Source organism: Tamandua tetradactyla, chromosome 7 (genome assembly GCF_023851605.1).
Source record: "Tamandua tetradactyla isolate mTamTet1 chromosome 7, mTamTet1.pri, whole genome shotgun sequence".
Lineage (NCBI taxonomy): Eukaryota > Metazoa > Chordata > Mammalia > Pilosa > Myrmecophagidae > Tamandua > Tamandua tetradactyla.
The window spans coordinates 73,002,174-73,146,352 of record NC_135333.1 but is presented as its reverse complement, the minus strand read 5'-3'; the positions used below and the strand labels follow the sequence as shown (position 1 = coordinate 73,146,352).

The following is a 144,179-nucleotide window of genomic DNA, read 5'->3' as shown; positions in this document are numbered from 1 at the left end:
AGTTCTATTAATGAGACAAGGAAGGACTGATTTGTCACTCATCACTTAGAACTGCAGAAGAAGTTGATAAACTAGACCTCTTTTAAGACAAAGAGCATCAAAAGCAAGAATTTGGAGTCTATTTTCAAATTCAGGATTGCTATATTTCTTCCCATGTATAAAATGCAAAGCCTGGAAGTCGAGGCTTTATTTAGCATTCATATAGAGAGCAGCCACCAGAAAAGGCACTAAACAACCTGTTTATTTGTAAAATGTCCACTCGTGATCATTTACAGTAGGCGACAGTCTGCATTGTATCCTGTCTCGCTACATTTCGGCACTTCCTTTAGCCCCATTCTATGCACTTATGTTTAATTTCAGAGTTCTCTCTTTTGAAATGCATGTGGTTATTACTGTTGCTTGATTTCATTCAGCTATATGCATTTTAATTGTGTGATTTTTTTAAAACTTCCTTATAAAAATACATGGTCAGAATAAAGAGGTGCTTGAGGTTGCTTCCAATTTGTTTGCTTTTCTTTTCTTTTTGCCAGCTTTTATCCCATGTCCTAAATATGTCCAGCCTTCATAAATACATAGGTTACTGCCATCAAACAAGGTTTAGAAAAAAGTTGGAGATACGGCTGCTGTCGCTGGTGTTGAAAATATACTTAGGCAATAAAAATCTCATTTGAAAGTTCTGCAGGGTGCCAGACAGAGGAAGCAAGCTTGCCTTTGTTGTTCTGTCAGGGGCTTGAAAATATCTTTTGTTTTAATCATCCCTGTGAAAGACAAAAACACTATTGTGTCACCTACCACTAAATGCGTCCCATTGACCTAATTTTTGTCATGTTTTGTACAATTCACTGTGCAGAATCCTCATGGCTTCAAAGAATATCAGAACGTTGAGGGCAAAACATAGAATAAGGAAAGTTATTATGTACATGGTTTCATCTAATTAACATTGCTTAATTTTAAGGTATTGCTTCTCTCAGATAAGGCTTAAAAGGAGACATGATCACGTTTAATCGCTAAAAGGAAAAAAATGAATATTCGCTAACAAAGGACTGTCGCACTATACGTATAGAAATATGAGAAAATGATAAAGAAGAAAATGAATCACTTAAAGCAGACTCCAGATGTCTGTACAGAAAAAAAAAAAAAAACCAAAACAAACAACAACAAAGAAAAAACACTTTGGGTATTTCACTGCAGGTTTATACAAATAATGCATACTGCTTCCTTTTAATCTTTAGATCTTAGATCTTCACAGAGTGGAGATGCTTCCAGGGAAGACAAGGACAAAGTACCACAAATTCATGAAATTCTTCCCCTATCCACTGGCAGTAAGCAGCAGAAAGCTGTTTCAGTAGTTAAGCCTTGTTCCTTTTCTTTGAAGGTGTTTCTGAAGTAAAAATACTATCATGCTATTCCTGTTGCCTATCAAAATTCAGTAGTTAGATGAGGGGCAAAAGATATAAATAGCATCTAAGTAATGAATATATTGAGAATTATCCATTACAGGATGCTGGTTGCTCTGGACCTGGTGTGATTACTCGCAACCAAGACTTTCATCAGATTACCTTTTGGGCTGTGAATTTAACTACCGTAGCATTAAACCGAGATATTATTAGCCCTGCAGGTTAACACTTAACATCAGCACCGCACCATCTTGTCACACCTTCAATTTGATAAAATCCCTATAGCAGTGCAACTTTCCCCCTGATGACAGAATAGTTTCTTGAACTTTAGATGTGGTTTTAGAGCGGACATATGGCCTTTTGCTCAGAAATGTTTTGTAATCTCCCACTTTTCACAGCAATTATTTGAAATCAATTTTGTTTGATTTCAAAAAGTTAAGGTTCAAAATGTAAAAAAAAGGTTACAAGATGGTGCAAAAAAGACACAGGCATTGCAATTAAACTGAGCTTCCTCATTATCCTCTGTGTCTTGAGTCTTTGACGTTTTGATGGTAGACCATTCATCTCTGGGTTTTTGTGGCACAAGATTTACAATTCCAGTATCATCATGAGAGTAATGAATAGTGCTGAATTAAAATATACTCTTCGGGCATGAAGAGAATAAGACTCATTGGTTAAGGAAAGGCAATCTGGAGTTGTCACTTATGTCTTCTCAAATGTGCACTTCTTTGAGTGAAGATATTTGGAATATGGAATTTGATCTTTTCAGGTGCCATCCAGTTAGGTTATTCTCCATTTCATTGACCTCGGCTTTTAGTTTACCCAAATTTTTCTTTCAAATCTCAAATTCTCATTGAAGTCCTTCCATTCCATCTTTCAAATGTTCCAGTAAAGGGCTGGCCATGGTGGCTCAGCAGGTAAGAGTGCTTGCCTGCCATTCCCGAGGATCCGGGTTCGATTCCCGGTGCCTGCCCATGTTAAAAAAAAAAAGTTCCAGTAAAGTTTGTGTGTAGGCAGCATTATCAGAGCCCATGCTCAGTTTCCGTGCTTCATTTATTCTATCTGCATGCATTAAGTGTGGTCCTGAATATTGTGTCTACATAGTGATCATCATTTAAAAGGTTTAAAAGATTTGTAAGTCCAAAGTTTAGGAATAACATCCCTGGAGTAGCTGCAGGGGATGGATTGGGAGAAACTTTAATTTTGAAAGTATATTTTGTATTGGGTTGAGTGCCACCACTCAAGGGGAAGTTGCAGAGTTATTGCTCAGGGCTTGACTTGGAGAAGATGGTGAACATAAAGGCAGGACCCATACACACTTGCCCAGACATATTTATAGGAGCAGAAGATGCTCCTGAGTTTGTGGGTAGGAACATTGTGAGCTGATTACACGTGGTCTGCTTATCCCCTCTTGTGGTATTAACTGATTAGAGACCTAAGATTCACTTCTGCACTGGCTGGCAGCTATGTAAACAGTGGACTGATTTCTATTTAAGACCTGGTTGTTGAGTCAAGAGGAACTTCTGGAGGTTCAAGATCCACAGGAACTCAATTTAGAATTGTTTTTTTCAGTGTGTAATTCAGGTTTGATTTCAGTCCCATTTTTTTTTTTTTTAGGCCTGTTGAAATAATATGAATGTTATATTGGGCAGAGGCAGAAGACTGTGAGCTGTTGAATGAATTATTAATAGTTGTAGAGTTGTGAGTAGTAGTGAGCTGATGGTTACGCCACAGTTGAATTGAGTTATGTGGCAAAGGATTAGATGTAGAATATGTTGTCCATGGACCAGATTGTAAAAATTGATAGAATTGTTGAGGTTCATGAAATTAAACTGAAATACCCTGAAACCAGGATCAGTGATATAGATGGAATTTCCTAGTAAACTGTTAAGTACAGGCAAGAGTGTACATATTATGTTCAAAGATTTAGAAATATTACAAGCATCCGATATATGGGACAAAAGTTACCATGATGGGATCAAACCTGGGCATTTTCAGAGAAAACTTAGATACTCTTTTGCTACCTAAGTGAAATTCAAGGTGTAGCACTTAATTTGAAGCAATACTAGAGGTCCTGGGTATGCTCTAAACATTAAAGCCTTGAGGACCCTGAGCTGGTGCTGTCTGTGACTCCTGCTTAAATAGCTTATTATTGAGCTAACCACCTTGAAGTTTTCTATCATTGATGCCTTGCTTTAGAGTCCTACTTCCATTGATTCTATTTCCTTCTCTTACATGGTGACAATATACTGCAACTGTGACTCCAAATTGACAGAAATGATTGTGTAGAACAGAAATTCCAGGGTCATCTGGAAAATGCAGGTTTCCTTCACTGTGAAGATACCTTGTACTCTCTTGAGAGAGAACTGCACAGCAGGCATCCAGGTTATTATGAATGAGCAATTTACACCTAGATACAACTTCAGGTACTTCAGGTTGAGAGAACTGTCCAGTATTCATGGGATTAAACTGAGGTATACACCTTTCTGGGCAACTAGGAGTTGTGATGTAAGATCTCACAGAGATAGAATATCTCTGTAGACTGTTAAGTCTTAGGTCATGTAAAAACCTGAACGCTATTTCTATGGCTTCCTTGGGTCATTTGCATGTTGCTTGTTTGGGAGTATTGTACAATAAATGATTGTGAGACTTACTGGAAATAATACTCATCTCTTCTGTCCAAGCATTTTCCTTTAACACCTCTGTCACCTCCAGCACCACAGCTGCTGCCAGTGCTGTTGCTTCCTCAGAATCCATAGATAGGGGGCAATTCAGCCTCTGTCCCTCACCACTCAGCCTCCTTTCATGGCTGCTATTGATCTTGGCAAAGGGGAGCTCTGTCAGTCCCCATCAATTTTCAGAGTTAGAATTTCATATTTCTTTGGCTTCATTTCTTTCTGAAATTACTGAGAGAAAAATAGCAAATATTTAAAAACTGAGCTGGTGTTGTTTGCAGCCAGAAAGATTACTGATGAACGTTCTGGTAAGAAATGGATTATATTATTTAAGAGACTTCATCTTACATTATATATGTTGTATATGGTCCAGATTATATGGCCTATATATTATAATATATTATGTAGGTGATTTATAGATATTTCATATTTTTTAGAGCTTTAATAAATATATAAAGAGTTTCTGTTTTCTTTTCCTTTCCCTGTAAACATGATCATATGTTTCTCACCAATATAGAATGAGCACTATTGTTAAGTGAATGGCTTTTTGTTAAAAATGTAAATATTGGAATTCTTTCAGTGTTGTTGCATACACATTTTCCTCTCATTTTGACTTACTATAACATTCTCTAGCATGTAATACATAATATATTTAAGCATTTGCAATTTGAAGGAAGTCTTTTGACTCCCCAGATCCATTAATTTATTTTAAATTGTAGTATGAGAAGTTTGTGTACAGAACAAATCTTTGGATTTGTATACCTCAACCTTCCTAAATAATCCCCTGAAGAACACCTTTGCTAATTTCAGTGTGTCTCTTTTCTGATACAGGAGCTCAATAGCTTTGCTGGTCTGATGAACTAAAAAGAGTGATCTTCATTTAATTAAATTTCATCTCATTTATTATCAGTGCAAATTAACATCTTTTCATATTTTTAATTGATTTGCACTTTCGCATGTAAATGAAATGCATATTCATATGCTTTGCCCATTTATGGAGATTGGATGTCTTTTTCTTCTGATCTGTATATGCGCTTATTATTTGTAACTATAAATTACATGTTGTACTTATGTAGACAGCTTAATTGAACACCATAAGCACAGGGAACCTTGATTAGGGCATGAGATTAAGTTGGTTTGTCCAGAGTGATGCCCAGATAAATCCCAGAGTGATTTGAACAGCGAATTAAAAAGTATTTGCAAAGTCCCCTTCAGGGAATGGTGAGAAAGGGGGAAAATTCAACTTCCCCAAGTTGAATTCTTGATATTCTTACAAGCAGTGGGGACAACCAAAGCAATAGGCTGAACCCCCAATCTTAGGGTTTGTTCATATGAAACAACCCCACAAAGGATAGGTCAAGCCTACTTAAAATTAGGCCTAAGAGTCACCCTCAAGAGAACCTCTTTTGTTGCTCAGATGTGGCCTCTCTCTCCAGCCAACACAAGCCAACTCACCATCCTCCCCCTGTCTATGTGGGACATGACTCCCAGAAGTGTGGACCTTCCTGGAAACATGGGACAGAAATCGTAGAATGAGCTGAGACTCAGCATCAAGGGATTGAGTAAAACTCCAGAATGAGCTGAGACCCAGCATCAAGGGATTAAGAAAACCTTCTCGACTAAAAGGGGGAAGGGTGAAATGAAACAAAATAAAGTGTCAATGGCTGAGAGATTCCAAACAGATTCGAGAGCTTATCCTGGAGGCATTAAACAGATACCACCTTGTTAGTCAAGATATAATGGAGAGGCTGGAGGGAACTGCCTGAAAATATAGAGCTGTGTTCCAGTAGCCATGTTTCTTGATGATGATTGTATAATGATATAGCTTTTGCAATGTGACTGTGTGGTTGTGCAAATCTTGTGTCTGATGCTCCTTTTATCTACCTTATCAACGGATGAGTAAAATATATGGAATAAAAGTAAATAATAGGGGGAACAAATGTTAAAATAAATTTAGATTGAAATGCTAGTGATCAATGAAAGGGAGTGGTAAGGGGTATGGTTTGTATGAATTTTCTTCTGTTGTCTTTTTATTTCTTTTTCTGAATTGATGCAAATGTTCTAAGAAATGATCATGATGATGAATATGCAACTATGTGATGATATTGTGAATTACTTATTACATATGTAGAACAGAATGATCATAAGTTAAGAATGTTTGTGTTTGTTATATTTTTTAAAAAATTAAAAATTAATAAAAAAATGAAAAAAGAATAAATAACGGAGGAACAAATGGTAAGATAAATTTAGTAGATTGAAATGCTGGTGATTGGTGAAGGGGAGGGGTAAGGGGTATGGTATGTATGAATTTTTTTCTGTTTTCTTTTGATTGCTTTTTCTGAATTGAAGCAGATGTTCTAAGAAATGATCATGATATTGAATATATAACTATGTGATGATAGTGTGAGTTATTGATTGTATAACAAGAACAGAATGATCATATGATAAGAATGTGTTTGTATTGGTTATGTATCATAAATAAAAAATAAATAAATAAATAAATTATGTTATAAGTTTCAAATATTTTATTTTCTTTAGTCTGGCCAAAAATATTATTTTTAAAGTTTGCCTTCATTTTTGCATATTTTTCTTGGTCTTTTCCAAGCAAAGATGAAACATCCATTCTCCTCTGCTTTCATATATATATATATATGTTTGTTATTTTGTTGTTACAAAATGTATTTTGCATTTTTTGTTGTTACATATTGTTATATATATTTCATATATATGGTTAATGTTTGTTATTTCATCCACTTGTTGATTTTGAGATATAGGGAGCTAAGTTTATTTTTCTAAAAGTATTAGCAATTGATCAAGCATAGATTATTGTGTTCTATAATTTATTGTCTGATTCACTCACCTTAACATTTTTGGTATCTACCAAATGTCATGGTGTAAAATGATAGCCCCAGTGGACATAGAGTATATCTACATTGCAATTAGAATTTTTGGAGAAAATATAAATCAAATAACCACAGAAGTTGTTTCAAAACTATAATTTTGATTGTTGCCTAAAAAGAAAAGTAAGATATAAATATGATGCCATGAGAAATATAATAGAAATAATTTATCTAGTTCAGGCATTCCATGAAGGTCTGTCAATAGGAGTGCAGATTGAAGTGAGGTATTATAAAAGAGGACTCCTGTAGTTACCTAGGTGAAGGGAAAAGAGTGTTCCGAGCAAAGACAGGCTGTGTAAAGCTCCAGTGGTGTGAGAATGGCCCATTCAATTAAGGAAGGATGATATGACAAGAGTAGAGATACAGGGACAAAGTTCAGTATGATGTGAGGCTGGGAAGGCAGACAGGATCACATTAGAAGCAGACAGTTTGAGAATTACTTATTATTTAAAGTGAGCCAGGCCTTGCAGTTGACATGGACATGTAGAGAAGTAGATAACCAGGAGAACTTCCATGTTTCTTTCTTTTTTAATAAGTTAAAAAGTCATGCCCTTTACCTATAGAAAAGCATCACCAACCCTTGATGCAGAATGTATTTGGTGATAATTTGGGGAGCAACTAATTTCTGTAAAAATATGGTATGTGTTCATTTTATAAACAATGGTACGAAGTCTGAACCCAACTGTTTCTTTTATTTTGTTTTGTTTTTCTTGCCTGGGCATTCAATTGTAGTTTTATTTTTCCAACTGTCTAGCATCTTTAATCAAATTAATTCTTTGAATGAGTCATATTTTCCCACTGTTTTGAAATGCTGGTCAGTAGGTGCAAACATTATCTGACTTTGAATAACTATATCCACTGGATAATAGATTATTTCAGTAATAAAATAAACTTTATATTGTCCTGATTTGATACATAGTGATGCATTACTTTCCAGAAAGGTGTGCTCATCTATAGGTTAACCAGAAGCACATACAATTAAATGCTTGTTTTCCTGCACATTCCCCAACTCGATGTAATTTCATTTGCTTTATCGATATTTACTAATTTGGTGAAAGCGATATATCATTAATATTTTAGTTTGCATTTCTTTGGTGATGAAATAAAAGTCCCTTAATATGCTTATTTATGTGAAAAAACGTTTACGTCATCAACTAAAATGATGTTTCTGCAGTTTTTGACTTAACTTTTTCACTTTTACATTTCTTTCCTTCCTTGTCTTTATGTGGCTAGAAAGTTATAATTATTTACCTGTACTTTTTTTTTAATCCTTTGCTAGTTTTATTGCTTCATGGTTTACACTTAGCATTTTGTTAATCTGCAATTTTTTTTAGTTCATGGTATGAAATTGGTGATTTAAGATTATGTAAAGATCCATTTTCGAACCAATTTTCCATCTAACTTTATCACTTTTTAACTTTTCTGAGACAGTGCTCATTTCTTCTCTATCCTCAATAACAGTAGTCATTTTCTTTTCTCCTCTGGGGACAAAATTAGTGTAATTGTCCCAAATATTTAAATAATATTCAAAATGCCCCTAAACTGGCTACAATTTCTGTTCGGGGATGTATGAATTTACCAAACATTTTCAGAAAACAATTTAACCAAGTATAAAAAACCCTTAGTGATTTTCTTATTTTATTTCAGTTTTTTCATTTCTGGAAATTTAACCCCTACAAACCTAGTATTTTACGAATCTATTATTTTGTTTACATATCAAGACTATTTGTTGCATTAAAAAAATTGTGGTATTATAGTGTGTAGATATACCAGAACTTATTTAACAACTTCCTGAATCTTGAACATTTCAATTGTTCACTATTTTTGTTTTGTTTTGTTTTCCAGTCCATTAGAAGTTAAACACAAAAACCTGTGTTGCATAAATTTAAATATATTTTGAATATTTATAGATGATAAATTATGTAAAATGGAATTGCTGGTGGATAGTCTGCATATTTTATAATTTAATAAATACTGATAAAGAATTTTTTGCTTGCAATTATTCCCCAATTCAAAAAGTTTCAATGATTTAAAATCTTTAGTGATCTCATGGGTGAAAATTATTCCATTATTTTAATTTGCATTTCTTTATTCATTAATGAGATTGACGATCTCATAATTTTATTGGATTTGTGACTTACCTCTCTATTTCTTTTGTCTATTTCTTGGTTGTTCATCAGCATTGTCTGATGTAAGTTTGTATGCTTCTGTGTGTGCCTGAATGTGTTAATTAAATATAATCCAGCCAGTTAGCAAAAAGATAGCAGGTTAGTAGATTGAGAGATCTGCAGGGTTATTTTACAAGTGTAGAATTTACCCAGTTATTGAGAAAGATGAGTTTTACCTAATATACTGAATAATAGATTATTTCAGTGATGAGAGAAACTTTACATCAACCTTACTTAAAATAAAGATGTAGTATCCAATTTAAATGTTCAATTCTTTATTAACATAATTATGTTTTAACCGACAGCCATGCATTATTTCCATTATTCATTACACAGAGAATAATGAGAAGGAAAAATAGACAAACTCCATTTCTTTCAAAAATGCATTCAGAGAGGAACAGAAATGTTAAAAAGGAGGTTAAAAGTATTATTCTTCTGAATAAAGAGGACTGTAAGTTAGGACAGAGTTTTAGAATCTCATTTCTTCCTTTTTTACCCCTTAAATATTATACCTAAATGCATATTTGTACTTAAGAATGAATACATTCTTCACTACCTTATCTGACACAATGACAGCTTAACTCTTTTCCTCACATTTCTGTTAGACATTAAAGAGAAAAAGCTGCAATTTATCATGATTGAGCAGAAACAATCCAAGTCTCCTGTGCTGGTTTGAAAGGATTATGCCCCCTAAGAAAGTCATGTTTTACTATAAATCCCATTTCGTAAAGGTAGAATAATCTCTATTCAATACTGTATGTTTGAAACTGTAATGAGATCATCTCCCTGGTTGATGTGATTTAGTTAAGAATGGTTGTTAAACTGGATTAGGGGGTGACATGTCTCCACCCATTTGAGTGGGTCTTGATTAGTTTCTGAAGTCCTATATAACAGGAAACATTTTGGAGAGATTCAGAGAGAGCAACACTACAAAGCAGAGAGTCCACCAGCCAGCGACCTTTGGAGATGAAGAAGGAAGACACCTCCCGGGGAGCTTCATGAAACCAGAAGCCAGGAGAGAAAGCTAGCAGATGATGCCGTGTTTGCCATGTGCCCTTCCAGCTGAGAGAGAAGCCCTGACTGTGTTTGCCATGTGCCTTCTCACTTGAGAGAGAAACCCTGAACTTGATCCGCCTTCTTGAACCAAGGTATCTTTCCCTAGATGCCTTTGATTGGACATTTCTTTAGACTTGTTTTAATTGGGACATTTTCTTGGCCTTAGAACTGTAAACTAGCAACTCATTAAATTCCCCTTTTTAAAAGCCATTCCATTTCTGGTATATTGCCTTCCAGCAGCTAGCAAACTAGAACATCTCCTCAGGAAAAGAAAAGTGCCTAAGAATAAGCAAAACCAAGATATAGTGAGCAGGCAAGAGGTAAGCTACAAAGGATTTAGATTTTCCAAATCTCAACAGATGCAAAGAATACCCAAGATTCACCAGAGCAATGTTCTATCAAGTGAACAACAGACAAATTACATGGAACTGAAATTTCACAAATCTTATCTTCAGCAAAGAAAGTGGTTTGTTAGAGGAAAAAGAAAAGGTATGGTTGTTATTATGTATATTTTGTTATTAGCTAGATTGTGATTCTTGGCTTTAGATGATTACTTCTCTCTAAATCATTATAAAGTTATTCCAGCACACTAGTTACCACTCTTTAGCAACTTCATTAACTACTTATGAATATTGCCATGGAATAGGTTGTCTCTGAAATACTCACCCACTGTGTTCATTTATTAAAAAATATCACTGACCTAGGATCTGACTGAATTGTATTAATTATAAGAAGAATATCTTTAATTGTATGGAGAGTATATAAATTTTAAGCTTCTTTCCCCTGCTATTTTGAAACAATTCCTGAATATTAGCTGTCAATTCATTGTAGTATCATTCAGTTCCACAAATATTTACTGAATTCTTACTATGGGCTTATCATGGGACCTGCAAAGATGAAGGAACAATGATCTTCAAAGAACTAACAGAATACATTACTATTTCAAAAACATATTATAGGAAAAAGGTTTAATATATTTTGGACATAAAACTTGTAAGACTTTATGTTAGATTGATTATTGGCGGTAAAAGAGAGATATGAGCAAAATATTTAATGAGATTTCTAGCTTAAATGATTTGGGTAGTCATCTCACACCCTCTTAAGACAAATAGGCTACAGATAATGATTATCCCATAAAAATAAGGTGATATGGCATGTGAAATGACTCTTGATAGTTCAGAGGAAACTTTCCATGATGAATTTGGATTTATGAGGCTGGATGTGTAGGAAAGGATGGGAGAATATTGAAGTCTGTGAGTAAGTGAGATGGAGACAACACGAACGGAATAAAAGAGGACAAGTGAAAAGTTTGACTTGGCCAATAGAGCAATGGCTCATCCTCAGAAACTAAAAAGAAAGAAACAAGAATAGGGCATAAATATATAATGGTAATACTATATGTGCAGGTAGCAGGGTGGGACACGTTAAGAAATTATGGCTGTTGACCTCCACTTCCTTGGTAAAGTTAGTGGCATGTCTCTCTGCTTGGATTAATGACTTGGTGTTTGAATGGAGAAGAGTGTTGAGTCACCTAATTGTTTAATCCCCAAATTTGGAGGTTGATTTTTGACTCCTCATTCTTTTTCACCCTTAACACATTCAAGCAATTACCAAGTAGAATATGTTGAAACCAACCTGCTTCTTTCCTCTTTGATTGAAGTCCATCATTTTGGTTTATTTTTTCAAGATTGCTGCATCAAGGGGGATTTTCACTTCCAACCTGAGCACTTTTAAATCCATTATTTATGATGCAAGCAAAATGTTTATCACTGAAGAATAGTCTCCTCAAGATTTCTTACTGTTCTTAAAATTAACAACAAAAGCCAACCACATATCCCACAGGATATGACTTGCCTATCTTTCTACCTCCACTTCTGCCTCTGCTCTCTGAATTCTGGATGATTGTAATTTCAATTCCACATAACCATCAAGCTTGCTTTCATCTATATAGCCTTTAGTGATGTTTCCTTCCAATACCTCCAAGATTCAAGAAATAATTAATTCCTACTTTTCTTCCAACCTTCAATATAATATCATCTTTTCCTATATTTCTAGGTCTAGATTATAATCTTGTAAACATACCCATATTTATTTAATTTAAATATTTATTTCTCATCTCAACAAAAATAAATTATGTCTTGCATCCCCATTGCATTTCAGTAAATATTGATTAATAAATTGAGGAATAAATGAACCTTAAAATTCATGAGGGATTTGAAAACTAATGTTTTATTTGTCTGACAACTTAATTTTCTTTAGGTGTACTTAATTTACTAGTCTACCAGTGGAGAGAGAAAGATTTAGGATTGTCTGGAGTTTAAGATTTATAGAAGACTAGATAAAGGATGCTTGAGGATGCTGGTAAGGATGATTTAGGTGACATAAATTGGATGACAAGCTGGACAGGAAGAGAAGTGAACTTGAGGGAGCTAACGGCTGGGGTAAAAACTTGGAGGATCAAATAAGTGGGGTTCTTAATGTGATTTGGATAGTTGTACTGAGGATAAGTACATTCAAGAATTAGAAAATGAAAGGTTGTCCTCTGAGATTGAGACGTAATGGTCTTAGATTTTATATTTGCTTACTCCTGGGAAATGACAAAATCCAATCATTGATTCTCCTTTATCAGATTGCCAGTCTCCGTCACACAAAATGATTGCAGGAAGCCTAGAGTCCTGTGTACAGTCATGATAACAACAGTGGATGTCTTGCTTACAAACTGTAAGTAATTAAGAATAATTCATTGTGGGTATAGCCAGCACAATAGCAGTTTTATATATTTCTACACTGTCTTAGTAATTTTTTTTGGTGTTATCTTAGTAATTTTATCCTGAGAGTACTAAGCACTGCCATGATTTTTATCACAGTATTTTCTACAAGAGAAGAGCAAAATAAAAAAACCTCACTAATTCCTACTCTATCTTCTAAAAATGGTGAGTACTAACTCTGATTCATTGTTAATACTTGTGGTGATTGGGGCTAACGGTTATCTCATCTTTAAATCCATAACACTTTAATGAATCATGTAAGCAAATGCAGTTCAAGAATTGGTTATTGATTTTTGTTATGATCAATCCCTTTTTAGGGAAAGACTCATATTTGGTAAAATAAGAAAAATGACATATGAGAATATGAAAAGACCCAAAATATTGTAAATATAAAATATTATTTCTGATTTTATAATTAAGATGAAAATGTGATTTAAAATGCATTGAATAAAAAATATGTGCCTGTCATATCCAAATCAAAATCAAACAAATAGGAAGTCATGTAGGAAATACAAATTAAAACCACAGTGAGTGGGGCCAAGATGGTGGCTTAGCGAAGTGTGGGATTTAGTTTGTCCTCCAGAGCATCTAGTAAATAGACAGAAATAGTACAGAACAACTGCTGGGGCCATGTCAGTGACAGGACACACAGTGTACACCAGTTTGGACAAGCTGGAATGGTTGTGAGCCCACCCAGAACCATGAGTTCCCCAAGCCATAGTGGCCTTCCACCTGAGAGGAGGACAGTTTGGTCTGGGAAATCTGGGTAGGGTCTATAATACCTAAGCTGACACTTCTAAGGGGGGCAGGGAGGAAGCACCATACAGGCAGGACAAGAAACAAGAAAACAAAAACTAAAAAATTCTGATCTGTTAAACAAAACCTAAGCTAGAGGTCTAGACACTAGCAAAAAATAATGAATCATACTAGGAAAATTTAAGATATGGCCCAGTCAAAGGAACAAACTAACAATTCAAATGAGATACAGGAGTTGAAATAATTAACACAGAATGTTTGAACAGACATGGAAAACCTCATCAAAAATCAAATCAGTGAATTGAGGGAGGATATAAAGAAGGCAAGGAATGAACAAAAAGAAGAAATCAAAAGTCTGAAAAAAAATCACAGAACTTATGGGAATGAAAGGCACAGTAGAAGAGATGAAAAAAACAATGGAAACCTACAATGTTAGATTTCAAGAGGCAGAAGACAAGATTAGTGAACTGGAGGATGGGACATCTGAAATCCAACAAGCAAAAGAAAATATAGGGAAAGAATGGAAAAAATATGAGCAGGGACTCAGGGAATTGAATGATAACATGAAGTGCATGAATATGCGTGTTGTGGATGTCCCAGAAGGAGAAGAGAAGGGAAAAGGAGGAGAAAAACTAATGGAGGAAATTATCACTGAAAATTTCCCAATTCTTATGAAAGACTTAAAATTACAGATCCAAGAAGTGCAGCATACCTCAAACAGAATAGATCCAAATAGATGTACATGACTCCCAGGGGCGTGGACCTTCCTGGGAATGTGGGACAGAAATCCTAGAATGAGCTGGGACTCAGCCTCAAGGGATTGAGAAAACCTTCTCGACCAAAAAGGAGATGAGTGAAATGAGACAAAATAAAGTGTCAATGACTGAGAGATTCCAAACAGAGTCAAGAGGTTATCCTGGAGGTTAATCTTATGCATTAAATAGATATGACCTTTTTAGTCAAGGTGTAAAGGAGAAGCTGGAGGGAAGTGCCTGAAAATGGAGAGCTGTGTTCCAGTAGCCATGTTTCTTGAAGATGATTGTATAATGATGTAGCTTTTGCAATGTGACTGTGTGATTGTGAAAACCTTGTGTTCGATGCTCCTTTTATCTACCTTATCAACAGATGAGTAAAACATATGGATTAAAAATAAATAAATAATAAGAGGAGCAAATGTTAAAATAAATTTAGTAGATTGAAATGCTAGTGATCAATGAAAGAGAGGGGTAAGGGGTATGGTATGTATGAATTTTGTTCTGTTTTTATTTCTTTTTCTGAATTGATGCAAATGTTCTAAGAAGTGATCGTGATGAATATACAACTATGTGATGATATTGTAAGTTATTGATTATATATCAAGAATGGAATGATCATATGGTAAGAATGTTTGTGTTTGTATGTTGTTATGTTTCATAAATAAATAAACAAAAAAACCCCACAATGAGTTACTAGTGTATACACACTGCAATGGTTAAAATTTGAAAACACTTGACAGAACCAAGTGCTGGTAAGAATGTGGAACATTGATAATTTCACACATGCCCCAAAAAGCTGCTCATAAACCTTTAAAAAAGAGAAATCAGAACATGCCTTAAAAAAGACTTGTACACAAATGTTCACTGACATTTTACTCACAATAACTTGAAAATTTAAAGCCTCCAAATACCCATCATCAGATGAAATGCCTGTGGTTTAGTCATCTAATTAATTCTACTCAGTAATAAAAAGAAATGAAATATTGATATGCCCAATAACATAGGTAACTCTCCAAAACATTATGATGATTAAAAGAAGCCAGATGCAAAACAGTTCATTTGGGAAGGATTGCATGCATATGGGTTTCTAAACAAGGCAAAACATAATCTGTAGAAATTGGAGCCATGGATACCTGGGATTGGGTGGTGGTGGGGCATTGGGTGGGAAGGAACAGGAGTAGACTTTTGGGTGATGAAAATATTTTAAATATAATTGTGGAATGAATACATAGGCATATTTCATTTGCCAAAATTCATCAAAGAGTGAACTTAAAAGAGATACTTTTTATTGTGTATAAATTAGTCCTCAATAAACTTGGTTTAAAAATAAAACAGAAATCTGAAGATATGATTAAAAGCAGTGATTCCCTGGCTTCCTCTTTCTTCTCCCTTAGTGCTACTATCCAGACATAAATGTTCTCAACTCTTCAAGTTCTTTCTTTACTACCTTCACATCTCCAAATAATATCTTTAAGTAAATGGTGCTTGATTTATTCATTTTAATCTAGTATGTATTGTTTTTTTAATCTTATCAATTAAAAAATGACTATAGCTCTGCATTCTCCTCTTCTACTTTTTCTCTGGCATACACTCACACCCATATGCTGACCTCCTCCTCAAATCAGGATCAACTGCATTCTAGGTAAGAAGCTCACCTACAGATTTCTGTTATATCCCCTGCATGCTTCAATCTTTCCCTTTTATATGGATTTAGTGCTCTATTATTTTTATCTCTAGGAAGTACAGAATTTAGCTACTTCTTAAGAATTGGTCCATGTGAAATAAATATTTTGAGTCTTTGCATATCTTTAAAATTTTCTCTATTTTAATGAATTAAAAGCTGAATATGGAGTCTGTTTGAGACATAGTGCACTTTGCTGAAGGTTGTTCAGGTACTTGGTCACCATTTGGTTGAAAGGACGCATGTTCACCACCATCCCTCACTCCCCCAAATTCCCTGCAAATGTTACTGTCTGTGAATTTCTTTTTCTTTCTTTTTTTTCTTGTATGCTATATAGCAGGGTCACATTTCATTCTTTTTCATGTGAGTATCCTGTTCCTTCAGCACCATTTGTTGAATTTTTGTTTGTTTGTTTTGCTTACGTGTTTGTTTTTGGGGGGAAATGCATGGGCCGGGAGTCTAACCTCGTCTCCCACATGGCAGGTAAAAATTCTACCGCTGCACTACCCTTGCACCCCCTCTGTGAATTTTTATATCTAGAGAAGAATTACAACCTCCGTCTACCTGGGGATTATATCCTACCTTCTCTCATTTCAGAAAAAAAGATGTTGTGGAATAATACCATTGACAAGCGGACATTTACTTAGTTCTGCTATATTTCTGCTTTGCCTTTGAGGTTTCCCTCTACCTTCCTGATGTTCTTGGGCTGGGTGCCTGTTTATGTCAGCTACCAAAGAACTGACATTTTTAATAGTTCTTTGTTTTGCAGAGTAGGGTAATAGTAGATTAGAGTGGGTTAAAGAATATAGGAAACCAATTATTCTGAACATATGTTCAATTTCTGCCTCATCACCTCCATTCCTGACCTTTGCCCTCTGATAGTCTCAAGGCTTCTGAGAAGTGAATGATCTTGTTTCCCAATGCTGGCCATTGATGTTGTCATTTCCTTACATTTGCTTAGTCAATAAAAATGAAATACTTTGTGTCTTCAGGAAGTTATTGACATGCATTGCCAGCTTTTTTTCTTGGCTGATGTTTTCCCAGTCTTTCTGCATTTCTCTTCCTCTTTCTCCTCCTTTAAAACTTTAAATTATTTTTCTTTAAATTTTAAGCTCTTATTCCTGGACCGTAGCTTTATTTTCATTTCTATCTTGAACAGTTTATAGGGGTAGGACATGCTCCATCACCCTAGGGGAGGGGAGGGTCAAGGTTGCTGGGAGTGGGGAGGGGGCCCAAGCTCCTGCTCCAGCCTCTGTATAATGGATGGTTCTCACCAGCTCAGCCATCCATTTGGATTTTCTCTGAAGCCCAGCTTCTCTCTGCCTCTTCCCTAGTTCTCTGCCTTTAAGAATTTCTTGTAGAGTTCGTATCAGGGCTTGCCATTATATGAAGGAAATCACCAGAGGCCAAAATGGAGAGAAAGCTTAAAATCAGAGTAATATACTGACACTGCAGTCACCACAATTTGGAGGTACTTCCTATCTTGGTAAATATACAGTCTGGGTTTAAAAGCTGCAAAAGAGACAGAAGATCAGGTGTTAGCCAAACTTGGGCAAGAGAGTTGAAAATTAGATTATTGCATAAGGCTAGGAGAGGTCAAGAAAAAATTTCTTCAATAGCTCAAATTCTAGTTTGATAAAAAGATCCCTCTATAATTTCTTAGGCAGGCATACTTAGAATTTAAACTTACATCCCCTCTGTGATTATGGGTTGATAGCACTCTAGGACATTCTAGAGAAATTACCTGCAGATCATCTCTAGGAGGAGAGCTTTCATACAGGCTCCAGATGATTGCCATATATAAAAATTAATTCAAATATCACTTTGCATGATAAAAAAGTCCTAAACAGTACTTAGCAGAAATAACAAATGGAATAATTTACATGTCAATATATTCAGGTAATGGAACTATCCAATGCAGAATAAAGATGGTGTCTTTCAAAAACAGAGAGTGATTAAAAGAAGAATAAAAAATATAAGAAAGAGCAATATGGAAAATATCAGAAAAATTCTATAGAAGAACCAAGCAAACTTAGTCTTTTCCTTGGTGTGTTGAGAAATAGAGGCTGAGGCAAGAAATAAAGTGCTGAAATTTAATATGGGAAGAGTGGGAGCACCAAAGATTGAAATCAGAAAAATTATGTATTGGCTGTTTCACAATGAGCACAAAAAGTCATAGCCATTCTTTGCTCAGACCGTTGAACTGTTTGGGAAAAGATGCAAGGTGAACCTGCATATAGGAAAGGGAAAAGAAGAAATATTTGCCTGCCAGCGCCTTAATGGAAGAAAATTTTGCTGCATTACTTGGTTGAATCACCCAGCCCCTTCTACAAGATTCCAAACCCTAGTTTATGGTGTTTCACCCAAATTTGAAAATGATGCACAGAGTCAGTGGCACCACGTGAGTGACTGCTTGCCCTGGCTGTACGGTGGCAGTGAATAGGGGAGGAGTGGACTCTTTCCAAGACACGTGACCACAAGCCCCAGCTTAGTGGTCCAGGAGGTGACCAACACTGAGGGCTTCTGAAGAAGTACATGACATGCTTGCTGAACGCAACTTTTAAAGATAAAATATTAATCATTATAATTAAAATACAGTAGACAGGTTAAATATCAGATTAAATATGACTGAAGAGACAATTATTGAACTAAATCGTCAATAGAAAAATACTAAAGAGCGATGAAAAGAAAATGAAAATAGACCTAGCAAGCCCACCAACCTTGAAACTAAAAGGAGTGTATAGAAAAGAGAATGTAGGGAAAAGCACATTTACTGAAATAATGGCTTATAAGAATATTTTCTTATGGATGGAAATCACCAATTCACAGATTTAAGAAGTACAAGATTGCAAAGCAAGACATTTAGGAATATTACAGTGAAATTGCAGAACACAAAGGACAAAGAGAAGATCTTAGCTGCTATGGAGTACTGCCAATTTTCTAATGACAAGGGCAATTAAACAGACAGCCCCTGTCTTAACAACACTAGAGAACAGCAATAGAATAAAAATATTTCAACCTGGACTTTTAAACCTAGCTGCACTATCACTTGCTAATGTTGATAAAAAAAATGTACTCTGACTTAGATAAGTTGAAAGTATAACACCTATGAACCTCATTGAAAATCTTGTGTAGGTTGTACTTCAGAGAGAAGGAAAATTATGTCAGAATGGTTCTGAATGGCAATCTATTTGATGACGTGTTCCATAGATATTGCAAAGTGCTCTTCAAGGCAGAGAGATTATGGCTGTATAAAGTTCTCTGCCATCACATTGCTTGCATCTAATGATGAGAAGATTAAATATAAGCTTTTTTAAAAAAGATATTTTTTCAGATTATGTTAATTGCTATTAAAGTAATACACATGGTATTTAGAGACAATAGAACTGGAAAAGGTTTTCTATTTTTACGGGTGGTCAGTGAAGACTTCTCAATGACAAGATACTTGAACCACACAAATCTACCTGGCGAGGGTGGACTGACACCTGATACTGATTCACTATGTGAACAAAATAAAATAAAAGTAGGCCCTCTCATTCATTCCACATGCAAAACTAAATTTCAGTAAATGATTGCAGGTGTATAAAAAACATGACATAAAAGAATACCCATCAAAAATGAAGAATAAATTACGTATATAGCATGGGGGTTGAAAAACAATTTACAGACTACAGTGAAAATAAGAAAGAATTATATAGGAGAGACAGATCAATTTTATTCACTAAAATTTTAAAAACTTCACTGTAATGGAAGGAAAAGCCAAGCATTTTAACAAAGTCAAAGATAAGCACTAGTTTTTGAGAGAAAAACTTTAAACTGATATAATAAACAAAAGAGTTGTATCCAGAGTAACACACTCATATCAGTAAGGAACAGAGAAAAAATAGAGCAAGTTGTACACTAAGGGTGGGAGCAAAGGATATGAACCAGGAAGTCAAAAAAGTTAAAATTCAGAGTATAATTAATGTATAAAAAGATGCCCACCTTCACTGGAAATTAGGAACTATTTTTATTATATAATGACATATTTCATATTTAGCAGATTGATAGAGTTTTTTTTTAATTTGAAAATCTAAAAGTGCTAATGAAATAGATTAAAAGGAAACTTATGCATTGTTGGTGAAATTGTAATATGAGTAAAAGCAAACATGCATTCTTTATAAATTATTCTTTTCACTGTTCACCATTTACCTTAAAGAGATTCTTGTAGAGATTCACTGAAGGACACAGCATTCTTTGACAGGTTAAAAAAAATTTAAATATTAACAATAAATTCAGGAATATGGACACCTTGTGGTATAGTTATATAACATTATCATATAAGTAATAACATTACCGCTCTTGATCCACCTTCCCCAACATGTAAAAATTCCTACAAAAATAATGTTGGGTAAAAAAATTATCAACATAAATTAATAAAAATGTAAAGCAATATATACTTTTTCTCTATGTAGTGCGTACATATAGATATTTCAATGATTTTGATGGAAAGAGGCATAGGGAGGTGGAGGTGGAACTAATTGATGTTCTGGAGAGTCTGGTCCCTCTGTGTTTCAGGACTTATTTGGCCTGGGAACCCATCTGAAGTTGCAGGATACTGGAAAGTAATCATAGTGCTCACAGGTTTAAGTATAACCTGGACTGGACTTGGAGAGCCAATTTGAACATCTGTTCTCAACTAAACCTTTGGTGATATTGTGTGGTTAATTTGAAATGGCCTATGATTATTCACACTTTGGAAACCTGCAAATACTCTTGGCTTTTACTTTCGATTTTTTCCATGCTGCCAATTGGCCAAATGCAACACATAACTTGCTGGACAGGGAGCCTTGGGGAATAGAGCAGAGCAGAACAAAAACAGGTGAACAATAATTAAGGGTGGAGTGTTACAAATCAAGAATAACCCACAAGTTGTAACACTTAGCACGCATTTTGACCCTTCGTACAAATAAAAGTCTCCTTAACTCTAACATGGTTAGGCACAAAGATCCTTCAGTTGGCCTGAGATGATGGAGTAACATCAGTTCAGTCACACTCCCACATGGAATTAAAAATGTAATGGAAGAAATTACCAGTGTTCCTTGCACAAGGTAGCAGCAAAGGCAGGGAGGAAGGGGATATATGCACAGCCCTGCCTGTGTAAATGGCTATGAGGCTAACCTTAAAAATCACAACTTTCTTCTTCACCACCTATTCTATATTCATTTGTTTGTTTTTCTGCTCAGGATTTTTTAACTGGCAACTTAACTCAAAACTATTCCTCCAGTATCCAAAACCCTATCTCTATAGTATTGCCATAGTCACCCATTAATTTTTATATTGAACATGTGAGTATTAGAAAGCTCCTGTATGAATCACTTGTGTTCCAGGCATAGGTCTGTTTACACTCCTTGTGTAGCAGCAATTCAGTTTCCCCATGGTAATTGGAATCAGTAATACCAGCTAGTATAGCAACTCTTTTTTTAAAAAAAAATCGTTCTTCACTGCCATATATTCCAGAAGGCTAGAGGATGTACATGGAATGCTAAACTCGTCTGCTTGTTTTTTATTGATTTTTTTCTGCAGTGGATGCACTGGGGTGGGCATTTGGTTGAAACATAGATATTTTTATATACTTATTCTGAAATGTCATCTAACTTTCATATTTCCAAGTCTCTGATAAGCCTGCAACCAGTTAGATACTGGCATTAAACACAATTCAAGCAGAGGAAGTTCTGGGGAAGATGGCTTAATAGGGAGCTCCAGGAAACACTCCTCCCCCAAAACACCTAAAAAGCAGGCAGAAACTAATCTGAAACAACTGTTGTGATGTTCCAGAGGCCATAAGAACACAGACAAAACTAGGGAAGAGTAGGAGGAAGAGGTGAATAAACTGCGGTAAAGAACTGTGAGTAGTTTTCTTCATGCATGGCTGCCTGCACTATTCCCCACTCTCTGGATAGGCTGCCTTGGGGTCCAGCCGTTGGTTATCTTCTACTGTCGGAAAAGGACATAAAAGTCCTCTTCTGCAAGAACAGGTTGGGGGTGAGGGAAGGGGGGAGCATGGTTGAGCACTGAACATGGCTTTTGATTACAAATTCAGATTGCTGGGTCCTGGCTCTGAGCTATTATTTTAACCATCCTGGACAAAAGCAGTGGCAACCACTGTTTCAACCACACCCCCAACAGGGGCAGAGGCCGTGGAGGTTTAAAGACACAGTTCTCTCTTGGGCTGCAGGGAACAGTTGGCCAAAGGGTGCGATCTGCTGGCCAGGAAAGCTTAGCTTTGGGGAGTCATCAAAAAGGCTTTGAGGCATCTTTCCTGGCCCTCTCCCCAGGGTACTTTGGAGCCAGTCTGTTCTCCCTTTGTGGCTCCCTGGTCCTATTTTGGCTGGGAAGGACTGATTTGGGAAAGTGCTCTCTGGGGCAACCCTCCTCCTAGAATTTTCCCTCCAGGAAAAAGCAAGTAGGGGCAATGAAAGGAGTGTTAAAAACAACAACAACAAAGTTTAAGAGGCAAAGCAAAAACAAACAAAACAGATTTCCTGGGGGTGAAACCGCTGCACAAACAGTACAATCTTAAACATTGAACTGCATATCCAGGGCAAGAATCAGTTGGTGAGTTGAAAAAATCTGATCACTTAAACATGGGCTGTCCACAAGGTCCAGAATAAGTTGAACCAAGTATCAAAGAAAAGCCTCAACCCAAAGCCAATCAACCCTAGGCAAGAGAGATAAATTGACCTTCAGAGTAAATTCATCAAGATAATCAAATGCCTAGACATTAGCACAAAACTGCAAGCCATACTAAGAAGGAGGAAGGTATGGCCTAGTCAAAGGAACAAAGGAAAACTTCAGAGGAGTTACAGAATTTGGATCAAGTCTCTCAAATCAATTCAAAGAGATGAAGGAAAATATGGCTAAAAAGATAGAGGATATTAAGAAGACACTGTGTGTGCATATAGAAGAACTTGAAAGCATTAGAAGAAACACAAAAAAATTATGAGAATGAAAGGCACAATAGAAGAGATTAAAAAATATACTAATGGCATATGACAGCAGATTTGAACAGGCAGAGGAAAGAATCAGTGAACTAGAAAACAGGGCAATTGAAATCCTACAAGCAGCAGAACAGATAGAGAAAATAATGGAAATAATTGAGCTAGGTCTCAGGGATTTGAAGTGCACAAACATCCATATCATGGACATCCCAGAAGAGGGGAAAAGGGTGAAAAAGAATATTTGAAGAAACAGTGGCTGGCAATTTCCCAACTCTTATGTAAGACATAAATACACATGTCCAAAAAGTGCAATGTACTCCAAACAGAATAAATTCTAATAGACCTACTCTGAGACACATACTTATAATAGAATGTAGATTTCAAAGATAGAGAATTCTGAAAGCAGCAAGAGAAAAGCTATTTGTCAATACAAGTGAATCACAATAAGACTAAATTCCTATTTCTCATCAGAAGCCATGTAGGCAAGAAGGCAGTGACATCATATATTGAAGATATTGAAAGAGTAAATTTGCCAGCCAATAATTACTTTATCTGACAAAACCATCCTTCAAAAATGAAAAAGTATAAAAAATATTTGCAGATAAACAGAAACTGAGAGAGTTCATCCACAGAAGATCTATCCTACAAGAAATACTAAAGGGAGTTGACAAAAGATCTACCCTACAAGAAATACTAAAGGGAGTTGTGCAGGTTGAAAGGAAAAGACAGAAGAGAGAGGCTTGGAGGAGACTTTAAAAATGAGAATTATCAGTAAAGATAACTAAAAATGTAAAAAGAAAGACAAAAATAAGGTAAAATGGTGAAGTAAATATTGTCTTTACATTGAATGCTAATGTACTAAACTCCCCAATCAAAAGACATAGATTGGCAAGATTGGATTTAAAAGTATGATCCATTCATGTGCTGTCTACAGGAGTTTCACCTTAGATACAAGGGCACAAATAGGTTGAAATGAAAGGTTGGAAAAAGATATTCCACACAAATAGTAACCTAAAAAGAGCTGGGGTGGCTATAGTAATATCGGGCAAAATAGACTTTAAAAGCAAAATGGTTATAAGAGACAAAGAAGAATACTATATGTTAATAAAAAGAGCAACTCACCAAAAAGAAATAACAATCATAAATATTTATGCACCTAATCATGGTGCCCCAAAATACATGTAAACACTGGCAAAACTGAAGGGAGAAATAGATGTCTCTACAATAATAGTTGGAGACTTCAATACACCACTCTCATCAACAGATAGAATATCTAGACAGAGGATCAATAAGGAAACAGAGAACTTGAATAATATGATAAATGATCTAGCCCAAGTAGACATATAGAGAACATTGCACCCTGTCCCGGTTTGAATCTGTTCTGTACCCCAGAAAAGCCATATCCTTTAATCCTCATTCAATATTGCTGGTTGGGATTGTTTCCATGGAGATGTGGGCCACCCAAACGTGTGTGGTAACTTTTGATTAGATGGCTTCCATGGAGATGTATTTCTACTCATTCAAGGTGGGGTTGCTTACTGGAGCCCTTTAAGAGGGAACCATTTTGGAAAAAGCTTTAGAGCCACCAGAACCAGCAGAGTCACCAAAAGCAACCAGAACCAATGGAGCTATATAGCCAGAGACCTTTGTAGATGAAGAAGAAAAATGTCACCAGAGGAGCTTCATGAAACAAGAAGACAGGAAAGAAAGCTAGCAGGCTTCACCATGTGCCCTCCCAGCTAAGAGAGAGCTTCATTGGCCTTTCTTGAGTGAAGGTAACCTCTTGTTGGTGTCTTAATTTGGACATTTTCATAGCCTTAGAACTGTAAAATTGCAACATATTAAATTCACCTTTTTAAAAGCCATTCTGTTTCTGGTATATTGCATTCCAACAGTTTTTTCAAACTAAAACATACCCCAAACAGCAGGACACACATTCTCCTAAATGGAGTGGATCTTTCCCCAGAATAGACAATATGCTGCATTACAAAACAGGCCACAATACATTTTAAAAGATTGAAATTATACAAAGTACTTTCTCTGACCATAATGCAATGAAGCTGGAAGTCAATAACAGGCAGAGAACTAGAAAATTCGCAAATATATGGAGGTTAGCAACACACTATTAAACAATCAGTGGGTCAAAGAAAAAATTGCAAGAGAAATGAGTAAATATCTCGAGATGAATGAAAACAAGAAGACAACATATTGAAACTTATAGGTTGCATTGAAAGCAGTACTGAGAGGACATTTGTAGCCCTTAACACCTATGTTAAAAAAGAAGAAAAAAGAAACTCAAAACCCCCAAAAAAGTTTCTTTGAGAAGATCAATAAAATTGACAAAACTTTAGCTAGACTGACAAAGAAAAAGAGAATCACCAAAGAACCAAAGCTTTTTACAAATATATGGAGTTTAACAACACACTCTTAAATAATCAGTGGGTCAAGGAAGAAATTGCAAGCAAAATCAGTAAATATCTGGAGACGAATGATAATGAGAATAAGACATATCAAAACTTATGGGATGTGGCAAAGGCAGTGCTGAGAGGAAAATTTATTGCCCTAAATGCCTATATTATAAAACAAGTATGAACAGAACTTGATTTAACTGCTCACCTGGAGAATTTAGAGGAAGAACAGCAAAGTAACCCCAAAGCAAATAAAAGAAGAGAAATAATAAAGACTAAAGCAGAGATAAACAAACTCAAGAACAATAAAACAATAGAAAGAATCAACAAAACTAAAAGTTGGTTCTTTGAAATAATTAATAAAATTGATGGTCCTCTAGCTAGACTAACAAAGAAGAAAAATGAGAGGACACAAATAAATAAAATCAGAAATGAAGGAGAGTTTGTTACCACAGATCATGAAGAAAAAAAAATTGAATATTATGAACAACTATATGCCAACAAAGTAAATGACTTTATGAAATGGACAAATTCCTAGAAACACATGAATTAACTATACTGAGTCGAGAAGAAATAGAAGATCTCAACAAACCAATTACAAATAAAGAGATCTAATCAGTCATCAAAAATCTTTCCACACACACACAAAACTTAGGACCTGATGGCTTCACAGGAGAATTTTGTCAAACTTTTCAAAAAGAACTGACACCAATACTGTTCAAGGTCTTCCAAAGAATTGAAGAAAAAGGAATGCTACTTCACTCATTTTATGATGCTAAAATCACTCTAATACCAAAATCAGATAAAGATGATACAAGAAAAGAAAACTACAGACCAATCTTCCTAATGAACGTAGATGCAAAAATTCTTAACAAAATACCAGCAAATCATATCCAGCACCACATTAAAAGAATTCTGCATCGTGATCCATTGGGATTCATGCCAGGAATGCAAGGGTGGTTCAACATAAGAAAATCAATCAACATGATATAGCACATTAAAAAATCAAAAGGGAAAAATCACATGATCATATTGATTGATGCTGATAAAGCATTTGACAAAATCTAGCATCCTTTCCTGATAAAAACACTTCAAAAGTTAGGCAGTGAAAGAAACATTCTCAATATCATAAAAGGCATATATGAAAAACCCATAGCTAGCATCATACTTAATGATGAGAAATTGAAAGCATTCCCCCTGAGATCGGGGATAAGACAAGAATACTCATTGTCACCACTGTTATTCAACATTGTATTAGAAGTACTAGCTGGAGCAATTAAACAGGAGAAAGAAATAAAAGGCATCCAAATAGGAAAGGAAGAAGCAAAACTTTCATTACTTGCAGATGACATGATCCTGTACTTAGAAAACCCTGAGAAACCTACAGTAAAACTACTTGAGCTAATAAACAAATTTAGCAAAGTAGCAGAATACAGGATTAATGTACAAAAATTAGTAATGTTTCTATACACAGGCAATGACCTATTTGAAGTAACAACTAAGGAAAAAATTCCATTCAGAATAGCGACCAGAAGAATTAGGAATCTAAGAACAAGCCTAATCAGGGATGTCAAAGACTTATACATAGAAAATTACAAAAAATTGCTAAAAGAAATAAAAGGTAACCTAAATAGATGGAAAGATATTCCATGCTCATGGATAGGAAGTTTGAATATCATCAAGATGTCAATTCTACCCAAACTGATTTACAGATTCAATACAATACCAACAAAAATCCCAACAATTTACTTTGAAGACTTGGAAAAACTTTTTATCAAATTTATATGAAAGGGAAAAAGGCCTTGAATATCTAAAGATATCCTAAAAAAGTAGAGTGAGTTAGGAAACCTATCACTTCCTGACCTTAATGCTTACTCTAAAGGCACAGTAATCAAAACAGCATGGTACTGGCACAAAGACAGAAGTACTGACAAGTGGAATAGAATCAAGAGTGCAGAGATTGACCACCAAATTTATGAACATTTGATCTTCGATAAGGCCCCCAAATCCACTGAATTGAGACAGAATAGTCTTTTCAATAAATGGGTATGGGAGAACTGGATTTCAATGCCAAAAGAATGAAAGAGGACCCCTACCTTACACTTATACAGAAGTTAATTCAAAATGGACCAAATACCTAAAAGCTTCTTGAAAAAATGTAGGGAAACATCTTCAAGATCTAATAATAGGAAGTAGCTTCTTAAACTTTACACCTCAAGCACAAGCTATGAAAGAAAAATATAGATGTGAATTCCTTAAGATCAAGAGCTTCTGTGTTTCAAAAGACTTTGTTAAAAAGGTGAAGAGGCAGTCGACTCAATGGGAGAAAATATTTGGAAACCACATATTGGATAAAAGCTTGATATCTTGTGTATATAAAGAAATTACACAGCTCACCAACAAAAGAACAAACAACCCAATTATAAAGTAGGCAGAGGAAATGAAAAGGCACTTTTCTGAAGAGGAAATACAGATGGCTAAAAAGCACACAAGGAGCTGCTCATCTTCTTTGGCTGTATGGGAAATGCGAAGCAAGACAACAATGAGATATCACCTCACACCTATAAGAATGGCTGCTATTAAACAAGCAGGAAACCATAAATGTTGGAGAGGATGCAGAGAAATTGGAACACTTATTCACTGTTTTTGGGAATGTAAAATGGTTCAGCCACTATGGAAATCAGTTTGGCGATTCTTCAGTGAACTAGATATTGAGTTGTCCTATGACCCAGTAATACCAATACTTGGTTTATACCCGGAAAACTTGAGGACAGTGACACAATCAGATATTTGCACACCGATGTTCACAGTGGCACTATTCATAATTGCCAAGAGATGGAAACAATCCATGTGTCCATCAACAGATGAGTGGATAAACAAAATGTGGTATATACATATGATGGAATATTATGCAGCATTTAGGCAAAATGATGTCCTGAAACCTATGACAACATGGATGAACCTTGAGGACACATGCTGAGTGAAATAAGGCACACACAAAAGTATAGATACTGTATGATTCCATTATTATGACTGATAAAGCCCCCAGTGTTTTGGAGCAGCTAGAAGGAAAAATCTGAGTTGAAGGCATGGCAGCCCATGACAAACTCTGGAAACTGTTCTGTAGCCACTTGTTGAAGTTTGCTTTGAAAAATATTGCTTTTTTTCTTTCCTTTCTTTGTGTATATATGTATATATATGTTGTATTTTACAACTAAAAAATGATTTAAGAAAACTTCAGGCAGTTGTGGTAATAGATAAAATAAATTCCTGAAATCAAAAATTTGAAAATATCTAGTAATATAGCTCACTACTATAGCAACTATACAACTTTTTATTTGATATTTTGAGAATGTACACAGTTTGGATAGTTAATCAAATGATATTTGAGATACTGTTTAATATTTAGAATTCAAGTAACTCTAAAATCCATATTTATAGACTTTTTTCCTTACTTGCTTTAATTTTAAACTGGTTTATGAAACATATTGTACAAAAGACTTTAAGATGATTACTTAGATATTTTAAAAATAAGTCTATGGATAAGCTAAGATATCCATTTTAGGTGGTTAAGATTTCCATATGTTAATTGTTAAAATATTTGTCTCTATATTTTCCTGAAATCCGGAAAATATTTAGTAACATAGGCCATTACTATAGCAAAGCAGATGTTTGTAAGAACATTCTACTTGATGTTTTGAGAACATTCACATCTTGACAACTGACCAAATGGTATCTAAGTTAGGGTTTAATATTTAGAATTTCAGAAGTTGGCTATCTGAATATGTAGATTTTTTCCCTTGTTGCCTCAATTTAAAATTGGTTTATGAAACTTACTATGCAAACACAGGCTTTACAATTATTATATGGATATTTTATTTAAATATGCCTATGGTGGTTCTAAGTGTATTGTTTGTTTTCTTAAATAAAAGTTAATTCATTCACTAATTAATTAAACATAAAATAAAAATAAAGTGAATGTTCCAAAATCCCCATTGCAAAGATCCATTAACAGAATTGATAGAATGTGTAATAATTCTAGAATTAACTATGAGAAGGGTGGGGTTCAGAGAGTGGAAAAGAACTGCATATACTAGATTTATATAACCTGAAATATTATTATAAATGGTTATTATGTCTTAATAAAAGTTCTGAAGACCATTATTGTACAGGTATTATTTAAAATATGCAGTCTCCTGTCAATAGCTCATTAAGTATTATAACTAAACAAACCAACCTTGTCTTCTGAGATAACTATTTTCAATAATTTTTAGCGCTGTTTTGATCTCTTGAATTTTGCTGTCTGAGATTCTGTTCTTACATAGGAAATCACATAAAACCTAGTAGTTTCAACAGCTTTAACCCTTTTACATTTTCTCCATTTCTACCCCTGTAGCTTCTCTGTTGCTTCCATGGGGACCCATTGCTGAGATCTTGGGAATCATCTTTCTTAAATTAATTTTCTTAGTGGTTATCATACAGTCATAATTCCTGATAAGCCAATCTATGAGAGAACATAAAGAAACTGTGCTAGACAAATAAAGATAAGGAAGCCCCTCTGCCTTAATAGTACGGCAGATAATTATCTTTTTCTCCTATGAAGATTTTGTAATTGTGGAGCAAGTTGCTATATGGTGCGTCATGGGAATACAGGCTCAGGCACAACAGAAACTTTCGGCAAATGACTGCTTTATTTAAATATGCCTTAGTTAGCTAACCATAGCTAATAAGTATTACTTATACTGCACAAAGGGTCCGAAAGACCAGAAAAGAGATCCCATCCTGGCTGGTCCCCTGGGGAGACCATCTGCTCTGGCCACGTTTGGAGGAGAGCAGCTCCGCACATCCTCTTTACATCAGAGCAAAGAGACAAATCCGTGCTGCTAAGGGCGGGGCATTTATATGACCCATGGAAAAGGAGTCCTGCCACCAAGAGCTCCTGCACTAATAAGCATCTGGGGCTGCTTGTTCCTAGTTCTAGGTTTAAAGTATAATTGGACCTTTTCGTTAGACCTAATATCTCTCCCAGGCTGCAGAATGGAAACAGGCTGAAACACCTGTACAGAAATAGAAAAGGAGGTGGGGAGTAGGCGAGGGCTGGGAGATGGCCTCTGAGCGTGTCCGTGACTTCCCCAGTGGCCCACCCCATGGCCTCTCATCCAGGCCTGGCCTATTTCTCCCCATTAGGTTTCATAACATAAGCCCACTTCCCATCTCAGACATAAAGGCAGAGATGGGTCATGGCACTCAACAGTGTTGGCAGTAAATGATGTATGAAAACACCAGTAGCTGTAGCGTGGTAGGAGGGCTTCACTAATACATACCATTGCTCCAAGTAGGATGATCAGGATGTCTGAAGTAACAATTGCATCATGCCCCCCTAGGAGCCAGCTAGAGTTTCTATGCAGAATCTGTTAACGCACTTTGCAGCCAGTGGGCTTGCTGTTGGGATTTTAGTCACTTCCCCTTCTACCTTTCCTGAGGTATTAACCCTGGTATAACTCCTGATATAACCCTGGTATAACTCCTGGTATACACCAGGAGGCATTAGCAATAACATATATGCCTTCTCATTGGGCTAGGAGGAAGGTTAAGCCAATGAGATTATCAAAGACTACTTTGGCTAGATAATCTAATGATTGCTGAGCCTGAAGGATTTGTGCTGTGAATTCAGCAATGTCAGCCAAGGTGTGTATCATGTGTTCACTGGTGTTTTCTCCCAGCCAGGGTCATAATGATCTGCTGGAAGAGGCGAATCCAGAATCATGGACATCCCAAGGCAAATTGTGTTTTGCACAAAATAGCAAATTGGAAAGATGGCTGAGCCATTTGCCAGTTTTATTCATTGGGAGTTCTTGCATCCCTACAGGTTGTCCAGGGACATGGAGAAGAAGAGTGCATAGCAATGGGTGTGCCTTTATCTTGGTTGCAGAGTATAAATGGAGTATTTCCTGGTATTAGTTCAAATGTGAGGCGGAGAAAATTAGCTCCTTGAATGTCAATCTGGACTCTGCAAAGAGAGGAGAGGGAGTGAGGGATCAAATGGCATATCTAGCAGTTGGTCAGGTTCCTTGCTGCCAGGATGGCCCCAGAGTGCTGAATGAATGTGTTTTATTGCCACATCAAATCTATAGAAAACAGTGGAAGGGAGCAGTATTTAGTCCTGACAGGGTGGTCATGCAACAACTTCTCATAGGAGATGCTTTTCTCAGCCTATTTGCAGTCTTATCTTTTTCCTCCAAGGAACCCAGTCTGTCTGCTCTTTGCTCTGAGCTATAACCTCATTCTTTTCCCATTGATATGTGTGCCTACCCCTTCTCTTCCAGCCCACTTTCACCACTTCCTGATAGATGGGAGTTATCAAGACTCCTTAAAGTTGTCTCCTGGGCAGGACTCATCTGCTGTCTTTTCCCCAGGAGAATCTCCAGCCTTGTTGGGTACAAAAAGCAGCTCAGCACATCCTCTATCTTAATACAGCTCCTTGCCATTAGCATCAATATGTGTTTTTCCACACTGCCAATTATTTCCAAGGTACTTTCCTACACTGTAGAACTTTTGATTCTCCAATTGCATTCCTTTCATGAACCTGACCAGACTGCTAAGCCATTGGCTACAGCTCATTTGTCAATAAATAGGTACAGAGGGGTGCTTGGGTCCAAGTGTTCCAGGGCTAAGAGGATGCTCACAGCCCTCATTTTCATTGCCAGAGGTAATTTATGGTCTTCCCAAGAAAAGAGAAACAGCAGCTGATGCCCAGTGGATGCCAGATGACATCAGCTTGACCTATCCATGAGTGAACACGTGCTGAGCATCTGGTAGGGCTTCCTTGAGTTGGAGTTCCCAGGGTGCCAAAGCAGGGAGGAAAGGGCCTTCATCTGGTGTTGCTTCAGGATCATTGTTGAGGGGCCTCTGCTATCTGCTCATGCAAGTGTGTCACTTCCAGGTGGCCCAGGTGAGCATGATCCTGAATGTACCACTCACGTGTGACGATGCTCTTTTGTTGGACACTGCCTGAGTGAGTGTCCTGCTTACCCAAGACCCAGGTCATAATGTGGATTTCTGGCCTCAGGAAGACCTGAGAGCTCTCAGCGATCCTTTCTTTTTCCACAAAGGCCCAGTAACATGCCATAAGATGTCTCTTAAAACAGGAGTCATGACGGGCTGCAACCAGGAACAGGGGTGTGTGAATTCTTGTTGTTTCTTCCTTCTGCCAGAGGGACCACTTGGCATGGTTTGGGGTGGCAGAAACCTAGAGCTGGAGCAGAGATCCAGGATCTAAAGTTCCTAGAGGCAGGGCAGCTGAAACAGTCACTTTTACCTTCTGCAGGTCTGCTTCTCCTCTATTCCCCAGTGGAAAGTACTTGCTTTCCGTGTCATCTGTTATAGGGGTAGCAGTAAGAGACCAAGATGAAGAATATGCTGGCATAAGTATGCAAATAGCAGCATGTCTGGGACTGTGTGTGTCAGAGGGGTCACTTCTGCATTCAAGCACCAATTGTCTATATAGTTAATCGCCACACTCCACTCCCCTTCGTCACTGGCCATACCGGGCTATTATAGGCAGAGACTGTAGAGGGGAGGACACCTGCAAGTAGAAGATCCTATACAAATTCAGTAAAGTCCTTTTCCCCAGTGAGGAGGTGACATTACCCCTGCTGGACTATGCAATGAGTAGGTGGGAGCACTGGTGGTGCACGGTCTGTCACTTGCATTATGGCAAGCCTCTGTTGGGATGGGGAAGTATAACTTTGCAGTCACTGCAGAGGTGTGCAGCAGTACAGGATATCAATTCTTATAATGCATTCTCTGGTGGGAAGCACAACCAGAAGATGCAGATGGTCAGCAGGCCAAAGGTAGTAATCTACAGGGTAGCAGTAACCTCCCATCCCCATACCTGATAAAATGCTCAAAATATCTCAACGCTATTTGCCACCTCTTCCCCTCTGCATCTTCTGTAATGATAGGAACATGGGCACCTGTTTCTAAAAGCTATAAATGTTTGTTTATGTTCCCAAACTGTACATGCACTGGGTCACATGGGCTTTGGTTCTCAGGGAAGGGAGCAGTCCCACCCCTAGATCATTTTCAATTTAGTCAAGTCTGGGTAGAGAAGCCCTTCTCAGGGGCCAGACTCCTCAATCAGTGCTGAAGTGAGAGGTGGGAGATCTGCAGACCCCTCCTATTCTCCCACTGCTCATATTTGGGGATTGTGGGGAAGGGTCAGGGAGGGGTAGATTGTCCCTGTCATGCCCGTGGTCTTCCATCTAGTTTATATTTTCCCTAAGTTCTGCATTGGAAATCCCGTCTATGCTGTCCTTTGGGACCCATTGCTCCAGTAGCCACAAAAACATGGCTCAGTGAGTGGGGACCCTGAGAGAAGCAGGTGGCTGCCAACCCCTCCTGCAGGTCTCAGGACTTGTTGGTTAACAGGCATGCTCTTACTGTCCACTGGCCTGAACTCCTTTGTGAGTTACCGTGGCTGCCACTCTCCTAGTACAGAGGCCCTCCCTTCAAGGAGGAGGATACAATAAACCCACTCAGTCAAGTCTTCCAGGAGAAGTCCTAGGGTGAGGAGAAGAACCAACTTGTCATCCCACTTTGAGGACACTTTCTAATAAAATCCTCAATGTCCTACTGTGAAATGGGGATCTGGAAAGAGGTAAATTCCCCTGGTGGGGGAAGAATATTTACATGCCAACACCCAGTTGTCACAGCATGACCACTGGTACTTCCTTGTTACTCCAAGTCTTAGTTGGAATTTGGAGAGGTCACCCAGAGTGGGAAATGCTTATCTGAGCTCCTGAAAGATACAGTCAAACTGAGGCTGGGACCATAGTATACCTTTAGCTATACTGTCATTGACTTTCACCCTGGCTCCTGTCTTTTCCTCCCTTAACTCCAACTGACTAAGAGTTTGTTGGAGGATGGGATTGGATGGGAGTCAGCCAAGTCTCCTCCATTTGGCCTGTTTGATCAGAGTGAAAGTGGTGCCATCATTGTAAAGTCAGGACAGCCCCAAGGAGATCCTCTCCAGGCCTCTGTCCATATCTTTCTTTCACATCTTATATTTCCTTCTCTGTAAAGCTTGTACTTTCATTTTCACCCCCAGGTCCCCACCTTTTAAGCATCTACTGAATAATGACAGGCTTCACATCAACCATAAGGTCAGTCTGGGGGGCTTGAGTATAGGTATGCCTGGTTCCACAATGGAAACAGACCTGAGAAATCATGAGTCAAGGCAGTGTGTATGGATGCTGGGAGCCCTAACTTTGTTGACCTCAGGGTGGAACCAGCTACCCAACTTCTTGGCATTCATGGCAGAAGGATGTTTCTCAAAGTCCCGTGTATAGGATCATGAGTTGGTACATCTCCAGTCATGAGTTGGTACCTCTGGTAGGCTGGTAGGGTGGGAGTGACCCCTCAGTTTAGCACACAAAACCGCAAGTCCTGTGTTGGCCAAGATGCTGCTGCATAAAAGGAATGCAAGAGCAATGAGATGGCCCCCAAATCAACCCACTCAGTATTTCCCCCATGCACCCTGCTTACTGCACCAAAACCTGTGGAGTGATTTGCTATATGGTGCATTGTGAAAACACAGACTCAGGCACAACAGAAAATTTCAGCAAATGACTGCTATATTACTTGCATAATACAAGGGGTTCAAGAGAATGGGGGAAGAGATCCCATTGTGGCTGGACTCCTGGGGTGACCAATGGCTCAGGTCAGGGTCTATGGATGCTGGCTCTGCATACCCTGTGTCACATTGGAGAGGCTAGACAAATCTGGGCAACCCAAGGGCAGGGTATTTATACTTCAGGAAGAGGAGGCCCTACCACTGAAAATTCCCACCCTGATAAGCATCTGGGGTTGCTTGTTCCCAGTTCTCAGATTTAAGGTATGATCGGACCTTTTCATTAGATCTAACATCTAGGAATCTCTTTATATATCATGGATACTAAACCCTTATCAGATATGTGGTTTGCAAATATTGTCTCCTATTGTATTGGCCCTCTTTTTATTTTTCTGACAAATTTCTTTGATGCACAAAAAGGTACCACACTTTTTAAATTACTTTGGCTTTGTAACTTTTGAAATTGGGAAATAAGAGCTCTTCAACACTTTTTCCTTTGCAGTTTTGATTTAGTTATTTGAGCCCCCTTGCAATTTCATCTGAATTTGAGGATTGGGTTTCCCATTTCTGAGGAAATGTTTCTGAAAGTTTGATAGGTATAGCCTTGAATCTGCAGATTGTGTTGGGTGTGTTGACATCTTAATAATATTAACTCTTCCTATCTCCAAATTCAAGAAATCTTGCCATTTATTTAGGTCCGCTTTAATTTCTTTCAGGAGTGTTTTAAGGTACAAATCCTTCACCTCCTTGGTTAAATTCATTCCTAGGTATTTTATACTTTTAGATGCTACTGTAAATGGAATTGTTTTTTTCACTTTCCATTTCAGCATATCCTTGCTGGTGTATAGAAACGCAACCGAATTTTGAGTGCTAATCTTGTGACCTGCAACTTTGCTGAATTTGTTTATTAGTTCTAGTAGCTTTCTTGTGTATTTTCAGATCATGTCATCTGCAATAGAGCTATAAGAGATTATGTCATCTTCAATAAAGATCATTTTACTTCTTGTTTTCTAATTGGATGCCTGTTATTTCTTTTTCTTGCGTATTACTCTGGCATGGATTTTCAGTACAATGTTAATTATAGTGGTGAAAGCAGGCACCATCTTGATTCTGACATCAGAGGGAAAACTAAAACTGTCAGTCTTTCACCATTGATTATAATGTTTTCTGTGGGTTTTTAATAAATGACCTTTATCATGTTGAAGAAATTCTCTTCTATTCCTGTTTTTGAGAGTGTTTTTACCAAGAATGGGTGTGGGATTTTGTCAAATGCCTTTTCTGCATTGAGATGATCATGTGTGTTTTTTTCCCCTTCCTTCTGTTAAAGTAGTGTATTTCATTTTATGACTTTCTTATATTTTATTATATGCATTATTGTATTCCTGGAGAGTGTATCCTATACTTGTATGTATATTCTATACTTGTATGTTTTGTGCATGTATGTATGTGTGGGTTCGTTAATTATCTAGTCTAAATCTTTTGATAGCCTTGCTAATAAATCATCTTGTTCTGTAAGTATTGTGAGAAAAGCATTTACATCTCTATTTATGATTGTTTCTTCACTTCTTTCAACTCTGGTGGAAGCTGTGCTATTGGGCACATACAAATGAAAAACCCATTTCCTAATAGTTTAGACAGTCTAAAATTGTGAAAATGCCTTTTTATTTATAACAGTATTTCTTTCCTTATAATAATTTAATTATAACAGCTTTCTTGGTTCATGTTGCATGGTATATTTTCCATATTTTTACTTTCATCTTTCCTTTATGCTCATATTTAACATGTCTCATTAAGCAGAAAACAGCTCCTTTGAGGCACCTTAACACTTTTAAAATTTAAATTGGATAATTATTCTATTTATATTTAATATAATGGTCATTTCATTTTGTAGAACTCTACCGCTTACTGTTTTTTCTATAGGTAATTATCAATTTATATTACTTTCTTTGTTATTTAAATTTATTTTTAGAATAAACATTATTTTTTCACTTTCCTCTATAAAACCTTTTATTCAATATGCTTAAATATTATTTTAATGGTGCTATACATTTTTAATGTAAATTGTTTACTTGTTAAAGTCTATCTAACAAGTCAATACTTTTTCCACTGCCAAGCCAGTGAAAAAATCTTAGTATACTCTACTTACTATTTACTCCCACATTGGCTCCCTTGCGTTTTAAAGTCGAATTTGTATTTTTAAATTGGGAAATTTATCATTAATATTTTTGCAGTCACTAATGATTAGATATAGTCACGGAATTTAATTTTCTTCAACATGCATTTCCTTCTTATTAAAGTCCAAGCTTCTCTTTTGTTGGGAGAAGATGTTTTAATATATACTTTAGGGGGAAGCAACAGATAACTATTTCTCTCCTTTTGAAAAAATTCCTTGGAAACAACTTAATTTTGTCTTCCTGCTAGAAGGATATTTTCACATGATATTGGAATCGAAGTCAGACATCTCTAGATTCTGCCATTATCAGAAAAGTCATAGTCATATGAATTTATGTGGTTGCATATTTGTATATATGTGCATGTATAGAAAACACATGAAAGGTACAATCTAAATGACACATTTTAAGGTAAACTTTATACTTGTAATGGAAAATTGAAGTTCCCTATGTTCTGGAGGTGTGCAATGTGATCAACTGAGTTAAAAATAACCCAGTTATGAGAATTTCCTGTTCATACCTTAAGTGATGCAATCATGAGCCATCTACATTTTACACTCTGGCTTCACTTTGATTCATCACAGGAAAGTGTGTGAACAGCACATATATTGTTTATACTTGCCCTGGATTCATGTCTTTAAATATCTCTTTTCTTATCCAGCTATAGCAGCGTCTTTAGGGAGTCACCAGCCTCCTTACTAAAGGATGCACGACTTTCCGCCTGGAAAACGGTATGTGCCACTGCCCTCCTGCCTCCCTCACCGAGTAGGAGATTGCAAGTGCTGTACATGATGCAGATGTGGTATTAATACACAGTAAAATCAGAGTAGAACATTGGAGTCTTTATTTGAATAATTCAGGATGAAAAAACATACCTCAAATATGAAATATTTGTAGGACTTCTTAAAATATTCTATTTCCTATGGAGATTTAGTCAAATTCATGTGGACACACATATTTGAATTTGTTAATCAACATAATTTGAGGTTCTATAATTATCATGACAATGAATCATTAAATTTAAAATTTATCATTATTTAAAATATTGATTTAAATAAATATTTTAATATGTTAATCATTAAAATTAAAATAAAAAGAGTGTTATTGTATAATAATGCATTGCTTAATATTTAATTAGCCCACATTTTGTAATGGTATTCTTAAAAAAGGAACTCATTGAATGATGCAAGGCAAAACATAATTCCTTATAAAAATTAGTATAAATACATGCAGTTTGAGTTTTTTTTAAAAAAATCGGGAGATAGCCACCATAAAATAAAAAATACAAATCTAATGTTAATAATAAAATTCAAAAGTCTTAAAAATGAAGATAAATCTGCCAAAAAGGAGCCACATTGTTTTAAGAAGATTTTCTAATGAATTATTTTATAATTTTTGACTAATATGCATCAGAAACCATAGCATGGCAATTGTGAGTAAAATAATAATTAAACTAAACATCTACTGAGAGGTTGATAATAAAGTGTTTTAAAAGAATTTTATTATTTTGAATGAGCAGGCACCAGAAATCAAAACCGGGTCTCTGGCATGGCAGACGAGAACTCTGCCTGTTAAGCCACGGTGGTCCGCCCTATAAGCATTACTTTTAATTATCATTATTCCCATTTAAAATTAGAAAGTTAAGTCCTAGAGACACTATAATTATTTAAAGGCCATACATTTTAAGTTGCAAAGCCAGAATTAAATTCCAGGTATTTAGAATTAACATCTAGAGCTTTTTATTTTTTTATTTTTTGCGTGGGCAGGCACTGGGAATGAACCCAGATCTCCAGCATGGCGGGCTAGAACCCTGTCTGCTAAACCATCGTGGCCTGCCCAGAGCTTTTTTGATGGGATTGTTAGATTAAATTAAACGAATGATTTCAATTACTTACATAATGAAAGGAATCCTCAGTGTCTTTGACAACCACAGTATCTTTCTGGAAGTTTAAATAAATTATCTTCTTCCATTTATTTATCAACATATGGTCTTGTATTTTAGCCATTAAACTAATTGACTATTACGTCTATAAAATAAATATTTAAACTGTCTTTTTGGTATATTTCCAATATTCTTTAGGTTTTAGATAAATCTAGTGATGTTTTCAAACTTATAAAATGTTTCCTTAAATTTTAATGAGTCCTCAAAACTTTCTATTCAATAATAAGAAAAAGATAATATAGAACACCTAACTTCTTTAATAAATAAATGAATATCACTAAATCAAAATAATTTAGTGTAATGCATGAAGTGTATGCTAATTTTACCTTTCTCCTATTTTTAAAGTATTCAGAATAACCTTTATTTTATTTCAAAAATATCATAAAATTGATGCAAATGTTTTTCCAGTATAGAATTTTAATATTTAAGCCAGGGGTTATAGTATTTAAATCTTTTTCTGGAACCTGACTTCAAATAAATAAGGCTACTCTTTTTTCATGAAATTCATTCCCAAATAATTTAGTTTTCCATCACTCCAACCAATAGTATTTTGTCAAATAGAGAATATTTTAAAAAATACTTACTACACCATGAGACACTTGTTCCAGGCTCTCAGTAAATTAGAACCAGTACTTTAGACCCTTCAACTAAGAAAGAACCTCTAGTGTTCACCACACATCCTCCCCTTCCCTACTCTGTTTGAGGGTACTAGGGATCTGTCACTGCATGTACCGTGTTTCAACTTCTTACACACAGTTATCACAGAGCACAGTTTCTGTCACCACGGACCTACCGAGATGAATAACCAAAGTGTGATGTACACAGAACTGAATCTGGCCAAGAACCCAAAGAGGAAGCAAATAAAACCCCAGGACATTAATTGCTCCATTTCAAACCCTGAGCAGGAAATAACCTATGTGGAATTAAACCTTCAAAATGTTTCTGATAATCCTCACGAGAATGACAAGAATTCACACTGCAAAGGTAAAACATTTAATCAGTTCTCAATATAACTGCTCTAGGATGTGCAGTGGGGTGCAGAGGTGAGGGAAAAGTACAAATTATAGAAATGAACATTGATAGATTTAAAGATATGTTCATATACTTTTTCAATTTTGTGGATCAGAGCTCAAAGGGTAGATATGGTATTCTAGCAGGAATTTTAATGAATAATCTTATTCCGACTGTTGAAATATGTAGACTTTGACACCTCATGGAGCATTATATTTACTGAAAATTCAACGCTATATTCTGAGAGAAAAATTACAATGGAAAATGTGAGCCTGGGATTCAGTATTTATGGATATGATTCCTTCCATGTAAACGAAACAATTGCTTCCATCTACGCTTTTCTTTCCCTGCAGATTTCCCATCACCTCCGGAAAAACTCATTGCTGGGATCCTGGGAATAGCATGTCTAATCTTGTTGTCCTCCGTAATAACTATGGCAGTCATAGTTACCGCTCCAAGTAAGTTTTTGAACGATTGTAAGGGAATTTTCATTTTAATGATTTTGAAAATTTCTCTAAATATTTCATATTAAGGGATAGAATTCACATTTTTATGTATTTATTGGAACTAAACATATATATTGACTAAATGTGGAGAGGTTGTTCTGAATTTGTCAAGTTGTAAATAGCAAAATGGTTGCAGAGTATCATTTTTAAGTTTAAGTACATGTATATGCTTAAGTCTAAGTGTATGTGTGTGTGTGTGTGTATATATATATATATACTTATCTATATATGCCTTTTGATCTCAAATCACAGATACTTGTTTTAGGAGAAGCAAGTTTATAAAAAAAAAAACTTGGAAAATGAAATAAATTTTTCAAAGTAACTAGACGAATCTTGTACAAAGGTAGATTTTGGTCCATTAGGCAGTTGAATTTTTCCCCAAGACATTAATTGCTTTATTAAGTGTGCTTGGTAAAATCTTTTTATTCAACATTGTTCTAATTCTAAATAATACATGATTTCAAGCTAGGAAACTAAAGTTATTATTATTTTAATAGCAACTTTAATTCTAAAAGAATTGCATTCATATTTCTAGCTACTGAAATGCAGGAACAGAAAAATTATTCCTTCATAAAAAGAACTGAGAAAGGTATGGAATGGTTTTTAAATTTCTCATATGTTGGCACAGCTTTTGTCTTTGTCTTAGGCCACGCCAAAATGATAATAGGTTTTAAAAAGTATAAAAAGGAGCAATAAATTTTCACTAATAAGGATTATGTAAGGACATTCCTTGTTTTCCATCAGTAAGGAGTATTCATTTAAAATTACCTTTGTCCATGTGCCATAATATTCTCCTGCTATATACGATTAGAAGCAAATAGTTTACTATTCTAATGAAATGTTATGGCTCAGTGATTTTCAGGAAATGGATAAAGTGAAATTTTTGATTGATCACTTTATGTGGGTACATAAATTAGGGGCTAAGAGACTGACCCTTGTGTGTGTGTGTGTGTGTGTGTGTGTGTGTGTGTGTGTGTGTGTTTGTGTGTGTGTGTGTGTGTGTTGGGGGGCAGTTTGTTTTATATATATAAACCTGTGAAGATGCATGCACAGGTTATGTACATATTTGCATTTATACCTATGAATATATGTCAACTTCATTTTCCTTTTAAAACTCAAATGAAAAAATAAATTAAATAATTCACTAATTCGTCATCTTTCTTCAGCCTCTCATTGTGGTCGTTGTCCGGAGGGCTGGTTTACATATTCCAACAACTGTTATTACATCAGTGCTGAACGAAAAACATGGAAAGACAGTTTGATGGCCTGTGCTTCTAATAAATCGAACCTGTTTTATGCAGAAAATGAAGAAGAAATGGTAATATTTTAAGTGTTTCAAACAGTTTAGCAAAAACTTACTTCAAATGATGTTATATTTACAGGAATCATCCATATATTACCATTAGTTATATTTTTTCTCAAGACTGCACCCTATTCCTATTTGAACTTACATTTGATTTATATTTTTATACCATTGATGCATATTTGCTGATTTTCAGCTGTCTTCATGAAAAAATGCTTCTATATATGCTTTTTTCCTAAAATAAACTTAATTTAGCTTAATTAGACATAAGGAGAATTAAAGTGATCATAATAGTGCAGATTGATCACAAATGAATAGAACCATGAACTACAAATCAGGTCAAGGAATAGAAATGTTAGTCCTCTGTATCTCCAGCCTGTGTCTGCTCTCACTTTCTCACTCTCCTCTCTAAGCCACTATCCTAACTTAATATTATATTTAGCTTTGCCTATTTTTGAATTTTATAAAACTGGAGTTAAATAGAATGCATTTTTGTGTCTCTCTACTTCCACTCACATATATCTGCAATTCATTCATATTGCTGCAGTTAGCTGTAGTCTGTACATTCTCACTGTTATATTATGTGAATATAACATTTAAATGTCTATTCTACTGGGGATAGAAATTCAGGTTGTTTCTATTATTTGGTTAATATGAATAATTCTTCTCTAAACACTCTTATGTATATGACCTGTATTCGTAGGAATGAAATTGCAGGGCCATAGTAATATATTTGTTAAAATTCTAAATTATCTCAACAATTTCCTATTTCATTGTCAAATACGCATTACATCGGTTAGCAACTAGAAGTGTCCCTTGATCCACAGTCTCATAAAAACCCAGTACATCTGGACTTTTAATAGCAGAAGTTCTGTGGTTATATAGCAGCTAGTGGTATCATTATGATATTAATAGGAATTCCTAATTATAATCAGTTTGAACACAGTTATGAACTGTTAACCTTTAGTATACAGGTATATACTGGAGATACTAAGGGTTCAGTTCTAGACCATGCAATAAAGTGCCTATCACAATATACCCAAGTCACACAATTTTTTGGTTTCCCAGTACATATAAAAGTTAATCTATTCAATGTGCAATAGCATTATGTTAAAAAAAAAGCAATGTACATTCCTTAATTAAAAATACATTATTGCTAGGGTGCATGGGTGGTTCAGTGGTAAAATGTTCACCTTCCATGTGGGGAGACCCTGGGTTCGATTCCCAGACCAGGCATTTACCCCCCAAAATCTAAAAATACATTATTGCTAAAAAATTCAGACCTTCAGTGAGTCATACTTTTTTTGTTGGTGGAGGGTCTTGCAGATATTGATGAATGTTGATTGACCTTGTTCCTGGTTGCTGAAGATTGGAGTGGCTGTGGCAATTCTTAAAATAAGACAAGAATGGAGTTTGCTGCATCAATTGAATATTCCTTTCACAAAAATTTCTCTGTAGCAACTGATGCTGTTTGATGGATTTTACCCACAGTAAAATTTTTTTCAAAATTGGAGTAAATGCTTTCAAACCCTGCCACAACATTATCAACTAAGTTTATCTGATATTCTAAAACCTTTGCTGTCATTTCAACATCGTCACCAGGAGTAGTTTCCATCTCAAGAAATCACTTTCCTTAGTCATCCATAAGAAGCATCCAACAATGTTTTATCATGAGATAATATTAGTTTTATCATGAGATTTTAGCTATTCAATCACCTCTTGAGGCTCCATTTCTAATTTAGTTCTCTTGATATTTCCACCATATCTGCAGTGACTTTCGCCACTCGTTTTATGAACCCCTCAATGTCATCCCTGAGGGGTGGGATCCACCTCCTCCAAATTCCTGTTCTTGTTGATATTTTGCCCTCCTCCCATGAATCATGAATGTTCTTAATGGCATCTAGAATGGTGAATCCTTTCCAGGCTTTCAACAGACTTTGCTCAGATCTATCAGAAGATTCACTATCTGTGCCAGCTAGAGCCGAACAATATACATCTCTTAAATAATAAGACTTGAAAGGTAAAATTACTTCTTGGACCGTGGGCTGCAGAATGGGTATTGTGTTAGCAACCATGAGAACAATAGTCATCTTGTACATGTCTACGAGAGTTCTTGTGACAAGGTGTGTTATTAAAATGAGCAGTAACATTTTGAAAGGAATCTTGCTCTGAGCAGTAGTCTCAATAGTGGGATTAAAAATATTCAGTAAAACATGGCATAAACAGTTAAGCCATCATTCAGGCTTTGTTTATCCATTTATAGAGCACAGTCAGAGTAGATTTAGTGTAATTCTTAAGGGTTCTGGGATTTCCAGAAAGGTAAATGAGCACTGGCTTCAACATAAAGTCACCAGCTGCACTAGCCCCTAATGGAAGAGTCAGCCTGTCCTTTGAAGCTTTGAAGCCAGGCATTGACTTCTCTCTTGCTGTGAAAGTCCCAGATGGCATCTTCTTCCAATATAAAGCTGTTTCATCTACACTGAAAAACTGTTGTTTAGTGCAGCCACCTCATCAATTATCTTACTCAATAGTCTGGATAATTTGTTGCAGCTTCTACATCAGCACTTACTGTTTCACCTTACACTTTGATATTATGGAGATGACATTTCTCCTTAAGCCTCATAAGTGTCTGTTAGTTTCCAATTTCCTCACTTCCCATATCCTTCATAGACTAGAAGAGTTAGGGCCTTGCTCTGGATTAGACTTTATCTTAAGGGAATATTCTGGCAGATTTGATCTTCTATGCAGACCACTTAAAACTAATTTCATATCAGCAATCATTTGTGCATTTTCTGGGCTAGCATTTTTAATTTCCTTCAAGAATTTTTCATTTGCATTCATAACTTGGCTAATGATTAGGAGCATGAGGCCTAGTTGCCTTCGACCTATCTTGGCTTTTGACATCCTTTCCTCACTAAACTAAATCATCTCTACCTTTTGATTTAAAGTGTAAAGCAAGTAACTCTTCCTTTCACTTGAGCACTTAGAGACCATTGTAGAGTGATTAATTGGCCTAAATTAAATACTGTTGTGTGCCAGGAAAGCAGGAGGCCCAAGAAGGAGAGAGACAAGGAATGACTGGTGGGTGAAGCAGTGAGAATACATACAACATTTATCAATTAAGTTTGACATCTTATGTAGGCACAGTTCATGGCACCCCAACACAATTACAATAGTAATAATGTCCTACTGAATTATCAGTGATCACTGATCACAGATCACCACAACAGATCTAAGAATGTGAAAAAGTGTGAAATGTTTGAGAATCACTAGAATGTGGCACAGACACAAAGTGAGCCCATGCTGCTGGAAAAATGGCACCAAAAGACTTGCTTCATGAAGGGGTGCCACAATCTACAATTTGTAAAAGATGCAATATCCATGAAGAGCAGTAAAATGAGGTATGCCTGTATCTTCTTTTGTGAAGGGTCTGTTTCTGTTCTCATTTATTTTTCTTATGTGTGCGTTCTTTACTTTTCAGTCAGTTCTTTGACCTATTTTGGATATGAGCTCTCGATTTTGAGATTCAAATGATTTTTTTCCTATGTAGCTTAGATTTTGGCTCTTGCAATCAAGAATTTTAATAAGCATAATTTATTAATTTTAACAATCCAATTTAGGATTTTAGGGGGACTAGTGCTTATTTTGAAACTATTTCAAAAACTAACCAAAGTTCTGGAAGATAATCTCCTATATGAATCTGTAGGTTTTTTTTCCATTTACTTTATTCTTTAATTTTTAAATTTCCATTTAGCTCTACACTCTATTAGGTTTATTTTTTCTGATACTCTTTTTGTGATTCTACAAATTAGAAGAACAGTTGACCTCTCCATATCATTATATATTGGTGATCTTTGCATAATGCATAGCAAAGATGATCATTTCTCCATTCTGTTCTGTGCCTTAGTGTGTCAGAAATTAAGGAAGTGTGTGTATAAGCATGTGAGTGTGTATGTGGGTGTGTGTGTTTCTGGGAATCACTGTGCTCTACTGTTCAATTTTTTTTTTTGCACTAGGATCACATGGTCAAGTTTACTGTAGCTTCATAATAATTACTTATTTTCAGCACATTAAATAATTCCTTCACAGAGTTTGTGTTAGTTAGATTCAGTTGTCAACTTGGCCAGGTGAGCATACCTAGTTCTGTTGCTGCGGACACAAGCCAATGGTACTGAACCTCATCTGTTGCTAATTACATCTGCAGTCGGCTAGGAGGCGTGTCTGCTGCAATGAGTGACCTTTGACTTAATTGGCTGGTGCTTAAATGAGAGAACACAATGTAGCACAGCCTAGCAGCTCGGCATTCCTCATCTCAGCACTAGCAGCTCAGCCCAGGCCTTTGGATATGGAGAAAGAAATCACCCCGGGGAAAGCTGTTGGAACCCAAGGGCCTGGAGAGAAGACCAGCAGAGACCATCCTGTGCCTTCCACATAAGAAAGAACCTCAGTGGAAAGTTAGCTGCCTTTCCTCTGAAGAACCAACAAAATAAATCTCCTTTTATTAAAAGCCAATCCATCTCTGGTGTGTTGCATTCTGGCAGCTAGCAAACTAGAACAGAGTTCTTCTTCAAGAGTACCATGCTGCATTGGATTTTTAAATCTCTATATAAATACATTCACAAAAACATGTTTTGTCATTTTATTGAAATCATATTTAGTCAACAGATTAACTGGTGAAAATTGGCATCTTTTTGACTTTATATATTAAGGTGGTTTAATCTTCCATTTATTTTCTCTCAAGACCATTTTATAGTTTTGTGTGTGTCTTGCACATTTTATTTAATTTGATTCCAATTATCTTTTATATTTACTTTTCTGCTGCTGCTAATACATCACACTACAATCAGCTTATGTACATTGACCTTATATCCAGCCACCTGCAACACTTACTTTTTAATTCAAATAACTTACCTGTAAATAAAACCTTTGGATTTTCTACATACACAATTTTATCATCTATGAAGGTATTTCTTTTCTTCTGTTCCAATTAATATATTTTTTATTCGTTCTCTTTTTTTCCATTGTAAAGGCTATCCAGTTCAGAATTGACTAAAATCACGATGTAGGACATTATTGTCTTATTTACCTATATCGGTAGGGAAGCTTTAAACATTTCACCATTGAGTAGGTTTGCTGTTGTTTTTGTTGTTGCTTTGATGATAACTCTATCTGAATAAGGAAGTTTCCTTTGTACTATTTTAACATATTTTTGAATTATACTTGATAAACAATGAACTGTACACGTTTAAATCATATAATTCATAAATTTTGATATACATATACAACTGGTGGGACCACCAGGCAACCATGGTTCTACTTTCTTTACTATATGTTAGTTGGTATATTCCAGAATTCTTTATAACTTGTCACACAATGCATATTCATTTTATCTGGATATGTTCATTCAAAATAATTATTTTGAGATTCACCCATGTTGTAGGGTGTTTCAAGAATTTATTCTTTCTTATTGCTGAATAGCAATTATATAGATATACCATCATTTGCTTACATATTTGCATGCCAATTTACATCTGGGTGCTTTTATTAAGGTAGTGATTTAACCTATTCTTTCTGTGCGTTTTTAAATTGAGAAGTGACTCACTTGCATTCAACTGCATAGATTTGAAGTATACAGTTCAATGACTTTTGACAAATGTATGTGCCTATGAACCCACCTTGCCAGACAAGACAGAATATTCCATTCATCCCTTAAGGCACCTGGGTGGCTATATCCAGTCAAACCTCACTTTCAAACTTCTTATATTTAACATTGTAGCTTCATTTTCCTCCTGTCAATGCTTCACATTAATGGAAGCAAACTGTATAATATTTCTGTAGTTGGCATTATTCATTCAACATGGTATATATTTTTCAGATTTTTAGCCATGTATCAGTATTTTTTTTATTGTGTACTAATCCAGTGAATACACATTCCATAATTTATCTATTCAACTGTCTGTGCATATTTGAATTGCTTTGAATTTAGCTATTATGAAGAAAACTGCCATGATGAATTTTGTACAAGAAGTTATGGGGACATGTTTCCAATTTTTGTGGAATTAAATTGGAATCCGGGTTGGTTATAATTGATGTGTATTATTAAAATAAATATTAAAGGGGGAACAACGGTGGTTCAGTGGCAGAATTCTTGCCTGCCATGCCAGAAACCCAGGTTTGATTCCCGCTACCCATGCCAAAAAAAAAAAAATTAGTAATAATAATAAATAAAAAAAAGAAAAGAAAAACTGGCATATTGTTTTCCATGTGTTTACATTTTCCTCTTGTAAAATTTTATGTGAGTTCATTTGTTTCACATACTTGTTAACATTTAGTCATATTTTCAAGCTGACACGTTTTTTTTTGGTGAGCTTTGGTGTCTTTCCATAAACTGGTTTTCATTGCCTGAATTTCCTGTTTGTTGGCATACAATAGCACATAAAATTTAATTAATAGCACATAAAATTTTAATTTAGATACATAGATAATTCCCTTCTTTCATTTCTGTGCTTGGAATTTATGTTTTCTCTTTTTGGTTGATCTGTTTGGCTGGAGGTTTATCAAATCAACTGAACTTTCAATAAACATTTTTTTAATTTACTGATTATTCTCTATTTTCATTTGTCTATGCCCGTATGCTTATTTATTTCCTCCTTCTCAATTTGGGTTTAATTCTTTTTCTCTTTCTATTTTTTTAAAGTGAAAGCTAAGATCACTAATCCTAGACATTTTGACTTTCATTAAATATTCATTCAATGTTGTAAATTTACCTGCCAGTACTGCTTTAGAAATAGAGCACACATTTTCATGTGCTGTGTTTTCATTTCATTTTATTCAACTTTTTTTTCTAATGTCCCTGTGACAGTCTCTTTGGCCCTTATTTAGATTCTCTATAATTTTTAAATATTGATTTCTAATTATGTTCCATTTTATTCAAAGAACATATGCTGTATGGTTCAGTTTTTTAACATTCTCTGAAGTTTGTTTTATGGGCCAAAATGTGATTTAACTTTGTGCATGAACTATGTGCCTTTGAAGAATATGTATTCTTTGCTGTCAAAATGTGGCATATTCTATGTCAATTAGGTCAAAATGGTTGATGGTGATGTTCAAATCTTGTGTATACTTAATGATGTTCTGTTTATATGTCCTATTCAGTACTGAGAGATGCATCCTAAATGATACAGTTTTAAGAATAGCGTAATTAAAAATAAATTATCTTCCTAAAATTTTAGTAGTTAACCTTATGGGTAACACTTACTGTAGCATAGAATGTGACTTTGATTGTCATTCTTTTCCTCAGTAGCAGTCTCAAGAGTACCTTATGACAATTTCAAATGAGTTGTTTCAAACTATATTAACTTCTTAAAAACTTGAATGCTTGATTTTGAGATTGCTATAAACCCACATGCTAGATCCTCCTTGCTAGTGCCAGTGCAGTGTCTCTGTGTGGGGAAGGTGTGTCTGGCAACTTCAGGGTCAAAGAAGCTTCCTGGGTGGAGTCTTATTATGAGATTCTCTGCTGTCCTCTCCTTCGTGTCTCTTGCTCAAAGGAGCAGACGCTCTTCCTTTGGCTATTTACTGTTAGCAGATCTCTTGGTGGTGTCCTCCCTCCAGTACTGCCGGCCTCTCCTGGCATTGTTGCAGGACTCTTTTTCATTCCAGAGGAGGAAGGAACTTAGCTGGGTCACCTTCTGTTGCCAGATGGGGGCCGGAAAATCCCAGGTCTACATTTCATTCCTTCTGTTGGGTGGAGGGATATAAGATGCCCTGCTAGTCTGTGTTTCCTCCAATCTTGGGGTCCCAAATAATTTTACCTTTCTCTTTCCACCTTGCAAAGTTGACTTGCTTATGCCTTTCTTTATTTCCAGGGTTTATAGTTATAATTAACAGAGAGTGCGTGGGGGTGGGGGTGGGGGAATGAGTCTTGTCTGGACCTTTGGTATTCCACCAAAATAGAAACAGATAAAAGTGGGACTAATCTAGTCAAAGACCTGTGTAGGGCCTAGGAAACAAATTTTGGCTTTCGTGTCATTTAATCTCTTCAATGGGAACAGTTTAATTTCGTTCACAAAACCCTAACTCTAAGAAACATAGAAAAATACATTCATTTAGAGGGAAAATTATTGCAGTATCTGGAAACTTGGAAAAAATCATTGTTATGTTAATTTTGTTAACCTGGGTTACTATTAATTAACCTAAATCTCCAATTTCCTTGTTAACATAAGAAGACAGATAAAAGTATAAGGTATAAAATTTTATGAGTTAATTAGTAGTAAAAAGTAGAAATGTTTTAAAGTTTTTGGCAATATGAAAAAGTGGTTTTCAACTTTAATATATTTGTATTGTTAGAATCTATTACTCTCATCTTGTTTTGAACATTAATGACCATATGAAAGAAAATACTACCTGCCTTTAAAAAATATAAATCTTAATAATGATTATCTAAATGGAATTTCTTTGTGTTTTGATAGAATATATTGCATTCCCTATCATCAGGATCATGGGTTGGACTCTCTCGTGAAAGCAGTTCTCGTCCATGGGAATGGATGAAAGGTTTCATTTTCAACATAAGGTAAGTTTTTCTGAATGATGATATGTGGAAGAAGAGAAGCTGTAAAAAAGAAAATTCAGAAGATTAATACTGGCAAATTTGTTTGCAATTTCAAAGGTATTGAAAATTAGTGACAAGTAATGTCACTGTAAACATTAGTTAAGAATAGTAAACTCATTGCTCAAAATAACCAGTATTATAATAATATAATATATATAATGTATGTAATATTATGATACTAATATACAGGAAAAATGTTGTTTATTTTCTCAAATTTCTTCTAATACTGTTATGCAGAAAATGACATTGTTTCATGGATTATTCCTATAAAATATAACTGAATTACACACTTTTCTTCATTTCAGAGTGATGAACTCACAAAATTCTGACTATAACTGTGCTATGCTACTCTCAGATGCTCTTCAGGCTGACAATTGTGAATATTCAAAACGATACATTTGTAAGCGTCAGTTTTAGAGTTAATGCACCTGAGTTTGGAAGTTTGAATTGCCTTTATGTTTCATTGTAATATTATGATTACAAATGTCTTAAAATGAATTGTATTACTTGTTCTGATATTGAAAACGTATTAAAACACATTTATTGAAATATAATATATACATCAAAAAGCACCCAGACATCATTACCTGACCACTCAATAATTTATCACAAAACAAATAAACCCTTGTAACTTCAACAGAATTCAGTAATATTGAATAACACAAAACCAGCAACTCAGATGCTCCACTCTGCTAGCTCCCATCCACTGCATCTGGCCAAAACTCACAACCACTTATTTTTTAACACTATAAATTTGTAATGATTTATAAAATTTTATGTATTGGAAATCATACTGTAGGAATGATTTTGTTTCACCTTCTCTTGTTCAGTTTTATATTTTGATATCCATGCGTCACAAAAGGTCACATACCATAAGATTTCTTCCATATGAAGTGCCCAGAATGGGAAAATCCATATAGATATAAAGTGGATTAATGGTTGTCACAAATCAGAGGTGGGAAGGGGAATCAATGGAGAAAGGATTTCTTTTAGGGGTGATGGAAATTTTCTAAAATTGGATAAATGGCTATGATCACAAACTTTGTGAATATGCAAAAATCACTGAATTATGCAATTTAAATGGTTGAATTTTAATATGTGAATTTCATTTCAATGAAGCCATTAAAGATATGCCCTGCCATCATTTTGTTTAAGACTGCATTTAACTTTTAAAGTAATTTGTAAACATTTGTCATCTTTATGATATTGTCTTCCTAACAATAACATTGAATAGCCCTCCGTGTTTGTGTTCTGTAGTTCGTCACATTTTATATTTTTCTATATTCAATTCTTATAAAGACATAAGTATTTCATATTCATGCTTTTGTCAAACCTTCTCTGTTATTTAACTTCCTTTTGTAATTATTTTTGCTGCAAATAGAAATAAAATTGATGTTGGAATTGTAACTATTAATTTTATCTAATTACTTCTATAAACTCAACTATAGATTCTTCTGTATTTTACACAAACAGCTAGGTCATTATTTATTTTATTTTTTTTTTTTTACTTACTTTCGCTTACTGGGTTTCATTTCTAAGGTTGAAGAGAAGTCATTGTAAAGTTTCTATACGCATGTTCTAGTTGAAAGCTGCCGGATTGCAGTATACTAGAAGTGCAGCGGCTTTTATAAAGTGAAATATCGTAAGTTACAAGTTTGCAGTTCTAAGAAAGTGAAGGTGTCCAAATTAAGGCCCCAACACAAGGTGACCTTCACTCAAGGAAGGCCGATGGGTCAGGAACACCTTTGTAGTTGGGTAGTCACATGGCAGCATCTGCTAGTCCTTTGCCCTTGGGCTCCATTGCTTTCAGCCTCTGTTCCTGTGGGGCTTCCTCACTTTACTTCTCCAGGGCTGGCTTTCATCTCTTGGCTTCCTTTGGCTCCCTCCAGGTTCTGGTTTGTTTCACATCTCACGGCAATGTCTGCTGGGCTCCAGCATCTCCAAATATCTGTGTCTCTGTTCTCTACATGTCCACATCTGTGTTAGCTCTGCTGTGACGTTTCCGCCAGTTCTGAGGTTCCTCTCCTTTCTGTCAGCTCCAAAATGTTTCCTCTTTTAAAGAATTCCAGTAAACTAATAAGGACCACTTGGAATGGGGGGAGTCACATCTCCATCGAGATAATCTAACCAAAAGTTTCCAACCTACCATATCGAATCAGGATTGAAAGAAAGAGCTGCTCCCAGTGATTGGATCAGGATTAAAACATGGTTTTTCTGGGGTACATAATACTTTCAAACCAGCACAGTGCACCAATCCCTATATTATGGGAAAAGATTTCAACATTTCATCAAGAGATTTATTGATTCCAACATACCTTTCTCAGATTCACACAGTTCCCTGTGTACTTATTTTCTTTCTAGTAGCTTTTTATAATTAATGGTTTGAAGCTTGCAAACTAGAACATGTTGCAATTTTATCATTTTTGTATCAGATGAAATGACAGTGTATGTTTTCTTTTTACAATGCTTATGAAGTTTCCTACATTCATTTCTTTTCAAATGTTAAATGTCTTGCTTTTCTGCAGTAAACCACATTGTTCATGCTGTTTTGTCCGTTTTTTTATCACTATATTGTTATATTTAAGATTTTTTTCTTCATCCACATTAAAAAAGAGATTCAATTGCTTTTACTTTCATTTTCATGTACTTTAACAGTTTTGCTGTTAAGGTTATATCAGGAAACATTTCTCTTTTTCTCTTACTTTGCAGCCTTGATGTAAGTGTAGTCCTGTATCTTTAAGTGTTATCATTTACTATGCCATTTGTGCTTCAGATTTCTTGCATGAAGACATAAAAAAAAAACCCAATTTTTAAACACAGGTAGGATTTTCAAATTTTCTATTTATTGTACTTCATTTTGGCAAATTTAATTTTCCAGGAATTTTTTATTTCACATACCTATTAAATTACAGTCTAAAATACTTTTATTATCTGTTAAAATCCACAAGAATTATAAAGGTGCCTCCATTTTCATTCCAGATATTCATTTTTTGTGCCATCTCCATTTTTTTCTTAAACAATATCTCATTAATTTTATTGGCTTTTCATTGAAAACACCTTTTGATGTATTGATCCTCTCTACTGTAATATTTGTTCATTGTCATGAATTTGCATGATTTATTTCCTTCCATCTATTTTATTTTGATGTAATTTCAATTAATTTTAACTTTCCAATATCTAGCTTATTGTGATACATGCTCAGAAAATTGATTTTCTGTTTTTTCTGAATATAAGCATTTAAGGCAATAATTTTTTTTCACAAGACAGATTTTTGCATGTTATATTTTCCTTATAATCCATACAAAAATTATGGCATTCATTGAGACCATTTGTTTATCCATCTGTTATTTATAAATATACTATTGAATTTAAAATCATATAAAGATTTTTTAATTATTAAAGTTCTATTTTTAGGTGAATTGTGATTAAAGCATTTTCTATTGTGCTGGAAATGTTGTAAATCTGTGTTTAAATGTGTCTAGTGTGACTAAAGGCTGGTTTTTAAACTTTAACTGTCAGTCTAAATGCTGCATTTTAAACGCCCACCTGACTAACTTGACTACTGACTATGTTTGACAGCACAGTTCTATGTATTTTATATTTATTTTCTCAGAAATATGAGCATGTATTGTATTTTGGGGAAAGTTCCAAAATTTTCAAGCTTCAAGTGAACTTCAAATATATTTATTTTTTTGTACGTGTATGCTGTGTGTATGTGTTAAATGTCTAGTTTAAATTCTCCTAGAGCCTTACTGAAATCTGTTTGCTTGATAAGGAGTAATTTTTTATTTGGTAACTTTTCCTTTCAATTCTGTTGTAACCCTGCATTATTAGGAACAGAAATATGTATGAAAACATTCCTTAATGACTTGTTTAAGGATTCCAGCTCAGTGACAGCAGTTCCCACAGTAATAACTGATCTACAGAGAAATGCAACCACAGAGCTCTTCAGTGATGATGGTGCTAGTCTCACAAATTTGTTTCTCACTGTTCTGGTAAAAGGTGCATCCTCTGGACATTCCTGGGGTGTAAGAGCAGGCTTTGCATAATAAATCCACCCAAACATTCCAGTCTCTCTAAGCCTCTGGATCCCCTCATCTACATTATCGCAGGGCAATTCTGGCATTACAACCTCAGGTAATGTTGGCCACCTTTTGATCCATGTTTCAACCAACCATCCAAACAAACTGTTAATACCTTTTCTAAGTGCTCAAGCTATAACATTGAATGCAGAATCTCTGCTTAGTGGCCCATATCAATAAATTCAGCCTGATCCAGCCTTATATTCCTCCCACCATTATCCCACACCCTTAAAATCCATTGCCACACATATTCCCCTGATTTCTGTCTATATAAATTGGAAAACTCATACAGTGCTGTTGGAGTATAAAGCACCTCCTCATGTGTGATACTTTGTACTCACCTTTAGGGGCCTGTTGGGTCTTTAGTCTAGTTATAGTCTGGAAGAAATGAGGGGTGGTGGGGGTGGGTCATGAAAAGAATTAGAAATATCTTCCAAACCATTTGCTTCAGGACCTTCATTTGCAGTTTCATCTGGTGAAACAGGATTACTCACTCTAGGGCTAATCCCTTCAGGAGGAGGTTGGGTGGTCACCTCCTCAAGGCAGGCTGGAGGTGGAGCGGTTATGTCCTCAGGGCAAACTATTACAGAGTTATCTAGAAAAGATGCAGCATGGCCTAGGGTTTCAACCTGGCCCCCAACGTCATTATCAATCCATATGTCACCAGCCCATTTTTTCAGGGTCTCACTCCTTTTCAATCAATGCCCTCACTTTAATGGCAGACACCATGCAACACTGAGATTTCGGTTTATGTTGTAAAGTTGCTACTCTAACAATAAGATTCTGAGTCTGATTTTCAGAGATCTCAAGTCGACGGTTACAGGAAATAAGGTTTTCCTTCAGAATACTCATAGAAACGCTTACATCTGTCAGACAGTGCTTAAGCTTCTCATTTGAAGCTTAAGCCCATTCCTTTCACTCCTTAATGTAGCCTGTGTATCTAAACAACCCGCCAACATCTCTATACCTCTTATTTCCACAAAACTCTGTAAAGGTGTCAAAAACATATCCACCAGTGCCTGGTTTGTACAAGCGAAGCATTAGGAGAATCGAATGGTGATATTTTGATGTCTCTTTTGTCTAGTCACTCCGTGGATTGGGAGTGTCATTCTGATTATGGGAATCAGAGTCCTTAGTGCCTTTGAGTCCAGTCAGAGTAGAAAACCATTCATAAAAACCCATTTTTAAGATTCTGTTTCTTAAGAACCACTCCTGGTACCAAGATGTATTAGTTAGGGTTCTCTAGAGAAGCAGAATCAACAGGGAACACTCACAAATATAAAATTTATGAAAGTGTCTCACATAAGTTTGTATGAGACCGTGGGAATGCAGAGTCCAGAATTTGCCGGGCAGGTTGTGAAGCCCATGATTACGATGGAGGGTCTGGACTAACTCCACAGGAGAGGCTCACCAGCCCAAGCAGGAATAGAGCCTGTCTCTTCGGAACCCTCCTTAAAAGGCTTTCGGTGATTAGATTAAGCATCACTCATTGCAGAAGACGCTCCCCTTGGCTGATTACAAATGGAATCACCTGTGGATGCAGTGGACATGATCATGATCCAATTCTATGAAATGTCCTCATTGCAACAGACAGGACAGCGCTTGCCCAACCAGACAAACAGGCACCACAACTTGAAACGGATGAGTTCATGTTTATTCTCATGAATGAACACCAAGAAATTTTATATTAAAACACAATTTGCTTTCAAACATTAATTCACATTCTTTTTCTGGCACCTCATTATATGTATACCTCTCAAATGTGGCTTACAGCAACAGTTGTTACTACATTACTAAATACAGAAAAACCTGGATTGAGAGACTAAGGGATGCTCTTTAAAAAAAATCAAGGCTGATCCAGATAAGTAGCAAAAAACTTAGAAGAATACTGATTTTTATCTTTTTGATTCTGAAATGTAAATATATACTATACGTAAAAGCTCATGAAAGATATCTATCGCTTAACACAATAATAGAAGGAAAATCTTTTTACCACCCAGGATAAGATATAGAACATATCTTGAAAAATCATATATGCTTCCATTTTTAAAAAAAATTTCCTTTCTTATCTCTAAATGTAACCAGTATCCAGACTTTTATGATATTATCCTTCCTTTTCCCTTATGGTTTTACCATGTATGGACACATTTTTAAACTATGTAATGCAGTATGCTCCGCTTTTAGATTATAAATTAAAGTTAATCGCATGTTATTTTATGTTTTGCTTTTTAACTCAAAATTATGCTTTTAAAAATCCGTTCACATTTCTCTACATGTATAGTTTAACAGTTTCATTGCCGTGCAGTATTCCATTGCATTGATCTATAACCACCATTCTAGATCTGAAATTCTGAGTTTTGGTGTTGTTTTTTTTTGGGTTGTTGTTGTGGTACAATAATTTGCAAACATTGAAAATATTTGCAGACGCATTAATATTCAATTGGTATGTCAGAATACATTTGCTATCCAGACACTAAATTTTTGGCCAAGTGAATTTTTGTTAAACTTTTGTATGTATAATAGTTTATCTTTGGATCAATTTGAACTTCCAAACATGCACAATGGATAACCTACAAATTACTACAGTCTTTTTTCTTTCTTTAAAAATCTAGGGAGAAGATGGCGGCTTAGTAAGATGCGCGGATCTTAGTTTCTTCTCCAGGACAGCTACTAGGGGAGTAGAAACGATACAGAACAGTGCCCAAAGCCACAACAGAGATAAAAAAGACAGCGTACCCCATCCTGGAATGGCTGGCTGGCTGAGAGAAGCCGCTCGGGTGAGATCGCTGATGTGCGTGGGCTTCACCGGGCGGGGCGGCAAGCAGCCGGAGTCACTCCCTTCCCCCTTCCCGGGTCGGCTGGGAGAATTGGAGAGGCGGTCCCCTGAAACCGTGGCGGCTGGCGCCCACACCACGCACGGCCTCCCGGACCAACTGAGAGAATTGGATCGGAAATCCCCAGGCCGCGGAGAATGGTGACGGGTGGGGGAGGCCCCTTCCAAACCCGTGACTCCCCGGGAACGTGCACTCTCCTGGGCGGGCCGCTGCCGCTGGCGCCCTCCCGCCACGCTTGTCGCCCGGGCAACTAGGAAATTCGGACGGGCGCTTTCCCGGGCTGCGGCGGCCAGCAACCCTCCCCGCATTCGGACCCCGGGCCGGCACGAACCCTTCCAAGCCGCTTCAGCTAGAGAACCTCCCGGAAGGCGAGAGTTTTCCAAAGTTAAAGGTCCCACAGCACCTTTTACTGGTGGGACCCGTAGACAAACGTGTGCCACGAGCACCACCTACTGGGCAAGGTTAAGAAAAATAGAACCCAGAGATTTCACAGAAAAATCTTCCAAACTTTTGGATCCAATACCCAGGGAAATCTGTCTAAATGCGCAGACGCCAACAGAAGATAATGGATCACGCGCAAATAATTGAAAATATGGCCCAGTCAAAGGAACAAACCAATAGTTCAAATGAGATACAGGAGCTGAGACAACTAATGCTGAATATACGAACAGAAATGGAAAACCTCTTCAAAAACGAAATCGATAAATTGAGGGAGGACATGAAGAAGGCAAGGAATGAACAAAAAGAAGAAATAGAAAAACTGAAAAAACAAATCACAGAACTTATGGAAGTGAAGGACAAAGTAGAAAAGATAGAAAAAACAATGGATACCTACAATGATAGATTCAAAGAGACAGAAGATAGAATTAGTGATTTGGAGGATGGAACATCTGAATTCCAAAAAGAAACAGAAACTATAGGGAAAAGAATGGAAAAATTTGAACAGGGTATCAGGGAACTCAAGGACAATATGAAGCGCACAAATATACGTGTTGTGGGTGTCCCAGAAGGAGAAGAGAAGGGAAAAGGAGGAGAAAAACTAATGGAAGAAATTTTCACTGAAAATTTCCCAACTCTTATGAAAGACCTAAAATTACAGATCCAAGAAGTGCAGCGCACCCCAAAGAGATTAGACCCAAATAGGCGTTCTCCAAGACACTTACTAGTTAGAATGTCAGAGGTCAAAGAGAAAGAGAGGATCTTGAAAGCAGCAAGAGAAAAACAATCCATCACATACAAGGGAAACCCAATAAGACTATGTGTAGATTTCTCAGCAGAAACCATGGAGGCTAGAAGACAGTGGGATGATATATTTAAATTCCTAAAAGAGAAAAACTGCCAACCAAGACTCCTATATCCAGCAAAATTGTCCTTCAAAAATGAGGGAGAAATTAAAACATTCTCAGACGAAAAGTCACTGAGAGAATTTGTGACCAAGAGACCAGCTCTGCAAGAAATACTAAAGGGAGCACTAGAGTCAGAACTGAAAAGACAGAAGAGAGAGGTATGGAGAAGAGTGTAGAAAGAAAGAAAGTCAGATATGATATATATAATACAAAAGGCAAAATGGTAGAGGAAAATATTATCCAAACAATAATAACACTAAATGTTAATGGACTGAATTCCCCAATCAAAAGACATAGAATGGCAGAATGGATTAAAAAACAGGATCCTTCTATATGCAGTCTACAGGAAACACATCTTAGACCCAAAGATAAACATAGGTTGAAAGTGAAAGGTTGGGAAAAGATATTTCATGCAAATAACAACCAGAAAAGAGCAGGAGTGGCTATACTAATATCCAACAAGTTAGACTTCAAATGTAAAACAGTTAAAAGAGACAAGGAAGGACACTATATACTAATAAAAGGAACAATTAAACAAGAAGACATAACAATCATAAATATTTACGCACTGAACCAGAATGCCCCAAAATACGTGAGGAATACACTGCAAACACTGAAAAAGGAAATAGACAGAAATACCATAATAGTTGGAGGCTTCAATTCACCACTCTCATCAATGGACAGAACATCTAGACAGAGGATCAATAAAGAAATAGAGAATCTGAATATTACTATAAATGAACTAGACTTAATAGACATTTATAGGACATTACATCCCACAACAGCAGGATACACCTTTTTCTCAAGTGCTCATGGATCATTCTCAAAGATAGACCATATGCTGGGTCACAAAGCAAGTCTTAACAAATTTAAAAAGATTGAAATCATACACAACACTTTCTCGGATCATAAAGGAATGAAGTTGGAAATCAATAATAGGCGGAATGCCAGAAAATTCACAAACAGGTGGAGGCTCAACAACACACTCTTAAACAACGAGTGGGTCAAAGAAGAAATTGCAAGAGAAATTAGTAAATACCTCGAGGCAAATGAAAATGAAAACACAACATATCAAAACTTATGGGATGCAGCAAAGGCAGTGCTAAGAGGGAAATTTATTGCCCTAAATGCCTATATCAGAAAAGAAGAAAAGGCAAAAATGCAGGAATTAACTGTTCACTTGGAAGAACTGGAGAAAGAACAGCAAACTAATCCCAAAGCAAGCAAAAGGAAAGAAATAAAAAGGTCAGAGCAGAAATAAATGAAATTGAAAACATGAAAACAATAGAGAAAATTAATAAGACCAGAAGTTGGTTCTATGAGAAAATCAATAAGATTGATGGGCCCTTAGCAAGATTGACAAAAAGAAGAAGAGAGAGGATGCAAATAAATAAGATCAGAAATGGAAGAGGAGACATAACTACTGACCTCACAGAAATAAAGGAGGTAATAACAAGATACTATGAACAACTTTACGCTAATAAATACAACAATTTAGATGAAATGGACGGGTTCCTGGAAAGACATGAACAACCAACTTTGACTCAAGAAGACATAGATGACCTCAACAAACCAATCACAAGTAAAGAAATTGAATTAGTCATTCAAAAGCTTCCTAAAAAGAAAAGTCCAGGACCAGATGGCTTCACATGTGAATTCTACCAAACGTTCCAGAAAGAATTAGTACCAACCCTGCTCAAACTCTTCAAAAAAATCGAAGTGGAGGGAAAACTGCCTAATTCATTCTATGAAGCCAACATCACCCTCATACCAAAACCAGGCAAAGATATTACAAAAAAAGAAAACTACAGACCAATCTCTCTAATGAATATAGATGCAAAAATCCTCAATAAAATTCTAGCAAATCGTATCCAACAACACATTAAAAGAATTATACATCAACATAAGAAAATCCATTAATGTAATACACCATATCAACATCATGACCAAGTAGGATTCATCCCAGGTATGCAAGGATGGTTCAACATAAGAAAATCAATTAATGTAATACACCATATCAACAAATCAAAGCAGAAAAATCACATGATCATCTCAATTGATGCAGAGAAGGCATTTGACAAGATTCAACATCCGTTCCTGTTGACAACACTTCAAAGGATAGGAATACAAGGGAACTTCCTTAAAATGATAGAGGGAATATATGAAAGACCCACAGCTAATATCATCCTCAATGGGGAAAAATTGAAAACTTTCCCCCTAAGATCAGGAACAAGACAAGGATGTCCACTATCACCACTATTATTCAACATTGTGTTGGAGGTGCTAGCCAGAGCAATTAGACAAGAAAAAGAAATACAAGGCATCAAAATTGGAAAGGAAGAAATAAAACTATCACTGTTTGCAGACGATATGATACTATACGTCGAAAACCCGGAAAAATCCACAAGAAAACTACTACAGCTAATAAATGAGTACAGCAAAGTAGCAGGTTACAAGATCAACATTCAAAAATCTGTACCATTTCTATACACTAGTAATGAACAAGCTGAGGGGGAAATCAAGAAACGAATCCCATTTACAATTGCAAGTAAAAGAATAAAATACCTAGGAATAAATTTAACTAAAGAGACAAAAAACCTATATAAAGAAAACTACAAAAAACTGTTAAAAGAAATCACAGAAGATCTAAATAGATGGAAGGGCATACCGTGTTCATGGATTGGAAGACTAAATATAGTTAAGATGTCAATCCTACCTAAATTGATTTACAGATTCAATGCAATACCAATCCAAATCCCTACAACTTATTTTTCAGAAATAGAAAAACCAATAAGCAAATTTATCTGGAAGGGCAGGGTGCCCCGAATTGCTAAAAACATCTTGAGGAAAAAAAACGAAGCTGGAGGTCTAGCGATGCCGGACTTTAAGGCATATTATGAAGCCACAGTGGTCAAAACAGCATGGTATTGGCATAAAAATAGATATATCGACCAATGGAATCGAATAGAGTGCTCAGATATAGACCCTCTCATCTATGGACATTTGATCTTTGATAAGGCAGTCAAGCCAACTCACCTGGGACAGAACAGTCTCTTCAATAAATGGTGCCTAGAGAACTGGATATCCATATGCAAAAGAATGAAAGAAGACCCATCTCTCACACCCTATACAAAAGTTAACTCAAAATGGATCAAAGATCTAAACATTAGGTCTAAGACCATAAAACAGTTAGAGGAAAATGTTGGGAGATATCTTATGGATCTTACAACTGGAGGCGGTTTTATGGACCTTAAACCTAAAGCAAGAACACTGAAGAAAGAAAGAAATAAATGGGAGCTCCTCAAAATTAAACACTTTTGTGCATCAAAGAACTTCATCAAGAAAGTAGAAAGACAGCCTACACAATGGGAGACAATATTTGGAAATGATATATCAGATAAAGGTCTAGTATCCAGAATTTATGAAGAGATTGTTCAACTCAACAACAACAAAAAGACAGCCAACCCAATTACAAAATGGGAAAAAGACTTGAACAGACACCTACCAGAAGAGGAAATACAAATGGCCAAAAGGCACATGAAGAGATGCTCAATGTCCCTGGCCATTAGAGAAATGCAAATCAAAACCACAATGAGATATCATCTCACACCCACCAGAATGGCCATTATCAACAAAACAGAAAATGACAAGTGCTGGAGAGAATGTGGAGAAAGAGGCACACTTATCCACTGTTGGTGGGAATGTCAAATGGTGCAACCACTGTGGAAGGCAGTTTGGCGGTTCCTCAAAAAGCTAAATATAGAATTGCCATACGACCCAGCAATACCATTGTTGGGAATCTACTCAAAGGACTTAAGGGCAAAGACACAAACGGACATTTGCACACCAATGTTTATAGCAGCGTTATTTACAATTGCAAAGAGATGGAAACAGCCGAAATCTCCATCAACAGAAGAGTGGCTAAACAAACTGTGGTATATACATACGATGGAATACTATGCAGCTTTAAGACAGGATAAACTTATGAAGCATGTAATAACATGGATGGACCTAGAGAACATTATGCTGAGTGAGTCTAGCCAAAAACTAAAGGACAAGTACTGTATGGTCCCACTGATGTGAACAGACATTTGAGAATAAATTTGGAATATGTCATTGGTAACAGAGTCCAGCAGGAGGTAGAAACAGGGTAAGATAATGGGCAATTGGAGTTGAAGGGATACAGACTGTGCAACAGGACTAGATACAAAAACTCAAAAACGGACAACACAATAATACCTAATTGTAAAGTAATCTTGTTAAAGCACTGAATGAAGCTGCATCTGAGCTATAGGTTTTTGTTTTGTTTTGTTTTGTTTTGTTTTGACTTTACTATTATTACTTTTATTTTTGTCTCTATATTAACATTCTATATCTTTTTCGGTTATGTTGCTAGTTTTTCTAAACCGATGCAAATGTACTAAGAAATGATGATCATGCATCTATGTGATGATGTTAAGAATTACTGAATGCATATGTAGAATGGTATGATTTCTAAATGTTGGGTTAATTTCTTTTTTTCCATTAATTAAAAAAAAAAAGAGAAGGGGTAATTGGAGCTGAAGGGATACAGACTGTACAACGGGGCTGGATATAAAAACTCAGAAATGGACAGCACAATACTACCCAATTGTAATGCAATTATGTTAAAACACTGAATGAAGCTGCATGTGAGGTATAGGTTTTTTTTTCTTTCTATTAATGTTTTAATTCTTATTCTGTTGTCTTTTTATTTCTTTTTCTAAATCGATGCAAATGTACTAAGAAATGATGAATATGCAACTATGTGATGTTATTAAGAATTACTGATTGTACATGTAGAATGGAATGATTTCTAATTGTTTTGTTAATTCTTTTTTTAATTAATAAAAAAACAATGTCAAAAAAATCTATATACCATAAAGAAAAAAAATTTCTAAATCTCTATACTTTTTACTACTTTATTCCTGTGCTATACTTGCTAGAACCTCTTTCTAAGGTTGAAGAGAAGAGGTATTATTAACTTGTTTTTGGTCTGAGAAATAATGCCTTAAGTGTGAAGTTGCTTTTCTTCATAGATTCTCTTTATCAGATAAAGGAAGGTCTATTTTGCTTGTAACAGTTTTATTTTTTAGAGCAGTTTTAGATTTACAGAAAACTTAGGCAGAAAGCACAGACTTCCATATATCCTCCTCGCCCCCTCCCCACAGCCCAATGTCCTTATCTTTAGTACCTTGGATTGGTATGTTACCTTTGTTACAACTGATGGGCCACATTGATACAATATTGTGAATTAAAGCCCATTGTTTATACTAGGGTCCACTCTGTGTTGTACAATTCTATGGAGATTGACAAATGTATAATGTCATGTATCCACCATTAGAATATCATTCAAAATCATTTCACTGTCATTAAAATGCCTGTTCTCCTCCTCTGGCAACCACTGATATTTTTACTACAGTTTTACATTTTTCAAAATGTCATCTACTAGGAATCATACAGTATTCACCTAGGAATATGACTTTATGTTTCTTTCATGTCTTTTGGTGGCTTGTTAGATCATTTCTTTTTATCAATGAATAATATTCCAAATTGTATACCACAGTTTGTTTATTCAATCATCTGTTGCAGGATATCTTCGTTGCTTTCAAATTTCTGATTATAAATAAGACTGCTAGACATTTGTGTGCAGGTTTTTGTATGGACATCATTTTCTGGTACTAGTGATCATAGTCAGGAAACTAAGATATTTAATGCACCATTTTTGTTTATCCGTTCATCTGTTGATAGACATGAGTTGCTTTCCCTTTTTGACTATTATGAATAATGTTGCTATGATAATTATTGTACAAATATTGGCTTGAGTCCCTGCTTTTCATTCTTTTAGTTATAGAACAAGAATTGGGATTACTGGGTCATATGATAATTCTCTTTTCCACTTTCTAAGGAGCCACCAAACTGATTTGACAGTGGCTGCACCATTTTACGTTGCTGCCAGAAATGAATGAGTGTTTCTATTTCCCCACATCCTCTTCAACCCTTATTTTCAGTTTTTAAAAATAATATTCTAATGAGTGTGAAATGCTATCTCATTGTTGTTTTGATTTGCATTTCCCTGATGACTAAATATCTTGAGCATCTTTTCATGAACTTCGTGGCTATTTCTTTATCTTCTTTGGAGGGATATCTAATCAAATCTTTTGCCCTTTTTGTGTTTGTTTTTTTGCTGTTACGCTGAAGGATTTCCTTGTATATTCTGGATATGAAACCTTTATCACATATATGGTTTCCAAATGTTTTTTCCCATTGCGTATAGAGTGTTGTTTTACTTTTCATGATAAAGTTATTTGAAAAACAAGTCTTTAATTTTGATGAAGTCCCATTCATCTATTTTTTCCTTTTGTTGCTTGTGCTTTGGCTATAAATCCGAGAAAATCATTGCCTAATACAAGCTCCTGAAGCTGCTTTCTTCTACCTTTTTTTCTAGGAATTTGATAATTCTGGCTCTCATGTTTAGGTTGTTGAACAATTTTGAGTTGTTTTTGTATGTGGTGTGAGGTAGGGGGTCCTCTTTTTTCTTTTTCAAATAGAGATGCAGTTTTACCAACACTATTTGTTGAAGAAATTGCTTTTTCCCAATTGAGTGGTCTTCTCTTGTCAAAAACCAGTTGGCCGTAAATGTGAGCATTATTTCTGAACTCTCAATTGGATTCTGTTTGTTTATATGTTTGTGCTTGTGCCACATATTGCTATATTGATTATTGTGGCTTTGTAATATGTTTTAATATCAGGAGTTGAGAGTCCTCAAAATTCATTCTTTTGCCCACTTTTAAATTGTTATTTGTCTGTTTTGGAGTTTAGTGTTTTAAAAATATATTCTAGTTCTTAAACCATTAGACTATAAATGATTGGCAGTTATTCTCTTCCATTCTATGCATCACTTCAATTTCATGAATTTCTTTTTATATATAAAAGATTTAATTTTGCAAAGTCAATTTAATCTAATCTTTCTTTTGTTGCTTGTGCTTTGGGTGTCAAATATAAGAAATCACTACCATATCTCAATTATGAAATTTCCCTTTAAGTTTATGTCTAAGAATTTTATGTTTAAGTCCTTGATCCATTTGGAGTTAATTTTTGTATACGGTGTGGAGTAGGGGTCAAATGTCATTCTTTTGCTGGTGAATATCCAGTTTTCCCACACCATTTATGGAAGAGATCACTCCTTCCCCAATTAATGTCATTGACACCCTTCTCAAATTCAGATTTTGACAAGGATGCCTGAGGTTATTACTAAATTCCCAATTCTACTCCATTGGTCTATGTGTCTATATTGATGACAGTACCCCATATTATTTTTTCATTTTTAAACAATTTTATTTGCACAGCATATATTCAAACCTAAGTAAATAGACATGCCTTTGCTACTATAATCCTTATGAAGATATTTCCTTTTCTTCCTCATAGAATCCTTACACCTCTCCCATGCCCCTTATTTGTGGACATTTAGTTTTGACACAATGCCTTTGGTACATTCAGTGGAAGCATATCACAATGTTACTGTTGATTGATTATCGACCTTAGCTTACTTTGATTGTACTTTTTCCAGTGTACCATCCATTTTCAACACCTTGCAATACCGTCATGCATTTGTTCTTCCTCAGGCAAAATCATTTTTTTAATTTCTACATTTAATCACCATTATTGTCCACCTTAGGTATTCTTAGGTTTACTGTTTCAGTCTTTATCCTGTCTTTCCTTCCGGTTTCATACGTGTCCCCAGCCTTTCTTCCTCAATTATACTCACATTCAGCTTCATTCTGTATACTTATATAATTGTGCTACAATCAGGTAGTATTGTGGTATCCATTTCAGAATTTTTACAATCAGTCCTGTTGCACAATCTGTATTCCTTCACACCAACTGCCCAATCTCTTCCCTCTTTCTCCTGATAACCTGCATTCTTAACTTTAACTCTCAAATTTCACTCATTAATATTAGTACATATTAGTGAGACCATACAGTATTTGTCCCTTTTTCTTGTCTAATTCACTCAGCATAATGTCCTCAAGGTACATCCACGTTGTTACATGCTTTATGACTTTATTCTGTCTTACAGCTGTATACTATTCCTTCGTGTGTATATACCACAGCTTGTTTAGTCACTCATCTGTTGATGGACATTTTGGCTGTTTCCCTCTCTTGGCAATTGTAAATAATACTGCTATAAACATCAGTGTGCAAATGTCCATTTGTGTCCTTACTTACAGTTCCTCTGAATATCTAACTAGTAATGGGATTACTGGATCATATGGCAATTCTATACTTAACCTCCCTAGGAACTGCCAATCTGCCTACCAGAGCAGTTGTACCATTTCACATTCTCACCAATGGTGGCTAAGTGTGTCCCTTTCTTCACATCCTCCCCAGCACTTGTCATTTACTGTTTTTTTTTTTTTTTTTTTTGATAATGGCCATTCTAGTGGTTGTAAGATGATCTCTCACTGTGGTTTTGATTTATATTTCCCTAATAGCCAGTGAAGTTGAGCATCTTTTCATGTGCCTTTTAACCATTTGTATTTCCTCTTCTGAAAAGCGTCTGTTCATGTCTTTTGCACTTTTTAAAACTGGGTTTTTTCTCTTTTGTTGACTTGAAGAATCTTTTATATATTATGGATTCTAAACCCTTATCAGATATGTGGTTTGCAAATATTGTCTCCCATTGTGTAGGCTGTCTTTTTACTTTCCTGACAAATTTCTTTGATGCACAAAGAGGTGCCACACTTTTTTAATTACTCTGGGTTTGTAACTTTTGAAATTGGGAAATAAGAGCTCTCCAACTGTTTTTCCTTTGCAGTTTTGATTTAGTTATTTGGGCCCCCTTGCAATTCCATCTGAATTTGAGGATTGGGTTTCCCATTTCTGAGGAAATGATTCTGAGACTTTGATAGGTATCGCCTTGAATCTGCAGATTGCTTTGGGTGTGTTGACATCTTAATAAGATTAATTCTTCCTATCTCCAAATACAAGATATCTTGCATTTATTTAGGTCTGGTTTAATTTCTCTCAGGAATGTTTTAAGGTACAAATGTTTCTCCTCCTTCGTTAAATTTATTCCTAGGTATTTTATTTTTTTAGATGCTACTGTAAATGGAATTTTTTTTTAACTTTCCATTTCAGAATATTCTTTGCTGGTGTATAGAAACAACTGAATTATGAGTGTTAATCTTGTAACCTGCAACTTTGCTGAATTTGTTTATTAAGTCTAGTAGTTTTCTTGTATATTTTGGGATCATATCACCTGCAATAGAGCTATAAGAGATTATGTCATCTGCAATAGAGATCATTTTACTTCTTGTTTTTCAATTGGATGACTGTTATTTCTTTTTCTTGCCTAATTACTCTGACCTGGATTTTCAATAAAATGTTAATTATAGTAGTAAAAGCAGCCACCGTCTTGATTCTGATCTCAGAGGGATAACTAAAATTGTCAGTCTTTCGCCATTGAGTATAATGTTTTCTGTAGGGTTTTAATAAATGACCTTTATCATGTTGAGGAAGTTCTCTTCTATTTCTGTTTTTACCATGGATAGGTGTGGGATTTTTTAAAATGTCTTTTCTGCATAGAGATGATCATGTGTTTTTTTTCCTCTTCCTTCTGTTAAAGTAGTGTATTTCATTATATGTCTTTCTCATATTTTATTATATGTTCCATTGTATTCCTGAAGGGTTTATCTTATACTTGTATGTATATTCTATACTTGTATGTTTTGTGCATGTATGTATATGTAGGTTGGATAATTACCTAGTTTTATCTTTTGATAGCTTTGCCAATAAATCATCTTGTTCTGTAAGTATTGTGAGAAAAGCATCTACATCTCTATTTATGATTGTTTCCTCACTTTTTTTTTTAACTCTGGTGGAAGCTGAGCTGTAAATGAAAAGCCCAAGTTCCTAAAACTTTAGATAGTGTATAATTGTGAAAATGCCTCTTCATTTACAACAGCATTTCTTCTCTTATAATAATTTAATTATAACAACTTTCTTGGTTCATGTTGCATAGTATATTTTCCATATTTTTACTTTCATCTTTCCTTTATGTTCATATTTAACATGTCTCATTAAGCAGAAAACAGCTCCTTTGAAGCACCTTAACACTTTTTAAATTGGATAATTATTCTATTTATATTTAATATAATGATCATTTCATTTTGTAGAACTCTGTTTACTGTCTTTTCTATAGGTAACTCCAAATTTATATTATTTTTCTTTGCTATTTAAATTTATTTTTAGAATAAACATTATTTTTTCACTTTCCTCTATAAAACTTTTTATTCAACATGCTTAAATAGTATTTTAATTGTTTTAAATTTAATTATTTAAAAATGTACTATGCATTTTTAATGTAAATTCTTTATTTGTTACAGTATATTTAACAAGTCAGTACTTTTTTCAATGCGAAGCCTATGAAAAAATCTTACTATAATCTACTTACTATTTACTCTCACATTGGCTCCCTTGCGTTTTAAACTCAAATTTGTATTTTTAAATTGGGAAATTTATCATTAATATTTTTGCAGTCACTAATCATTAAATATAGCCACAGAATTTACATTTCTTCAACATGCATTTTCTTATTAAAGTTCAAACTTTAATGTGGCATTAGTTTCTCTTTTGTTGTAAGAAGATGCTTTAATATCTACTTTAGGGAGAGGCAACAGATAACAATTTCTCTCCTTTTGAAAAAATTCCTTGGAAACAACTTAATTTTGCCTTCTTGCTAGAAGGATATTAGGATATTTTCACGTCTAAGTGAGCCATCTCTAGGTTCTGCCATTATCAAAAATGTCACAGTCATAGAATTTATGTGGTTGCATATTTGTATATATAGAAAATACATGAAAGATACAATCTGAATGACACATTTCAAGGTGAACTTTATACTTGTAATAGAAGCTTGAAGTTTCCTATGATCTGGAGGTGTGCAATGTGATCAACTGAGTTAAAAATAGCCCAGTTATGAAAATTTCCTGTTCGTACCTTATGTGATGCAATCATGAGCCACCTATTTTTTACACTCTGGCTTCACTTTGATTCAACACAGGACAGTGTGTGAACAGCACAGATATTGTTTGTTCTTGCCCTGGATTCATGTCTTCAAATATTTCTTTGCATACCCAACTATAGCAGCCTCTTTAGGGAGTCACCAGCCTCCTTACTAAAGGATGCATGACTTTCCACCTGCAAAAAGGTATGTGCCACTGCCCTTCTGTCTACCTCACTGAGTAGGAGATTGCAAGTGCTGTACATGATGCAGATATGGTATTAATACACAGTAAAATCAGAGTAGAACATTGGAGTCTTTGTTTCAATAATTCAGGATGAAAAAGCATACCTCAAATATGAAATATATGTAGTACTTCTTAAAATACTCAAAATATTTTATTTTGATTGTTTATTCCTAACAATTTCCTATGGAGATTTTATCAAATGCATGTGCACACAATATTTGAATTTGTTAATCCACATAATCTGCAGTTCTATAATTATCATGACAATGAATCATTTATTTTAAATTTTATAATCAAGTGTCATTGTATAATAATGCATTGCTTAATATTTAATTAGCCCACATTTTATAATCGTATTTTAAAAAAAGGAACTCATTGAATGATGCAAGGCAAAACATAATTCCTTATAAAATTTAGTGTAAATACATGCAATTTGAGTTTTTCAAAAAAAATCATGAGATAGCTTCCATAAAATACAAGTCTAATGTTAATAATAAAATTCAAAAGTCTTAAAAATGAAGATAAATCTGCCAGAAAAGGAGCGACACTGTTTTAAAGAAACTTTTTTTTAATGAATTATTTTATAATTTCTGACTGATATGCATCAGAAACCATAACATGGTAATTGTGACCAAAATAATAATTAAACTAAACATCTACTGAGAGGTTGATAATAAAGTGTTTTCCAAGCATTATTATTACATTATTTTGCATGAGCAAGCACAGGATTCAAAACCGTGTCTCTGGCATGGCAGGCGAGAACTCTGCCTGCTGAGCCACCATGGCCCGCTCTACAAGCATTACTTTTAAATATCATTATGCCCATTTAAAATTAGAAAGTTAAGCCCTAGAGACAATAAGTAATTATTTATAGGCCATAAATTTAAAGTTGCAAAGCCAGAGTTAAATTCCAGGTATTTAGAATTAACATCTGGAGCTTTACATTTTTATTTTTTGCATGGGCAGGCACTGGAAATGAACCCGGATCTCCATCATGGCAGGCAAGCACCCTGTGTGCTAAGCCATCGTGGCCCTCCCAGAGCTTTTTTGATGGAATTGTTAGATTAAATTAACCAAATGATTACAATTACTTAGACAATCAAAGGAATCCTCACGGTCTTTGACAACCATAGCATCTTTCTGGAAGTTTGCATAAATTATCTTCTTCCATTTATTCATCAGCTTAAAGTCTTGTTTTTTAGCCATTAAACTAATTGACTATTACTTCTATAAAATAAATATTTAAACTATATTTTTTTGGTGTGTTTCCTATATTCTTTAGATTGTAGATAAATCTAGTGATGTTTTCAAACTTATAAAATATTTCCTTAAACTTTAATGGGTCCTGAAACTTTCTATCTATTCGATAATAAGAAAAAAGATAACATAAAAGACCTTATCTTCCTTAATAAATAAATGAATATCATTTAATCAAAATAATTTACTGTAATACATGAAGTGTATGCTAATTTTACCTTTCTCTTATTTTTAAAGCACTCAGAATTTAACCTTTATTATATTTCAAAAATATCATAAAATTGATGCATATGTTTTTCCAATATAGAATTTTAATATTTAAGCCAGGGGTTATAGTATTTAAATCTTTTTCTGGAACCTGACTTCAAATAAATAAGGCTACTCTTTTTTCATGAAATTCATTCCCAAATAATTTAATTTTCCATCACTCCAACCAATAGTATTTTGTCAAATAGAGAATATTTTTAAAAATACTTACTACACCAGGAGACACTTGTTCCAGGCTCTCAGTAAATTAGAATCAGAACTTTAGACCCTTCAACTAAGAGAGGACCTCTAGTGTTCACCACACATCCTCCCCTTCCCTGCCCTGTTTGAGGGCACTAGGGATCTGTCACTGCATGTACCGTGTTCAACTTCTTACACACAGTTATCACAGAGCACAGTTTCTGTCACCACGGACCTACCGAGATGAATAACCAAAGTGTGATGTACGCAGAACTGAATCTGGCCAAGAACCCAAAGAGGAAGCAAATAAAACCCAAGGACATTAATTGCTCCATTTCAGACACTGAGCAGGAAATAACCTATGTGGAATTAAACCTTCAACATGTTTCTGATGGTCCTCAGGAGAATGACGAGAATTCACACTGCAAAGGTAAAACATTTAATCAGTTCTCAATATTATAACTGCTCTAGGATGTGCAGTGGGGTGCAGAGGTGAGGGAAAAGTACAAATTATAGAAATGAACACTGATAGATTTAAAGATATGTTCATATATTTTTTCAATTTTGTGGATCAGAGCTCAAAGGGTAGATATGGTATTCTAGCAGGAATTTTAATGAATGATTTTATTCAGACCGTTGAAATATGTAGACTTTGATTGACACCTCATGGAGCATTATATTTACTGAAAATTCAACGCTATATTCTGAGAGAAAAATTACAATGGGAGATGTGAGCCTGGCATTCAGTATTTATGGATATGATTCCTTCCATTTAAACGAAACAATTGCCTCCATCTACGCTTTTCTTTCCCTGCAGATTTCCCATCACCTCCGGAAAAACTCATTGCTGGGATCCTGGGAATAGCATGTCTAATCTTGTTGTCCTCTATAACAACTATGGCAGTCATAGTTACCGCTCCAAGTAAGTTTTTGAACGATTGTAAAGGAATTTTCATTTTAATAATTTTGAAAATTTCTCTAAATATTTCATATTAAGGAATAGAATTCACATTTTTATGTATTTATTGGAACTAAACGTATATATTGATTAAATGTGGAGAGGTCGTTCTGAATTTGTCAAGTTACAAATAGCAAAATGGTTGCAGAGTATCATTTTTAAGTTTAAGTACATGTATATGCTTAAGTCTAAGTGTATGTGTGTGTGTGTGTGTATATATATATATATACTTATCTATATATGCCTTTTGATCTCAAATCACAAATACTTGTTTTAGGAGAAGCAAGTTTATAAAAAAAAACTTGGAAAATGAAATAAATTTTTCAAAGTAACTAGACGAATCTTGTACAAAGGTAGATTTTGGTCCATTAGGCTGTTGAATTTTTTCCCAAGACAGTAATTGCTTTATTAAGTGTGCTTGGTAAAATCTTTTTATTCAACATTGTTCTAATTCTAAATAACACATGATTTCAAGCTGTGAAACTAAAGTTATTATTATTTTAATAGCAACTTTAATTCTAAAAGAATTGCATTCATATTTCTAGCTACTGAAATGCAGGAACAGAAAAATTATTCCTTCATAAAAAGAACCGAGAAAGGTATGGAATGGTTTTTAAATTTCTCATATGTTGGCACAGCTTTTGTCTTTGTCTTAGGCCACGCCAAAATGATAATAGGTTTTAAAAAGTATAAAAAGGAGCAATAAATTTTCACTAATAAGGATTATGTAAGGACATTCCTTGTTTTCCATCAGTAAGGAGTATTCATTTAAAATCAGCTTTGTCCATGTGCCATAATATTCTCCTGCTATATACGATTAGAAGCAAATGAAATGTTATGGCTCAGTGATTTTCAGGAAATGGATAAAGTGAAATTTTTGATTGATTGCTTTATGTGGGTACATAAATTAGGGGCTAAGAGACTGACCCTTGTGTGTGTGTGTGTGTGTGTGTGTGTGTGTGTGTGTGTGTTTGTGTGTGTGTGTGTGTGTGTTGGGGGGCAGTTTGTTTTATATATATAAACCTGTGAAGATGCATGCACAGGTTATGTACATATTTGCATTTATACCTATGAATATATGTCAACTTCATTTTCCTTTTAAAACTCAAATGAAAAAATAAATTAAATAATTCACTAATTCGTCATCTTTCTTCAGCCTCTCATTGTGGTCGTTGTCCGGAGGGCTGGTTTACATATTCCAACAACTGTTATTACATCAGTGCTGAACGAAAAACGTGGAAAGACAGTTTGGTGGCCTGTGCTTCTAATAAATCCAACCTGTTTTATGCAGAAAATGAAGAAGAAATGGTAATATTTTAAATATTTCAAACAGTTTGGTAAAAACTTACTTCAAATGATGTTATACTTCTAGAAATCATTCATATATTTCCATTATTACAGTTTTTCTCAAGACTGCACCCTATTCCTATTTGAATTTACATTTGATTTATATTTTTATACCATTGATGCATATTTGCTGATTTTCAGTTCTTTGTCTTCATGAAAAAATGCTTCTATACATGCTTTTTTTCCTAAAATAAACTTAATTTAGCTTAATTAGACATAAAGAGAATTAAAGTGATCATAATAGTGCAGATTGATCACAAATGAATAGAACCATGAACTACAAATCAGGTCAAGGAATAGAAATGTTAGTCCTCTGTATCTCCAGCCTGTGTCTGCTCTCACTTTCTCACTCTCCTCTCTAAACCACTATTCTGACTTAATATTATATTTAGCTTTGCCTATTTTTGAATTTTATAAAACTGGAGTTAAATAGAATGCATTTTTGTGTCTCTCTACTTCCACTCACCTATATCTGCAGTTCATCCATATTGCTGCAGTTAGCTGTAGTCTGTACATTCTCACTGTTATATTATGTGAATATAACATTTAAATGTCTATTTTACTGGGGATAGAAATTCAGGTTGTTTCTATTATTTGGTTATTATGAATAATTCCTCTATAAACACTGTTATGTATATGACCTGTATTCGTAGGAATGAAATTGCAGGGCCATAGTAATATATTTGTTAAAATTCTAAAGTATCTCAACAAATTCCTGTTTCATTGTCAAGTACACAGTACATCCATTAGCAACTAGAAGGGTCCCTTGATCCACATTCTCATAAAAGTCTAGTACATCAGGAATTTTAATAGCAGAAGTTCTGGTGGTTATATAGCAGCTAGTGGTATCTTTATGATATTAATAGGAATTCCTAATTATAATTAGTTTGAACACAGTTATGAACTATTAACCTTTAGTATATAGACATATATTGGAGATACTAAGGGTTCAGTTTTAGACCATGCAATAAAGTGCCTATCATAGTGTACCCAAGTCACACGATTTTTTGGTTTCCAAGTGCATATAAAAGTTAATCTAGTAAATGTGCAATAGCATTATGTTAAAAAAAAGAAATCTACATATCTTAATTGAAAATACATCATTGCTAGGGTGCATGGGTGATTCAGTGGTAAATGCTCAGCTTCTATGCTGGACCCCTGAGTTCGATTCCCAGACCAGACATTCCCCCCAAAAAAGTCTACAAATACATTATTGCTAAAAAATGCTAATCATCATCTGAACCTTCAGTGAGTCATACTGTTTTTGCTGGTGGAGGGTCTTGCAGATATTGATGGCTGCTGAATGACCGGGGTGGTGGTCACTGAAGATAGGGGTGACTGTGGCAATTTCTTAAAATAAGACAACGGTGAAATTTGCTGCATCAATTGACTATTCTTTTCACAAAAGATATCTCTGTAGCATCTGATGCTGTTTGATGGCATTTTACCCACAGTAAAATTTCTTTCAAATTTGGAGTCAATGCTTTCAAACCCTGCCATGGCATTATCAACTAAGTTTATCTGATATTCTAAAACCTTTATGTCATTTCAACATTGTTCACAGCATCGTCACTAGGAATAGTTTCCATCTCAAGAAATCACTTTCCTCAGTAATCCATAAGAAGCATCCATTAATGTTTTATCATGAGATTATATTAGTTTTATCATGAGATTTGAGCCATTCCATCACCTCTTGAGGCTCCATTCCTAATTCTAGTTCTCTTGCTATTTCCACCACATCTGCAGTGACTTTCTCCACTCAATTTATGATCCCCTCAATGTCATCCCTGAGGGGTGGAATCAACCTCCTCCAAACTCTTGTTCTTCTTGATGTTTTTCCCTCCTCCCATGAATCATGAATGTTCTTAATGGCATCTAGAATGGTGAATCCTTTCCAGGCTTTCAACAGACTTTGCTCAGATCTATCAGAAGATTCACTATCTGTGCCAGCTAGAGCCGAACAACATACATCTCTTAAATAATAAGACTTGAAAGGTAAAATTACTTCTTGGACCATGGGCTGCAGAATGGGTGTTGTGTTAGCAACCATGAGAACAATAGTCATCTTGTACATGTCTACGAGAGTTCTTGTGACAAGGTGTGTTATTAAAATGAGCAGTAACATTTTGAAAGGAATCTTGCTCTGAGCAGTAGGTCTCAACAGTGGGCTTAAAAATATTCAGTAAAACATGGCATAAACAGTTAAGCCATCATTCAGGCTTTGTTTATCCATTTATAGAGCACAGTCAGAGTAGATTTAGTGTAATTCTTAAGGGTTCTGGGATTTCCAGAAAGGTAAATGAGCACTGGCTTCAACATAAAGTCACCAGCTGCACTAGCCCCTAATGGAAGAGTCAGCCTGTCCTTTGAAGCTTTGAAGCTAGGCATTGACTTCTCTCTAGCTGTGAAAGCCCTAGATGGCATCTTCTTCCAACATAAAGCTGTTTCATCCACACTGAAAAACTGTTGTTTAGTGTAGCCACTTCATCAATTATCTTGGCTCCATAGTCTGGATAATTTGTTGCAGCTTCTACATCAGCACTTACTGTTTCACCTTACACTTTGATGTTATGGAGATGACATTTCTCCTTAAACCTCATGAACATCTGTTAGCTTCCAATTTCCTCACTTCTCATATTCTTCATAGACTAGAAGAGAGTTAGGACCTTGCTCTGGATTAGGCTTTAGCTTAAGGGAATATTGTGGCTGATGTGATCTTCTATCCAGACCACTTAAAACTAATTTCATGTCAGCAATCAGGATGTTTTACTTATCATTTGTACATTTGCTGGGTGAGCATTTTTAATTTCCTTCAAGAACTTTTCATTTGCATTCACAATTTGGCTAATGATTTGGAGCAAGAGGCCTAGTCACCTTCAACCCATCTTGGCTTTTGACATGCCTTCCTCACTAAAGTTAATCACCTCTGCCTTTTGATTTAAAGTGAGAGGCAAGTAACTCTTCCTTTCACTTGAACACTTAGAGAACACTGTAGAGTGATTAATTGGCCTAAATTAAATATTGTTGTGTGCCAGGAAAGAGGGAGGCCCAAGAAGGAGAGAGACAAGGAATGACTGGTGGGTGAAGCAGTGAGAACACATACAACATTTATCAATTAAGTTTGACATCTTATGTAGGCACAGTTCATGGCACCCCAAAACAATATCAATAGTAATAATGTATTACTGAATTATCAGTAATCACTGATCACAGATCACCACAACAGATATGATAATATGAAAAAGTATGGAATGTTGTAAGAATTACCAGAATGTGACACAGACACAAAGTGAGCCCATGCTGCTGGAAAAATGACACCAAAAGACTTGCTTCATGAAGGGTTGCTCCAGCCTACAATTTGTAGAAGGTGCAAGAGTGTCCGTGAAGAGCATTAAAATGAGGTATGCCTGTATCTTCTTTTGTGGAGGGTCTGTTTCTGTTCTCATTCGGTTTCTTCTGTGTGTGTTCTTTTCCTTTCAGTTAATTCTTTGACCTGTTTTGGATATGAGCTCTTGATTTTGAGATTCAAATGTTTTTTTCCTATGTAGCTTAGATTTTGGCTCTTGCATTCAAGTATTTTAATAAGCATAATTTATTAATTTTAACAATGCAATTTAAACTTTAGGAGTATTAGTGCTTATTTTGAAACTATTTCAAAAATTAACCAAAGTTCAGGAAGATAATCTTCTATATTAATCTGTAGGGTTTTTTTTTTACTTACTTTATTTTTTAATTTTTAAATTTACATTTAGATCTACACTCTATTAGGTTTTTTTTTTCTGATACTCTTTTTGCAATTCTACAAATTAGAAGAAGAGTTGACCTCTCTATATCATTATATATTGGTGATCTTTACATAATGCATAGCAAAGATAATCGTTTCTCCATTCTGTTCTGTGCCATACTGTGTCATAAATTAAGGATGTGGGCGTATAAGCCTGCGCATGTGTATGTGGGTGCGTGTGTGTCTGGGCATCACTGTGTTCTATTGTTCAATTTTGGTTTTTTGCACTAGGATCACATGGTCAAATTTACTGCAGCTTCATAATAATTATTGATATTCAGCACAAAATAATTCCTTCACAGAGTTCTTCTTCAAGAGTACCATGCTACATTGGATTTTTAAATCGCTATATAGATACATTCACAAAAACATGTTTTGTCATTTTATTGAAATTATATTTAGTCAGCAGATTAACTGGTGAAAATTGACATCTTTTTTACTTTATATATTAAGGTGGTTTAATGTTCCATTTATTTTATCTCAAGACCATTTTATAGTTTTGTGTGTGTTTTGCACATTTTATTTAATTTGACTCCAATTATCTTTTATATTTACTTTTTTCTGCTGCTAATAAATCACACTACAATCTGTACATTGACCTTATATCCAACAACCTGCAAAACTCACGTTTTAAGTCAAATAACTTTACTGTAAATAAATTCCTCTGGATTTTCTACATACGCAATTTTATCATCTATGAAAGTGTTAGTTTCATTTCTTCTGTTCCAATTAATATATTTTTTATTCTTTCTCTTTTTTCATTGTAAAGGCTATCCAGTTCAGAATTGACTAAAAATCATGATGTAGGGCATTAAGGACCTGTTTACCTGTATTGGTAGGGAAGCTTTAAACATTTCACTATTGAGTAGGTTTGCTGTTGTTTTTGTTGTTGTTTTGGTGATAACTCTATCTGAATAAGGAAGTTTCCTTTGTACTATTTTAACATATTTTTGAGGTATAATTGATAAACAATGAACTGCACATTTTTAAATCATATAATTCATAAATTTTGATATATATTATAACTTGTGGAACCACTAGGCAACCATGGATCTACTTTCTTTACTAAAGGTCAATTGGTGTATTCCGGAATTCTTTATAACTTGTTACACAGTGCATATTCATTTTGTCTGGATACTTTCATTCAAAATAATTATTTTGAGATTCACCCAAGTTGTAGGGTGTTTCGGAATTTATTCTTTCTTACTGTTGAATAGCAATTGTAAAGATACACCATCATTTGCTTACATAGTTGCATGCCAATTTACATCTGGGTGTTTATAGTAAGGTAATGATTTAAACTATCCTTTCTGTGCTCTTTTTAATTGAGGAGTGATTCACATGCATTGAACTGCATCGATTTGAAGTATACAGTTCAATGACTTTTGACAAATGTATGCGCCTATGAACCCACCTCGCCAGTCAAGACGGAATATTCCCTTCATCCCTTAAGACACGTGGATGGCTATATCCAGTCAAACCTCACTTTCAAACTTCTTATATCTAACATTATAGCTTCATTTTCCTCCTGTCAATGCTTCACACTAATGGAAGCAAACAGTATAATATTTCTGTAATTGGCATTATTCATTCAACATGGTATATATTTTTCAGATTTTTAGCCATGTATCAGTACTTTTTTTACTGTGTACTAATCCAGTGAATAAACATTCCATAATTTATCTATTCAACTGTCTGCATATTTGAATAACTTTGAATTTAGCTATTATGAAGAAAACTTCCATGATGAATTTTGTACAAGAAGTTATGGGGCTATGTTTTCAATTTTTGTGGAATTAAATTGGAATTGCTGGTTTGGTTATAATTGGAGTGTATTACTAAAATAAATATTAAAGGGGGAACAACAGTGGTTAAGTGGCAGAATTCTTGCCTCCCATGCCAGAAACCCAGGTTTGATTCCCGCTGCCCATGCCAAAAAAAAAGCAAAATAATAATAATAAAAAAAAAGAAAAGGAAAACTGGCATATTGTTTTCCATGTGTTTACATTTTCCTCTTGTAAAATTTTATGTGAGTTCATTTGTTTCACATACTTGTTAACACTTGGTTTTGGTAGTCACTTTTTCAAGTTGTCATTTTTTTTAGTGATATTTGGTGTGTTTCCAGAAACAGGTTTTCATCGCCTGAATTTCCTGTTTGTTGGCATACAGTAGTACCTAAAATTTTAATATTTTCTATCAGTAAGATACGTAGATAATTCCTTTCTTTCATTTCTGTGTATGGAATTTATGTTCTCTCTTTTTGTTTGACCTGTCTGGCTGGAGGTTTATCAAATCAACTGAACTTTCTATAAGCATATTTTTAATTTACTTATTATTCCCCATTTTCATTTGTTTATGCCCATATGCCCATATATTTCCTCCTTCTCAATTTGGATTCAATTTTTTTCTCTTTCTATTTTTTTAAAGTGAGAGCTAAGATCACTATTCTGAGACATTTCACTTTCATTAAATATTCATTCAATGTTGTAAATTTACCTCCCAGTACTGCTTTAGAAATGCACCTACATTTTCATGTACTCTGTTTTGATTTCTTTTTAATCAACTTTTTTTTCTAATGTCCCTGTGATAGTCTCTTTGGCCCTTATTCAGATTCTCCATAATTTTTTATTATTGAATTCTAATTATGTTCCATTTTATTAAAAAAACATATGCTATATGGTTCAGTTCTTTAACATTCTGTGAAGTTTGTTTTATGGGCCAAAATATGATTTAACTTTCTGCATGAACTATGTGCCTTTGAAGAATATGTATTCTTTGCTGTCAAAATGTGGCATATTCTATGTCAATTAGGCCAAGATAGTTGATGGTGATGTTCAAATCTTCTATACTTAATGGTTTTCTGTTTATATGTCCTATTGAGAACTGAGAGATGCATCCTAAATGATACAGTTTTAAGAATAGCGTAATTAAAAATAAATTATCTTCCTAAAATTTTAGTAGTTAACCTTATGGGTAACACTTACTATAACACAGAATGTGACTTTGACTGTCATTCTTTTGCACAGTAGCATTCTCAAGAGTACCTTATGACAATTTCAAAAGAGTTGTTTCATACTCTATTAACTTCTTAAAAACTTGAAAGTTTGATTTTTGAGATTGCTATAAACCCACATGCTAGATCCTCCTTGCTAGTGCCAGTGCAGTGTCTCTGTGTGGGGAAGGTGTGTCTGGTACCTTCAGGGTCAAAGAGGCTTCCTGTGTGGAGTCTTATTATGAGATTCTTTGCTGTCCTCTCCTTCGTGTCTCTTGCTCAAAGGAGCAGACGCTCTTCCTTTGGCTATTTACTGTTAGCAGATCTCTTGGTGGTGTCCTCCCTCCAGTACTGCCGGCCTCTCCTGGTATTGTTGCAGGACCACTTTTCATTCCAGAGGAGGAAGGAACTTAGCTGAGTCACCTTCTGTTGCCAGATGGGGGCCGGAAAATTCCAGGTTTATGTTTTATTCCTTCTGTTGGGTGGAGGGACATAAGATGCTCTCCTAGTCTGTGTTTCCTCCAATCTTGGAGTCCCAAATGGCTTGACCTTTCTTTTTTTTCACCTTACAGAGTTGACTTGCTTATGTCTTTCTTTATTTCCAGGGTTTATAGTTATACTTAGCAGAGAGTGCGTGGGGGTGGGGGTGGGGGAATGAGTCTTGTCTGGACCGTTGGTATTCCACCAAAATAGAAACAGATAAAAGTGGGACTAATCTAGTCAAAGACCTGTGTAGGGCCTAGAAAACAAATTTTGGCTTTCATGTCATTTAATCTTTTCACTGGCAACCCTTTAATTTTGTTCACAAAGCCCTAACTCTAAGAAGCATAGAAAAATACTTTCATTTAGAGGGAAAATATTGTAGTATCTGGAAACTTTTTAAAAAATCATTGTTATGTTAATTCTGTTAACCTGGGTTACTATTAATTAACCTAAATCTCCATTTTCCTTGTTAACATAAGAAGACAGATAAAAGTATAAGGTATAAAACTTTATGAGTTAATTGGTAGTAAAAAGTAGAAATGTTTTGAAGTTTTTGGGAATATGAAAATATGGTATTCAACTTTAATATATTCATATTGTTAGAATCTATTACTCTCATCTTGTTTTGAACATTAATGACCATATGAAAGAAAATACTACCTGCCTTTAAAAAATATAAATCTTAATAATGATTATCTAAATGGAATTTCTTTGTGTTTTGATAGAATATATTGCATTCCCTATCATCAGGATCATGGGTTGGACTCTCTCGTGAAAGCAGTTCTCGTCCATGGGAATGGATGAAAGGTTTCACTTTCAACATAAGGTAAATTTTTCTGAATGATGATATGTGGAAGAAGAAAAGCTGTAAAAAAGAAAATTCAGAAGATTAATATTGGCAAATTTGTTTGAAATTTCAAAGGCATTGAAAATTAGTGACAAGTAATGTCACTGTAAACATTAGTTAAGAATAGTAAACTCATTGCTCAAAATAAATAGTATTATAATAATATTATTATATTTATTATATTATTATTATTATTACATTATAATACTAATATTATAGGAAAAATGTTCATTTTCGCAAAAATTCTTTGAATACTATGTCATGGTTAGGGACAGGTGTCAACTTGGCCAAGTTGTGGTACCTGTTCATCTGATTGGGCAAGCGCTGGCCTGTCTGTTGCAATGAGGACATTTCATAGGATTAGGTCATGATCACGTCAGCTACATCCACAGCTGATTCCATTTGTAATCAGCCAAAGGGGAGTGTCTTCTGCAATTAGTGATGCTAAATCCAATCATGGGAAGCCTTTTAAGGAGGACTCAGAGGAGACAGGTTGCATTCCTGCTTTGGCTGGTGAGCCTCTCCTGTGGAGTTCATCCAGGCCATCCATTGGAGTCGTCGGCTTCGCAGCCTGCCCTGTGGATTTTGGACTCTGCGTTCCTACGGTCACGTGAGACACTTTCATAAATTTTATATTTGCAAGTGTTCCCTGTTGATTCTGTTTCTCTAGAGAACCCTAACTAATACATACTGTTTTTGGAAAACGACATTGTTTCATGGATTATTCCTATAAAATATAACTGAATTACATACTTTTCTTCATTTCAGATTGATGAACTCACAAAATCCTGACTATAACTGTGCTATGCTACGCTCACGTGCTGTTCAGGCGGACGATTGTACACATTCAAAACGATACCTTTGTAAGCATCAGTTTTAGAGTTCAAGCACCTGAGTTTGGAAGTTAGAAGTTGTTTCATCATAATATTATGATTACAAATGTCTTAAAATGAATTAGATTACTTGTTCTAATATTGAAAATGTACTAAAACACATTTATTGAAATATAATATATACATCAAAAAGCACCCAGATATCATTACCTGACCACTCAATAATTTATCACAAAACAAATACACCTTGTAAGTTCGACGTAATTCAGTAATACTGAATAACACAAAACCAGCAACTCAGATGCTCCACTCTGCTAGCTCCCATCCACTGCATCTGGCCAAAACTCACAACCACTTATTTTTTAACACTATAGATTTGTAATGATTTATAAAATTTTATGTATTGGAAATCATAGTGTAGGAATAAGTTTGTTTCACCTTCTCTCACTCAGTTTTATATTTTGACATCCATGGGTCACAAAAGATCACATACCATAAGATTTCTTCTATATGAAGTGTCCAGAATGGGAAAATCCACATAGATATAAAGTGGATTAATGGTTGTCACAAATCAGAGGTGGGAAGGGGAATTAATGGAGAAGGGATTTCTTTTTAAGGGTGATGAAAATTTTCTAAAATTAGATAAATGGTTATGATCACAAACTTCGTGAATATACAAAAATCACTGAATTATGCAATTTAAATGGTTGAATTTTAAGTTACGTGAATTTCATTTCAATAAAACCATTAAAGAAATACCCTGCCATGATTTTGTTTAAGACTGCACTTAACTTTTAAAGTAATTTGTAAACATTTGTCATCTTTATGATATTGTCTTCTTATAAATAACATTGAATACCCCTCAGCGTTTGTATTCTGTAGTTTGTCATATTTTGTATTTTTCTATATTCAAGTCTTATAAAGACATAAGTATTTCATCCTCATGCTTTTGTCAAATCATCTCTGCTTTTTCACTTCCTTTTGTAATTATTTTTGCTGCAAATAGAAATAAAATTGATGTGGGAACTGTAACTATTAATTTTATCTATTACTTCTATAATCTCAACTATAGATTTTTCTGTATTTTACACGAACAGCTAGTTCATTAATATTTCTTTCTTTCTTTCTTTCTTTTTTGTTTTACTTACTTTCACTCACTGAGGTTTCATTTCTAAGGTTATGGAGAAGTCATTATAAAGTTTCTATATGCATGTTCTAGTTTGAAAACTGCCAGATTGCAGTACACCAGAAGTGGAGTGACTTTTATAAAGTGGAATATAATAAGTTACAAGTTTACAGTTCTAAGAAAGTGAAAGCCCCAGCACAAGGTGACCTTCACTCAAGGAAGGCTGATGGGTCAGTAACACCTCTGTAGTTGGGTAGTCACATAGTGGCATCTGCTAGTCCCTTGCCCCTGGGCTCCGTTGCTTTCAGCCTCTGTTCCTGTGGGGCTTTCTCACTTTACTTCTCCAGGGCTGGCTTTCATCTCTTGGCTTCCTTTGGCTCCCTCCAGGTTCTGGTTTGTTTCACATCTCACGGCAATGTCTGCTGGGCACCAGCATCTCCAAATATCTGTGTCTGTGTTCTTCACATGTCCACATCTGTGTTAGCTCTGCTGTGACGTTTCCGCCAGTTTTGGGGTTTCTGTCCTTTCTGTCAGCTCCAAATGTTCCCTCTTTTAAAGGATTCCAGTAAACTAATAAGGACCACTTGGAATGGGGGGAGGCACATCTCCATTGAGATACTCTAACTAAAAGTTTCCAACCTACCGTATCGAATTAGGAGTTTAAAAAGGGCTGCTCCTACTGATTGGATCAGGATAAAAAAGGTTTTTCTGGGGTACATAATACTTTCAAACCAGCACAATGCACCAATCCCTATTTTATGGGAAAAGATTTCAACATTTCATCAAGTGATTTATTGATTCCAACATACCTTTCTCAGATTCACGCAGCTCCCTGTATTCTTGTTTTCTAGTAGCTTTTTTTTTATTGGAGGAGTTGGTACAATTTTATTTGATGACAATGATGGTTACACAAGTGTACACGTGTCAAAACTGATCAAACTGCACACTTTTCAAAAGTACAGTCTATAATATATCAGCCACACCTAAATAGAGTGGTGAAAACTTTTCTTTTTTTAAATTTATTTATTGATTAAAAAATGAAGAAACCACATAAAACATCAACATATATAATCAGTAATTCACAATATCATCACTTAGTTGCATATTCCTCATTTCTTAGAACATTTGCATTAATTCAGAAAAAAGAAATAAAAAGACAATAGAAAAAGAAATAAACGAACACAGGAAAGGGAAAAAAAAGATTATACCTACCATATCCCTTATCCCTTGCTTTCATTATCACTAGCATTTCAAACTAAATTTATTTTAGCATTTGTTCCCCCTATTATTCATTTTTATTCCATATGTTCTACTCCTTTGTTGACAAGGTAGATAAAAGGAGTATCAGACACAAGGTTTTCACAATCACACAGTCACATTGTGAAAGCTATATCATTATACAATCATCATCAAGAAACATGGCTACTGGAACACAGCTCTACATTTTCAGGCAGTTCCTCCAGCTTCTCCATTACATCTTGAATAACAAGATGATATCTACTTAATGCATAAGAATAACCTCCAGGATAACCTCTCCACTCTGTTTGGAATCTCTCAGCCATTGACACTTTGTCTCATTTCCCTCTTCCCCCTTTTGGTGGAGAAGGTTTTCTCAATCCCTTGATACTAAGTCTCAGCTCATTCTAGGGTTTTTCTCAATCCCTTGATACTAAGTCTCAGCTCATTCTAGGATCTCTGTCCCACGTTGCCAGGAAGGTCCACACCCTGGGAGTCATGTCCCATGTAGAGAGGGGGAGGGTGGTGAGGCCACATCTGAGCAACAAAAGAGGATCTCTTGGGGGTGACCCTTAGGCCTAAATTTTAAGTAGATTGATCCATCCTTTGTGGGGTTAAGTTTCATATGAACAAACCCCAAGACTGGGGGCTCAGCCTATACCTTTGGTTGTCCACACTGCTTGTGAGAATATCAAGAATTCAACTTGGGGAAGTTGAATTTCTCCCCGTTCTCACCACTCCCCCAAGGGGGCTTTGCTAGTAGCTTTTTATAATTAATGATTTGAAGCTTGCAAACTAGAACATGTTGCAATTTTATCATTTTTATATCAGATGAAATGGCAGTATATGTTTTCTTTTAATAATGCTTATGAAGTAAACTACATTTCTTTCTTTTCAAATGTTAAATGTATTGCTTTTCTGAAATAAACCACATTGTTCATGCTGTTTTGTCCATTTTTATCACTATATTGTTATATTTAAGATTTTTTCTTTATCCACATTAAAAAAGAGATTCAATTGCTTTTGCTTTCATTTTCATGTACTTTAACAGTTTTGCTGTCAAGGTTATTTCTCTTTTTCTCTTACTTCACAGCCTTGATGTCAGTGTAGTCCTATATGTTTAAGTGTTATCATTGACTCTGCCATTTGTGCTTGATATTTTTTGTGTGAAGATATAAAAAAAAAACAATTTTTAAACACAGGTAAGATTACTCAAATTTTCTATTTATTGTACTGCATTTTGGCAAATTTAATTTTCCAGGAATTTTTATTTCACATAGCTATTGAAATACAGTCTAAAATACTTTTATTATCTGTTAAAATCCACAAGAACCATAAAGATGCCTCCATTTTCATTCCATATTATATTTTTTGTGCCATCTCCATTTTTTACTTAAACAATATCTCATTAACTTTATTGCCTTTTCTTTGAAAACACCGTTTTATGTATTGATCCTCTCTACTGTAATATTTGTTCATTGTCATGAATTTGCACGATTTATTACTTCCTTCTATCTATTCAATTTTGATACAATTTCAATTAATTTTAGCTTTCCAATATCTAGCTTATTGTGATACACGCTCAGATAATTGATTTTCTGTTTTTTTCTGAATGTAAGCATTTAAGGCAATCATTTTTTTTCACAAGACAAATTTTTATATGTTATATTTTCCTTATAATCCATACAAAAATTAGGACATTCATTGAGACTATTTGTTTATCCCATCTGTTATTTATAAATATACTATTGAATTTAAAATCATATAAAGATTTTTTAATTAAGTTCTATTTTTAGGTGAATTGTGATTAGAGAATTTTCTGTGATGTTGGATATGTTCTATATATCCATGTTTAAATGTGCCTATGTGAATGAAGGCTGGTTCTTAAACTTTAATTATAAACCTAAATGCTGCATTTCAAATGACCACCTGCCTAACTTGACTACTGACTATGTTTGACAGGACAGTTCTATGCATTTTATATTTATATTTTCAGGAATATGAGTATATGTTGTATTTTGGGGAAAGTTCCCAAATTTTCAAGTTTCAAGTGAACTTCAAAAATATTTATTTATTTTGTACTTGTATGCTGTGTGTATGTGTTAAATGTCTAGTTTAAATTCTTCTAGAGCCTTATTGAAATCTGCTTACTTGATAAGGAGTGACTTTTGATTTTTGATTTGTTAACTTTTCCTTTCAATTCTGTGTTGACCCTGCATTACTAGGAACATAAAAATGTATGAAAACATTCCTAATGGCTTGTTTAAGGATTCCAGCTCAGTGACAGCTGTTCCCACAGTAATATCTGACCTACAGAGAAGTGTAACTACAGAGCTCTTCAGGGATGATGGTGCTAGTCTCACAAACTTATTTCTCACTGTTCTGGTAAAAGGTGCATCCTCTGGTGTAAGAGCAGGCTTTGCACGATAAATCCACTCTAGCATTCCAATCTCTCTAAGCCTCTGGATCCCCTCCTCTACATTATAGCAGGGCAGTTCTGGCATTACAACCTCAGGTAATGTTGGCCACCTTTTGATCCATGTTTCAACCAACCATCCAAACAAGCTGTTAATACCTTTTCTAACCACTCGAACTACAACATTGAAGGTAGAATCTGTGCTTAGTAGGCCCATATGAAAAAATTCAGCCTGATCCAGCCTTATATTCCTCCCACCATTATCCCACACTCTCAAAATCCATTGCCACACATATTCCCCTGATTTCTGTCTATATAAATTGGAAAACTCACACAGTTCTTTTGGAGTATAATGTACCTCCTCATGTGTGATACTTTGTACTCATCTTTAGGGGCCTGTTGGGACTTTAGTCTAGTTATAGGTCTGGAAGAAATGAGGGGTGGTGGGGGTGGGTCATGAAAAGAATTAGAAATATCTTCCAAGCCATTTGCTTCAGGGCCTTCATTTGCAGTTTCATCTGATGAAACAGGATTAGTAACTCTAGGGCTAATCCCTTCAGGAGGAGGTTGGGTGGCCACCTCCTCAAGGCAGGTTGGAGGTGGGGCAGTTATGTCCTCAGGGCAAACTATTACAGGGTTATCTAGAGAAGATGCAGCATGGCCTAGGGTTTCAACCTCACCCCCAACATCATTATCAATCCGTATGTCACCATCCCATTTTTCAGAGTCTCACTCCTTTCCAATCAATGCCCTCACTTTAACGGCAGACTCCATGCAACATTGAGATTTCGGTTTACGTTGTAAAGTTGCTACTCTAACAATAAAGATTCTGAGTCTGATTTTCAGAGATCTCAAGTCTATGGCTACAAGAAATAAGATTTTCCTTCAGGATAGTCATAGAAACGCTTACATCTGTCAGACAGCACTTAAGCTTCTCGTTTGAAGCCTTAAGCCCATTCCGTTCACTCCTTAATGTAGCCAGTGTATCTAAACAACCCGCCAACATCTCTATATGTCTTATTTCCACAAAACTCTGTAAAGGTGTGGAAAACATTATCCCCCAGAGCCTGGATTCGTACAAGCGAAGCATTAGGAGAATCAAATGGTGATATTTTGACTATCTCTTTTGCCAACTCACTCCATGGATTGGGAGTGTCATTCTGATTATTGGAATCAGAGTCTTTAGTGCCTTTGAGTCCATCAGAGTAGAAAACCATTAATAAAAACCCATTTTTAAGATTCTGTTTCTTAAGAACCTCTCCTGGTACCAAGATGTATTAGTTAGGGTTCTCTAGAGAAACAGAATCAACAGGGAACACCCACAAATATAAAATTTATAGAAGTGTCTCACGTGACCACAGGAACACAGAGTCCAGAATCTGCTGGGCAGGTTGTGAAGCCGATGATTCTGATGGAGGGTCTGGACGAACTCCACAGGAGAGGCTTGCCAGACAGGAAACTTAAGCAGAAAGCACAGACTTCCATATATCCTCCTCGCCCCCTCCCCACAGCCCAATGTCCTTATCTTTAGTACCTTGGATTGGTATGTTACCTTTGTTACAACTGATGGGCCACATTGATACAATATTGTGAATTAAAGCCCATTGTTTATACTAGGGTCCACTCTGTGTTGTACAATTCTATGGAGATTGACAAATGTATAATGTCATGTATCCACCATTAGAATATCATTCAAAATCATTTCACTGTCATTAAAATGCCTGTTCTCCTCCTCTGGCAACCACTGATATTTTTACTACAGTTTTGCCTTTTTCAAGATGTCATATAGTAGGAATCATACAGTATTCACCTAGGAATATGCCTTTATGTTTCTTTCATGTCTTTTGGTGGCTTGTTAGATCATTTCTTTTTATCAGTGAATAATATTCCAAATTGTATACCACAGTTTGTTTATTCAATCATCTGTTGCAGGAAATCTTCATTGCTTTGCATTTTCCAACTATAAATAAGACTGCTATTGACATTTGTGTGCAGGTTTTTGTATGGACATCATTTTCTGGTACTAGTGATCATAGTCAGGAAACTAAGATATTTAATACACCATTTTGTTTATCCATTCATCTTTTGATAGACATGGGTTACTTTCCCTTTTTGGCTATTATGAATAATGCTGCTATGATAATTAGTGTACAAATATTGGCTTAAGTCCCTGCTTTTCATTCTTTTAGTTATAGAACAAGAATTGGGATTACTAGGTCATATATTAATTCTCTTTTCCACTTTCTAAGGAGCCACCAAACTGATACGACAGCGGCTGTGCCATTTTCCGTTGCTACCAGAAATGAATGAGTGTTTCTATTTCCCCACATCCTCTTCAACTCTTATTTTCAGTTTTTAAAAATAATATTCTAATGAGTGTGAAATGCTATCTCATTGTTGTTTTGATTTGCATTTCCCTGACGGCTAAATATCTTGAACATCTTTTCATGAACTTCGTAGCTGTTTCTTTATCTTCTTTGGAGGGATATCGAATCAAATCTTTTGCCCATTTTGCATTTGTTTTTTGCTGTTAAGTTGAAGGATTTCCTTGTATATTTCCAAATATTTTTTTCCCATTGCGTATAGGGTGTTGTTTTACTTTTCATGATAAAGTCCTTTGAAAAACAAGTCCTTAATTTTGATGAAGTCCCATTCATCTATTTTTTCCTTTTGTTACTTGTGCTTTGGCTATAAAGTCTGAGAAAATCATTGTCTAATACAAACTCCCGAAGCTGCTTTCCTCTAGCTTTTTTTCTAGGAATTTGATAATTCTGGCTCTTATATTTAGGTCGTCGATCGATTTTGAGTTGTTTTGTACGTGGTGTGAGGTAGCGGGTCCTCTTTTTTTGGTTTTTCAAATGAAGATACAGTTTTACCAACACTATTTGTTGAAGAGACTGTTTTTTCCCAATTGGGTGGTCTTCCCTTGTCAAAAACCAGTTGGCCGTAAATGTGAGCGTTATTTCTGTACTCTCAATTGGATTCTGTTGGTTTATATGTTTGTGCTTGTGCCACATATTGCTGTATTGATTATTGTGATGACTTTGTAATATGTTTTAATATCAGAAGTTGAGAGTCCTCAAAATTCATTCTTTTGCCCACTTTTAAATTATTTGTCTGTTTTGGAGTTTAGCATTTTAAAAATACATTCTAGTTCTTAAACCATTAGCCTATAAATGATTGGCAATTATTCTCTTCCATTCTATGCATCACTTCAATTTCATGAATTTCTTTTTATATATAAAAGATTTTAATTTTGCAAAGTCAATTTAATCTAATCTTTCTTTTGTTGCTTGTGCTTTGGGTGTCAAATATAAGAAATCACTACCATATCTCAATTATGAAGTTTTCCCTTTAAGTTTGTGTCTAGGAATTTTATGTTTAAGTCCTTGATCCATTTGGAGTTAATTTTTGTGTATGGTGTGGAGTAGGGGTCAAATGTCATTCTTTTGCTGGTGAATATCCAGTTTTCCCACACCATTTATGGAAGAGATCACTCCTTCCCCAATTAATGTCATTGACACCCTTCTCAAATTCAGATTTTGACAAGGATGCCTGAGGTTATTACTAAACTCCCAATTCTACTCCATTGGTCTATATGTCTATATTGATGACAGTACCCCATATTATTTTTTCATTTTTAAACAATTTTATTTGCACAGCATATATTCAAACCTAAGTAAACAGACATGCCTTTGCTACTATAATCTATATGAAGTTATTTCCTTTTCTTCCTCATAGAATCCTTACACCTCTCCCATGCCCCTTATTTGTGGACATTTAGTTTTGACACAATGCCTTTGGTACATTCAGTGGAAGCATATCACAATGTTACTGTTGATTATCGACCTTAGCTTACTTTGATTGTACTTCTTCCAGTGTACCATCCATTTTCAACACCTTGCAATGCTGACATGCATTTGTTCTTCCTCATGCAAAATCATTTTTTAAATTTCTGCATTTAATCACCATTATTGTCCACCTTAGGTATTCTTAGGTTTACTGTTTCAGTCTTTATCCTCTGTCTTTCTTTCCGGTTTCATATGTGTCCCCAGCCTTTCTTCCTCAATTATACTCACATTCAGCTTCATTCTGTATACTTATATAATTGTGCTTCAATCAGGTAGTATTGTGGTATCCATTTCAGAATTTTTACAATCAGTCCTGTTCCACAATCTGTATTCCTTCAGCACCAACTGCCCAATCTCTACCCTGTTTCTAATTCCTGATAACCTGTGTTCTTAACTTTCACTCATTAATATTAGTACATATTAGTGAAACCATACAGTATTTGTCCCTTTGTTTCTATCTGATTCACTCAGCATAATATCCTCAAGGTACATCCACGTTACCACATGCTTTATGACTTTATTCTGTCTTACAGCTGTATACTATTCCTTCGTATGCATATACCACAGCTTGTTTAGTCACTCATCTGTTGATGGACATTTTGGCTGTTTCCCTCTCTTGGTAATTGTAAATAATACTGCTATAAACATCGGTGTGCAAATGCCCATTTGTGTCCTAAACTTCAATTCCTCTGAATATCTAACTAGTAATGGGATTGCTGGATCATATGGTAATTCTATACTTAAGCTTCCTGAGGAACTGCCAAAGTGCCTCCAGAGCAGTTGTACCATTTTACATTCCCACCAATGGTGGCTAAGTGTGTCCCTTTCTTCACATCCTCTCCAGCACTTGTTATTTTCTGTTTTTTGATGATGGCCACTCTAGTGGTTGTAAGAGAATATCTCACTGTGGTTTTGATTTTCATTTCCCTAATAGCCAGTGAAGTTGAACATCTTTTCATGTGCCTTTTAACCATTTGTATTTCCTCTTCTGAAGTGCTTCTGTTCACATCTTTTGCCCTTTGAAAATTGGATTGTTTTTCTTTTGTTGAGTTGAAGAATCTCTTTATATATTATGGATACTAAGCCCTTATCAGATATGTGGTTTGCAAATATTTTCTCCCATTGTGTAGGCCGTCTTTTTACTTTCCTGACAAATTTCTTTGATGCACAAAGAGGTGCCACACTTTTTTAATTAGTCTGGGTTTGTAACTTTTGAAATTGGGAAATAAGATCTCTCCTACTGTTTTTCTTTTGCAGTTTTGATTTAGTTATTTGGGCCCCCTTGCAATTCCATCTGAATTTGAGGATTGGGTTTCCCATTTCTGAGGAAATGTTTCTGAGAGTTTGATAGGTATCACCTTGAATTTGCAGATTGCTTTGGGTGTGTTGACATCTTAATGATATTAATTCTTCCTATCTCCAAATGCAAGATATCTTGCCATTTATTTATGTCTGCTTTAATTTCTATCAGGAGTGTTTTAGTGTACAAATTCTTCACCTCCTTGGTTAAATTTATTCCTAGGTATTTTATTCTTTTAGATACTACTGCAAATGGAATTGTTTTTAACTTTCCAATTCAGAATATTCTTTGCTGGTGTATGGAAACAAACTGAATTTTGAGTGTTAATCTTGTAACCTGCAATTTTGCTGAATTTGTTGATTAGTTCTAGTAGTTTTCCTGTGTATTTTGGGATCATGTCATCTGTAATAGAGCAATAAGAGATTATGTCATCTGCAATGAGATCATTTTACTTCTTGTTTTCCAACTGGATGCCTTTTATTTCTTTTTCTTGCCTAATTACTGTGCAATGGATTTTCAGTACAATGTTAATTATAGTGGTGAAAGCAGGCACCATCTTGATTCTGACATCAGAGGAAAAACTAAAACTGGCAGCCTTTCACCATTGAGTATAATGTTTTCTGTGGGTTTTTAATAAATGACCTTTATCATGTTGAGGAAGTTCTCTTCTATTTCTGTTTTTCAGAGTGTTTTTACCAAGAATGGGTACGGAATTTTGCCAAATGCCTTTTCTGCATTGAGATGATCATGTGTGTTTTTCTCCCCTTCCTTCTGTTTAAGTAGTGTATTTCATTATATGACTTTCTTATATTTTATTATATGCGCCATTGTATTCCTGAAGGGTGTATCCTATACCTGTATGTATATTCTATACTTGTACGTTTTGTGCATGTATGTATATGTGAGTTGGTTAATTATCTAGTTTAAATCTTTTGATAGCCTTGCCAATAAATCATCTTGTTCTGTAAGTATTGTGAGAAAAGCATTTACATCTCTATTTATGATTGTTTCTTCACTTCTTTCAATTCTGTGTGGAAGCTGTGCTATTAGGCACATACAAATGAAAAACCCATGTTCCTAATAGTTTAGATAGTCTAAAATTGTGAAAATCCTTCTTCCTTTACAACACTATTTCTTTCTTTATAATAATTTAATTATAACAGCTGCTTTGGTTCATGTTGCATGGTATATTTTCCATATTTTTACTTTCATCTTTCCTTTATGCTCATATTTAACATGTCTCATTAAGCAGAAAACAGCTCCTTTGAAGTACCTTAACACTTTTTAAATTTAAATTGGATAATTATTCTATTTATATTTAATATAATGGTCATTTCATTTTGCAGAACTCTACCGCTTACTGTCTTTTCTATAGGTAACTATAAATTTATATTACTTTTCTTTGTTATTTAAATTTATTTTTAGAATAAACATTATTTTTTCACTTTCCTCTATAAAACCTTTTATTCAATATGCTTAAATATTATTTTAACGGTGCTATACATTTTTAATGTAAATTATTTACTTGTTAAAGTCTATCTAACAAGTCAATACTTTTTCCACTGCCAAGCCAGTGAAAAAAATCTCAGTATACTCTATTTACTATTTATTCCCACATTGGCTCCCTTGCATTTTTAACTCAAATTTGTATTTTTAAATTGGGAAATTTATCATTAATATTTTTGCAGTCACTAATCATTAGATATAGCCACGGAATTTAAGTTTCTTCAACATGCATTTCCTTCTTATTAATGTCCAAGTTTCTCTTTTGTTGGAATAAGATGCTTTCAAATATACTTTAGGGGGAGGCAGCAGATAAGTATTTTTCTCCTTTTCAAAAAATTCCTTGGAAAGAACTTAATTTTGCCTTCTTGCTAGAAGGATATTTCCATGTGGTATTGGAATCTAAGTTAGCCATCTCTAGGTTCTGCCATTATCAGAAATGTCACTGTCATATGTATTTATGTGGTTGCATATTTGTATATATGTACATGTATAGAAAACACATGAAAGGTATGATCTAAATGATACATTTCAAGGTAAACTTCATACTTGTAATAGAAGTTTGAAGTTTCCTATGATCTGGAGGTGTGCAATGTGATCAACTGAGTTAAAAATAGCCCAGTTATGAGAATTTCCTGTTCATACCTTAAGTGATGCAATCATGAGCCATCTATTGTTTACACTCTGGCTTCACTTTGATTCATCACAGGACAGTGTGTGAACAGCACATATATTGTTTATACTTGCCCTGGATTCATGTCTTTAAATATCTCTTCTTTTCCAGCTATAGCAGCCTCTTTAGGGAGTCACCAGCCTCCTTACTAAAGGATGCATGACTTTCCACCTGCAAAAAGGTATGTGCCCTCCTGCCTCCCTCACTGAGTAGGAGATTGCAAGTGCTGTACATGATGCAGATATGGTATTAATATACAGTAAAGTCAGAGTAGAACATTGGAGTCTTTATTTGAATAATTCAGGGTGAAAAAGAATACCTCAAATATGAAATATTTGTTGTACTTCTTAAAATATTCTATTTCTTATGGAGACTTTGTCAAATGCATGTGCACACACATATTTGAATTTGTTCATCAATATAATTTGAGGTTCTGTAATTATCATGACGATGAATCATTAATTTTAAATTTTATAATCAAAAGAGTGTGATTGTATAATAATGTATTGCTTAATATTTAATTAGCCAACATTTTATAATGGTATTCTAAAAAAAGGAACTCATTGAATGATGCAAGGCAAAACATAATTCCTTATAAAAATTAGTCTAAATACATGCAGTTTGAGTTTTTCAAAAAAAATCATGAGATTGATTCCATAAATTACAAATCTAACGTTAATAATAAAATTCAAAAGTCTCAAAAATTAAGATAAATCTGCCAAAAAATGAGCCACACTGTTTTAAGAAACTCTTTTCTAATGAATTATTTTATAATTTCTGACGAATATGCATCAGAAACCATAATATGGCAATTGTGACCAAAATAATCATTAAGCTAAACATCTACTGAGAGGTTGATAATAAAGTGTTTTCCAAGCATTATTATTACCATATTTTGCATGAGCAGGCACTAGGAATCAAAACCCGGTCTCTGGCATGGCAGGTGAGAACTCTGCCTGCTGAGCCACCGTGGCCTGCCCTATAAGCATTACTTTTAAATATCATTATTCCCATTTAAAATTAGAAAGTTAAGTCCTAGAGACACTAAGTAATTATTTATAGGCCATAAATTTAAAGTTGCAAAGCCAGAGTTAAATTCCAGGTTTTTAGAATTGACATCTAGAGTCTTTTATTTTTTTTTCGCATGGGCAGGCACTGGGAATGAAGCTGGATCTCCAGCATGGCAGGCAGGAACCTTGTGTGCTAAGCCATCGTGGCCCGCCCAGAGCTTTTGTGATGGAATTGTTAGATTAAATTAAACGAATGATTACAATTACTTACATAATCAAAGGAATCCCCACTGTCTTTGACAACCACAGTATTTATGGAAGTTTAAATAAATTATCTTCTTCCATTTATTTCTCAACTTATGGTCTTGTATTTTAGCCATGAAACTAATTGACTATTACTTTTATAAAATAAAGATTTAAACTATTTTTTTGGTATATTTCCAATATTCTTTAGGTTTTAGATAAATCTAGTGATGTTTTCAAACTTATAAAATATTTCCTTAAATTTTAATGAGTCCTCATAACTTTCTATTCAATAACAAGAAAAAAGATAATATAAAACACCCACTCTTATTTAATAAATAAATGAATATCACTAAATCAAAATAATTTAGTGTAATACATGAAGTGTATGCTAATTTTACCTTTCTCTTATTTTTAAAGCACTCAGAATTTAACCTTTATTTTATTTCAAAAACATCATAAAATTGATGCAAATGTTTTTCCAGTATAGAATTTTAATATTTAACCCAGGGGTATATTTAAATCTTTTTCTGGAACCTGACTTCAAATAAATAAGGCTACTCTTTTTTCATGAAATTCATTCCCAAATAATTTAGTTTTCCATCACTCCAACCAATAGTATTTTGTCAAATAGAGAATATTTTAAAAAATACTTACTACACCATGGGACACTTGTTCCAGGCTCTCAGTAAATTAGAATCAGAACTTTAGACCCTTCAACTAAGAGAGGACCTCTAGTGTTCACCACACATCCTCCCCTTCCCTGCCCTGTTTGAGGGTACTAGGGATCTGTCACTGTATGTACCGTGTTTCAACTTCTTACACACAGTTATCACAGAGCACAGTTTCTGTCACCACGGACCTACCGAGATGAATAACCAAAGTGTGATGTACGCAGAACTGAATCTGGCCAAGAACCCAAAGAGGAAGCAAATAAAACCCCAGGACATTAATTGCTCCATTTCAGATACTGAGCAGGAAATAACCTATGTGGAATTAAACCTTCAACATGTTTCTGATGATCCTCACGAGAATGACAAGAATTCACACTGCAAAGGTAAAACATTTAATCAGTTCTCAATATTATAACTGCTCTAGGATGTGCAGTGGGGTGCAGAGGTGAGGGAAAAGTACAAATTATAGAAATGAACACTGATAGATTTAAAGATATGTTCATATATTTTTTCAATTTTGTGGATCAGAGCTCAAAGGGTAGATATGGTATTCTAGCAGGAATTTTAATGAATGATTTTATTCAGACTGTTGAAATATGTAGACTTTGATTGACACCTCATGGAGCATTATATTTACTGAAAATTCAACGCTATATTCTGAGAGAAAAATTACAATGGGAGATGTGAGCCTGGGATTCAGTATTTATGGATATGATTCCTTCCATGTAAACGAAACAATTGCCTCCATCTACGCTTTTCTTTCCCTGCAGATTTCCCATCACCTCCGGAAAAACTCATTGCTGGGATCCTGGGAATAGCATGTCTAATCTTGTTGTCCTCTATAACAACTATGGCAGTCATAGTTACCGCTCCAAGTAAGTTTCTGAACGATTGTAAAGGAATTTTCATTTTAATAATTTTGAAAATTTCTCTAAATATTTCATATTAAGGAATAGAATTCACATTTTTATGTATTTATTGGAACTAAACATATATATTGACTAAATGTGGAGAGGTCGTTCTGAATTTGTCAAGTTACAAATAGCAAAATGTTTGCAGAGTATTTATTTTTAAGTTTAAGTACATGTATATGCTTAAGTCTAAGTGTATGTGTGTGTGTGTGTGTATATATATATATACTTATCTGTATCTGCCTTCTGATCTCAAATCACAAGTATTTGTTCTAGGAAAAGCAAGTTTATAAAAAAAAACTTGGAAAACCAAATGAATTTTTCAAAGTAACTAAACGAATCTTGTACAAAGGTAGATTTTGATCCTTTAGGCTGTTGAATTTTTTCCCAAGACATTAATTGCTTTATTAAGTGTCTTTGGTAAAATCTTTTTTATTCAACATTGATCTAATTCTAAATAATACATGAAATTTCAAGCTAGGAAACTAAAATTATTATTATTTCTTAATAGCAACTTCAATTCTAAAAGAATTGCATTCATATTTCTAGCTACTGAAATACAGGAACAGAAAAATTATTCCGTGATAAAAAGAACTGAGAAAGGTATGGAATGTTTTTTAAATTTCTCATATACTGGTACAGCTTTTGACTTTGTCTTAGGCCACACCAAAATGATAATAGTTTTTAAAAAGTATAAAAAGGAGCAATAAATTTTCACTAATAAGGATTATATAAGGACATTACTTGTTTTCCAACAATAAGGAGTATTCATTTAAAATCACCTTTTGACCATTTGTTACAATATTCTAATGCTATATAAGATAAGAAGCAAATAGTTCACTATTCTAATGAAATGGTATGAGTCAGTGATTTTCAGGAAATGGATTAAGTGGAATTTTTGATTGATTGCTTTATGTGGGTACATAAATTAAGGACTAAGAGGCTGACCCTTGTGTGTGTGTGTGTGTGTGTGTGTGTGTGTGTGTGTGTGTGTGTGTGTGAGTGTGTTGGGGTGGGCAGTTTGTTATATATATATAAACCTGTGCGGGTGCATATACAGGTTATGTACATATTTATGTTTATACCTATGAATATATGTCTGTTCATTATCCTTTTTAAAATTCAAATGAAAAGTATAAATTAATTAATCAAATTAAGTTAATATTGTTTCTGAACACTAATTCGTCATCTTTCTTCAGCCTCTCATTGTGGTCGTTGTCCGGAGGGCTGGTTTACATATTCCAACAACTGTTATTACATCAGTGCTGAACGAAAAACATGGAAAGACAGTTTGATGGCCTGTGCTTCTAATAAATCCAACCTGTTTTATGCAGAAAATGAAGAAGAAATGGTAATATTTTAAGTGTTTCAAACAGTTTAGCAAAAACTTACTTCAAATGATGTTATATTTACAGGAATCATCCATATATTACCATTAGTTATATTTTTTCTCAAGACTGCACCCTATTCCTATTTGAACTTACATTTGATTTATATTTTTATACCATTGATGCATATTTGCTGATTTTCAGTTCTTTGTCTTCATGAAAAAATGCTTCTATACATGCTTTTTTTCCTAAAATAAACTTAATTTAGCTTAATTAGACATAAAGAGAATTAAAGTGATCATAATAGTGCAGATTGATCACAAATGAATAGAACCATGAACTACAAATCAGGTCAAGGAATAGAAATGTTAGTCCTCTGTATCTCCAGCCTGTGTCTGCTCTCACTTTCTCACTCTCCTCTCTAAGCCACTATCCTGACTTAATATTATATTTAGCTTTGCCTATTTTTGAATTTTATAAAACTGGAGTTAAATAGAATGCATTTTTGTGTCTCTCTACTTCCACTCACATATATCTGCAATTCATCCATACTGTTGCAGTTAACTATAGTCTGTACACTCTCACTGCTATATTATGTGAATATAACATTTAAACATCTATTTTACTGGGGATAGAAATTCAGGTTGTTTCTATTATTTGGTTATTATGAATAATTATTCTCTAAACACTCTTAGATGTATGACCTGTATTCGTAGGAATGAAATTGCAGAGCCATAGTAATATATATGTTAAAATTCCAAATTATCCCAACAAATTCCTATTTTATTGTCAAATACACAGTACATCCATTAGCAACTAGAAGTGTCCCTTGATCCACATTCTCATAAAAACCTAGTACATCAGGAATTTTAATAGCAGAAGTTCTGGTGGTTATATAGCAGCTAGTGGTATCTTTATGATATTAATAGGAATTCCTAATTATAATTAGTTTGAACACAGTTATGAACTATTAACCTTTAGTATACAGGCATATATTGGAATTACTAAGGGTTCAGTTCTAGACCACTGCAATAAAGTGACTATCACAATAAACCGGTCACACAATTTTTGGTACCCCAGTACATATAAAAGTTAATCTATTAAATGTACAATAACATTATGTTAAAAAAAAAAGCAATGTACATACCTTAATTAAAAATACATTATTGCTTGGGTGCATGGGTGGTTCAGTGGTAGAATGCTCACCTTCCATGCGGGAGACCCTGAGTTCGATTCCTAGACCATACATCCCTCCCCATAAAAGTCTAAAAATTCATTATTGCTAAAAAATGCAAACCATCATATGAACCTTCAGTGAGTCGTAGCTTTTTGCTGGTGGAGGGTCTTGCGGATATTGATGACTGCTGACTGACCAGGGTGGTGGTCACTGAAGATTGGGTTGGCTGTGGCAATTTCTTAAAATAAGACAATAAAGTTTGCTCATTGCCAAATTTTGTTGACAATTGTCAAAAATTGTCAAATTTCAAATTTTCAACTGACTGTTTCTTTTTTTTCATATTCAATTTTTTTATTAATGAAAAAAATTAACTAACATAACATTTAGAAATCATCTAAATCACTGCATCTTGAGCTATAGTTTTGTTTTTTATTTTTTGTATTTTTTATTTTTATTTTTTTCTCTATATTATCATTTTAATTCTTTTTCTGTTGTCTTGCTATTTCTTTTTCTAAATCGATGCAAATGTACTAAGAAATGATGATCATACATCTATGTGATGATATTAAGAATTACTGATTGCATATGTAGAATGGAATGATTTCTAAATGACTGTTTCTTTCATAAAATTTCTCTGTAGCATCTGATGCTGTTTGATGGTATTTTACCCACAGTAAAATTTCTTTCAAAATTGAAGTCAATGCTTTCAAACCCTGTCACGACATTATCAACTAAGTTTATCTGATATTCTAAAACCTTTATGTCATTTCAACATCGTCACCAGGAGTAGTTTCCCTCTCAAGAAATCACTTTCCTTAGTCATCCATAAGAAGCATCCATTAATGTTTTATCATGAGATTATATTAGTTTTATCATGAGATTTTAGCCATTCCATCACCTCTTGAGGCTCCATTCCTAATTCTAGTTCTCTTGCTATTTCCACCACATCTGCAGTGACTTTCTCCACTCAATTTATGATCCCCTCAATGTCATCCCTGAGGGGTGGAATCAACCTCCTTCAAACTCTTGTTCTTCTTGATGTTTTTCCCTCCTCCCATGAATAATGAATGTTCTTAATGGCATCTAGAATGGTGAATCCTTTCCAGGTTTTCAATGGACTTTGCTCAGATCTATCATAAAATTCACTCTATGTGCCAGCTAGAGCCTAACAACATACATCTCTTAAATAATAAGACTTTAAAGGTGAAATTACTTCTTCGACCATGGGCTGCAGAATGGGTATTGTGTTAGCAACCATGAAAACAGTAGTAATCTTCTATATCTCTGTGAGAGTTCTTGGGTGACCAGGTATATTATTAAAATGAGCAGTGACATTTTGAAAGGAATCTTGCTCTGAGCAGTAGGTCTCAATAGTGGGCTTAAAAATATTCAGCAAAACATGGCATAAATAGTTATGTCAATATTCAGGCTTTGTTTATCCATTTATAGAGCACAGTCAGAGTAGATTTAGTGTAATTCATAAGGGTTCTGGGATTTCCAGGAAGGTAAATGAGCACTGGCTTCAACATAAAGTCACCAGCTGCACTAGCCCCTAATGGAAAAGTCAGCCTGTCCTTTGAAGATTTGAAGCCAGGCATTGACTTCTCTCTAGCTGTGAAAGTCCTAGATGGCACCTTCTTCCAATATAAAGTTGTCTCATCCTCACTGAAAAACTGTTGTTTAGTGCAGCCACCTCATCAGTTATTTGGCTCGATAGTCTGGATAATTTTTTGTAGCTTCTACATCAGCACTTACTGTTTCACCTTACACTTTGATGTTATGGAGATGACATTTCTCCTTAAACCTCATGAACATCTGTAGCTTCCAATTTCCTCACTTCTTATATCTTTTGTAGACTAGAAGAGAGTTAGGTCCTTGCTCTGGATTAGGCTTTAGTTTAAGGAAATATTGTGGCTGATTTGATCTTCTATCCAGACCACTTAAAAGTAGTTTCATATCAGCAATAAGGCTGTTTTACTTTCTTATCATTTGTGTGTTTGTTGGGCTAGCATTTTTAATTTCCTTCAAGATCTTTTCATTTGCATTCACAATTTGGCTAATGATTTGGAGCAAGAGGCCTAGTCACCTTCAACCCCTCTTGGCTTTTGACATACCTTCCTCACTAAGGTTATTCACCTTTACCTTTTGATTTAAAGTGAGAGGCAAGTAACTCTTCCTTTCACTTGAACACTTAGAGAACACTGTAGAGTGATTAATTGGCCTAAATTAAATATTGTTGTGTGCCAGGAAAGAGGGAGGCCCAAGAAGAGAGACAAAGAATGACTGGTGGGTGAAGCAGTGAGAACACATACAACATTTATCAATTAAGTTTGACATCTTATGTAGGCACAATTCATGGCACCCCAAAACAATATCAATAGTAATAATGTATTACTGAATTATCAGTAATCACTGATCACAGATCACCACAACAAATATGATAATATGAAAAAGTGTGGAATGTTGGAGGAGCTACCAGAATGTGACACCGACACAAAGTGAGCCCATGCTGCTGGAAAAATGGCACCAAAAGACTTGCTTCATGAAGGGGTGCCACAGCCTACAATTTGTAGAAAGTGCAAGAGTGTCCGTGAAGAGCAGTAAAATGAGATATGCGTGTTTCTTCTTTTGTGAAGGGTCTGTTTCTGTTCTCATTCATTTTCTTCTGTGCGTGTTCTTTTCCTTTCAGTTAGTTCTTTGACCTGTTTTGGATATGAGCTCTTGATTTTGAGATTCAAATGTTTTTTTTCTTATGTAGCTTAGATTTTGTCTTTTATAATAAAGTATTTTAATAAGCATAATTTGTGAATTTTAACAATCCAATTTAGAATTTTAGGAAGATTTGTGCTTATTTTGAAACTATTTCAAAAATTAGCCGAAGTTCATGAAGATAATCTCCTATACTAATTTGTAGAGCTTTTACTCACTTACTTATGTTTTAATTTTTAAATTTACATTTAGATCTACAGTCTATTAGATTTATTTTTTTCTGATACTGTTTTTGTGATTCTAAAAATTAGAAGAAAAGTTGACCTCTCTATCTCTTTATATATTGGTGTATTGCATAATGCATAGCAAAGATGATCATTTCTCCATTCTCTTCTGTGCCTCACTATGTCATAAATTAAGGATGTGGGTGTATAAACCTGTGCATGTGCATGTGGGTGTGTGTGTTTCTGGGCTTCACTGTGTTCTCTTGGTGGTGTCCTCTCTCCGGTACTGCCGGCCTCTCCTGGTATTGTTGCAGGACTCTTTTTCATTCCAGAAGAGGAATGAACTTAGCTTGGTCACCTTCTGTTGCCAGATGGGTCCAGAAAATCCCAGGCCTACATTTCATTTTTTCTGTTGTGTGGAGGGACATAAGATGCCCTGCCAGTCTGTGTTTCCTCCAATCTTGGGGTTCCAAATAGTTTTACCTTTCTCTTTCCACCTTGCAGAGTTGACTTGCTTATGTCTTGCTTTATTTCCAGGGTTTATAGTTATACTTAGCAGAGAGTGCGTGGGGGTGGGGGTGGGGGAATGAGTCTTGTCTGGACCTTTGGTATTCCACCAAAATACACACAGATAAACGGGGACTAATCTAGTCAAAGACCTGTGTAGGGCCTAGGGAACAAATTTTGGCTTTCGAGTCATTTAATCTCTTCAATGGCAACCTATTAATTTGGTTCACAAAGCCCTAACTCTAAGAAACATAGAAAAATACATTCATTTAGAGGGAAAAGTATTGCAGTATCTGGAAACTTAAAAAAAAAAACATTGTTATGTTAATTTTGTTAACCTGGGTTACTATTAATTAATCTAAATCTCCATTTTTCTTGTTAACATAAGAAGACAGATAAAAGTATAAGTTATAAAACTTTATGAGTTAATTGGTAGTAAAAAGTAGAAATGTTTTGAAGTTTTTGGCAATATGAAAAAAGGGTTTTCAACTTTAATATATTCATATTGTTAGAATCTATTACTCTCATCTTGTTTTGAACATTAATGACCATATGAAAGAAAATACTACCTGCCTTTAAAAAATATTAATCTTAATAATGATTATTAAATGGAAGTTCTTTGTTGTTTGATAGAATGTGTTGTATTCCCTATCATTTGGATCATGGGTTGGACTCTCTCGTGAAAGCAGTTCTCGTCCATGGGAATGGATGAAAGGTTTCACTTTCAACATAAGGTAAGTTTTTATGAGTGATGATATATAAAAGAAGAAAAGCTGTAAAAAAGAAAATTCAGAAGATTAATACTGGCAAATTTGTTTGCAATTTCAAAGGTATTGAAAATTAGTGACATGTAATGTCACTGTAAACGTTACTTAAGAATAGTATACTCATTGCTCAAAATAACCAGTATTATAATAATATAATAATGTTTTAACAATATTATAGTACTAGTAGTACAGGAAACATGTTCATTTTTGCAAAAATTCTTCTAATACTGTTATTCAGAAAATGACATTTTTTCATGGATTGTTCCTATAAAATATAACTGAAATACACACTTTTGTTTGTTTCAGAGTGATGAACGTACCAAATCCTCACTATAACTGTGCTATGCTACACTCACCTGCTCTTCAGGCAGACAATTGTACAAATTCAAAACGATACATTTGTAAGCATAAGCTTTAGATTTAAAGCACCTGAGTTTGGAAGTTTGAAGTTGTTTCATCATAATATTATGATTACTAATGTCTTAAAATGAATTAGATTACTTGTTCTAGTATTGAAAATGTATTAAAACACATTTATTGAAATATAATATATATATCAAAAAGCACCCAGACATCATTACCTGACCACCCAATAATTTATCACAAAACAAATACACCCTTGTAACTTCAATATAATTCAGTAATATTGAATAACCAAAAACCAGCAACTTACATGCTCCACTCTGCTAGCTCCCATCCAGCGCATCTTGCCAAAACTTACAACCACTTATTTTTTAACACTGTAGATTTGTAATGATTTATAACATTTTATGTATTGGAAATCATACTGTGGGAATGATTTTGTTTCACCTTCTTCACTCAGTTTTATATTTTGACATCCATGTGTCATAAAATATCACAATCCATATGATTTCTTCTATATATGAAGTGTCCAGAATGATAAAGTCCATATAGATATAAAGTGGATCAATGGTTGTCACAAATCAGAGGTAGGAATGGGAATTAATGGAGGAAGGATTTCTTTTTCGGGGTGATGAGAATTTTCTAAAATTAGATAAATGGCTCTGATTACAAACTTTGTGAATATACAGAAATCACTGAATTATGCAATTTAAATGGTTGAATTTAAGTTATGTGAATTTCATTTCAATAAAGTCATTAAAGAAATACCTTGCCATGATTTTAAGACTGCATTTTACTTTTAAAGTAATTTGTAAACATTTGTCATCTTTATGATATTGCCTTCCTATCAGTAACATTGAATAGTCATCAGTATTTGTATTCTGTAGTTTGTCATATTTTGTATATTTCTATATTCAAGTCTTATAAAGACATAGGTATTTCGTACTGATGCTTTTGTCAAATCATCTCTGCTTTTTCACTTCCTTTTGTAATTATTTTTGCTGCAAATAGAAATAAAATTCACGTTGGAATTGTAACTATCAATTTTATCTAATCTCAACTATAGATTCTTCTGTATTTTACAGAAACAGCTAGTTCATTATTATTTCTTTTTTTCTTTCTTTCTTTTTTTTTACCTTCTTTCACTCACTGGAGTTTCATTTCTCAGGTTGAAGAGAAGTCATTATAAAGTTTCTATACGCATGTTCTAGTTTGAAAGCTGCCAGATTGCAGTACACCAGAAGTGGAGTGACTTTTATAAAGTGGAATATAATAAGTTACAAGTTTACAGTTCTAAGAAAGTGAAGGTATCCAAATTAAGGCCCCAGCACAAGGTGACCTTCACTCAAGGAAGGCTGATGGGTCAGTAACACCTCTGTAGTTGGGTAGTCACATAGTGGCATCTGCTAGTCCCTTGCCCCTGGGCTCCGTTGCTTTCAGCCTCTGTTCCTGTGGGGCTTCCTCACTTTACTTCTCCAGGGCTGGCTTTCATCTCTTGGCTTCCTTTGGCTCCCTCCAAGTTCTGGTTTGCTTCACATCTCATGGCAATGTCTGCTGGGCTCCAGCATCTCCAAATATCTGTGTCTCTGTTCTCTACATGTCCACATCTGTGTTAGCTCTGCTGTGACGTTTCCGCCAGTTCTGAGGTTCCTCTCCTTTCTGTCAGCTCCAAAATGTTTCCTCTTTTAAAGGATTCCAGTAAACTAATAAGGACGACTTGGAATGGGGGGAGTCACATCTCCATCGAGATAATCTAACCAAAAGTTTCCAACCTACCATATCGAATCAGGATTGAAAGAAAGAGCTGCTCCCAGTGATTGGATCAGGATTAAAACATGGTTTTTCTGGGGTACATAATACTTTCAAACCCGCACAGTGCACCGATCCCTATATTATGGGAAAAGATTTCAACATTTCATCAAGAGATTTATTGATTCCAACATACCTTTCTCAGATTCACACAGTTCCCTGCGTTCTTATTTCCTACCTAGTAGCTTTTTATAATTAATGGTTTGAAGCTTGCAAACTAGAACATGTTGCAATTTTATCATTTTTGAATCTGTTGAAATGACAGTGTATGTTTTCTTTTTATAATGCTTTTGAAGTTTACTACATTCATTTCTTTTCAAATGTTAAATGTCTTGCTTTTCTGACATAAACCACATTGTTCATGCTGTTTTGTCCATTTTTTATCACTATATTGTTATATTTAAGATTTTTTTCTTCATCCACATTAAAAAAGAGATTCAATTGCTTTTGCTTTCATTTTCATGTACTGTAACAGTTTTGCTGTCAAGGTTATATCAGGAAACATTTCTCTTTTTCTCTTACTTTGCAGCCTTGATGTAAGTGTAGTACTGTATCTTTAAGTGTTCTTTATTGAGTATGCCATTCGTGCTTGGTATTTTTTGTGTGAAGATATGAAAAAAACAAAACCAATTTTTAAACACAGGTAGGATTACTCAAATTTTCTATTTATTGTACTTCATTTTGGCAAATTTAATTTTCCAGGACTTTTTTATTTCACATACCTATTAAATTACAGTCTAAAATACTTTTATTATGTGTTAAACTTCACAAGAACCATAACGGTGCCTCTATTTTCATTCCAGGTATATGTTTTTTGTGCCATCTCCATTTTTTTCTTAAGCAATATCTCATTAATTTTATTGGCTTTTCATTGAAAACTCCTTTTTTTTGGGGGGGGGTGCATGGTCTGGGAATTGAATGAAAACACCTTTTGATGTATTGATCCTCTCTACTGTAATATTTGTTCATTGTCATGAATTTGCACAATTTGTTATTTCCTTCCATCTACTTAATTTTGATGTAATTTCAATTAATTTTAGCTTCCAAACATCTAGTTTATTGTTATACATGCTCAGATTATTGATTTTCTGTTTTTTTCTGAATATAAGCATTTAAGGCAATAATTTTTTTTCACAAGACGGATTTTTGTATATTTTCCTTATAATCCATACAAAAATATAAACATTCATTGAGACCATTTGTTTATCCCATCTGTTATTTTAAATATATTATTGAATTTAAAACCCTATAAGGATTTTCAGGTTCTTAATTATTAAGTTCTATTTTTAGGTGAACTGTGATTAGAAAATTTTCTGTGATGCTGGAAATGTTCTATATCTGTGTTTAAATGTGTCTAGTGTGACTAAAGGCTGGTTCTTAAACTCTAATTATACTGTAAATGCTGCATTTCAAATGCCTACCTGCCTAACTTGACTGCTGACTATGTTTGACAGCATAGTTCTATGTGTTTTATATTTATATTCTCAGAAATATGAGCATATATTGTATTTTGGGGAACGTTCCAGGTGAACTTGAAAAATATTTATTTATTTTGTACTTGTATGCTGTGTGTATGTGTTAAATGTCTGGTTTAAGTTTTTCTTGAGCCTTATTGCAATCTGCTTGCTTGATAAGGAGTGATTTTTGATTTTTGATTTGTTAACTTTTCCTTTCAATTCTGTGTTGACCCTGCATTATTAGGAACATAAAAATGTATGAAAACATTCCTAATGGCTTGCTGAAGCTAGCATTATGGAACCTGCCTCTTCATTTCCAATAACGCTACTTTCATTATATTCTCCTTGCATTTTATCTGTAGCAATTTTCTGCTGGCTTTTGTGGCATGGTATAAGTTTTCATTTTTTTTATTTTCATCTTTCCGTTGTGCTTATATTTAAGACTTCTCATTAGTATAGCAAACAGTTATTTTTTGAAAAACTTACTAAGGTGAAATCCACATGATATAAAGTTAACTATTAAAAAATAAACAATTCATTGTCTTTTAGTACATTCAATATGCTCTGCAACCACCACCTCCATGTAGTTGCAAAACATTTCCATTCCTTTCAAATAAAGCCTCTTGCTCATTTAGCACTTTCTCCCCATTTCTCCTTCTCCCGGTCCCTGGTAACCTCCATCCATGTTTGGTCTTTATGAATTTATCTATTCTGATTATTTGATGTAAATGGACTCATGCAATATGTGATCTTTTTGTCTGACTTTTTAAACTTAGCACAGTATTTTGGTGATTCTTCCACATTGTATCATGTTTTGGCACTTCATTACTTTTTATGCCAGAATAATATTCCATGCAATGGGATATACCACAATTTGTTTATTGACTATATACTACAAGTTGTTTATCCATTCATCTTTCTATGAACATTTAGGTTTTTTCCACCTTTTGGCTTTGAACATCTTTTGGTACATGTACTTGTTTGGGTATTTTATTTCAGTCTTTTGGATAATATATCTAGGATTGGAATGATGGGCTATATGGTGATTGTATATTCAGCATTTATAAGAACTGTCAAACTATTTTCCACAGGAGATGAACCATTTTGTATTCTTACCACAATGCAATAGGGCTTTAATTTTTCACATTCTCATAAACATCTGTTACTTTCCATTTTTATTATAGTCACCTTGTTGGATATGAAGTGATACCTAATTGTGATTTTGATTTTGGTTTCCTTAATGTCAAATAATGTTGGATATTTTTTCATGTGTTTGGTGATCATTTGTTTATCTTCTTTAGAAAAATGTCTGTTTAAGCCCTTTGTCCATTTTTAAGTTGCACAATTTGTCTTCTTGTTGTGATTTAAAAATACTTTATATATTCTGTATATTAGACCCCTATCAGACATATGATTTGAAAATATTTTCTTCCATTTTAGATGGTCTTTACTTTTCTTGATGGTGTCTTTTGATGCACAAAGCATTTTAACTTGGAAGAACTAGTCCAATTCATCTATTTTTCCTTTCATTGTTTTATTTTTATTGTCATATATAGGAATCCATTGCTAAATCTCAGGTTGCAAAGATTTACACCATGCATTCTTGTAAGAGTTTTATAGTTTTAGTTCTCCTATTTAGGTTGTTTATTCTTTTTTAGTTCAGTTTGTATATGGTATGAAGTAGGAGCCAATTTCATTTTTTTTGCATGTGGTTATCTACTTGTTCCTACACTATTTGTTGAAGAGACTATTACTTCCCTGTTGAATGGTCTTGGTATTCTTCTCAAAAATCAATTGACCAGAGATGCATGAGTTTATTCTTGTTCAACACGTACATACTTATGCTGGTAACATGCTGATTTCATTGTTGTAGTTTTATAGTAAGTGTGAATTCTCCGAATTTGTTTTTCTTTTTTCATGATTGTTTTGACTATTCAGGATCAGATGCATTTCCATGTGAAATTCAAAACTGGCTTTTCAGTGTCATGCACTCACTCACCAATGAGGCCTGGAGAATCAAAATTGAAGGTTATCCAGGGATGTTCTAATTTATTTGGAAAAACCATACTCAGATATATGACATCTTGAATCCTTGGCATTGCAGATAATTTATAGCATTCCACCACAAAAATTTTCCATTTTGTTCCTGACAGGCATTTAAGTTGTCTTCAATTTTTGGGTAGGACAAACCATGCCACGGGAAGAAGATAAAACAGTGCACAAGGGACTACTCACATGGAGGGTCACAGCTGTCTCAAAGGACATTCTGAACCCTGTTGAGTGACTAGCAGCATCTTGGAGGTCAGCTCATCCCTGCTTCCAGAGGCTTGGATGGAGCTGTGTGAAAGTTCCATTGTCACCAGCAATTTTTTGATGAGGAAGCTGGATAACAGAGATGTTACATGGCTTGCCCAATTTCACCCAGCTGGTTCAACACAGTACAAATCAAAATTCCAACAACCTTCTTTGAAAATTTGGAAAAGCTAACTACCAAATCCATCTGTAAGGGAAAGAGTCCCTGAATAGCTAAAAGCATCCTAAAAAAGAAGAGCAAAGTGGGAGGATTAATACTCCCGGATTTTAAGACATATTATAAAGCCACAATGGTCAAGACAACATGGTACTGGCACAAAGACAGAAGCATTGACCAATGGAATTGAATTGAGAGTGCAGAAATAGACCACCAAATCTATGGTCAACTGATTTTTGACAAGGCCCCCACATCCTCTGAACTGGGACAAAATAGTCATTTCAATAACTGGCCATGGAAGAACTGGGTATCAATAGCCAAGAGAATGAAAGAGGAGCCCAAACTTACACCCTACACAAAAATTAACTCAAAATGAATCAAACAGCTAAATATAAGAACAAGCACCACATAGCTTCTAGAAGTAAATGTAGGGAAACATATTCAAGGCCTAGTAATGGGAGGTAGCTTCCTAAATTTTATACCCAAAGCACAAGCAACAAAAGAAAACTAGATAAATGGGAACTCTTCAAAATCAAATGCCTCTGCACCACAAAAGACTTCATCAAAAGGGTGAAGAGGCAGCCAACTCAATGAAAGAAAATATTTGGAAATCACATATCAGACAAAGGTTTGATTTCCTGTATGTACAAAGAAATCATACAACTCAACAAAAGAACAATCTAATTATAAAATGGGCTAAAGATAGGAGTAGGCATTTTTCTGAAGAGCAAATATAGGTGGCTCAAAATCTCATTTTCCCTGGCTATAAGGGAAATCCAGATCAAGACTACAGTGAAATACCACTTCACCCTGATAATAATGGCTACTATTAAACAATCAGGAAACTACAAATGTTAGAGAAGATGTGGAGAAACTAGGACATTTATGCACTGCTAGTGGGACTGTACAATGGTGCAGCCACTATAGAAGACTGTTTGGTGGTTCCTTAGGCAGCTAAATATTGAGCTGCCCTATGATCCAGCAATAGCACAACTTGGTATATACCAAGAAGAGCTGAAAGCAATGACACAAAGAGACATTTTCACATGAGTGTTCATAGCAGCATTATTCACAATCACCAAAAGATGGAACAAACCAAAAACCCATCACTAGATGAGTGGATCAACAAAATGTGGTATGTACAAATGATGGAATATTATGCAGCAGTAAGACAAAATGACATCCTGAAGCACATAACAAGATGGATGAGCCTTGAGCACATAATGCTGAGTGAAATTAGCCAGACACAAAAGGACAGATACTGTATGATTCCACTTTTATGACCAGCATAAAGATATAATCAGAGGCTTACAATACAGAATATAGGGGACTTAGAGATATGTAGAAGCTAGAGATGGGTGAACCATTAGCTAATGAGGTTGAACTCCAATGTAAGGGAATATATAAGAGCAAATGACTCCCACTAGAAATATGAATGAGTTCTTGTATGAATTACTTCAAAGATATGATTCTTGTATAAACAGTGTTTCAGTCCAGGGTACAAGGTAGAAGCTGCTATTTCATGTTGTGAGCTATGTTCAAAATGAAACCATCAACACTACCACAGCAACAGCAGAGGTAAATAATGGGGTGAGGGACAAGAGTTAAGAGGAGGTTTAGATCTCCTATTTGGTGAGAGTGTGTTTATTGTTTTCTATCTCTTGGAAACAATGAAATTATCTAAAATTGAGAATGTTGATGGACTGTGGACTTTGGGCCCTCTACATGATGCTTGATGAATGCTGGTGGCTGAAGGATGCACTGATGGAGAAGTAGACTATTGAATGATGATGTATATTTATGAATGAAGGATGTGCTGCTACAAAAAGGAACAATGCTGTGAGGCATGCAACGATGTGAATGAACATGTGAAACATTTGGTGAGACAACATAAGCCAGAAACAGAAAAACAACAATGGTATGGTCACCTTTAGAAAATGTTTATAAGAAAACAGGGGCCTAGATTGTAAGCTTTTAGAGTAGACACATTAAGTTCAGAGTGGTGATTATTATTTCCGGATTTTGAGAGGCTATTTTATATATATAACCTGATACTTAGAGATAAGAATGAAGCCAAACAGGTTCAGAACATGGGGTAAGAAAGACATTGTCTATATTTCAGAACCACACATACTCTTTGATACAAAAGGAAGAAAGACTTATTTCATCTGGAACTGAAATTTTCTGTAGGGCATAATCTTATTCAACCTATCTATATAGCTCATTTGAACAACTGAAACACAGAGAACATAGAATGAGAAAGAGGTCCTTTAATCCTGTATAGATTATTGTAATGCATGGAGACATCCTAGAATATATTAACCAGATAATAAAAAAGTACTGCTAAAGTCCCCTGAGGGAGGGGAGAAAGACTATGGAATTATTAAACCTTATCATCAGGGTATTCCCTGATACTGTGTCAGATTTTAGTTATACACAAATCAATAGGCCATGCCCTTGATCATGAGGCTTACTTTTGTGAAGCTTATGTAGGTAGCATAGAAGCTTAGACTACCTATAGGCATGCCTGAGAGTTACTTCTGAAGGACCTCTTGTTGCTCAGATGTGGTCTCAGTCTCACTAAGCCCAACTCTGCAAGTGAAGTCATCAACTCCCCACTATGTGGGACATAACATCCAGGGTGAAAGTCTCCCTGGTGACATGGGAGAGGACTCCCATTGATGAATTCAGATCTGGCACTGTGGGATCAACAATTACATCCTGACTAAATGGGGAAGAAAAAGTATAATTAATAAAGTATCAGTGGCAGAGAGAGTTCAAATAGAGCTGAGAGGCTACTCTGGAGGTTGCTCTTACACGATCTTCAGGTAGACCTTGCTACCTATCATAACCTCCCAACCCCCAACCAGGATCATTCCAGCCAATCCTAAAGAAGACCCAGGGTAACGTATAAGATTCTGCAAGGGTTCAAGGCACTAGAGTAACTTTCCTGAAACCTACAAACTCCAGATGGGTCCCTGGTCCATGTAAGTCTTGAAACCTAGCCCACCCTATCCAGAACACCAGATGGTTCCATCTCCCTACCCCATGTAAGTGACAGACCCTCCCAATACAAAAAATTTAAAGTTGCCATAGCCCAAACTACCCCAGTGAGAGGGATGGAAAGATCAAAGGTGATGGTGGAATTATAAATAGAAGCTAGGACTTAACAAATCAATATGAATGCTGAATCATTAAATTGATATTTCTTTTAGTCTCCAGTATTTTAGAGCAGCTAGAAGCAAAAATCTAAAATTGTGAAATTGTAACTCATGTCAAAGTTTGAAATATGTCCTACAACTAAATGTGGTGCTGTACTTGGAAATTTATAGCCTTTTTTTGTATATATGTTATTGTTCACAAAAAAAAGAAGGAAAAAATTGATTGTGATGCTAAGAAGTATGTAAGCCCTCTAGCCTCTTATATTCTGGAGCAGCTAGAAGGAAAATATGAGAAGATTGCACGGTAGCCCAGGACAAACTCGGGAATCTATCCTGTAACCACTTTTTGAAGAGTGCTTTGGAAACTACTGTTTTTTTTTTTATTTCTTTGCTTTGTATATATGTTATATATTTTTTTATTAATTAAAAAAATTAACTAACACAACATTTAGAAATCATTCCATTCTACATATACAATCAGTAATTCTTTATATCATCACATAGATGCATATTCATCGTTTCTTAGTACATTTGCATCGATTTAGAAAAAGAAATAGAAAGACAACAGAAAAAGAAATAATACGACAATAGAGAGAAAAACATAAAAAAAAAGAAAAAAGAAAAAAAGAAGAAAAAAACCCAAAAAACAAAAAACTATACCTCAGATGCAGCTTCATTCAGTGTTTTAACCTAATTACATTACAATTAGGTAGTATTGTGCTGTGCATTTCTGAATTTTTGTATCCAGTCTTGTTGCACAGTCTGTATCCCTTCAGCTCATTTTACCCATTATCTTACCCTATTTCTATCTCCTGATGGTCTCTGTTACCAATGACATATTCCAAGTTTATTCTCTAATGTCGGTTCACATCAGTGGGACCATACAGTATTTGTCCTTTAGTTTTTGGCTAGTCTCACTCAGCATAATGTTCTCTAGGTCCATCCATGTTATTACATGCTTCATAAGTTTATTCTGTCTTAAAGCTGCATAATATTCCATCGTATGTATATACCACAGTTTGTTTAGCCACTCGTCTGTTGATGGACATTTTGGCTGTTTCCATCTCTTTGCAATTGTAAATAATGCTGCTATAAACATTGGTGTGCAAATGTCCGTTTGTGTCTTTGCCCTTAAGTTCTCTGAGTAGATACCTAGCAATGGTATTGCTGGGTCGTATGGCAATTCTATATTCAGCTTTTTGAGGAAATGCCAAACTGCCTTCCACAGTGGTTGCACCATTTGACATTCCCACCAACAGTGGATAAGTGTGCCTCTTTCTCCACATCCTCTTCAGCACTTGTCATTTTCTGTTTTGCTGATAATGACCGTTATGGTGGGTGTGAGATGATATCTCATTGTGGTTTTGATTTGCATTTCTCTAATGGCCAGGGACATTGAGCATCTCTTCATGTGCCTTTTGGCCATTTGTATTTCCTCTTCTGAGAGGTGTCTGTTCAAGTCTTCTTCCAATTTTGTAATTGGGTTGGCTGTCTTTTTGTTGTTGAGTTGAACAATCTCTTTATAAATTCTGGATACTAGACCTTTATCTGATGTGTCGTTTCCAAATATTGTCTCCCACTGTGTAGGCTGCCTTTCTACTTTCTTGATGAAGTTCTTTGATGCACAAAAGTGTTTAATTTTGAGGAGCTCCCATTTATTTATTTCCTTCTTCAGTGCTCTTGCTTTAGGTGTAAGGTCCATAAAACCGCCTCCAATTGTAAGTTTCATAAGATATCTCCCTACATTTTCCTCTAACTGTTTTATGGTATTAGAACTAATGTTTAGATCTTTGATCCATTTTGAGTTAACTTTTGTATAGGTGTGAGATACGGGTCCTCTTTCATTCTTTTGCATATGGATATCCAGTTCTCTAGGCACCATTTATTGAAGAGACTGTTCTGTCCCAGGTGAGTTGGCTTGACTGCCTTATCAAAGATCAAATGTCCATAGATGAGAGGGTCTATATCTGAGCACTCTATTCGATTCCATTGGTCGATATATCTATCTTTATGCCAGTACCATGCTGTTTTGACCACTGTGGCTTCATAATATGCCTTAAAGTCAGGCAGCGTGAGACCTCCAGTTTCATTATTTTTCCTCAAGATACTTTTAGCAATTCGGGGCACCCTGCCCTTCCAGACAAATTTGCTTATTGGTTTTTCTATTCTGAACAATAAGTTGTTGGGATTTTGATTGGTATTGCATTGAATCTGTAAATCAATTTAGGTAGAATTGACATCTTAACTATATTTAGTCTTCCAATCCATGAACATGGTATGCCCTTTCATCTATTTAGGTCTTCTGTGATTTCTTTTAACAGTTTCTTATAGTTTTCTTTGTATAGGTCTTTTGTCTCTTTAGTTAAATTTATTCCTCAGTATTTTATTCTTTTAGTTGCAATTGTAAATGAAATTCATTTCTTGATTTCCCCCTCAGCTTGTTCATTGTTAGTGTATAGAAACACTACAGATTTTTGAATGTTGATCTTGTAACCTGCTACTTTGCTGTACTAATTTATTAGCTCTAGTAGTTTTGCTGTGGATTTTTCAGGGTTTTCGATGTATAGTATCCTATCATCTGCAAACAGTGATAGTTTTACTTCTTCCTTTCCAATTTTGATGCCTTGTATTTCTTTTTCTTGTCTAATTGCTCTGGCTAGAACCTCCAACATGATGTTGAATAACAGTGGTGATAATGGACATCCTTGTCTTGTTCTTGATCTTAGGGGGAAAGTTTTCAATTTTTCCCATTGAGGATGATATTAGCTGTGGGTTTTTCATATATTCCCTCTATCATTTTAAGGAGGTTCCCTTGTATTCCTATCCTTTGAAGTGTTTTAAACAGGAAAGGATGTTGAATCTTGTCAAATGCCTTCTCTGCATCAATTGAGATGATCATGTGATTTTTCTGCTTTGATTTGTTGATATGGTGTATTACATGAATTGATTTTCTTATGTTGAACCATCCTTGCATACCTGGGATGAATCCTACTTGGCCATGATGTATAATTCTTGTAATATGTTGCTGGATTTGATTTGCTAGAATTTTGTTGAGGATTTTTGCATCTATATTCATTAGAGAGATTGGTCTGTAGTTTTCTTTTTTTGTAATATCTTTGCTTGGTTTTGGTATGAGGGTGATGTTGACTTCATAGAATGAATTAGGCAGCTTTTCCTCCACTTCAATTTTTTTGAAGAGTTTGAGCAGGGTTGATACTAATTCTTTCTGGAATGTTTGGTAGAATTCGCATGTGAAGCCGTCTGGTCCTGGATTTTCTTTTTGGGAAGCTTTTGAATGACTGATTCAATTTCTTTACTTGTGATTGGTTTGTTGAGGTCATCTATTTCTTCTTGAGTCAAAGTTGGTTGTTCATGCCTTTCTAGGAACTTGTCTATTTCATCTACATTGTTTTATTTATTAGTATAAAGTTGTTCATAGTATCCTGTTATTACCTCCTTTATTTCTGTGAGGTCAGTGATTATGTCTCCTCTTCTATTTCTGATCTTATTTATTTGTGTCCTCTCTTTTCTTCTTTTTGTTAATCTTGCTAAGGGCCCATCAATCTTATTGATTTTCTCATAGAACCAACTTCTGGTCTTATTGATTTTCTCTATTGTTTTCATGTTCTCAATTTCATTTATTTCTGCTCTAATCTTTGTTATTTCTTTCCTTTTGTTTGCTTTGGGGTTAGTTTGCTGTTCTTTCTCCAGTTCTTCAATTGGACAGTTAATTCCCGAATTTTTGCCCCTTTTCTTCTTTGATATAGGCATTTAGGGCAATAAATTTCCCTCTTAGCACTGCCTTCGCTGCATCCCATAGGTTTTGATATGTTGTGTTTTCATTTTCATTCGCCTCGAGATATTTACTAATTTCTCTTGTAATTTCTTCCTTGACCCACTGGTTGTTTAAGAGCGTGTTGTTTAGCCTCTATGTATTTGTGAATTTTCTGTCACTCTGCCTATTATTGATTTCCAACTTCATTCCTTTATTATCTGAGAAAGTGTTGTGTATGATTTCAATCTTTTTAAATTTGTTGAGACTTGCTTTGTGACCCAGCATATGGTCTATCTTTGAGAATGATCCATGAGCACTTGAGAGAAAGGTGTATTCTGCTGTTGTGGGGTGTAATGTCCTATAAATGTCTGTTAAGTCTAGCTCATTTATTGTAATATTCATGTTCTCTGTTTCTTTATTGATCCTCTGTCTAGATGTCCTGTCCATTGATGAGAGTGGGGAATTGAAGTCTCCAACTATTATGGTAGATGTATCTATTTCCCTTTTCAGTATTTGTAGTGTAAACATACAAGAATCTTAGAAACAGCATTCAAAGTCTCCTTAGAAAAAAACATTCTTTCCCTGGATAAAGATTCTGATAAATTGCTCTCTTTTTTTCCTAAGATTCTCCTCTCTCCCTCTATCTGCTTATGTGCAACTTTTATGATATCTCTTCACAATAGTGGTTCAATTCCAATCAGCTTATGTTACCAGGCCCAGTTTGGTCCTCTGGGAAATGACCAGGCATGGAGAGCAGCTTACTGGGACCTAGATATCTTTATCAAAGTACATCTCCTTCTGGGGAGATCCTCTGGGAAGATTGGAGGCTGGGAAATAGTTCCCTCAAGGAAGCCTGAACAATGGGAACCACTTTCATCAGGAGAGCCCAATAAAGTTATAACTAGCAAAGGCTCAGCAGATTCCAGGAATCATCTCACATTGCTGTCTTTATCAAGCCATATATTTCCACCCCACATTTCAGGACCCCATTCTTTTCCAGTCAAAGCCCCTATGTTAACAGCACACACAGAAAGATTGAGAGTTTATTTAACATTTTAAATTTGCTTCACACACAATGAGTCTCTGGGTCTGATTTCCACAGATCTCAAGTCTGCAATCATAGGAAATAAGATTTTATTTCAGGGCAGACATGGAAACATTTACATCATTGATATGAAGCTTAAGGTGTAAATTTGAAAGCTTCAGTTCATCCCTTTCCTTCAAAATTGTATCCAGTGTAACTAACAACCAGCCAACAAGATTATACCTTTTAATTCAACAAAACTCCATAAAGGTGTCAAAAACACTTTCACTTAGAGCCTTGCCTCATATAAACATACAATTTGAAAAATCTAAGGGTGATAGCTTGCTTATCTCCAATGGACTATCAGTGTCATCTTAATTGTTAGGAACAGAATCATAGGTACCTCTGTCTTGAATCAGAGTAGAAAACATCTTGTGAAAACCCATTTTTTAATATTCTGTTTCTCAAGGACCACCTCACTCTTGGTAGCAACCTGTGCTAGTCAGGATTCTCTAGAGAAATAAAACAAACAGGAGATATTTGCATACATGAGATTTATAAGGGGATCTCATGAAACCATGGAAAAGGAAAAGTCCAAAATACACAGGGCATATTTGGAAGCTGGAAACTCTGATGAAGGGCCTTGATGAATTTCATAAGAGACACTTGTTGGATGCAGAAGCAGTGAAGCAGTCTCTCTTCTTCCTAAAAATATCTTCAAGTGATCAGATTATCTTGTTGGTGGAGGCACTCTTATATTGATCACAGGTGTTATCAGCCACAGATGTAATCAATTGACTGATGATTAAATACAGCAAACTTCTGGTTTATCAACCACCCACCAAATATCCTTGTAGCAATGATCAAGCCATTACCTGACTGACATGACAACAAGGCATCATCACTTGGCAAATTTGACACCAGAACATAATCATGACAGCTATTATGAGGTATGCTTATGCACACGAAAGCTGGAGCTCAGTCAAAATCTGTTACAGGTAATTACAGACACCTATTCTGTTCTCGCTGGATAGCACAATCCTATTGTTTAAGGATAGATTTAATTAAAACCTTTACACATTGATTACATTGACAGAGAAATACACTCCTCTCAGAGTTCTTTCATTTTGGTTAAAAATGAGAATTGTGACTGAAGACTTCTCCATATGCACAACATATTTAATGAGTTTTCTGATGTTGTCTAAGGACAGAATAATGTGTATAGTTTTTCCACCTTGCTGTCAGACAAATAGTTTCTCATGTCACCTAAGTTTATGACATGCAATGAAAGATTTTCCACATAAATTGCAGACTTATGGTTTCTTCTCAGTATGAATTCTCTCATGTCTTTTAAGGGCACTGCATTGACTGAAAGATTTTCCACATAGATGGCAGTCATATGGTTTTTCTCCAGTGTGAGTTCTCTCATGTCTCTTAAGTTTAGTACATTGATAGAAGGCTTTCCCACACAGACAGCAGACATATGGTTTTTCTCCAGTGTGAATTCTCTCATGAGCCTTACGTGTACTACGTTGACTGAAAGATTTCCCACATACATGGCAGACATGGCTTCTCTCAAGTGTGAATTCTCTCATGTTCCCTACATGTACTACGTTGACTGAAAGATTTCTTACATCCATGGCAGACATATGGTTTCTCTTCCATATGAATTCTGTCATGTTCCCTAAGTGAACTACATCGACTGAAAGATTTCCCATATAGAAGGCATATAGATTTCCCATATATATGGTTTTTCTCCAGAAAGTGTTCTCTCATGTTTTCTGAGTTGACTATTATAAATGAAATCCTTTCCACATACATGGCAGATATATCGTTTTACCACATTTTGAGTTCTTTCATGTTGAATTCTCTCATGTTCCCTACATGTACTACGTTGACTGAAAGATTTCTCACATCCATGGCAGACATATGGTTTCTCTCCCATATGAATTCTGTCATGTTCCCTAAGTGAATTACATCGACTGAAAGATTTCCCATATAGAAGGCAGGTATATGGTTTTTCTCCAGCAAGTGTTCTCTCATGTTTTCTGAGTTGACTATTATAAATGAAATCCTTTCCACATACATGGCAGATATATCGTTTTACCACATTTTGAGTTCTTTCATGTTGTCTGAGGGTAGAACTAGCAGTTAAGCCTTTGTCACCTGGATGGCAGCCATATGGCTTCTCTTCAATGTTCATTTCCTCTATTGCTTAAGGACACAACCATTTCTGAAAAGTTTTCCGTATAGATTACAGTCATGTGTCATACATCTAATATGCATTTGTTTATGTTGGCTAAAGAATGACTGATCATTGAGAGCTTTTAGAAATTGTTTGTCTTCACAAGGATCTTTTCCCATGTCAGTAGATGTGGAGTAAATGAACTCTTCTCCCAAATCATTACTTTCAAAATGATCCTTTCCAGTGTAAGAAATATTCTGCTTTGACTGAATGGTAGACGTGTCTTTCTTGTAGATACTTTGCATGGTTATCATTTCTTCAACTTCTTGGTCATTTTCACTGCTTGGATGCTGTCCTTGAAGAAATCTTAATCCTTCTCTCCACAGTTTCTCTCCTTGTTCCAACTGGGAAACCATTTCTGATTTGCAGAGCTGATAACCAGTGGTTGCATTGTCAATAGTTCTATCAACAACTGTATTCCTCTGGTTTTTCACTCTCAGGTAGTTCAAACAGTAAGTGACCAATGTGGTCAGGTTTGCTCAACTTGGACTCTGGCCGTCAGCAAGGGCATGGATACTGCATTGCTCTGGGCTAGATTTAGAAGGTATATGTTATATTATACAATAAAAAAGTTTTTAAAAAATTGGCTTTTCACTTTCTACAAAAAGTCTGTTGGAATTTGATAGTGATTGCATTGAAGCTGTAGATTGTTTTGGCTAATATTGCTGTTTCAGTATATTGTCTTCTAATCAATGGATATAGTCCTTCTTTCCATTTATTAAGGTTTTCTTTAATTTCTTTCAGCTATGTTTTATAGCCTTCAGTTTACAAGTCTTTTAACTCTTGGATAAATTCATTCCTATGTGTTTTATTTTGGGGGATGCTATTGTAATTTCAATTATTTTCTTAATTTCCTTTTTGCGTTATTTATGGTGATGTACTGAAATACACCGATTTTCTTGCGTGGATGTTTGTGGTAGTTAGGTTCAGGTGTCAACTTGGAGCCATTGTTCTGTTACTGTGGACTTAAATCATCAGCGTGTGAAATTCATCTATGGTGGATTACATCTGCAGTTGGCTAGGAAGAGTGCCTTCTGCAATGGGTGACATTTGATTCAATTAGCTGGAGGTTTAAAAGAGAGAGGTCAGAAGGAAGCACAGCTCAAACAGCTCAGCATATCTCATCTAAGCACTTGCAGCTTAGCCCAAATGTTTGGAGATGCAGAAAGGAAGTACTCTGGGGGAGCTGTTGGAACTCAGAAGCTAGGAGAGAAGGCCAGCAGTCATCGCTGTGTACCTTCCCATGTGACAGAGAAATTCAGATGAAAGCTCGCTGCCTTTAAGGATGTAACTAAATAAATCTCCTTATTAAAAGCCAATCCATCTCTGATGTGTTGCATTCTGGCAGCTTTAGCAAACTAAAATAATGTTGCACACTGCATTTTCTTAAATTTAATTTGAGCCCAGAAGCTTTTTCGTGCATACAAGTTTGATGATGCATTCAATCACTCTGTGATGGTTAATTATATATGTCAACTTGATCAGGTTATCGGGTCCAGTTGTTTGGTCAACCAAGCACTACTCTGCTTATTACTTTGAGTGTATTTCATAGGTGTGATTTGTATTCATAATCATCTGATTGAATCAATGGCTGATTGCTTCTCCAAGCACTAAAAAGACTGTCCTCAGCAATGTATGGAGTCTCCTCATTCATACAGTTTAGGGTCATAAGAACCGTAATGAAAGATTTTTCAAGTCAAAAAATAGAATTTTGCTTCAGCTTTAGCAGACCACTCTCCACAAAACATTTGGTCTCAATTTCTGTATTGACTCTAGCTGTAATTTCCAGACCACCCGTTTCCCTGGGGAAATTCGAACTAGTGACTTTCTCAACTTTATCAAAATTTTCAGCCTGCCCTTTGGAATTCAGATTTGCCAGACCCCCATGGTTGTGTGAGCCCATTCCTTGTAATAAATTTCTCTCTCTCTCTCTCTCTCTCTCTCTCTATATATATATATATATGCACACATACCCATATATATATATACACTGTCAGTTTTGTTTCTCTGGAAACCCTTGACTAAATTACATACTCTATTTCAATTGAAAAATTATTCTATTTATATTTAATTTAATTATCATTTAATTTGGATTGAAATATATCATTTACTATTTTATTTCTACATGTAGCTCCAATTCTATGTTATTTTTGTCTTAGTTTTCCTATCTTTCTTTGGAATAATATTTAAACATTTTTATTTTTTCCATCCACCCCTATCAAAAGCTTGCTAATTCATTGTGCTTTAACTTTTCCTTCAGTAGTTCTTTACATTTTACAATGTATAGTCTTTACTCATTAATGTCTTACAAATTAATATTTTTATCACTTCTCAAACTTTGAAGAAGTTACTACACACTGTATTTATTGTTTGCTGCTACATTAGCTCTCTTTCTAATGCAATTATGTATTTTATCATTGGAAAATGTTTCATTACTATTTTGTCCAATCAATATTAATTTATTTATATCAACATAATTTTATTTACTTCAACTCTTCTTTCCTTTCTACATATCCTACCTTTAATCTCGGATACATATTTTCCTTCTGCAAGAATATACTTCATATTTTCTTTAGTGAAAGTTGGCTGGTAATTCCATCAAGTTTTTTAATTCCTTGGAAATGAGTTGAGCTTTGCTATTATAATAAAGGGCTATTTTCACTTGGCATTGAATTTTAATTTAGCAGTCTCTCTGAAAATACTAAATTCTGTCATTTTTAGAAAAAATCACTAGGTAGATAGATCAATAATGTAAATTATAACTACTCCTGAAATTTTGAGCAATTTGCATCATGTGCTTATGTTGTCTGAGCATGGATTTCATTGAGTGTAAATGCCAGAAATGCCAATCCATATTATTACATGTAGCAAAGGATGTGATTGTTTAATTGAATACACCAAAATTGGATTTCTCTTGGAATAGTAAGTATAAGCACCTTCAATTTAAAAAAAGAAAATTAGTGAGCATCAATTTCTGGCATCACGATGAAAGATTTCATTGTTTTAATTATATAATATAATAGAAGAGGAAAATGAATTTATGAAATATGTTAAACAGAAACATATCTTTAATGAATAAAATGTAATTAATAGAAATATACTTAGCCAACATTAGCTATTGTTATTGAAGAGTCAGGTATTTTTTCAGAATCAGCAACATAACTAAGTATTTTAATGCCATTTTTCTACATTTAAGAAAGGTTACTATTTGGGTTGGAATTTGAACTAAATCCTCTAGAGGGTGCATGAGTGAATTTCCATAGGAAGATATGTAACAAACTTCCCCTTCTTAATATGAGATGAGGAATGATTAAAACAATTCCATTTCATGCAAAGTAGATCATATAAATTTTAAATTTTGTTTCTGTTTGATAGTCATGTATTATTTCAACTTGTGGTATTAGTCTCCATATTCTGACCTCTCCATTTTTTGGCTTCATGATGCATTAGTTTACTAGGTCTGCTATAACAAAATAAGGAAAACTTAGATGGCTTAAGAGAACGCAAATGTATTTTCTCACTGTTCTGGAGGGTAGGAGTCCTAAATCAAAGTTTTGGCAGGGTTGATTCCTTCTGGGTACTCAGGAAAATCTGTTCCAATGCCTCTCTACTAACTTCTAGTGGTTGCCAGCAATCATTGCTTCTTGTTGGCTTGTTCATGCATCTCTCTAATCTCTGCCTCATTGTCACATGGTCTTCTCTCCTGTGTATGTGTGTTTCTTCTTATAAGGGCAATAGTGATTGGGTTTAGAACCTACCACCATACATAGTCAGTAGGATCTTATTTTAATTTGCATCCTAATAACATCTGCAGATACTCTTTCCAAATAGATTATATTCACATGCTCTGTGTGCAGGATTTGATTTTTATCTTTTGGAGAGGAGAACAAAATTTAAACCACAGAAGTTGAGATTTTTGAAAACTATTTTTTCTTGTCCTAAACAGTTTGATTTGGGTTATTTGTGATTTTCAATCTGATGCTCTTGTTAAATATAGATAATTAGTCATATCAATTCAAACATAACTGAACGCTTAATACAATGAGTGATTATTTTTAACAATCTCCAGCTTGTTGATATCGCATAGTTTACTAATTATTTTTTAATATGTTTTTATTGACAAATCATGCGCATGCAGCTCATTGATGGTATACAATCAATGGCTCACGCTATCATCACATAGATGTGTATTCCTCATAATGATAATTTTTAGGACATTTGCATCACTCTAAAAAAGGAAATAAAAAGAAAAAACTCATACATCCCATACCCCTTGCCCCTCCCTCTCATTGGCCACAAGAATTTCAATCTACCAAATTTCTGTTACCCCGTATCATCCCTATTATTTATTTATTTTTATCCATATTTTTTTCTCATCTGTCCATACCCTGGATAAAAGGAGAATCAGACACAAGGTTTTCACAATTACAAAGTCACATGATAGAGCATAGTTTCATGTTTTATCTTTGCAAGAGAAATTTCTTTTTTATTTTATTATTTTTTGGACATATGGTCCAGGAATCAAACCCGGGTCTCCCACATGGCAGACAAACATTCTACCACTGAACCTCTTGTGGCCCTTTCAAGAGATATTTATTTTTATCAGGGCATATCTGAAGGCTCAATAGTTTACTTACAAAGAATGGAATTGAATGTAAGAGTTTTAAGAACCAAGGCAGAGAAACGAAAGCGATAAGTTAGGGTCTTTGTGCTGCTACTATAGGGGGGAGACTGTAGTAATCCCTCAGAACTGGTGACAAATATCATTAAATACCTATTGAAAATGGTGCCATTCTTTTTAGAATATTTGGCATCATGATAGAAATGTTCTAATAAGGAGGTAGAGAAAAGAAGTATGTCATGCTGAGATTTCGCAATCAACCCTAAATATGGGACTTAGACATCTAAGATAGCGCTACATGGCCTATGTTTTCAGAATTGGTGATTGAGATTGAAATAAATTAACTGCATGGGTGGTCAAGTCCCCTCTCCCACCAAAACCCATAGGACAGGAGACCATTTTCTCAAAAACCCACGAATGGTACAATCTAAATGATACATTTCAAGGAAGACATTATGCTTTCAGTAGGAATTTGAAGTTTCCTATGTTCTGGCAGTGTGCAGTGTGATAAATTGACTTAAAAATAGCCCAGTTATGAGAATTTCCTGTTCATACCTTAAGTGACACATTCATGAGCCATCTACTTTTTTCAAACTCTGGCTTCACTCTGAGTCATCACAGGACAGTCTGCAAAGAGCACAGATATTGTTTGCTCTTGCCCTTGATTTATGTAGTAAATATCTCTTTTCTTGCCAAGCTATAGCAGGGTTCTTTAGGAGAGTCACCAGCCTCCCTACTAAAGGATGCATGACTTTTTGTCTGAAAACAGGTATGTGCCATTGCCCTCCTGTCTCTTCATTTAATACAGATTAGGTCCTCCAGAAAAAGACAAGAGCTCAGACTGCAGAGGTAAAACATTTAATAGATCCTCAATAAAATGGCCCGAGGCTGTGCAGTAGTTAAGGCACCGAGGAAAGGTAAAGATGTCGACACAGAAAAAGGAGAGTCAGATTTAGGGATTAGGCTCAGGCGTTTCATTTTGAGGGATGGAACTTGATGTGGAGATACAGTATGTTTTTTCTTGAAGGATAAATATCTAGGTTATTTATAACATCTATTCCAACATCATGCACAAATATTTTTTGTTGAAGCTTTTGATGATTAGATGATGTTACAAACCAAGTTCAAAAACCTTTTACAAATAGCTCATTACTGAAAGTCACTAAAGTCATTGACATATAAACTGATCTTTTTGAAGTACATCGTGGTGGAGCTGGTAGAATCACTCCCTCAGCTCCTATGACACTGAGCTCCTGATTTTCATACACCTCTCTGAATATCTCACTCAACATTTATTCATCAAACAATTATTGAATAACTAGTCTGTGCTGAGTGTTGTTCTACATAGTTGAGTGCACAGCAGACAGCAAATCAAACAGCAACCTGTTCTGACAGATACAACATTCCCGAGATCGGTAGCTCCTCGGAAGACATAGTATTTTAATAAGAAATTCGAACAGTAGCTTTATTCAGGCATTGTTAATATTTGCAGTATTTGGTGCACAATCATGAGACATTTTATTTACTGAAAATGCAATGATATATTCTTAGAGAAAGATTACAGTGCAGGACGTGGTTTCAGGGTCCAGATTTACGTTTATGATTTCCCATGCATATGTGCTTTCTTCTGTGTGAATCCTTCCTCAGTGTTTCCATTTCTCTCTCTACGTATTTCCCATCGCTTCCAGGGAGGTTTGTTGCTGGGATCTCTGGGAATACTGTGCCTTGTCTTGATGCCCATTGTGGTAACAATAGCAGTGAGAAATATTTCCTGCACGTTTTTTAAAGATTCTGAGAGTATGTTCCCTTTAAAAATTAGAAAATGCCTCTAAACATTTCATATTATTAGGAAACAGAACTCTCATTTTAATATATTGATTTATGTTTGTTTAAACTTGGCAAATACAGAATGCCTCATCAATGTTTACTAAATGTGGAAAGGTTATTCCCAACTTTTCAAAAGTATAAATAACAGAATGGTTTTAGAGAGTGTTGGTTTTTAATTCTGAGTGTGTTCATGTATTAGCTCTCTCTCTCTAGATACAAAAATATAATGTATGTGTATACATATATAAGTGTATTTGCATATAGTGGTTTTGATCTCACATTTCAAGGACTTGCACTGAGGCTGAAAAAAATTATTGTGAAATAAAAATTAACATTTGAAAGTAGTCAAATAAAATACATAAAAAAATATGCTTGGTCTATCAGTTTGTTGGAATGTTTTTCTTGAAACTTCATTATTTTAGGTAAAATAGTTTTTAGTATATATTAGTCCAATTTTTAATATTATGCTGAATTCCAAACTAAGAAATTGAAATTATTATGATTTATTTATGCAATATTAATCTTTCTAAAATTGTTTTAATTTTTCTAGTTACTGTCATACTGCAACAGAAAAATTCTTCTTTGGTAAGAACACAGAAAGGTATGTAATAACTTTAAAAGTTCTGATATTAAACATTATATATTTTTTCTAACTTAGGCCATGTGGAAATTGATCAAAGGTTTCTTTGGGAAAACACTGAAATTGGGGAATAAATTTTCACAAATACCATTTACATGAGAGCTTTCTGTCTTTGTGAAGACTAAGAAGTACTCATTTAAAATCACTTTAACTTCCTTTTTGCCATTTGGATCAAATTTCATATTGCAAGAATATGTCAAGTAAATAATTTAGTATTGCAGCAAACTGATGTTGTTCATTGATTTCAGGACGTGTGTAGGATGGAGTTTTTGTTTGTTTGCTCTGTATGAGTACGTTAAATAAGGGTTGAGAGGCTGAAACTCTTCTGTGGCTACATGTATGAGTTTGCATGCTTTGTTTTGCATATACCAGCCTGGAATGCTGCATCTAGCTAGCCAGCTATCTAAACACATATATTTATATTTATGCAAATGTGCATTTAATTTTCATTTTTAAAAATTCAAATTGTTTCTGGGTAGTAATTTATCCTCTTTCCTCACAATGTCACTGTGGTCCTTGTCCTAAGGAATGGTTTACATATTCCAACAATTTTTATTACATTGGTATTGAAAGAAAAATATGGAGGGAAAGTTTGATGGCTTGTTTCTACTAAATCTAATTTGCTTTATGTAGATAGTTAAGAAGAAATGGTAAGACTAAAAATTTGAAACATATATCCAGCTTCTAGAACTGTGAGACAATTCATATCTGTTCTTTTAAGCCATCTGGTTTGCGACACTTTGTTATAGCCCCCCTAGGAAAGACCCATAGTTGAAAATTGGAAAAGGAAGTGCAACCCTATGACATAACATCTGGGTTTTTCAAACATTAAGTTCAAATTAATTCTCTTTTCTTACATTCCATTATTTACTCAACATCATGCCAGTTTTAGTTTGCTTTCTATTTATACTATCATTTGTGTACAGATTTTTCTTGAAGTTTCTAAGTATTTCTTTGCTCCATTTCTCATGATACTATTATGCTTCTACTGCTTACCAAGCAGTTTTTTTTTTATTTTTTATTTTTGCACATCAGTTTTTAAATCATGCTGTTACAGTAAATTTGCTTTCTTTTTGAAGACAGTTTTCCTACCTCTGGCTTCCCATTCTTATTTCAAATAATTGTGTTCTATGTTTTAAAATGGAATTAGCATAGTTGTCACCTGACAACTGGGGGACATTTTGCAACATCAAGAAACATTTCTGACTGTCATGACTTGAGGTCTGCTACTAGCATCCTGTAGGTAGTGGCCAGAGATGCCTCTGAACATTCTACATTGCCTGGGACAGTGTCCCACAATAACGAATTATCTGGTCCAAAATGTCAGTCCTGATGAGGCTGAGAACCCTGGATTAGGAGTATTTTAATTTAAACCATCCATTTTTGTCCCTTATTTTTATTACGTAATCAATAATGCTTTCAGAGTGTAACATTTCCTGTGTACTAATAACTGGTTTGGCATAAGGTTTTCAGTTCTTAGGGAAGCCACTAATTCCACAAAACACCCTCTGCCTTAATCTTTGCTGTTTGTCAATACATTGAACGGTGATTCGAGTGACAGAGGTCACCATGACTGAAATAAAAGGATCATAAAATAATTCACCATGGTATTTATAACACCACTTATAAGAATGCTGAAAATGAAGTTATGCACATGGGGAAAGTCAAAATCATACATTTCAATAATATGAAATGGTACTTTGTGATTAAAGGCATACATAACCTTTAACTGTTCCATTATGTATAGCATACATCAAAAAATGTACAGCAACACACATCCAAATTTTACAAGTGAACTTGATTATTTTTTCTACATGCTAAATTATTTCAATAAACATAACAATTAGTAATATTGTTTTCTAAGAGAAAGCTGTTACCCTTTTCCCTTGCTCCATTTGTCTTCTTCACCTAAGCCAGGACTCTCAATTTCCTGATTCCTATGGACAGGCCCTAGGACACCCTCTCTGGACTCAGTCCCAGTCTTAATAACAACCAAATAAAAGCCCTGATTTCAGGCGCACCAAGTTGTCTCAGCCATAAAGATGCCTCGTGGTACCTTTTGTTTGGTATCTTCCCTGCTTAGTCTTTATCCTTTGGTGGACTCAGATGCATAAGTACCTGTGACTTAAAGAGACTTAAACTTTTTAGTTCACATGTCCCTTTAGGAATTGAAATCATAGAGACAGAAAGTAGATTACAGGTTCCCAGGAACTCAACATAAACCAGGGGTGGGTTATGCTTAATGGGTAACAGAGTTTCTGTTATAAGTGATAAAAAAGTTTTGTTAATAGAGTGGTGAATGCAGTACAACATTGCAGTTGTAGTTAATGCCATTGCATTGTACACTTGAAAGTGGTTAAAATAGGAAACACTGAGTTGTATAATGTTCCCATAATAAAAATTGACTAAATAAATTATTTAGAAGAATCTTATGAAAGCTACAAAACTTCTCAATAGAAATAAAAATTTACAAGAAGTGAGTTAATTGTCCTTGATCGCCTGTGTATTCTGCACATCTCATGAGCACAGTCTGGCTCCCTTTCTTTATGACCTTCTTTTCGTCTTTTGTGTAGCGAACGGCCTTGGAAGGCAGAGAGGGAGTCTCCCTCAGGAGCAAAAGACAGAGCAAAATGTATACGAAGGAAATTTCTGGGTCATAGTGATATGTGTATGTAAAGATTATTAAATTCTCTCAAGAGTTTCCTAGTTCATTGTACAAATACACATTTTGTCCTATAGTGAACATGCCATTTGATCTACATCTTTATCAAACCTTAGTGTTGTAAGGAATTTTAATAGGAGTAAAGTGCTGATGGTTATGTAGAGGTGTCATTATGACATTAAAAGGCATTCTCTTGATTACAGTAAGAACGAATACACTATTATGTGCTTCTAGCCAGTAGGATATCCTCTTTTGTGAAAGGTTTATTTGTCTCTTGTCCATTTTTCCTACATAGTTCTTTGTCTTTTCCTGCCAAGAAGTTCTTGATATATTTTGGATATGAGCTCTTTCTTGAGTTTATGAGATACAAATAGCTTTTTTCCTTCTCATATTTGAGTCGTTTAATGAATGGAATTTATTTATGTTAATGTAGTTCAATTTACTATTTTTAGGGTATAAGTGCTTATTTTGTACCTATTTCAGAAATTAACTGAAGTTCTTGAAGAACATCTCTTTTATTAATCTGTATATTTTCTTCTTTTAAAAATTTTGTCACCTTTAATCTTCCTATCTACAAGTTATTTGGCTAATTTTTTTGTTGTGCTGTACTTGTGATGCTATTAATTATAAAAGGAGTCGATACCTTAATATAATCATTATCTCATGGATGGGGCATAATTTATAGTTAAAGTCACTATTTTTCCATTCTTTTTCTATGCCACCTTTTTTATAAATGTGTGTATTTCTGTATACAACTGTGTTCCTGCTTTTCTCCCACCAACACTACAGGGACCAAATTACTAAAGCTTATATTAAGTATTGATATTCAATTGAGTAAATAGTTCCTTCTTATTCAAGAGTATATTGTTGCACTTTATCCTTTAAATCTCCATATAAATATGGTCACAAGATCATGGTGTGACTTTATAAAATTATATTTAATCAATAGATGGTTGAAAATTGGCATCTATGATATTGCCTTAAAATAATGTGCCATTTATTTTCTCTCATCACTATTTTCTCATTTTATATAGAAACCTTGCACTTTTTGTTTGATTAGACTAATATTTTACATCATCTTTTTATTGTTGCAAATATATCACACTACAATTGATTTGAATATATGGATCTTGCTTACAGCAATCTTGCTAAACTCAATTTTTATTTTAACAATTTACTGGTAAATTCATTTGGATTTTCTACACAACCAATTTTATCATTTATGAAATTAGTTTCAGTTCTGTAATTCCAATTTATTTGTATTTATTATTTCTTCTTTTCTCACTGTAAAGTGGCACTACTTTATACATACTTACAAATTTTTATGTGGTATATTTTAATTTTATTCTATTCTATTTTTTTTTTCTAATTTGCCCTGTGACTTTTTTTTAACATCTTGGGTCATTTTTTTTTAATTATTGAGTCCTAGTCATAGTTCATTACCTTCAAAGAACATACTTTATATGATTTCAATTCTTTAAAATTTTTGATTTTTTAGACCCAGAATATGATCTGTCTTTGTGAATGTACTATGCATACATGTTATTTTGTGGAGTGTTTCCATAAATGTCAATTAGGTCAAAATGGATAATGGTGTTCTCAGGTCTTTTATCTACCTAATGATTTCCTGCCTACATGTTCCTTTGAGTACTTAGAGAAAAATACTAAAGTCTGCAAGTATAATTCTGCATTTTTAATTTTAGTATGCAGCCACCCTGTTAATATGCAGCATGCAGTTCCTGGGAAACTTTTGTGGCTGTGGTTCCAATGACATGTTAATTTCAGAGTCTTTGCAGGACTATTTTGTTCTGTTTTTTTTGATATGGTACTGGGCTTCCCTCTAGTTTTCACTGGTGCTGCCTGAGAAGCTGGGAGAGGTTTCCCCACTCAGGTCCACTGGTTCCACTAGGTTGATGGAAACAGTGTGTGGATCAAAGTGTACTTCCCTGCCTGGGTGTGTGTTGTGGTGGGTTCCTCCCCACAACGGGGGATGCCTGTCTGCCCGGTTTCTCTCAGTGGGAGATGAAAGTCCCAGGCCTGCAGGGATGAAGAGGCTTCCCACAGCACTAGTTGTGCTGGATCCTCCTTGCCAGTGCGGCCAGGCAAGCTGTTGTCTCTAGACAGGGGAAGGGGAGTTTTTCCTGGACTGAGCGCTGGTGGTCATGGGATCCCCTTTTTCCTCCTCTCATCCCCAATAACTCTGTCATTGCTTAGTGGGGAGGAGAGGCACTTCTTACCGGCTACTTACTTCAGTAGATCTCTTGGTGGATCCCTATTGTTAGTGGTGCTAGGCTTGCCTTGTGTTGTTTTCAGGATTCTTTTTCAGTCCAGAGAGAAGGGATGCACATACCTGAAAACCAACTTCTGTTACCAGATTGGAAGTAAATATTCACCAGATAGCCTCCCTGTTAGGTTGAGGATCATGATACCCTGACACTCTTTTGTTTTCCAATTTCTCCCAAACCATTACACCTTTTCCTTTCCGCATTTTTAAGATCTCTTTTGCTGTGTCTTTTTCACAGTCCTAAATGAGGTCTGACAGGGAGGATTCACAGTTGCACATAGTAGGGAGTAGAAGGAAGAAATGGGTCTGTGACACCTTGTCTGGACCACTGATTTTCCAGTAATTTCAGAGACAGATAAAAGTGGGTCTACTCTATTTTGGGGACAAGAAAACCGAGTTTTTGGGCTCCATGTCATTTATTTCCTCAATAACAGTCCCCAAATTTCCTTCACAAGACTCCATGTTTTCAGAAAACATAGTAGAAAAAGACATTGATTAAAAGTAAGACTATTGTAATATCTGGAAACTTATTTAAATCCTTGCTATGTCAATTTTGTGAAGCCAGCTTTTATATTACATTAGTCTAAATTTTCCTTATTAATAAAAGAAGAATAACCTTATAAAGTAGATGCATTTGCAAGAGTTAATTTTGAGTCAAAATTACAATGTGGCAAAATGAAAATTGTTTCAACTTTAATATATTTTTATTGTTAGAATAGAATTTAGCACTCTTATCTTACTTCGAATATAAAAGAGCATATGAAAGAAAATACTGCCTATGTTGAAAAATTAAGAAAAGTCATTTGAGTGATTATTTAAATGGAAATCCTTCGTTTTTGGGTAGAATTTTCTGAAGTCTCTATTATTTTTCTCAGGGCTTGAACTCCGCCGTGAACACAGTGATCAACTGTGACACTGGATCAATGGTTCAAATTTCAACAAATTGTGAGTTTTTCTGAATAATGCTATAGAGGAGAAGGATATAAAAAAGAAAAAATTCAGAATACTATTAATACCTTTGTTTAAATTGAATTATAGGATTTGTGGAGGATATTGAAAATTAGTGACATGTAATGTTAATGTAATTATGTTAAGAATTGAGTACTCATTGCTCAAAATAACCAACCATCACTAATATTACGTGAAAATATCATTACCCATGTGTATAATATTCTCTATTACTGCTACATGCAAAAGAGAATTTATTCATCAATTTCCCCCATAAAATATCACAGAATCGTTCTTTTTTCTCCATAAGAGGATAATAGTTCTCTCAAATGAAAAATAAAACTGTGTTGTGCTACTCTCAGATGGTCTTGAAGCAGACAATTGTGAAGCTTCAAAATTATGTACTTGCGAGCATGCGTTTTAGAGTTAAAACACCTGAGTTCAGAATCTTTGAGTGACATATTTCATGAAGTGAAAATAATGTTTTGATCACAAAAAGTGTCTTATAGTGAATTTATCACTTGTTCTGATATGAAAAGGCCAAAAGCCTTTATTCAAGTATAATATACACGCCAAAGACTATAAAAATCATTACATTACCACTCAATGATTTATCACAAATATAACTTCAATACAATCCAATAAAATAAAATAAAACTAGCAAGTGAGAATTTCCTCCCCTGCCACTTCCAAATCAGTACCTAATCCCTCTGGTCAAAGTCAACAGTCACTTGTTTTTAACACTACAGCTCAGTATTGTCTGCTTAGAAAGTATAAATATCGGAATTCTAACACAGGCATTATTTTGTGTCTGCCTTCTTTTGCTTCATTTTATGTTCGTTGTGTTCATCTATCACAAAAGGTCACATTTGTATGAAATATCTAGAATACACAAATTTGGAGAGGCAGAAAGTAAGAAAGCAGTTGCCAAGGACTGAGAGGAGATGACAAGGGAAAGTGACTGCTGATGGTACAGGGTCTCCTTTTGGGGTGAAGAGAATTTTCTAAAATTAGATTGATGATGATTGCAAACTTTATACCAAAATCCACTGGATTATATACTATTAACAGTTGACTGTAATGCTATGCGAATGACATTTCAGTAAAGTTGCTTGAAAATCTACCATGATTTTTGTACAGGACTGTATTCCATCTTAAAGTTTGTCAAGATGTGTCATCTTTACAAATACTGACTCTTCCAAAAAAGTTAATATAATGAAAATAGTTCTTTGTGAAAGAAAAGACATCCAAAATTTTCCCCAGAATTATAGACTCCCTTTTTTACAACTTAGGAAACTTTGCCAGAAAACATTAGTTAATTGCCAAGATGGCAATCTGTAATTCTTTTCACCTAAAGCATTGATTACATTCAATATTTGTGTAATCTCTACCTTGTATTCATCCTGTTACTGTGTATTAGTTGACATTATGTGTGCATAGCCCAGCGCATAATACTTCATTAAAGACATGACAGGTTCTTTATTTAAAAAAAAATTTATTGAGACATATCCACACACATAGAGTCCAACATCTTATACAATCAGTGACTCACAATATCATCACATACTTGTGTATTCTTCATCATGATAGGTTCTTAATAAATATTTTTGACAGTACATTTGCAGTTTTCACTTTTATATTGCTCATCATTTTACTTCTGCTTCAATATTCTTATCCAAAAAGCCAACTCTGAGTGCATGGGGGGTTCAGTGGTAGAATGCTTGCTTTCCATGAGAGAGACCTGGGTTCAATTCGAGGACCATGCCCTGCCCGCCCCCCCAAAAATGGGAGCAATTTATTGAGGTATAAAATTCACCAACTTCAAGTGAAGTGTACACTTCAATAAGTTTTAACGAAAGTGTATTGTGAAACCACGACCAAAATTATGACATAGAACATTCTCCATCATAGTATTGAAGCAATTTTTTAAAAATCACTTTATTGTGATAATATATATGTAACTCAATATTTCCCATTTTAACCACGTTTAAGTATACAGTTTGGTAATAAAAATTAAATAGGCAATAGTGCTTGTTTCATTGTCCACATGAATTTTGGAATTGGTCTTTTTATTTTAATGTCGCTAATCAGTCTTTACAGAAGAGTCAAGATAGTGAAATTTTCACTTTGCCATCTCCAAACATCTTGTCTTTCATTATTGTCCAATAAACAAATCTGACCACATCCAGTTTAGTATGAGGAAACAGAGGACTGTTTCCTACCACAAAGCTGTGCTGTGGCTTCAGCACCTCCTCCCCTGGGGGACACAGGAAGGACTTAATATGTGCTCAGCAGTGCAAATCAGCCTACAGCCTATAGCTGCAGACCAGAAAGGCCAGTTCTTTCCTTGTTGGCTCTTCTCAGTTAACAAACATAATTTCTAAATGCTTTGCTATGATCGTTGTTCCCAGATAACCTGAATCTGGGCTATTTGTAATGGCATTGTGGATTTCTGGCTCCAATAGATTTTTGAGGTCAGATAAATATGTCCACATACTGTTAATACTTGTATTTTTTGTACTCCAGCTATTGTTCCTTCATAAATTCATTTTTCTTGATCATATTTCATTTAGTAGAAATTATGTTTTATGAAAACTATTCCATGTCTTTTAACAATTCCATATACCAGCCAATTGTAAATCAATATTCCATAATGATAGTTACTCCCTCTCCCAGTGTGTTTTTCTCAAACTTTATACTTATGAGGCAAACAATCCCAGTTAAATCTAAAGCTATCAAGCAAATGTGAATCAGATTTTCTGATAAAAAACCTATATTTAAACCTCCTTTCATTTCTTTTTAGACCAAATGTTGGTAAAAATGCATTTGCAAAGAAATATCAGCTTACCTTTCACATAAATAGATCTAATTTCTCTATCTACAATAGCCAATAGAAAAGATTGACTAGCTGAAAAGAATTTTGGTATACAAATGTCAGAAGACAACCTTTCCCGCTTTCCTATGACTTGTTTCATATTCATTTTATACCTGTTCATTTCCTATCACCTCAAGTAAAATGTAAATTCCACTAGGGTGAGAAATTTTGTCTGAAATGCTCGCTTCTATATGCCTAAGGCCTATCCTTTCCTTTTGTAGGCCCCAAGAGTGCCTAGTAAATAGTGGTTACTAAAAAAACAGTGTTGAATAAGCACGTTTATTGTCCAACTTGAAACACCACCACAAAAAGTGCCTTCCTTCCTTTGTATATCTTTTAGAATTTAGTATTAGATAATTTTGTTTTACTCAGAATATCATTATGCCTTCTCATATGATCTTACTGAAACTTATCATGTCTTATATCAATGATCTTTTAATTAAATGAAAGAATAAAATGTATATTTATTTTTTTATGCACACCAGGTGTTAGTATATTTTGGCCCATGGGACAAATATGACCCACAGACCTATTTTGTAAATATAGTTTGATAAAAATGAATTATTGTAACAGTGTTAGCCATATCCATTCATTTACAATTGTCTCAGGCTGTTTTCACACTAGAAGGGCTGAGTTGAGTAATTGCAACAGACAGCGTATGGCCTACAAATATTTTCCATATGCCCCTTTACAGTAAAAGTGCCCTGACCTCTGTTCTACTTTAGTGTTGCTTTCTGGGAACTCTGTGATATGTTATTTCACTATGACTGAGGATTCATTTAGCATATGTCTAATTGTATCAATCAAAATAGTAAAATACACACTACTGCAACCACCACTCAAATTAAAAGCAGAAATATTATCAATTCAGTTGTAAACCATATTAGACCATATCCGTCTCACTACCTCCCACCAGAAGTAACCACGATCTTGAATTTGGGAGTTATCACCTACTTGCCTTCTTTTTTTCTCGTGGCAGCCACCGGGAATCAAGCCCGGATCTCCGGCATGGCAGGCAAGAACTCTGCCTGCTGAGTGGCCTGCCCCCCACCTACTTGCTGGTATTATTGCATAAAATTTAATCACATCTGAGTGCGTGCATAGTAACGTTAAGTCATAGCCTACAGAACATCTTGATAACGTGGATGTACATTTTAAAAATTCATGCTGATATTTGTTTATGGGAATTTTTCTTTTTCTTCCCACACATCCATTTTTTTCACACATTCATTTTTTAATATGAAATTTAATATCCATTGTATTGGGAGCAATGTTTAATACTTGGAAGAGACACAAGTTAAAGGTGATAAAATTAGACAAATAACATGCGTGTCAAGGTTATTAACTTTTGACTCAACCAGAAGGTATAAACATGAAAACTGCTTAATTTATTTCGGACTATGAGGGTTAAAAATAAGACTAGAACTAATGTATTCAATCTATCACAGATATTTAGTTGCCCAACACAATAACGCACTAACAACAACAACAAAAGAGCAACACTGCGATATTGTACAACTTGTTTTACACGATGCTTTCCCACTGCTATTGAAAGTTCAGCTTTGGTTTAAAACGCCACCTACATGACAAGTAATAAATTGTTTGTAGTTCTTTTTCTTTGGAAAACTACAGTGGTGGCATTTAGTCAGTTTAGCAGATAGCACAAAGGGGAAAAAATTAGGAAAATTTCACACTGGAGCTGGATTTAACTTTTAGACAGTGCCAAAGAACATAAACAAACCAAAACATTTGGTGAAAGACTACTACATTGGTCTTAATTGTGAGGCTGCCATCTTTAGGATTACTAGGCTGGCTGACTCGCTCTGTTTCCTTGTCTCTATTGCTTTTCTCTTCTATGAAAGTCTACAAGAGGCAAGAAATAATCATTTAAGCATTTGCCACACCTAGGCCCATTTGACTTTTCTCATTCCTCTCTTGGCTCTTCCAGAACTGTGACTTTTCACAAAAATATGCTCTTCGAGGATGACCTCCCTGCTTTGGGTGGGTAGAAGGTATGCGTAAAATACTTCCCACCAGAGAACTTTATGCTCTGACTTTAATAGAATTCCATTTGTTTTCAGCATTTTTCTACAAGGATATCCTTTCCAACAACAGGAGATAAAAGTGAAAATTACTTCTGCTTGGAACACAACTTATTGAACCACTCTTTGAGTAAACTCAATACCTTTGAGTATTAAGCAACTTGGGGAATCAATCTAAAAGGGTTAGTGGTATCTTGCTGGGGATGGATTTAGAAAACTGAAAGTACTGTCAAGCTCTAAAATTCTGTGATTCTCTGTTAGGAAAAAATAGGGAAACAAAAAGAGCAAAGTACCTCCACATTAGCAGTCAGACAAGAGTTCTGGGGAGCGACTGGCAGTCTACCTACCTAGTTGAGGAATAATATAAGCTTACAAACACATGAGAATATCAAATTAATTCCACACTCAGGGTCTTTAATGGTCACATACATCTACTGAATTATTTTATTATTAAAAATGTCTGCATCCATGGATTATCACTATAAAAATTTTTTTTTAATGTGAACTTGATAAGCAAAAAACTAAGGGACTAGAAGCATACTTTCTGTTTAACTTGGCATCCCCATTTCAAGAAGTATCATTTTCTCTTTGGCTCAATGACAGCATTATATGCACAATTATGGACAATAGTTACTAGATTTCTGGTTAATATTCGTTTATAGAAATAGAATTGAAATTTCTATGCATAGATGTAATTTTGAGGAGATGAATATAATCCTATATTCCAAGGCACAAGAAACCTGGATGAGAATTAAACCCAAGTCTCAACATACTCAAACTGCTTTTACAACTTTATGTCTGTGTTTGTATTTCATTATGGACCAAAGTAAAATACTTTGGGCTCCACGAGGCTGGGAACAGTGAGTTCTAAATTGAGTTATTAAATTATTTAACCTAACATAGTCACTGCAAAGTAGTGGCAAGCTTTTAAGGTAATTCAGTGATAGAACTTAATTCAAAAGAAAATACTTTCAAGAAGTAGTCTTATTTCTTTTTTTCTACATGGGCAGGCATCGGGAATCGAACCTGGGTCCTCTGACATGGCAGGCAAGCATTCTTGCCTGCTGAGCCACCGTGGCCCACCCAGTCTTATTTCTTTATAAAATTTAGAGCCAAAAGCTCAAATTCAGAAAGTACTCTAAGTTAGTCAGGTCTGACTATGAAGAGGTTATAGAAGTTTCAAGTAATTATTAAGTGAATACTTTTTCAATTAATCTGCTTTAAAATCCCCACTAAGATTAATTAGTAAATTTTTTTACCAAAATACAGAAACCATGATCAAATGATTTGAAACTTTCTCGATTTAGCTCATTATTAGCAAGCATTTCCAGTGCTATTAGCCAATTATTCATTATTTAAATATACACTCTGACACTTCAAATAATTTTAAGATTATTTGTGACATCATGAAAATCTCTTTATCTTCAAAATCTGTTTGGTACGGTTAACATGTCAGCATTTTGAATATTATGAATTGGAGAGAAAGGGTTTAGTGTGTCTCAGGTTTATAGCTCTTCAAGATACTCTTGTCCAGGCACAGCAGGTGTGCTTAAGTTTATATGAATGACGACCTGACTTCCATTCACAAGGGATTAAATTTTTCTTCTTGTTTTTCATTCATATTATTTTATGTATCCTGAATTTGTGGGTTTAGGCCTTCACATCATTCAGCTCTTAGCGTGGCTCATTTAACCTGAACTTTTGAAATTCAGATGAACCAGGACTGAGCTTTGGATTTTGTAATGAAATCTGAAACGAAGCTAGCTTCCCCTGGTTTCAGTTTAATTGCTGAAGTATCCATAAATCAGGGAATAGGAAACATGTGTCTGGCACATTTCTGAACGTAGAGATTTTTTATGTGCAGAGTTGACACCTTGGGCAGAGCTATCCTGAGTTCCTAAACCTGAGATCTTCAATAATCCCTTCTCATTCCTTGTCCCAGGCCCTAATTTTCCTTCTTCACTTTTGTCCTTAGTTTAGCAAGTTCCTCTTCGAAACTTTTAACGTGTTCTCTCAGTGCAGCTTTGTCTTGCTGGGCTTTCTGATTGGCTTGGCTTCGTGCTTCTTCAATTTTCCTTTCATACCACTTTCCCATCTGGGTAAAAACAGCCTCAGAAAAAAACTGGGTGAGCTCTAGAGCTTGGGAGGTGTCTCGAATATGAGAGCCAGTCTGCTCGCTGCCCACCGCTGGTGGTGGCTGTCCACAGGGGATGCGAGGGGCTGGATGCTGGGCTCGATGCCTCGCCTGCCCACTTTTCCCAGGCATCTCTGTCTGGGCGCCTCTGTTGACATAGGGCCCAGCCTGCTGATCACACGTGGCGGCCTCATTCAGGGGTAGCAAGGCTGTCTGGACCTTGACATTCCTCAGCTGGGAGCCTGTACGATCAGAAGAAGAAAGCTCCTGCTGAAGTCCGGGGGTAGCAGTGGAGTTGAAGGTCTTTTCCTTGGGCCTCACCACCTGAGGGGAACTGTCTGAAGCTGCTGCTGGACCTGTCGTCACCACTGACTGATCAACACCTGTAGAGGACTCACAAATCGATGGTGTGGATTTAGTCCTGGAGACCCTAGACTCTCCAGAAAGCTTCAGTTCCAGATTTTAAATTTTTAACATGCACCAGGTTTTTAATTCATCCACCAATGACATCTGTCATTTCTCTCCCGTGCTTCTCTGTGTCTGAGTGCTATTGTAGACGATTCAGGCACTCGGTTTTCTCAGCTGAGAGTCGTTCGACCATCAGCTTGTCCAGAGCGCGCAGTTGGTGCTGGGTCTTATTCCCCGTATGCCCCAGTTTTATATTCATTTTATCCTGAACAGCTCACAGCTCTGCTTTTATCTCCTCCACAGTTGCCTCCAACTGATTCTCCAGCTTATTGATGAGTGGTCCACATCGACAACCATTTATTGGTGCCTGCATCCTTTTGCCATCCTTGCTCGGGTATAATGTACACAGCTGGTATGCTCTGAATTGGTGGGGCGGGGGCGGAGATGAACATCGATGCCTGCCCGTCTTTTCAGGGTGACTGTGAGTATGCACGTTCTTCTGGTGTCCAGGCTGCTGGGCCGGGGGTGGGACGGGGTCAGAAAATGCTGACACCTTGGGCCTTGATTTTTTTCCTCCTGGGTCCTTTGCTCTGGGCTCCAGGGAAGCTGACAGGAAATCTTCTCTGGCTTCTTCTTTTCTTCCTGCAGCCTGCTCACTGCTAGGGGTATCTCCTGCTGAGACCCTGCCCTTGCTTTGGGCCACTTCATCTCTTGGCACAGACTGGGCTCTCCTCTCTTCCTTGAGCTGCTCTCTCTTTTTTCTCAGGCTTCGCCCACCACTGAAGCGCAAGGCCTGGGGAGCTGTAGTGAGGAGAAGAGCGACTTCCGGGTTACTGTGGTTTGGGGCAGTCTCCAGTGGAGTCTGGCCTGCATTATTAACAATGGTCCCATCTGCTCCAGCTTCCAATAAAATTTTAACCACCTTCTTGTGATTTAGTGCAGCGGCAGTTATGAAGTGCTGTGTCTCCAGCCTGGTTCTTTTCATGGACAGAACAGACAGCACTGAGGAGGAGCCTGATGATGCACAAGGGATTACAGTGCGCGGCAACGTGCACACAGGTGTCACCCACATTGTTCCTGAGGTCCGCACAGGCCCCGGCCAGCAGGAGGGCGCGCGCGGTCTGGGCGTGGCTGTTCTGGCAGACGAGGTACATCGCGGTTCTTCCCGCCTTAGTCTTGGCAAGCACCTTAGCTCCTGCTTTAAGGAGTAGCTTGGCTGACTGGCTGAAACCATGCCAGGATGCTTCGTGCAGGGCCGTGATCCCGTCCTTGTCTTGTCTGTCCAAAGCACAGCCCTCCTGGATGAGTGCGGCGATGATTTCAGAGTTCCCCACGACCTTGCCCGGTGCGGAGCGGTCTGACCCCCATCGTCCTGGACACCGAGGTCGCAGCCAGCCTTCAGCAAGATCTGGACCACAGCAAGATGGCCCTTATGGGCAGCAAGATGCAGGGGAGTCCGGCCATGCTTGGTAACCGCTACCTTGGCGCCTGTGTGGATGAGCCGAACCACATTCTCTGCTTGGCCTTTGGACACAGCTCTGAGAAGGCGTTCTGAACGTGCCGCGATCGCATCCTGCTGGCTCATGAATTAGGAGAGAAAGAGGTTTTCAGGAGAATGGTAGGCAAGTTCCTTCATCTCAACGCGAAGCCACTGGCCCAAGCCGGCACCTACAGGTAAAGATGCTCCCAGTCGCTGGAAGGTGCTTTTCTGCTGTGCTGTCTTCAGAACGTTCAGGGTTCTGTTCTCCCCTTTCTACATTGTGTTCTACTTCAGGATAACTGCGGTCCATTCTTGCCTGAAGATGCCATTATCTTCCTAGGGCTGTCACACTCAGTGGGTCTGGGTGATTTACGTTACGATGCTTGCCGCCTTTTCCCCTTGAGCCTCCTCTGCCGACTGAATCACAGTCTGCAGAGCGGTGTGGCTTCCTGGTCTGCTCCGCATAGCTTCTGAAAGTCCTGGGTCTTCGGATTGCGCCGCTCCCTCCGGCGGGCAGGGGACCTGAAGCACAGCCCGGACTGAAGAATCAGGGAGTCGTACACAGATGCATGTTTTTGAATGACGCTCCTTCTTTTCCGACCGGGGCGTCTGCACCGCGGGGACAGGTGCTGAAGACGGGGGGTGGGGTGGGGGGATGGGTGATGGTGAGGGGAGGCGCCACACACCCGTTTATATCAATTTTTTTTTTCGCATGGGCAGACATCGGGATTCGAACCCGGGCCCTTGGCATGGCAGGTCAGAATTCTGCCACTGACCATTGTCGCACCGCCCCCAATTTTTTTTTTTATTTAAACAGTCTTGTTATTAGGTTACCAATTTTCACAGAATGAACATTTTAATTTTCTTTCAAACATATTGTACATACTCTATATTTTTATTTTCTCTCTGATTGTTCTACTAGCTGAAAATTATTGTCTGCTTATGCTTTAAGTGTATTTGCTAATTGTAGATTTATTAATTGAAGTTTTGTTTTTATGAGCACATATTCAGTAAGAGTTCATATAAGTAACTCCTTTGCTTTCTTAGTCGTTTCCTTCTAGAATTTTGTTTTCGTTTTCTATAGGCCCCCAATGCCTAAC

General features: G+C 35.3%; 3 protein-coding genes and 2 pseudogenes across 8 annotated transcripts; 3 read left to right on the top strand and 2 right to left on the bottom strand.

Moving 5' to 3' along the window:
* Positions 1 to 2,945: 2,945 nt before the first annotated feature.
* Positions 2,946 to 3,857, bottom strand: LOC143690500 (TGF-beta-activated kinase 1 and MAP3K7-binding protein 2 pseudogene; annotated as a pseudogene).
* Positions 3,858 to 39,999: 36,142 nt separating this feature from the next.
* On the top strand, positions 40,000 to 51,992 carry LOC143691500 (NKG2-A/NKG2-B type II integral membrane protein-like). Of its 2 annotated transcripts, XM_077170034.1 has the most exons (6): positions 40,000 to 40,272; positions 40,653 to 40,757; positions 41,341 to 41,394; positions 41,972 to 42,123; positions 50,580 to 50,680; positions 51,025 to 51,992. In XM_077170034.1, exons 1-6 carry the CDS (start codon positions 40,086 to 40,088, stop codon positions 51,134 to 51,136), a joined length of 711 nt encoding a protein of 236 aa, XP_077026149.1. In that variant the 5' UTR covers positions 40,000 to 40,085; the 3' UTR covers positions 51,137 to 51,992. The 2 variants fall into 2 exon arrangements, with proteins under 2 accessions (XP_077026149.1, XP_077026150.1); XM_077170035.1 differs by lacking the exon at positions 41,341 to 41,394 and having other exon boundaries at positions 40,007 to 40,272; positions 51,025 to 51,988.
* A 20,073-nt stretch (positions 51,993 to 72,065) lies between these two features.
* On the top strand, positions 72,066 to 84,237 carry LOC143691499 (NKG2-A/NKG2-B type II integral membrane protein-like). Its single transcript, XM_077170033.1, has 6 exons — positions 72,066 to 72,385; positions 72,773 to 72,877; positions 73,459 to 73,512; positions 74,070 to 74,221; positions 82,245 to 82,345; positions 83,135 to 84,237. Exons 1-6 carry the CDS (start codon positions 72,199 to 72,201, stop codon positions 83,244 to 83,246), a joined length of 711 nt encoding a protein of 236 aa, XP_077026148.1. The 5' UTR covers positions 72,066 to 72,198; the 3' UTR covers positions 83,247 to 84,237.
* Positions 83,213 to 135,854, top strand: LOC143691498 (NKG2-A/NKG2-B type II integral membrane protein-like). Of its 5 annotated transcripts, none has more exons than XM_077170028.1 (8): positions 83,213 to 83,229; positions 95,416 to 95,485; positions 97,387 to 97,614; positions 98,002 to 98,106; positions 98,692 to 98,745; positions 99,342 to 99,493; positions 104,721 to 104,821; positions 105,161 to 107,375. In XM_077170028.1, exons 2-8 carry the CDS (start codon positions 95,464 to 95,466, stop codon positions 105,270 to 105,272), a joined length of 774 nt encoding a protein of 257 aa, XP_077026143.1. In that variant the 5' UTR covers positions 83,213 to 83,229; positions 95,416 to 95,463; the 3' UTR covers positions 105,273 to 107,375. The 5 variants fall into 5 exon arrangements, with proteins under 5 accessions (XP_077026143.1, XP_077026144.1, XP_077026146.1 ...); XM_077170029.1 differs by lacking the exons at positions 83,213 to 83,229; positions 105,161 to 107,375 and adding exons at positions 128,157 to 128,207; positions 134,068 to 135,854 and having other exon boundaries at positions 95,312 to 95,485; XM_077170032.1 differs by lacking the exons at positions 83,213 to 83,229; positions 105,161 to 107,375 and adding an exon at positions 110,667 to 113,384 and having other exon boundaries at positions 95,313 to 95,485.
* A 5,148-nt stretch (positions 135,855 to 141,002) lies between these two features.
* LOC143691497 (ankyrin repeat domain-containing protein 6 pseudogene) lies at positions 141,003 to 143,184 on the bottom strand (annotated as a pseudogene).
* Positions 143,185 to 144,179: the final 995 nt, after the last annotated feature.

Bases quoted from the DNA above. Each gene is read 5' to 3' on its own strand.
- LOC143691500 (XM_077170034.1), top strand. From the start codon at position 40,086: ATGAATAACCAAAGTGTGATGTACACAGAACTGAATCTGGCCAAGAAC. The intron at 40,758-41,340 runs GTAAGTTTTTGA...TCATATTTCTAG, and splicing joins AGTCATAGTTACCGCTCCAA to CTACTGAAATGCAGGAACAG. The intron at 50,681-51,024 runs GTAAGTTTTTCT...TCTTCATTTCAG, and splicing joins GGTTTCATTTTCAACATAAG to AGTGATGAACTCACAAAATT.
- LOC143691499 (XM_077170033.1), top strand. From the start codon at position 72,199: ATGAATAACCAAAGTGTGATGTACGCAGAACTGAATCTGGCCAAGAAC. The intron at 72,878-73,458 runs GTAAGTTTTTGA...TCATATTTCTAG, and splicing joins AGTCATAGTTACCGCTCCAA to CTACTGAAATGCAGGAACAG. The intron at 73,513-74,069 runs GTATGGAATGGT...ATCTTTCTTCAG, and splicing joins CATAAAAAGAACCGAGAAAG to CCTCTCATTGTGGTCGTTGT.
- LOC143691498 (XM_077170028.1), top strand. From the start codon at position 95,464: ATGACTTTCCACCTGCAAAAAG. The intron at 98,107-98,691 runs GTAAGTTTCTGA...TCATATTTCTAG, and splicing joins AGTCATAGTTACCGCTCCAA to CTACTGAAATACAGGAACAG. The intron at 104,822-105,160 runs GTAAGTTTTTAT...TGTTTGTTTCAG, and splicing joins GGTTTCACTTTCAACATAAG to AGTGATGAACGTACCAAATC.